This window comes from Budorcas taxicolor, chromosome 14 (assembly GCF_023091745.1).
Source record: "Budorcas taxicolor isolate Tak-1 chromosome 14, Takin1.1, whole genome shotgun sequence".
NCBI lineage: Eukaryota > Metazoa > Chordata > Mammalia > Artiodactyla > Bovidae > Budorcas > Budorcas taxicolor.
Genome location: NC_068923.1, coordinates 47,639,290 through 47,783,468, shown reverse-complemented (window position 1 = coordinate 47,783,468; position 144,179 = coordinate 47,639,290). Strand labels below are relative to the sequence as shown.

Here is a 144,179-nt window from a genome sequence, read left to right as displayed (position 1 = left end):
ACATCAATGCATCCTAAAACTAGTGGATGAAGGTGAGGTGAGAAAAAGGTGTTTATGTAGTTTCTTTTTTATTTAAATTTTATTGAAGTATATAGTTGATATATGATGCTGTGTTAGTTTCAGGTATACAGCAGAGTAAGGACTCGGTTATATACACATTTATATATTTTTCAGATTCTTCTCCTGGACAGGTTTTACAAAATATTGAGTATAGTTCCCTGTTCTATACAGTAGGTCCTGGTATTTATATAGTTTCAATTTCTACATAAAACACTTACTTAATTACAAAGACAAAAAACAACTTTATAGTGGAGACACTATGGCAATCAAGTAACAGCGTTTACACAACCAGCAAGGGGGCGAGTCAACATTGTGTGCCACCCAGTTGGAACGCAGTGATAAAACACATCATCACTTCTTTAATACTGTTGTCAAAAACTGCATAATCTGACCATGAGGAAACACTTGAAAAACTGAAATTGATCGGCAGTCTGCAAAGTGACTGATCTGTGACCTGAAAATAGTCAAGGATATGAAAAGCAAAGGCAGACTGAGGAACTGTTCGATACTGAAAGAATTTAAAGGTTTGTGACCACTGGTTGCAGGTGGTAATCCTGGATCCTTATGCTATAAAAGATATCAAAAGGATAATTGCTGAAACTTGAATGGGATCTCTAGGTGAACAGTATATAGGAGATTTTTGTGCTATTCTTGCAATTTTTATTTAACTTTGAAATTATTACCAACTAAATTGCTTCTTGTGTGTGCTCAGTCACTCAGTCCTGTCTGACTCTTTGTGACCCTATGGACTGTAGCCAGCCATGCTCCTCTGTTCATGAAATTTTCCAGTCAAGAATACTGGTGTGGGTTGCCATCTCTTTCTCCAGGGAATCTTCCTGACCCAGGGATAAAACCTGGGTCTCCTGTGTCTCCTGCATTGGCAGGTAGATTTTTTACCACTGCACAACCTGGGAAGCCCCCTTAAAAATCGCAACTAGATAGTGAAATAATGTTGAATATGTTATAGAGTAAAACCATATTGTGATTTTTATATTAACCAAGAAGTTCATGGAAATTTGATGAAGTGCTTCTTTATTAAGAAATGGTTAATAACCTATAATGGAAAAGAATCTGAATATATGTGTGTGTGTACATATATATATATATATATATATACATGTGTACAACTTAGTATTGGGGATGCTAGATGAGGCTGAATTGCTAGAAACCATATTATGATCACAAGAAGAAGTCTAAGGATGGAGTCAAGTCAAGAACGACAAAGTGGAGATATAGAAGAATCTCAGTGGCACCCCACTGCAGTACTCTTGCCTGGAAAATCCCATGGATGGAGGAGCCTGGTGGGCTGCTGACTATGGGGTTGCTGAGAGTCGGACACGACTGAGTGACTTCACTTTCACTTTCATGCATTGCAGAAAGAAATGGCAACCCACTCCAGTGTTCTTGCCTGGAGAATCCCAGGGACAGGGGAGCCTGGTGGGCTGCCATCTATGGGGTCGCACAGAGTCAGACATGACTGAAGCGACTTAGCAGCAGCAGCAGCAGCAGTAGATTGCTTGATCTCAGGATTTTCTATTATGCTGTTGTCATTGTTGTTCAGTCACTAAGTCATGTCCAACTCTGCAGCCTCATGGACTGTAGCCTGCCAGGCTCCTCTGTCCATGGGGTTCTCTAGACAAGAATACTGGAGTGGGTTGCCATTTCCTTCCCTAGGAAATCTTCCTAGATCAGGGATCAAATTCATGTCTTCTGCATTGGCAAGCAGATTTTTTACCACTGGGCCACCAGGGAAGCCCCATTTTCTATTATAGAAAATAACAATTATCCTTATTATTTAAATTAATTTGAGATGGGTTTTCTGTTGCAGCCAAAAACATCTTCATACATATATATCAAGGAAAAGGCTCAAGATCATAGAAAATTTCCTACAAAGAGAATAAATCTTAAGATACGCATGAAGATGAAGCATCAGCCACAGGCCTCAAATATCTTACAGAGTTTCCAGAGTTCAACCAGTTTCTGGAAGATTATAGTACCTACAGTACAGGGGGGCTTTTGTAAGCAATAGACTGTAGAGTTATTATAGAGTCAACCACTGATCCACAGATGAAAGGAGGGGCACAGAGAGAGTAAAACAATCAAATTCAAAATCACGGCCTTTTCTTGAGGAGAGAGCTCCACGTTTCTTATTTAAATAAAACAACCAACAACATGCTCTGCCTCAACTTTTGCTCATGTTGTTGTTGTTCAGTCATGTCTGACTCTTTGTGATCCCACAGACTGCAGCATGCCAGGCTTCCTTGTCCTTCACTATCTCCCAGAGTTTGCTCAAACTCACATCCATTGAATCAATGATGCCATCCAGCTATCTCATCCTCTGTTGCCCCCTTCTCCTCTCACCCTCAATCTTTCCCAGCATCAGAATCTTTTCCAGTGAACTGAATTAACAAGTTCAGTTGTTAATTCAAGACTTAGCATCTCAAGACATTGGATTGGCCAAGCGCAGGAGGTCATAGACTTAAGTACAGCAAATAGCCCCATCAAGGTGACTGTGGAGAGCTATCAACATAAGTTGCTTGTTAAAAACATCTGCTCCTAATACCAAAACTAGGGGCCATATTCAAAGCACTCACTATAGTAGCCACTCTTGACCTTTAGGATGATATACACAAAACTCTGAGTGGGAGAACTGTCAGGAGGAACGAAGAGATGAGATAATAGCTGAGAGATAATTTTAAATGGGTTCCTACCCAGTTAAAGTTATCAGGTTTCTCTGAAATGGCATGTGACTTCACTGGGGGTATCCAATGACTTAGGTACTTGCCATTTGTCTGGAAAGAGATTCCATGTAGGGGGATTGCCATCTGCTGGTGGCTCTCTTTTTAAGGGCTGAGACCCTTGAAATTTAGGGACTGTGCCTTACCGCAAACCACACACAATTATTCAGCAAGTGGTAGTTTCCTTTCCATGGAAAGATACTGTCTTCTCTGTTGATTAGATGGATATAAAATTTTCCTGAGGAAGGTGAGCAAGTTATCTCTGAAAACAAATAGAAGAGAAACAAAATAGATGACAAACACATTTCACTGGAATATCAGTTCTTGTCCAATGGGACACTAAAATCCTGCAGATAAAATAGTCTTCGTGATAAAGCAAGTACTAACAAAATTTCAGTAAAGGGACTGTAACTCCCATGCTTGGGAAAAAAGGACACAAATGTACTACGCTGGTTTATCTGAGCACATATTTAAAGACCAAGTCTTAAAGTCTCCCGAGAGTCCTAGTCTCTCAGGGAACATATTTCTAAGCAGTATGTAAAAAGAAATGAGAAAGAAGCTCTAGCTTTCAAGCACAAAGCTGTAAATTTAGCCTTCAAAACCAAGATTAAAATTCCCTTTTTTTGTGAAATTCTTTGGAAGCACACTTCTTTATATCCTAGGTACATTTATGCAAGCAAAATTCAGTCCTTTGGGACACAGAATATGGATTTTAGACCACGAAATTTCTCTATTTGCCCAGTATATCTTCAAGTCATTGAATTTAAGAAATATGAAATCAGGTCATATTATTTCACCCACATTTCATTCTTCAGAGCAACACTTCTCTTTGAGAATATCTCAGGATCTCTATATCAGGAAATAGCATCTCAGGATAGACAAGTTTGTGCTCTTTTCTTTAATGTAAAGTAACAGGAGGTGAAAAAAATTAAACGGTAAGTGGCCTTTAAAAGTGAGAAACTCCTGTTACATGCTACAACATGGATAAACCTTGAGAACGTTATACAACACAAATACTGTACGATTACAACAATTACTATATGATTCCACTTACATGAGGTTTCTGAAGTATAGTCAAATTCATAGAAAGGTGGTGGCCAGGAGCTTGGGGGCAGGGGAAATTAGAATTTAATGAGTAGTAGAGCTTCAGTTTTGTAGGATGAATAAGTTCTGAAGATCTGTTTCACAACAATGTGACTATGCTTAACACTACTGAACTGTACACTAAAAATAGTTTATCTGGTCAATTTTATATGTTTTATTTTATCACAATTAAAAAGGATAAACAAAAATATTAGAGGCTAAAAACATGATCTGCAAGCAAAGGTGAAAGGAATTGCTATCCCAGTATTTAGTCTAGTGACACAAGGTCACAGTCACATGGATCTGAAAATGTCTCATTAAGAGCAAACCCTTGACCTGCTTTCTCTACCTTTGGAGAGGGCATAAGGGAAGAGACAAACTGAAACCACACAGCAGCAGCAGCAGGACGCAGCAGAAAGAAAGGCCCAACCTAGAGTTATAAACTTCACTCTACTCCGAACTTTGTGACCAGGACAAATCAAGTATCAGAGAGAGAACACTCTATCTTTGAGGTCACATGGGCTTCAAGGAAAGATGGGACTGCTTTTGACTCCCAGTTTTGTTTTGGTTTTGTTCACTGAATGTATGAATTTGAGCCAATTACTTAATGTCCCTGAACCTGTGTTCTCATTTCTAATGTAGGGATAATTGTAACTGTTTGGCAGGTTGTCAGGAGACTGTGAAATCCACCAATGATGGGAACGCATTCAGCAGAATGACTGATACCAAGTATTCAGTAAGTGTTTGTAAAACTATTGGTACAAAAAAAAAGTTCATAGTAACTTTATTTGTAACGACTAAAAGCTGGGAAAAAATAAAGTATCCGTCAATAGGAGAATGGATTAAAAAAAACTGGTGGTGTAGTTATACAATGAAATACCAGTCAGAAATAAAAGGAACAAACTATTGATACAGGCAACAAGACTGATGAATTCAAAAATAGTATGTTAAGCCAAAGAAGCCAGTCACAAAAAGTGCATAGTGTAATTTTGTTTATATGAAGTTTATGACTGGAAAACTAATCTTTAAAAAAGAAACAGTGGTTACCTTGGTTACCTCCGGGTGGGAGACAAGGATTTTCTGGGATGTGACATGAGGGTCACTCTACCATCTAGAGTGATGATAATGCTCTATGTCTGAAAGGAGTTTATGTTACACAGGTGTATTCATTTGTCAAAATTCAGCAAATATTCTCTTAAGATTTCTGCATTTTTTGCAGATCAAAACTACAATGAGATATCACTTCACATCAGCCAGAATGGCTATCATCAAAAAATCTATAAACAATAAATGCTGGAAAGGGTATGCAGAGAAGGGAACCATCCCACACTGTGGGTGGGAATGTAAATTGGTATAGCCACTATGGAGAACAGTATGGAGGTTCCTTAAAAAACTAAAAATAGAGCTACCATATGATCCAGTATTTTCACTCCTAGGCATATAACCGGAGAATAACATGATCCAAAAGGATACATTCACCCCAGTGTTCATTGCAGCACTTTTTACAATAGACAAGACACGGAAGAAACCCAAGTGTTCATCGACAGAAGAAGATAAGGAAGATGTGGTGCATATATACGATGGAATATTACTCAGCCACTAAAAAGAATGAAATAATGCCTTTTGCAGCAACATGGATGGACCTAGAGAGTGTCATACTGCGTCAAGTAAGTCAGACAGAGAAGGAGAAATATTATGACATCCCTTACGTGTGGAATCTAAAAAGAAATTCTGCGAATGAACTTACAAAACAGAAACAGACTCACAGACTTCGAGAACGAATTTACGGTTCCCGTGGGAAGGTTGGGGAGACGGGATATCTAGGGAGTCTGGGATGAACATCAACACATTGCCATATTTAAAAGGGATAGCCACCAAGGATCTACTGTATAGCACATGGAATTTTGCTCAATGCTATGTGGCAGCCTGAATGAGCGTGGGGTTTGGGGGAGAATGGATACATGTATATGCATGGCTGAGTCCCTTCCCTGTTCACCTGAAGCTATCACAACATTGTTTGTTAATTGGCTCTAACCTAATACAAAATAGAAAGTTTTTTTAAAAAGATTTCTGCATGTTTTGGTGAAAATTTCACCTAAAAGAATGAAACAAATGTTGAACTCTACTTATAAATTATACATGCTGAGCAAACTGATGTCAACAATTTACTTTGAAATGCACCAGAAAATAAGAGAAATGGATAGATATGTTATACGACAATGGTAGCAAAATGTTAATGATAAAATCTGTCCGGTAGATAATACAGGTATTCACTGTAAAATTCTTTCTACTTTTCTCTGTATTTAAAATTATCTGTAATAAAATGTTTTCTTTAAATTAATAAATAGAATTACATAAACCAAAATATTAGAAGTGAAAAGAATCTTTGAGGGCAGCCATTTTAAAGTGACATCTAATGCAGGAATCTCAGTGACTTCCCAAAACATGTGGATTGTGTCAGCCTCCGTTTATATATGGATAATGGCTAAAAAATCACTATCCCCAAAGCAGCCTACTGCATCTTTGAATATGGCTGAAAGTAGTTTGTTAACTTACATTTAAACTATACTTAAGCAGTAAATGCAGAAGGGACAACATGATTTTGTATATGAAGTATAATCCAAGGAATTAGAAACCTGGGGTTTGGTGTGATATCGCTCCTTTTCCCAAACCCTTATCCCATTGGCTGACTACTTGTTTGGTCAACTTAATTAACCTACCTGGCCTACATTAATGAGTGGTCGTTTATTCATTCATTCATCAACACAAGATTTTTGAAAGTGAAAGTGACAGTCAGTCAGTCGTGTCTGACTTTTTGCGACCCCATGAACTGTAGCCTGCCAGGCTCCTCTGTCCATGGAATTCTCCAGGCAAGAATACTGGAGTGGGTAGCCATTCCCTTCTCCAGAGGATCTTCCCAAACCAGGGATCAACCAGGTCTCCTGCCTTCCAGGAAAATTCTTTACTGTCTGAGCCACCAGGGAATGATTATTGAGCCCATATTATATTTCTTAAAACCCTAATACCCAAATACCTAAAGGCAAAGGAGTGAACCAGGTGATCTGAGATTCCTGTTCACTCTAAGGCTTATGGTTCTGGGTGAAGAATTGATGAATAAGCCAACTGGTCTTTCCCACGTATCTAACTAGTTGAAATAGAAAACAGTCCATGTAATTCTCCAGGTCAGAACACTGGAGTGGGTAGCCATTCCTTTCTCCAGGGGATCTTCTCAACCCAGGGATCAAACCCAGATCTCCCACATTGCAGGCGGATTCTTTACCAGCTGAGCCACCAAAGAAGCCCAAAAAAGAAAACACTTTTTTCTTAATGGAAGTAGTTTTATCTTAATCACAAGTAATTGCATCATTTCTTTTACTTTTGAAAATAAAGATTAGATTATGCATTTAAATGTTCTTATATGAATATCATTTTTTATAATTTTCAAAGCTCTATCCCCTTTCCTGAGAAAGCATCTTCTGAGTTGCCCCTCCCAGCATGAAGCAAGCCTCTCCCTTATTAGACCATAGCTCCTCCTTGTGGTCGATAGATGTAAGAACCTTAAATTCAAACCACAGAAACAGGTAAAAAAGAAAAAAACAAAATGATGTGATCATATTAGGATTAGCTCTAAAATGAAAAACACCAGCATGACTTTCCTTGACTCTGTCTCCCTGGATTCTCACTCAAGCATCTGATCAACTAATCCAAGTCAAGGATCCTACTTGGGGAAGAATCCAGGATATTCAATCCCAGGATCCTACTTGGGGAAGAATCCAGGATATTCAATCCCAGGATCTTTCTTGAATCTGTGGTCGTTTAATTATTCAAGAAAGATCCTGGGATTGAATATCCTGATCTGGACTCTTCCCCAAGTAGGATCCTTGACTTGGATTAGTTGATCAGATGCTTGAGTGAGAATCCAGGGAGACAGAGTCAAGGAAAGTCATGCTGGTGTTTTTCATTTTAGAGCTAATCCTAATATGATCACATCATTTTGTTTGCTTCCCTGGTGGCTCAGACGGTAAAGCGTCTGCCTGCAGTGCAGGAGACCCGGGTTCGATCCCTGGGTCAGGAAGATCCACTGGAGAAGGAAATGGCAACCCACTCCAGTACTCTTGTCTGGAAAATTCCATGATCTGAGGAGCCTGGTAGGCTACAGTCCATGGGATCACAAAGAGTCGGACACGACTGAGCGACTTCAGTTTCAGTGGTCGTTTAAAGTAGCATGTTTTACCTTCTCCAATCGAGATCTAAACAATAAACTCACCAGTCTTGCTTTGATCTGTGGCAAGTGAAAACAACTGCATGGTTAATTGTAGATTCTGCTTCATTGTGTAACAGTTCCTATTCTACCCAACATAATTCTTATCAATAGCTTAAATGAATATATAGAAGGATTGCTTATCAAATGTGTGAATAGCATGAAGATGGAAAACAAGTTAAAATATGAGGTGATCCAACTACAATCCAAAAAAAAAATTAAGAAGCTGAATAATTATATGAAGCTAGATTTAACAAGATCAATTTTTAAGTGAAAAATCCACCTCAAAAACCTAAATGTGAAATAAATTGGGGCAAAATACAAGGCCTTACATTAAAATTTTTCAGAAATGAACTGAAACCAGACAGGAAAATCATAAATTAGTGATAGTACATGTGAAAATTAACAGTGTGAGTTGGTTATTGAAAAGCTAAGATGACTTTGAACTACATTAAAATAAATGGAACCAACTTAAATGTCCACCAGCAGAGAAAGGATAAATACTGGTATAGTTATGTCAATAGAATAACGTGTAGCAGTGAAGATGAACTAGAGTGTCATATATCAACCTAGTTGAATCTCACAAACATAACAGTAAGTTACAAAACAATATATACATATGGGGCTTCCTTGGTGGCTCAGTGGTAAAGAATCCACCTGCCAATGCAGGAGACACGGGTTGGATCCCTGATCTAGGAAGATCCCACATCATGGAACAGCTAAGCCCCTGTGCCAGAATTACTGAGCCTGTGCTCTAGAGTCGGGGAGCCGCCATTACTGAGCCCATGTGTGGCAGCTTACTGAAGCCCACGCACCTGGAGTTCCTGCTCTGCAACAAGAGAAGCTATGGCAATGTGAAGCCTGTGCACTGCACCTAGAGAGTAGCCCCTGCTCACCGCAATTAGAGAAAAACCCCACCCAGTAACAGCACAGCCAAAAATGAATAAATTAAGAAAATTAAAAAACATATATATGTGTATGAATATTTTAATAAAAGTTCAAAATTTTTAAATGAAAAATGATACTCTACATTGCTTAGAAATATGTGTTATTTTTTAAAAGAGAAATATGCAGTTACTTTGGGGAAGTAAGTGCATTTGGGGGAGCTATGCAGAGTGTTTCAACTGTCATTTGGTGATATGTCTTATCTTTAATCTAGTGGCACGTCTATGAATAGCCATTGAATTATTTTTTCAATTTTTTGCATGTCTGAAGTATTATGTGATTTTTCTCTTTTGTTTAAATTGCTTTGAGAAGCAGTGAAAAGATAAGGGGAAGAGGGGAAGATTGGCTTCCCATCATAGGACATAGGTTTCCCTGGTGGCTCAGATGGTAAAGAATCTGCCTGCAATGCAGGAGACCTGGGTTCAATTCCTGGGTCAAGATGATCCCATAGAGAAGGAACAGCTACCCACTCCAGTATTCTTGCCTGGAGAATTCCATGGACAGAGGAACCTGGTGGGCTGAGCAACTAACACTTTTACTTTCACTTTCATGGGACTTATGTTCTAGTGGAGGAGACAGGTAGTAAGCATATAAATAATTACAGAGCATGGTAAGTGCTATTAAGCATTTGTTCAGTATTTCTACAACTTACCAGTCCTGTGAACTTGAGCAAGTTATTAACCTCTCTAAATTTTTACAAAGCACAGATAAAAGTGTACCTTACTCACAAGGTTGTTTTGAGAACTAAATGAGGTAACTGTCGAGCACACAGGAAAACTAAGAGTTAGCTAGTACTATTAATAAGAATAATTCAGTGATTACACAGCATTCTAAGTTCAAATATACACACATATATATATACACACACTTTGTATTAAACATTCTGCTACGACTAAACTTTCTCAGCAGAATTCCTTTTTAATATCATCTCTTTAAGTAAATACTTTTCCCTTCAATCATCTTTCATCTGTGTTGTGGGAATTCAGCCCTTTTCATCTTTTTCTGCAAATCTTTTTTTCCACTCCAAGATCAATTTGTGGCTATTTTTGCCAAGTACTTTCTATTTCTCTTTCTTTTACTTTTCCTCCAAAAGTGGAAAAAAAAAAAAAAATCAATGTCTGGGTTCTCTGAATGCCCAGGCTCAGTTGTTTGTGGAAATTTGAAGACCAAGAGGGTTTGAGAACTATAGGTCGGTATGCCCTCATCTAGTCTGGAACAATAATGCAAATGTGATACTCTATAAGAATGAGCTCACAGAAGAGCGGAGCAATGCATTCATTTATAGAAAGGAAATTGCACTCAGGATACCTGCTTTCTAGATCAGTGAATAGATGGCTATCAAGCTAAAGTAAACCTCTTAAAAGTTAATTTTTATGTGTAAGTCAAGCTGTGCAGAATGACCCTGAGATGGAATTAGGTTTATGGGATGGGAACCAAGAAGTGCATTTACAGTTGCTCAGGCACATAAGAAAAAGCGCTTCTGGGATCATAACAGGTGAAAAGAATTTCAGTCATTCCTGCCAGGGAGGTGGCAGGATGCAGCAGGGAAATACCTGGGTTTAAAGTATGGATATTTACTAGGTGTGAGGCCTCAAGCAAGTCAGGTAATCTGTTTAAGTCTCTTTGCTACCAGTAAAATGGAAAGCCTAATAATATTAACCTTATATATTATTTTGAAAACTAAAGGAGATAATGATTATGTAAACCATCCTGAATCTGAAAGTTTATGAGAGCCAAACATAGGTTTTTTCGTTGGAAGGAAAAGGAAAGAAGTCTAATTTGGAAAAAAAAAAAAAAAAAAAATCAGCACTGATTGCTAAGGAGTAAAAATGCAACCTTACCGAAAGATGATTTAAGAAAAAAAAAGGGGGGGGTTTATAACATGGAGATGAGATTAATGAAACGAAGTATTTACCAATAGGAAATGATATCGTTTCTGCTAAAGGGAAATTTAAAAGAAATTAAAGAATACTTTAATGTAGAGGCTCACATATAAATATTAGCTCAACAAATGTCTCCTTTCCGCTTTTTTAGTGGGTATCTGAAACAGCAAGAATTTGGAATTTCAAAATCCAAAAAAGTTAGGTCCTTAAAAAGTTACTTGGTATATTACTCAAGTCCAAATTCTGCTGTTTATTAGGTGCATAACGTTAGAAAATCCAAGCCTTTCGGAGATTTGGAAATATAATAATATCCATCTTCTTCTGTAAAGATGTTTTGAGGAGTGAAATAAAATTATAGAATGCATGTTAGAAGTGTTCTGTAAACTATAATGTGCAATATCAGCAGACAATGTGTATCTAGTTGGTTTATATAAATATAAATTTATATTTAGTGGGAAACTTTCTCTATGATAATTGGTGATGTTTTAATTACAGTAAAAGTAAGTGACTTCTCAAGCTCACACAGATAAATAACTCCAAGTTCTTGAAACTGATGAGCAAATAATGCTCTGTACTACTCTAATCAGGACTTAGCCTGAACCAGCAGGTTTCATGAATCTTAAGAATGGGAGCTTTTCAGTGGAAGAAATTACAAGGGAAAATATCAACAGATTTCACTATATAAACAAAATTTCCATACATATGAAATATAAAACTAAAAGGAAGGAATCTTTACAACAAATGTGACAAAACCTAATATCCTTAAATAAAGGCCTCATAAAACTAGATGAGCAAAACGATAAGATTGCAAAGAAAAACAGGACAAGGACCTTTTACAAATAAACACATTTTAAGATTGATCTATTTAATCATCAAGAAAATTAAAATTAAAAGCATGATGTGGTAATCATGTTTGAGTATTACTCAGCAAAAATTCAAAATTGTAGTAATGGTATCTTGGTACAGGTGAAATAGAAACTTTCATAAGTCCTTTGGGAACATAAACTAGTAGAATCTTTTGAAAAAACAGTTTAATAATACATATCAAAAAGTTAAAAAAATATACTCAACTCCTTGGTCCAAAAAAGGACCCCACAAAAACGCATGGAAATTAAAGTATCCAATAAAGTATGCAAGATCAACAACAATAATAGCTGTAGCCAACATTTAATTAGTGCTCATTGTCTAAAGTGCCTTACTTGTATTTTCCTGTTTAATCTGTACAGAAGTCCTATTATTTTCTTTATCCCAAATAAAGACATGGAAGCAAAGAAAGATTAGGTAATTTACAAAAGGTCACACATCTGGTAAGTAGAAGAGCTAGGATTTAGTTCATGCTTGGAAAATAAATTCCACTCTTTTTATTTCAAAGATAAACCACTACACCAGAATTTGTGATAGTAAGTCCCAAAGAAATGTCATTTATACCATATATTGGTAAAAGCTATGGTGGTCTTCGATAGCAGAATTTATCCTTCTCATATAGAAACAGATTGAACTTTGTTGGCAATGAAAACAGTTTAATTCTTCTAAAAGGAGACAACTAAAAATTGTGGAGAAGCAACAAGTAGAGATGGAAAAATTTATGTATGTAAAGATCTTAGAATGGGAACTTGGTCTTTATTCTCAGGACTCTTTTCTCACCCAATGGATAACATCATTAGGGATAATGTAACCATGATGGTTGTTATAGACTCTATTCTTCTAACCACTATTCCCATTCCCCACAAGTCCTTCCTATGCATTAAATCAAATGATTAGGTGGTCAACTCAAAGCCCCTATCTAAACCTTGAAAGCTCTTGTTCCAATCTCCATATGGTATCCCCAGTGCTGTCCTCTTTCTCACATATACTAAAGCTACAGAAGGGAGACCAATCACGCGTTTGCATAAGGGATATATCAATTGCTGGTTTTACAGTTAAATCATGCATCTAAAATCCAAGTCTACTTGGAATTTACTTTTTTATTCATAAAAAACTTTCCATTAATCTCCATCTTCTTTGAAGATGGAAGACTTCACCACAAAACAAAACGTGTGCTGTGTGAAATCCTTAAAAATCATAGCAAACTTAGTCAATTCTTTCAAAACTTGAAACGCAACTTAAAAAAAAAAATTTGCCAAATGGCCAAGTTGAAACAAATCCTAACTTGTTTAGTCAATTGCTCCCACCTTACATATTATAAACTCTCTTATATGATACCCACCTTACATATTATAAACTCTCTTATATGATACCCACACTTGAATTTTATGACATTGTTATGAATAATAACAAAATTCTTGTGCAAAAGCCTTATAAAGTATAAAGTGATTTTCATTTATAAATAAGGTGTTCACTGGATTATAAAAAATATTAAAATGGGCTCCAGAATTTGACATTTTAATAAGTATGTACTGTGATAAAAATGAAAGGTTCAGTTTAAATTCTAGATTAACTCTGAATTAAGCAATTCAGAGTTAGAATTAAGTAAATTTTTATTTTACCTGCTTAAAACCTTGCCTCTCTTGGCATATTTTCATATGTATTAACAATTTGAAAATGAACTCCTTTTTTTCAACAAATACATTAATAAGGAGTGCTGACATTTCTCTGGACTTTGCTTAAACTGTCATAGATTTTTGGCATTTTGCAAAAGGTCTAATTACAGTGTATGTGGAGGCCAAGGAATGAACTTCTTGGCTTTAAAAGAAGTATCTTTGATTGCTAAAGTGACATATGAAAATACACTATAGCTTAATAGAAGGCCTGAGGAATATTTTCAAGATCTCACAATACAGCTAACAAATTAACTTTTCTAATTAAATGAGGTACCATATGTAAAATGCTTACACTCAGTAGTCTCTTAGATATTAAATCTCTTCTCTCTACATATGTCTGGAAAAAGTCAGGGTAGAAGTTAAAAAGAGCATTGGGTAATCTCAGATCTTAACTTCGGGTAACCACAGTCACATACAGATTTGACTGAGGTTTGTTTGTGTCATACTACATTTCTTTTCTGCTTATCAGTTTCTAAGAAGTCAATTTCACAACTATTCATGCAAATAAAACACAAGTCATACATATGCAAAAAACACAAGTCATACATATATGCACATATACATATATGGCGTATATGTATGTATAAATATAGTTTTTAATCATGGAATAAATATTCCATCAAAGAGACTTTAATGTTCCACAGAGGCAGATCTCAAATGACTTTTATGGTATCATGTTAAAAACCAGAACACAGTCCATTTTTACAGTAGATTTACTCAATCACAGTTACTAATTAAATTAGCACCGCTTTTATGTCCAACAAATTTTAAGAGTTGAGGCACTATTAGAGAAGCTACGTATTATGAGTCTGTGGCCCACATTGTGTTTTATTTGTTAACCTTTTTTAAAATGGTCTGAAAAAATATCTTCAAGGAATTATTTTTCTTCTTAAACTACACTTAGTATGTGTCTATATCACTACAAATTTATTCATTTTTAATGTTATAACATGAACATTTTTATTTTAAAAGAAGCTAATCCTTTACTTACAGCAACATATCAAATGGCTAAGTTCCATTTCTACTGACACATCATTTGAGACTAGAACAGCAATGTTACCTGAAGAGTTTATCAAATTAGCTGTAGCAGAAAAAGATCTACATATGAGCAATGGAAAGCCTACAAAATCAACCAGCCTGAACTATTATAATTCTTAAAATAAATAACATAAATCAATATAAAAGACTTAATACTGGTAGAAGAAGGAAAGTTTCCACGCCTCTAAATTTCTCATAATTTAAATATAAGAACCATTTAAGCCAGTTTGTCTGACTTAAATTAAGTTCTACTGCTGTCTTCTATCCAAAATAAGGCAAAATTTATGTTATCTAATATGTCATTGGATGAAGAATGCTCAACAATGAAAAAAATAGTAGAAAAATCAAAAGAAGTCAATGTTTAATTTTGCTGATGATAGATGACAGACTAAAAACCTTTTATAAAGCTTCTGATACTACACAAAACTAGTTAGTTCAAATTTTATCTCATGATTCCTATAGTCCAGACTCAGTTTTGACTCAAGACCCAGTCAAAACTTGGGAAATAGGAGTAAAATTTAACAACTGAGAATTTACTATACAAATATAGTCTTCCCTTAGAAAACAAAGACCCAAAATAAGTATGATAGAAATGTACTTTTATCAACATATATTTAGCTATTTTCAGGTCTAATTTTTCCTAAATTATTTATTCTACTATATGCCATAACTTAAAAATCAGTTACAAAATAAATCATATATATATATATACACACACACACGCATATGCAATAGAACAAACTGGACCTTTCTGAAGGAAGTATAATTCATTCTTAAATCTCTTTTAAAATTCCCTTTTAAAAATGGAATTCCATTTTCCAGCATGGTCATCGCAGGGGAGGAGGAAAGAGGAAAGAGGTGGATAGTTAACAGAGCATGTCCATAGATCCCACAAATGAATAATCAATTTTCAAAGGATCCTTAAGTTTCCAGGGGTCTAGTAGATTTTCCCCATGGCTTATCTATTAAAATTCTAGCGGACAGCAATGACATTCACAGACATGGCTGTGCAATTTGTTTAGAAGATACAAAAGTGACTGAATCTTGTACAAAAGAAGTTCTTTGGGGTGGTCCCATGAAAGAACTATAGAAATTTGGTATTTTCAGGAGCTGAAGACAGAACCAGTGAGTCAATCTTCAAGAGAAGCTCCTTTTTACTAGAACCTTAAGATAATTTTCCCAAAGTTATCTAACTTTTCAGGATTCTGTGACAGAATTATATGAGCTTAAAACATTCTATTTCAGGAAAACTTTGAGGGAAGACATAAAAGGAGGAAATAAATCTCCCTGCATTCAGAGAAGAATGCAAGCTAACAAATTTTCAAGATATCTGAGCAGGCTACTCAATGAGGTAAGGATAAGAAAATGGACCAAGTCCAGCTGAGAACTCCAGCAGGGGAAATGCCTGAGCATATGATCAGTAATGGATAAGGGCAAGGTGGGAGGGGAACAGGGGAAGAGCTATAGATTAACAATTTATCATTCACCAAATAACTCAAACAAAAGAAAGAGAACTTCTAGAAAAACTTCAAAGATCAGATCTCCATGTTTCAGAGAGCCCCACAAAGAATTCAGAGAACCATGATGAATGTGGAACTTGATTCAACTCAAAATTAAATCCTCTTGCCACTGAAGCCATGTATACTGAATATTTTAACCTTCTTATGAGGGTTGAGAAAGGACTGAAATCTTGCAGGACCTCAGTGACTATGATTAACATCTCTATTAATACTAGTTAGTACTTGTTGCTCTAATGAGTCCTTGTACCTGAGAATTACATCTCTCAAGAAGTGCTTCTTTCATTTAAATCAAGCCCACCAAAATCTAAAACCACACACCACAACTCAAGAAGACTACAAAATAGCTCTCTTCATGTAATCATAGATATTCACCAAACATATTTTTTTGCTCTTCCTAGTATTCTAAGGTGTAAATGCTTGCCCATGGCTCCTATATAGAATGAGAAAGAGTGAGAGAATGAAAATATATAACTTTATTTAGACTTGGTGCTCAGTTTCTTTTGGTCCTTGGTATGTAGTTGGCAAGAGGATATGATCATCTTAACAAATCTTCATAGTCCTTGTCTTGGTCTTTTACATAGGCCTGTTTTGAGGAGTTCTATCTGAACTCCTGAAGCAGTAAAAGGCATTGCTCAAGGTGGTTGTTATGGACTGAATTAATTCCTCCCCAAATTCATGTATTAAAGTATTCATCCCCAATACCTCAAACCTGTATTTGAAGATAGATTCTTTATAGAGGTAGTTAAGGTAAAATGAGATCATAGCAGTGGATTCTAATTCCAATATGACTGGTGTCCTATAAGAAGGAAAGATTAGGACACAGAAAATACCCATACACACCAGGAGAGGATCATATGAGGACACACCCAGAAGGCAGCCATCCGCAAGTCAAGGAGACAAGCTTCAGAAGAAACCAAATATGCTAACACTTGAATCATGGATTTCTAGCCTCTAGAGTTGTGAGAAAATAAATTTCTGTTGTTTAAACCACTCAGTTTGTGGTATTTTGTTATGGCAGCCCTAACAAAAGAACACAATGCTATCAAAAAACTTGAAAATAAGATTATTAAGCTAAGAAATAGAGAGCTAAGAACAGAGTTTTAGAACCTAACCGAAAAAAAAAAAAGAGAGAGAGAGAAAGAGAAGAGCAGACAAAGGCCTTAACTTCTCTAGATTCTAGACTGAAAATAATAATCTTGTGCTTATAGTTGTGCTAAAGATAACATATAAGTCTTGTCTATTTGCTGTCTGCCAGATACCATGCTATTAAAAGAGGCAATAATAAAGGATGAAGTTAACCAGGTATTCAGATATTCCTTCTCTAAAAGATATCATGGATGAAAATGGTCTATTTTTTCCTAAATGAAAATGATCTTTTGTATTTCCTTCGTCACTATCTCAGAGTCACAGTCATATAGCTCACCTTTCCCAGTGTTCTCTGTGGTATTATAGTTAGTCCAATCTACCTCTAAAAAATACTGTGCTCTAACTTTTTTCACTAGAAAAATTCTCAAAAGGCTACAAATTATTTTAATAATATGTCTTAGTAATTCACCATTCCACTGCAATAAATTCTTGCTACAGAAACTGAAATTCAAGTTCTTAGAGAATGGAGACCTTATTTCTACTTTAGGGAAAGTAGTAATGTTGCAGGAAGGGGCCCCCTTCCAGGGCCCAAAAGGGGGCTCTTGTCTAACACTCAGTAATGACTTGTGTGAAGAGACACATGTGCTGACAAAGCAAGAGACTTTACTGGGAAGGAGGGCCCAAACAGAGAGCAGGAAGGCAAGGGAACCAAGAAGCACTGCTCTGCCAAGTGGCTTGCAGTCTCTGGTTTTATGGTGATGGGATTAGTTTCTGGATTGTCTTTGGCCACTCAGTCTGACTCAGGGTCCTTCCAGGTGGCTTACACATTACTCAGCCAACATGGATGCCAGTGAGAAGGATTCTGGAAGGTTCTAGGACAGTGGCATCTTCTTTTGACCTTTTGTGAACTCTTCTGGTTGGTGGTGGCTTGTTAGTTCCGTGTTCCTTACCAGGACCCTGTGTGGTACAATAACTCATGCAAATGGTTACTATGGTGCCTGGCCAGGGTGGGTGGTTTCAGTCAGTGTGTTTCCCCTAACAGTGAGATGAGCAAAGTTTATCTTCAGCATCTCTAGTGCTCTTCCTTCAGCATCACCCCAACTCCTTTATATAAACCCCCATGTACTTGGTCAAGGACTCAACCTTTCTTCTCCATCCCCTACCACCACCCCATCCTCATCCAAAACTTCTCTCATGGGACAGACTCATAAACCTACCTCACTGAGATAGGCAAACATCATTAAATACTAAATAAAAATATCTTCACCCATGCACAAGAATCTTTTCCCAGCAACAATCTTTTCTTAAAAGAAATTCTAGTCTCCTGTATACATATACTTTTAGCAACCAATTTGAGTTCCTGAGTATTTAAATTGTAAGTCATTTTCTATTAAGTAGAAAAAGAAGGAACTAGTGATTGGGAATAGAAAAATAGACTGGTTGGCAGAGAAACTGTAGAACTTTTTGCATTGGGCCCTTCTTCAGGGATAAAGGAAGCTAAGGAAAAGTACCCTTCAGCTTTGGAATTGCACTCTCCTTTGGTAAGGAGGGCTTCCCTGGTGGCTCAGATGATAAAGAGTCTGCCTGTAATGTGGGAGATCTGGGTTCAATCCCTGGGTTGGGAAGATGTCCTGGAGAAGGAAATGGCAATCCACTCCAGTATTCTGGCCTGGAAAATCCCATGGATGGAGGATCCTGGCAGGCAGTCCATGGGGTGGCAAAGAGTCGGACATGACTGAGCGACTTCACTTGGTAAGGAAGGAGGGAAATACGCATAAGAGCTGGTGCTGTGTTTTCATGCAAACTGCAGTGACTAGAACCAAGGTATTGAATTTTCAATTTAATTCATAGTTTAGGAAATATCTATTTAGTTAGGCCAAATATGGAAAATAAAGGCTACCCAGAGCTTGATAAATGTCAGATCCCTAATTTTGCTGCATCTCTAAGACAACTATCTGGGAAACTGGAGTCAACAGCTCTGGATCATAAAGTCCAAAAGGATCCAGACAGAACATTAGACACAAAAAAAATAGACCCTTAGAATATATATTATCCCCATAAGGTAAATTGGACATTTTTTAATCTCTCCTTGAAACTAGCAGATAGAGATCCTGAAAATGCTCTAGCAGCAAGCAATGATTAATGGAAATTAATGGTAAGTATCCATTATTATTCATATCAAAGAGTTGAAATACTACTGACTGTTCTCCTTATTTCATCTCTTAAAAATTTCAAGCTTTCTAATTTAATTTATCTGGTAATATCTTATATTTTTAAAGGGTGAATTTTCCTACCAAAGAGTTTTTTTAGGAACTTGCCCTTCTCATTGGGTGTGTGTGCTGGGGCTGTGGGTAAGATGTCTGCTCTGTTTACATTTTAAGAATAGATAAAACCTTAAATCTGAGTGGGGTGGGGGTAGGGATGGAAGGAAAGAATTCATGTTTGCTACTAAAGCTAAACTTACTACTCAGAACCAACAACTAAGTACTGAAAGTGTTCATTTCACTGTCCTGGGCAGTTATTAAGTTAAAGTGATTATTCCTGCTGCCAGCATTTTAATCTATTCCTCATTTCTCCTCTTAGTATGAATTATTATATTATTTAACATACAAAATTACTTGTTACAAAAAATATACTCACTAGAGTATATTCCTAAGTTTTGAGGCAAATACAAATAGTGTAATAGTTTGGGGGAAGTTAGCAGATTCAAATATAAAGAAAAGAGTCTTTCATCTTCTGTTTGTATTACTCATGGTCACAAATATTCCTGTTCTTCCCAAACTATGTGAAAAAATTTTGACAAGACCTTCTAGGACAGTTAAGATAAAAGGACATTAAACTATTAAATTATTAAAACTGACCTGATGAAATGTATTGCTTTTAATCAAAATACTGTTTGGAAAAATAGTAAAAATGTTATGTAATACAATAAATTAAACTGAGTTTTAATCAGGTTGACATATGTTTTCCTTTATAATGAAGTAATGGATTAAGTCTATTAAATGAGTGCATTTATAATCCCCCTTCAATAAATATATACTAACAATATTCTCCCAAGTATATGCTTTCTATCAGAATTTATATTTCCTTAGGGGCCTTGGCAGAAGAGATATGACAAGGAGAAGGTTTTCATATGAACCAACTTTCCTTCCTTTGAAGGCTGGCAGGTCACCTGCAAGACTCTAGGGTTTCTTCTCCACTTTCCTCCAAATCTCATCATAGAGGCTGACACCTGTTCTGCCTGGACAAAAAAAAAGTATGGCCTTAGAGGAATGATTAACTAGTGGTTGGAGAAAGTCAACATTTTCTTTAAGGAAAGGAGAGAAAAAAGTCTTGGCAAGGACAATGGTACTTTACATTTGCAAAGAGCTTTACAGGATACAAAGTACCTTCACATCCATTATTTTGATTCTTAAAACAAGTCTGTGAGTTAGGTAGAGCAGCTGTTATTTCTATTTTACTTAAGGAAATTGAGGCTCAGAGATGTTAAGTTACTTTCCTAAAGTCCTCAAATTGTTAAGTGACAGAGTCATAATTTGAACCCTTCTTTGAATTCCAGGAACAACACTCTTTCCATCACCACTCAGAAAAGATTGAATATTAGAACACTAGTGAACAGCTTCTTGGAAATACTGTCCACTTTGTCAAAGAATGGCAATTCTTTTTTTTTTTTTTTTAATTTATTTTTTTTTTTAATTTTAAAATCTTTAATTCTTACATGTGTTCCCAAACATGATCCCCCCTCCCCCCTCCCTCCCCATAACATCTCTGTGGGTCATCCCCATGCACCAGCCCCAAGCATGCTGTATCCTGCATCAGACATAGACTAGCGATTCAATTCTTACATGATAGTATACATGATAGAATGAGAATGGCAATTCTTTATGTGTAAATAACATACTAAAGACTTCTAAGAGGTATAATTCTTTTTTTTAATTTTCCTAAGATACCCCTAAACATTTCCTTTCAAGGAAGCAACAGAGAAACAAAAGTGTTATCTCAACTTTTAATCTTGTTGTGGGAAACTCTTAGATGTCTACTGGAATCTTATCAATAAGTCAGACACGGGGTAGGGGAAGCTGAACGTGTAATAGTCAAATGAACCAGGAAATCTGTTTCCATGCGGTGCTGAACAAACAGCTCAAGGGGTGAGAGAACAGATCCAAGCTGCTGTTGATTGGACAGCCAGCTCTCTTTCTTCACAGCTTCCTGGTATATGTCTTTGCCTGTAAGCAGTGTTATGAAATAGTGTGATTTTAATCAGTTTTGACTGTACCTTGCTCTAAAGGTTTACTCAGTGCAGTCCTTAGAGGCACATTACCGTTCGGCCTCATTCCAGGGAAGAAGTCTGTTCTTCATCAGCTTCAGAAAGACAGGAGTGTTTTTGTCTCACCATTCCAGACCGAAAGAAGAACCTAAGACACAGATGGCCAGCCATGGCCTTGGCCTTGCCAAACTACAACCACACAGTCAATAGGCCAGTGTGTAGCCCAATTCTCTAGTAATGACTTAGCAGAGGTATGTCAAATGGCACAGTCTCTAAGACCACTCAACCCCCAGTTACATTTGCCTATAGCAATTTAATGCAAACAGAAGTCCCAGACAATCAGATGTATTCTGTATGACCCAGCACAAATGTTGTCTAATGCCTCCAATACATATGGCCATTTACCCCCCAGATTTCACAGATTTCTCCAGAATCTCTGAGAACCTTTAGGTAGATTCATTTTATCATTCATTTAATAAACAGTGCCAGATATTAGTTACATGGGGGGAAATAGTCATAGTTTAAATGTTGCTTTATCACAATAAATAAGTCATAATCTCCTCATTCATGAAGGTTATAGTCTAGGTAAGAGACAGTCAATAAACAGGTAATTTGTTAAATTAAAAGAATGTAATTATAATATAAGAAAGGTACTCCAAAAGAAAAATAAATAAATAAGGCACTGTAGTAGAAAGTAACAGTAGGTGGATGGGGAATGATTTTTAGGTTGACCAGGGAAGGACTTTCTGCAGACTTAAGCTGAAATAGAGATAATCACATAAAAATTACATTGAAAAGCATTCCAAGCAGATGCCCTGAGCAAAAGCGCTAAAGCATAAAAGAGAACAGCATCTAAAGACCTGAGAGGGGACCACAGAAGATAGCGTTTAATAAGCAAAAAGAATACTGAGATTAGAAAGGTAAGTATCATAAAACATGTAAGACCTCGTAATCCATGACAGTTTCGATTTTATTTATAAATAAAATGGGAAGCCAGTCAAGTATTTTAAGGGGCAAACATAAACCTATTTACAGTTTTAAAAGGCCGTTTGCCTTCCTCATTGTATGTGGAAATGAATTACAAGGAGATGAAACAAGAAGAAAAACACCAGTCTGATGCCATTATTGTAGTTTATGCAAGAAATGATGGTGCATGGGCTGAGATCATGGAAGCCAAGATGGAGAAACATAAACACATTCAAGATATACTTTGGAAATAAGACTTTGAGAGTCTTACTGATGGATTGAAGGAAGATGGTGAGGTTGAGGGGAAGGGACAAATCACCAAGGACTCCTGGGTTTCTGGCTTGAATGATGGTGCTATTTACTTAGGAGAAAACGAAGGAAGAACAGGTATCAGCCAGAATGGCAAGGTGGGGATGGGGATTAAAAATCCATTTGAGGCATATTAACTTTGAAATTCCTGTGAAAAATCCGAGAGGAAATACCAAACAGCCATATATATATATGTGTGTGTGTGTGTGTGTGTGTGTGTGTGTGTGTATGTATCTGAGAAGAGTCTACACTGAAGACGTAAACATGAAAATCACCAGCAGAGTATATAAAGGCATGTAAATAGATATGACCTAGGAAGAAAATATCCAGAGAAGAGAAGGGGACCTAAAACCAAGACCTGAGGAACCCCAACACTTAGAAGTCAATTAATACAAGAAAAGCTGTCAAGGGGTAGAGAGGACTGAAGGCCAAGTAGAGGTTAATTCATTTGATCAGTCTCAGGAACACCCTGTAATAGTGGATTTGTGCCTTATCAATATTATTCCCTCCTGTGTCTTTCAAGATTAGATTCAACTACATCTAAGATAACATTCCTTAAACAAAATTAAAATGTATTTCTCTCTCTTGTAAATGAAGTGCAGAAGTAGCAGTCCTGTAGCTGTTCTAGGGTTCCACAGTGTCACTCTGCCAACCTTAACACATTCCTTCGATTTTCAAGGTCACCTCATGATGCAAGATATCTGCTGGAACTCCAGTCATCACATGTATTTCAAGATATCAGTAAGAGAAAAGAAAGACACTAACAGCATAACTCCTCCCTTTTAATGACTCTTTTAGGTCCCACACAAGACTTCCACTTGTATTTATTTGGCTTAGAAGTTGGTCAACATGGCCACATCTAGCTTCAAGGTAACAATTTTTTTCAAGTTAAATACTTTTTATTTTGTTCTGTGTTCTACATCTGGGCAGAAATATGCTCAGTTAATAATGGCTCTCTATTACTGAGGAAGAAGAGAAGAAAATTGATAACAGGCTGGGCAACTAGTAGAGTCTGCTATAACCATCATCCTCAAACTCATAATCCTGAAACCATATTGAAACATACCTTCCCTATAACCTCCTTCAGAGGACCCCTCAAACTCTTGAAAGGCAGTGTGCACAGTGGTTTGGAATGTGACTCTGGAACAAAACTACATGGTTTCTACTGAAGTTTTTAAACTTAACATGTAACTTTGGGCAAGTGGATTAACATATATGTACTTTAGTTTCTTCTGAAAATAAGGACAACAATAATAGCTACCTTATAGGACTGAAATGAAAATTAAATAAATTAATACTTCTTAAGCATATTCTAATGAGTTAGAATGGTGCATTTTACAAAGCACTCAGTAAATATCAGTCATTATTATTCTCTTAAAAATTCTTCATATTTTCAAGACCAACTGGCTTCTAGAGTGGATATCTATCAACCCTCCACCTTTCTATCGTAAACCCCTCTCCACTACCCAAATATGTGCCCTGGGATTGGAATATACAGAAGAGATCCTTGCATAGAACCAGACTTGTTTCCATCCTTTGGGAGAAACCAAAGCCTCTGAATCTTGATATTAATACCTTGAACAAGATCTGTAGCATCCATGCCCCTCTTTCCTCACTTAGCCTCCCTCACAATCGTGATGGCCTGGTATAGACCTCACATCACCTTTTCAATTCCCTATCAAGAGTGCCCCAACAGACTCTGCTCCTATACTTTTCCTTCACCAAACATTTTTAAAGGAGTATCTATCTCACTTTCTCTGCTCAAATTGAAATAACTAACGCCTATTATTTGATTAATCAACGGATTTAGCTTTTACATTGGTATAATTTGCATGTTAGGTTCAATTACTATATAAAAACCTTTTTATATATTTTCATTTTTAGGTGAAATATTTTTATTGATTTTTTAATATTTCCAATTTATTTATTTTTATTTAAAATTTTTATTTTATATTGGAATATAGTTGATTAAATAACAATGTTGTGTTAGTTTCAGGTGTACAGCAAAGTGATTTGGTAATACATATGCAAGTATCTATTCTTTTTCAAATTCTTTTCCCATTTAAGGTAAAACTCTCATGTTTTAGAGAGAAAAGTATGTTTTGTAACTCCTTGGTCCTGTTTGTTATCCATGGAAAATGTATCTACCACCTGCCTTTACTATACCTTATATTTCTACATTACTTCCCAATTTTTATCTAAGAATAACAGCAATACTCCAGGTGTATGTTATGCCAGGTGTATGCTAAGACTTTACATTCACAATATTACTGAATTTATTTTAATGATCACCTTATTTTGCAGATTGTGGAAACTGAGGCATAAAAAGGCAATAAAACTTCCCTTTGGCCATATAATTAGTAAACCTATGGAGCTGAGAACCTCAGAAGACCAAAATTTATTTTCTTCGAAATGTTTAAACCTGAATAAAAAACATAATACAAAAAAAATATATAGTGTGATCCCACATATTTTAAGAAAGTAAACTCTATGATAATAATGCAGTTTGGATGTATATATACCAAAAGGTTAGTTGCAGTTATCTTGATGGATAGGACCATAAATGGTTTTCTTTTCCTTTTTGAGAATTATCTATATTTTTCATAAGAAGCAAGCATTAATTTTATAATTTAAAAAATGTTATTTTCTGTATTAATGTGGAAGTAGGAAAGCCCACTAGGACAACCGTGTTTGATTTTGAGTGTCTAAAACTACAGGCTAGAATAAAGGTTTTTAGCTGGGATATACCAAGGGGTATAAATGCTCACAAATTTCCATGTCCTCCCTCCCATCTTTTACACACACACGCACACACCTCTCTATAACTGTAGCTGTCCTAATGTGTTACATGTTATTGTGTATGAGGTTGAACACTTCGAAATTTCTGATATTCAAACATTTCTTACCTACAAAAATGACAACTTCATATGATCCAATACAACTGAAAGAGCAAGAATCTGTGCCCAGTGGGGACAGAGTTGAGCAAAAAAATTATTTAAAAAGTAATAGACATACTGTATTTAAAAGACATTTAAGGACTAATTTCTTCTGCATCAAGGCCAAAAGGATTCTATACTTGATACCTGTGTTTAATAGCATATATATTTAAGACTCACTTTGCCCCTGGGCAATAAAAACGAAGCCAAGGTATACTTTGCTTTTTCTTATACCAAATGTCTGAGAAGAAACTAGATACATCATTGGACAATGTATATAGCTTTCTAGATGTGATATGGTCATCTTAATATAATGTGTAGTAAACAGGATGTGAATTATGGAGAAAATGTTTTTTCTACTTGACTTATTGGAAGTTTGGGATTGACATATATACACTACTTTATATATAAAGTATATATAAAATAGCTAACTAATAAAGACCTACTGTATAGCATAGGAAACCCTACTTGTTATTCTGTAATGGCCTAGATGGGAAAAGAATCTTAAAAAGATTAGATATATGTATATGCATAACTGATTCTCTTTTCTGTACACATGAAACTAACACAACATTGTATATCAACTATACTCCAACAAAATTTTAAAGTAAAATAAAAAATAATAGTAATAAATATTGTAAAGCAGTTACCCTCCAATTTAAAATAAATAAATTTAAAAAATAGATAGCAATAACAACAAAATGCTACTATGGTTGCTACTACTAATAATAATAAATAGCAGATGTAACTAAGAGCATAAACATATATATGTTAATTCATTTAATCATCATACAATCTTATAAGTTAGTACTATTAATTATCCTTAGTTTCAGATGAGGAAACCAAGTCATGAAGAAATTAAGTAACTTGTCCATAGATATACGTCTAGAAAGGGACGAGCAGATATTTGAACCCAAAGGTCACAGTCTATTGTTATGTACAAGTGAAGCAAAAGTTGTTCAGTCCTGTCTGACTCTTTGAGACCCCATGGACTATAGAGTTCATGGAATTCTCCAGGCCAGAATACTGGAGTCAGTTGCCTTTCCCTTCTCCAGGGGATCTTCCCAAACCAGGGATCGAACCAGGGTCTCCTGCATTGCAGGCAGATTCTTTACCAACAGAGCTATGAGGGAAGCACTCATTAAAGTTATACAAAGTTATACACTCATTAAAGTTATAGAAAGTACTCATTAAAGTTAAGGATTTTTGTGTGCTTATTTTATTTTATTATTTATTTATTTGGCTGCGTTGGGTCCTAGTGGCCGCACACAAGATCCTTGCTGTGTTATGCTGGCACTTGGGCTCAGAAGTTGTGGTGCATGGAATTGGCTCCTCTACAGCATATGGGATCTTAGTTCCCCAACCAGGAATCAAACCTGTGCCCCTTGAAATGCAAGGCAGATTCTTAACCATTGGACCACCAGGGAAGTTCGTGTGTACTTATTTTTAAAATCAAAAAGAAATAGTCTAGCTCATATTTTTTGGCTAGCAATCTAGAGTTTCTCTTCTGTTATGTAACAGCTTAAAAGCCAGTCACAGGGGAAAAAAGCCATTCACAGTCACCATTTGCTCAAATAATACACATGAAAGTAGTTAAAAGCTCTTTACAAATGTAAACTATTATTATTATAAAACTGTTTATATTTACAAGCCTCAAAGGACTTTACTGCCACTTAGCCTCATTACCACCCTATGAATTCAAAGATTGTGCTGACCAGAAAACATTTTTGCAGTTATTGCCACTTGCTATATATCTTTCATTTTTACTTGCCCCTATACAAAAAGATGGAGAAGGAAATGGCAACCCATTCCAGTACTCTTGCCTGGAGATCCCATGAGCAAAGGAGCCTGGCAGGCTACAGACTGGTCGCAAAGAATCGGACATGACTGAAGCGACTTACTTAGCATACAATAAGAGGTAAAGTTATACAAAGTTATACACTCATTAAAGTTATAGAAAGTACTCATTAAAGTTAAGGATTTTTGTGTGCTTATTTTATTTTATTATTTATTTATTTGGCTGCGTTGGGTCCTAGTGGCCGCACACAAGATCCTTGCTGTGTTATGCTGGCTTTACCGCTGTGGCTCAGCGGTAAAGAATCCACCCACAATGCAGGAGAGGCAGAAGACGTGGGTTCAGTCCCTAGGTCTGTAAGATCCCCTCAAGGAGGGCATGGCAACTCACTCCAGTATTCTTGCCTGGAGAATCCCATGAACAGAAGAGCCTGGTGGGTTATAATCCTCAGGGTCACAAAGAATCGAACATGACAAGCAACTGAGCACACAAGCACACAAGAATACAATAAGTAAGTTTTAGGCATACTCATCCCTCAGTAAAAGTTTAAGTTAAATTATGTATATAAGAGTTCCTTATGAGAGCATTCAAAAGCTAATCTTTGCATAGTACTGTGCCAGAAAGTGTTCTAAGCAATATATATATATACTAATTCATATTAGTCCTATGAATAAGTACTATCACACCACGACTCCTCCATTTTATAAATGGTAAACTGAAGCAAAGTGGGGTCAATGAGTTCCCCAAGATCACATAGCTAATAAATAGTGAAACTAGAATGAAAAAGCAGGTAACCTGGCCTATAGGTCAGAGCTCATGTGCTCCCACTTATCACTTTAGTAGGTGTAGTTCTTAAATTCTAAGGCCCTGGAATTAGAAGCTATATGTTTCTGAGAGAATAAAGAATATCTAAATAAATAAAGAGATATGCCTTGTTCATAGGTCCAGAAGTCCAATTTTGTTAAGATGTCAATTCTTCTCAATTGACCTGTAAACTGAACACAATCCCAATCAAAATCTCAGCAAGACTTTCATGTAGAAATTGAAAAGCTAATTCTTAATTGTGTATAAAAATGTTAAAGATCTATAATATCCAAACAATTCTGAAAAAAGTGATAATAAAGTTGAAGAACCTATACTCCTTGATTTCAAGAATTAATATGAATTTATAGTAATCAGAACAGGTATGGTATTGGCATGGTAATACCAACAGGCATGGTGAAGACAAGACAGATTAATGGAAAAGAGTAAAAATCCAGAATTAAACCCACCTTTGTATAGACAACTGATTTTTGACAAACATTCAAAGGGAAAGTAGTGGAGAAAGGCAGCCTTTCCAACAAATTGTGATAAAATGATTGCATATTTATGTAGAAAAAAATGTATTTGGATCCATACTTTGCAGTGTTTACAATAACTAACTCAAAATAGATCATAGACCTAAATTTAAAACTTAAAACTATAAAATTTCTCAAGGAAACATAAGAGAAAATATCTGGATCTTGGATAAGACCAGAGATCAGAAAATTTTTCCTATACAGGGCCAGAGAGTAAATATTTTAAGCACTGGACAAAGAAGAAAAAATGAGGATATTCGAGAGGTATTTACATAACAAGAAAGAAAAAAAATTCCACAAGTTTAGTGGAACTAAATAACAAAGTGAAACTTATTTGTAATAAAGGCCCTCTACATTGATAAGAATATGAGCAAAGGAATTCTTTGAGGAGGGTAATATTTTACTTAGTTGGAGGTCAAAGTTAGTATTTCCTAACATCAAAATTGATTACAGTGTGACATCAGGGAAACTGGCAGAGTAAATACCTCCAAAAATTTGCTCCTCCATAAAAGCAGCAAAAAAAAAAGGTAAAAATTGTCAAAATAAACTTTTTCATAACTCTGGGAATTAATCAAAGGCTTGCAGCAATCCAGGAAACATTTAATCAAGAAAAACATCTAAATCTCAGTGAAAAATTAAGCTTTGTTTTAACTTGTACAAGTCCCATACCCAGAACTGCAGCAGTCTTGAAAAAATTCACAGCTCACATGCCCAATGAGAGCAGAACAGATTTCATTCCCAAAGAATTATTATTTGACCTGTCTGATAACTCTCCATTCAAAATGTTTGCATTTATATTTGACCCTTAAATATGTGTTTGAACTGTGCAGATCCACTTCTCAGTTCAGTTCAGTCGCTCAGTCGTGTCCGACTCTTTGCGACCCCATGAACTGCAGTACACCAGGCTTCCCTGTCCATCACCAACTCCCAGAGTTCACCCAAACCCATGTCCATTGAGTTGGTGATGCCATCCAACCATCTCATCCTCTGTCATCCCCTTCTCCTCCTGCCCTCATTCTTTCCCAGCATCAGGGTCTTTTCAAATGAGTCAGCTGTTCACATCAGGTGTCCGAAGGATTGGAGTTTCAGCTCCAACATCAGTCCTACCAATGAACACCCAGGACTGATCTCCCTTAAGATGGACTGGTTGGATCTCCTTGCAGTCCAGGAGACTCTCATGAGTCTTCTCCAACACCACAGTTCAAAAGCATCAATTCTTCGGCACTCAGCTTTCTTTATAGTCTGCCTCTCACATCCATACATGACCACTGGAAAAGCCATAGCCTTGACTAGATGGACCTTTGTTGACAAAGTAATGTCTCTGCTGTAAATATGTTAATACAAGACCTGAAAATGCCCTAACCTCTCACTTCTGACTAACCTTAAGGCTCTGTACAAGTAGAAAATGAAGTGTAAGATAGAGTGTAAATTTCTTGGCTGAGTATTGAAGGCATGCCTCAGAAAGCACCTATCAGTTCAGTTCAGTCGCTCAGTCATGTCCAACTCTTTGCAACCCCATGAATCGCAGCATGCCAGGCCTCCCTGTCCATCATCAACTCCCGGAGTTCATTCAAACTCATGTCCATTAAGTTGGTGATGCCATCCAACCATCTCATCCTCTGTCATCCCCTTCTCCTCCTGCCCTCAATCTTTCCCAGCATCAGGGTCTTTTCAAATGAGTCTACTCTGCATCAGATGGCCAAAGTATTGGAGTTTCAGCTTCAACATCAGTCTTTCCAATGAACTCTCAGGACTGATCTCCTTCAGGATGGACTTGTTGGATCTCCTTGCAGTCCAGGAGACTCTCATGAGTCTTCTCCAACACCTCAGTTCAAAAGCATTAATTCTTCGGTGCTCAGCTTTCTTCACAGTCCAACTCTCACATCCATACATGACTACTGGAAAAACCATAGCCTTGACTAGACAGACCTTCGTTGGCGAAGTAATGTCGCTGCTTTAAAAAGCACCTATAGTCTCTTGAAAAATACTGAGAGACTTAATGATTCCAGACATTTAAGGAATCTCTGTTAAATCATTACCTGACCACAAAGCTAACCAGTGGAAATTTTAGTGGGCACACACACAAAAAAAAGATACAAGCTTATCAAAATTAGTTCTCAGAAAAGCTGCTAAACAAAAAACTGCTTCAAGTGGCAGTTATATCAAATCCTGAAGATGGAGCAGAATCTAATTTTCAGAGTGCTACATTATATTATTTGAAATGTCCAGTTTTCAACAAGAAGTCACAAGACATGCAAATAACAAGAAAGAATTATACAAACTCAGGATTAAGTTGTCAATATACACTGTCCCTGAGGACGTTAGACACTGGACAAACTAAAGACTTAATCAGTTATGCTGAAAATGTTCAAGGAATAAGAAGATAATGCTTAAAGAAATATCATTATTAAAATGATGTTTTATTGAATAGAGGCTTATCAATTTAAAAAATCCAAATAATAAGAAGCAATCAAATAGAGATTCTAAAGTTGAAATGTAAAATTGGCTTTATGAAAGTTAAACAATATTGACAGGTGTTTATCAAAGGAAAAAAGAAGATTCAAATATTAAAACTATGAATGAAAGGGGAAATATTACTATTAACCATTCAAAACTATAAAGGATTATAAGGGAATACAATGAACAGTTGTAGGTCAATAAATTAGAAAAAGTGGAAGATTTTATTGAAAGACACAAATTACCAAAATTAATTTGAGAAAAAATTTGGGGGAGGGAGGTAGATTGCGAGACTGGGACTGAGGTATATACACTGCTATATATAAAATAGGTAAACAAGGACCTATACCACAGGGAACTATGTTCAATATCTTATAATTACCTGTAATGGAAAAGAATCTGAAAAAGAATAGATAGATATGTGTATGTATAACTGAACCACTTTATTGTGCACCTGAAACTAACACAACATTGTAAGTCAACTATACTTCAATTAAAAAAAAAAAGTAAACCTATTCATCTATAGTCAAATTGTTTTAGGTGAGGATGCAAGAACAGTCAACGAGGAAAACATAACTTTTTCAACAAATGGTGCTGAGACGGCTGCATATCCACATGCCGAAGAATGAATTCAGACCCATACCTTACACCATACACAAAAATTAGCTTAAAATTAATCAAAAATCTAAACATAAGAGCTGAAACTATAAAACTCTAACATAGGTGTAAGTCATCATGAGCTTGCATTAGGCATGTTTTTCTCATACATAACAACAAAAATAACAGTCAAAGAAAAAATTGTTACACTGACTCCATCAAAACATAAAACTTTTGTACATCAAAAGTGAAGATACAGTACACAGAATGGGAGAAAATATTGCAAATTATATATCTGATTAGGATCTAATATCCAGGTTGTACAAAGAACACTTATACCTCAACCCAATATAAAATGGGCAAAGGATTTCAATAGATATTTTCGCAAAGAAGATACACAAGTAGCCAACAAGCACTTGAAAAGATCATTAAGAATCACTGATCACTAGGGAAATGTAAATTAAAACCACCAGCTACCACACTCACTGGGATGACTTCAATTTTAAAAAAAAGTTGATGAGGATGTAGAGAAACTGAAGTCCTCATATTCTGTTAGTGGGATTGTAAAATGGCACAGCTACTACTGAATCAGTTTAACATTTCCTAAAAATGTTAGACATAGAATTATCATATGACCCAGTGATATGATCCTCTAGGGGTTCCAAAACAAATTAGTATAAACTGAATGACTTAAAATCATAGAAATTTATTCTTTCACAGATCCTAAAGTTAGAAATCCGAAATCAGGCTGTGATTTCAGACCATGCCCTCTCTAAAGATTCTAGGGAAGATTCCCCCTTGTTTCTTCTAGCTTTCAGTGGTTATCAGTATCTTTAGCATTATTGGGCTAAACACACTCCAGTTTGTGTTTCTGTCTTCCCTTTATGTATGTCTGTCTCTGTATGTCCTAATTCCCCTCTTCTTATTGTTGTTCAGTTGCTAAGTTGTGTCCAACTCTTTGCAACCCCATGGACTGCAGCACACCAGGTTTCCTTATCCTTCACCATCTCCCAGGGTTTGCTCAAACCCATGTCCATTGAATCAGTGATGCCGTCCAACCATCTCATCTTCTGTCAACCTCTTCTCCTCTTGCCCTCAATCTTTCCCAGCATCAGGGTCTTTTCCAATGAGTCAGCCCTTCGCATCAGGTGGCCAAAGGATTGGAGCTTCAGCTTCAGCATCAATCCTTCCAATGAATATCCAAGGTGATTTCCTTTAGGATTGAATGGTTTGATCTCCATTCTGTCCAAGGGACTCTCAAGAATCTTCTCCAGCACTACAATTCCGAAGTGTTGATTCTTTGGCACTCCTCTTATAAGGACATCCATCGTAGGATTACACTCCACCTTAACCCAACATCTTAATTTTATTACAGCTGCAAAAACCATATTTCCAGATAAGGTCATAGCAAAGACACCAAAGGTTAGAACCACAACATGGCCTTTGTGAGGAAGGATACAATTCAACCCATGACAATCAGCAATTCCACAACTAGGTATATACTCAAGATAATTGAAAATATGTGTTCAAACAAAATTTTGTACATGAATGCTCATAGGAGCATTATTCATAATAGCAAAAAGAATAGAAACTTTCAATCAATTTCTACCAATTATTCAAATTTGTGTCAGTTAGTAAGTGGATAAACAAATGTGGAGTATCCATATAAAGGAATTCACCATAAAAATGACAAGTACTGAAACTTGGTACAACTGGCTGAACCTTGAAAACATATGCTAAGGGAAAGAAGCCAGACAAATGGCCAGATAAACAATTTCATTTATATTAAATGTTCAGAATAAGCAAATCCATACGGAGAGGAAAGTAAATAGCAGTTAGAGGAAGGGGTAATTAGTAACTGCTAGTGGGTATGGTTAGATAACATCACCAACTCAATGGACATGCATCTGCACAAACTCTGGGAGACAGTAGAGGACAGAGGGGCCTGGTGTATGCCACAACCCATGGGGTCACAAAGAGTAGGACATGACTTAGCAACTGAACAAGAACAACAAAATGGGTATGGGCTTTTGGTGCTGATGTAAACTTTCTGAAACAGTAATTGTTCAACCTTGTCAAAATATTAAAAACTACTGAAGTATGCACTTTAACATGATGATTTTATGATATGTGAGTTCAATCTCAATATAAAAAAATTAATGTAAAAAAATAAATTGCAAAGGTACATATTTTAATGCTAATCTGTAATGAGATGTTATTATACAGTCTTCCCTGGTAGCTCAGTGGTAAAGAATCCACCTACAATGCAGGCAGCTCAAGAGAAAAGGGCTCCATCCCTGGGTTGGGAAGATCCCCTGGCACAAGAAATGGCAACACATTATAGTATTTCTGCCTGGAGAATTCCATGGACAGAGGAGCCTGGTGGGCTCCATAGGGTTGCAAAAAGTTGGACACGACTGAGCTACTGAGCACACACAATGAGATTTCACACATTTTTATATTTGAACATGTCTTTCACATAGATAGGTACTACCAGAAGTATTGGTATGGATTATAGCAATCCATAATCATATGATTTTAATTAAGAATATTCATCACTTGGAAGGCATTTACATAATTCTGCTAGATTCTTTTCTTCGTATTTTTCTTTCAGCATGTCATTACACTGCAGATTACTTCTAAGTGAAGGTTACTTGCACTAAGTTAAATGGATTATGAAATATGGAATTTCTCTTGCCTTTGCATTATAGTTTTAAAAATGCTTCTGGAAAAGATACCTACTACAAATCTGCATAGGAATGAAGGTCTCATTTCTTGTTTTAACACTGGACAGTATAGAAACTGTATAAAGAAGCCTGACATTACTTGAGATTCAAGAAACAAAAATCAAAATGACTTTGCCTCATTTATACTTTACTCATATATGCACTGTTTTCCTTGTAATTTTGGAGTAAGCACATTAACTTTTTGTTAAGCTACAGCAAAAGCTAATTTCCAAAGCCATTCAGTGTTAAATAGTAACAATTCAAAGAGGTTTTTTGCTTTCAGAAAAATTTCAGTCTTAGCCCTTAATTCAAGAAAATCACAATGGGACACTGCCATTGCTAAATCATTGAACTGCTGTGTGGAAGGGCAAGCTAGGATATTCTGCTTCTGTTTCTGATAAAAATTCACTGAATGCACAATTGAAGCCCATGAGAGTGCATGAAGTCTACTCTTAAAACTACTGTTTCAAAAACAAATAACAGATTCAAATATTAATATTTCCTGCAGAGAACCACTAAATAACCAAAGGTTTTAAACAAGTTTTATTTTCAAAAGTTATGTTCATTTGTTCAACCAAATCTTTCCTGCTTCATTCACATTTTTACCACTAACAGATGTAACACATTTTAGCAAATACCACCCTTCAGGTTGAACTAAATTAATGTTTTCATAACTTACTTGAAAATATTCTCACCTGTAGTAGTTCCATGATGACTTTTCATTGGGTTAATACTTTATCACTTTGTATTGATTCTGTGAATGCTGTGCTCAGTCGCTTCAGTCATGTCTGACTCTTTGAAACCCCTTGGACTGTAGCCTGCCAGGCTCCTCTGTCCACGGGATTTTTCAGGCAAGAACAGTAGAGTGGTTGCCATGCTCTCCCAGGGATCTTCCTGATCCAGAGATCGAACTTGCATTGCATCCCCTGCGTCTCCTGCATTGCAGGCAAATTTTTTTTACCACTGAGCCACCAAGGAAGCCCTGAATCTTTGAATAAACAGTAACAGTTAAGGAATATCAATAACATTTTTCAATTCATCAAGAGCCAAGGAAATGCACTTGAAATCATTTGCCTTCATTTTAAACTGACTACGATCTCCCTCCTAATGTCAACTCTTTGAAGAATCACTTTTGCCCAACAACTAATAATCGTAAATGTTTTCCCTCACCACATTTATTCTTCAGTTGCTGCAAACAAGATTTAATTAACTCACCATCAGAAATCCTTGCTTGGCTGACAAATGGACCACTTGAAAGCTTGTTTTGGTTGTATCTCACTTTTTATTTTTGGAAAAAAATTTTACCATAATGAGATATTTCATTGAAAATTTCTAATTTTTCCTGACTGTTCTGTCCTATGTATTGGGAATATCATGATGAACAGTCTGGTAATATCAATGTAAATATATTATATTCTTTCAGCACAGCTGTTGAGTCATTCCACAATAAATAAATACTTCACCACCTAATTTGTTTACAAATTATTAATTTAAATGGTTAAACTCTACTGTGCCTTAAAAGCATGATATTTAAAGTCTAGTTTTCTCTTCTTGATGTGACATGATGGGAATGCCCTGGTGATGAAAAAGTAAATATAATGCCATGGTACAGTGATATGTGATACACAAAATGCTGTCAACAGCATTACAACAGCATCACAGCAATTTATAGTGCACTGAGCAACAGTGGAAGATAATGGGATTATCACATATAGCTTCTGTTACAACTACCCCATTCTGTTATCATAGAGTCACAGATAATACATAAAGGAATAAATGTTCCAATGAAACTTTACTTTGGACACTGACATGTTAATTTCATATAATACTCATATATTGAGAAATAATACACTTTTGATTTGGAAATGGTTGATTTCCAACCATTTAAAAATGTTTAAGTATTTACCCACACAAATGAGTGAAAGACAGACTGCGGAAATCTGAATAAGGTTTGTGGATTGTGTCAATAACATGGATGTGATATTAAACTACACAGTTTTGCAAACTTCTACCACTGGGAGAAATTAGAGAACGTTTATATGGATGCCTCTTTATTGTTTGCTGTAATTTCACATGAACTTATAGTTATCTCAGCAAAAATTTCTGTTAAAAAATTCTTGACCACAGATCATGTAAAACAATCAGCAGCCCATATTTGCCCTATAGAAGACCTATAGTTTGCTGATCCCTGGATTAGGCTAAAATTTCTTAGATATGAAACAAAAAGTATGATCCATAAAAGAATAAATTGATTAACTGGACTTCAACAAAATTTAAAACTTCTACTCTTAAAAAAGGCACTGTTAAGAGAATAACAAAACAAGCCATTGACTGAGAAGAAACCTTTACAAAGTACATACCTGATAAGGGACTTATATTTAGAATACTGAAAGAACTCTCAAAATTCAGCACAAGTAGACAAAAGATTTGAACAGGCCCATCACCAAACAAGATATACAGATGACAAATAAGCATATCAAAAGATGCTTATCATTATGAATCATTAATAAAACACAAATTTAAATCACAATGAGAGATCACTGTACAACAATTAGAATGTCTAATATTAACAAAATGAACCTATCAAGTGTTGGCAAAGATATGAAACAACTGAAAATCTCATGCACTGCTGGTAGAAATATAAAATGATATAATCATTTTTGAAGATAGTTTGTCAGTTTCTTAAAATGTTAAATACATATAGCCAGCCATTTCACTTATTGGGATTTACTCAAGGGAAAGGAAATATATGTTTATACGAAGACTTGTACACAACTGTTCAAAACAACTTTATTTGAAAAGCCAAAAACTGAACACAAGTCAAATGTCCATCAATATAAAGTGTGGTATATCCATACAATAAAATGCTACTCAGCATTACAAATAATTAATGATGCCTGGATAAGTCTTTAAGGATTATGATGAATGAAAAAAAGACAGTCTTTTAAATATACTTGACTTACTACACTATTATTATCAGGTGTACGACATGGTGACTCAAAATGTTTCCAGATTACACACCATACAGTTGTTATACCATATTCCTTGTGCTGTATATTATATCCCAGCAACTTAGTTTATAACTGGTAGTTTGTACCTCTTAATCCCCTTCCATTTCCTTCTCCCCTCATACCTTCCTATGTGGTAACAACGAGTTCTTTCTTTATGAGTCCATTTCTGATTTGTTATATTTTTTCTTTTGTCTTTTAAATTCCACATGTAAGTGAAAACATACTTTGTCTTTCTCAATCTGACTTACTTCACTAAGCATAATACCCTCCATGTCCATAAATGTTGTCACAAATGGCTGAGATTTCATTTTTATATAATATTATATATTGTAATCTTCTATTATATATTATGTATTATGATATAATCTTTTAAGCAATATTTCATTGTATATGTGTGCCACATCCTATTTACCCACTCAGTTGTCAAAAAGCTCTTATATTGCTTCCATATTTTAGCTACTGTAAATAATGCTGGTGTGAACACTGCGGTACATATATCTTTTCAAACTAGTATCTTCATTTTCTTCAGATAATTACCCAGGGGTGGAATTGTTGTGTTGAATGGTAGTTCTATTTTTAAATTTTTTAGGAACCTCTATACTGTTTTCCATAGCGGCTTCAACTGTGAGGTAGCTCATTGTGGTTTTGAGTTGCATTTTCCTCATGATTAATAATGCTGAGTATCTTTACATGTGCCTACTGGTTATCTATATGTCTTCTTTGGGAAAATGCCTCTGCTGATTTTTTAATTGGGTTTTTTGGTTTTTGTTTGAGTTGTATGAGTTTTTCATATATTTTGGAATTAAATCCTTTTCCAGTCATATCATTTGCAAATAGTTTCTCCCATTCAGTAAATTCATTTTTCATTTTGTTGATAGTTTCCTTTACTGTGTAAAAGCTTTTTTAGTTTTGAGAAGGTTTTATTTGTTTGCTTGGGAGTATTATTGCTTTACAATGTTCTGTTGGCTTTTGCCATACATCAGTATTAATCAGCTATATGTATATACATAACCCCTCACTCTTGAGCCTCCCTCCCATCCACCCCCATCCCACCCCTTTAGGTCATCACAGAGCACTCAGCTGAGCTCCCTGTGTTATACAGCACCTTCCCACTTGCTATCTGCTTTATACATGATAGTGTATATATGTCAATGCTCTTCTATCAATTTATCCCATCCTCTCCTTCCCCATCCTATGTTCACATGTACAGTCTCTACATCTGCATCTGTATTCCTGCCCTTCAAATAGGTTCATCTGTATTATTTTTTTTAGATTCCATATATATGTTAATATATGGTTTTCTCTGACTTACTTCACTCTGTATGACAGACTCTAGGTCCATCCAGATCACTACAAATGACCAAATTTCATTCATTTTATGACTAATATCTCATCATATATATATACTACATTCTTTATTCATTCCTCTGTGGATGGACATTTAGATTGCGTCCATGTTCTGGCTATTGTGAATAGGTCCCATTGGCTTATTTTCACTTTTGTTCCCTTTGCCTGCGAATACAGATCCAAAACAAAAAAAAACCCTGCTTAGATTAATGTTAGAGTATACTGCCTATGTTTTCTTCTAGGACTTTTTTCTTTTTGAGATTCCCTTATTTTTTAAAATTTTATGTACAATTTTTAAAGATTACACTCTATTTACAGTTATGATAAAGTATTTGCTATATTCCCCATGTTGTACGATACATCCTTGTAGCCTATCTTACATGCAATAGTTTGTACTTCCCTCTCCCCAACCCCTATATTGCCTCTCGCCCTCCTTCCCACTAGCAACTACTAGTTTGTTTTCTACATCTGTGGCTCAAACTCTTCTGCAACTCTTCCATCAATGTCATGGTCTAGTGGGGGTGGAGGAAAGCAAAAGTTCTGTTCTGACTTAAACAGGCTAAAGAGACATAATAAGAAAATGTACTGCATAAGCCTTGATTGTACCCTGGATCAACTACATGACATTTTTTAAAAGAGATAGTAAAAATATCAATGATTGCCAAGAGTTCTAGGGGAAGGAAGAAAGGTTTGCTGTTTTGTGTTGTACAAGTTCTATGGGTTTTAACAAAGGCATGATGAAATGTACCCATTATTACAGTTTCATATATAATAGTTTTACTACTCTACAAATACCCTGCATCTCATCCCTCTCTTCCTTCAATGAAATATAAGCCAGTTTTTTCAGAAGTCTGACAAAACTGAAAAGAATCTCTGGTTTAAAAAAAAAAAGTTCAATTACTAATACTAGGATTGAAAGAAGGAAAATCACTAAGATCCTACAGATACTTAAAAGAAGATGCTATTGTAAAACAATTTTTGCAAAATAGTTTTGATAAGGCAGATACTTAAAAGAAAATACTTAGTGTAAAACAATTTTTGCAAAATATTTTTGATTAGATGAAATAGACAAACTCCTTAAAGATACAAATTACCAAAGCTGATTTTAGAAAAAACAGAACATCTGAATACCCCTCCTATCAATTAGAGAAAATAAATCAGAATAAACTCTTCTCATAAATAAAACTCCAGGCCCAGATAGCTTCACTGGTGAATTATTTCAAATACTCAAGAAAGGAATACTATTAGTTCTGTAGATAGAATTCTTAGAAAATAAAGGAGGAGGGACCTCGCCTCTATTTTATGAGACAAGCTGATTTTTATGAGACAAGTCTTTCCCCAGTAACAATAAAAGGTAAAGACATGGCAAGAAATTTTAAGACTAATATGCCTCATGTATATAGAAGAAAAAAATCTTAATAAAATATAAGCAAATTAAATCCAGCAATACATAAAAGTGTTATACATTATGACCAAATAGGGTTTTCCTGAGAACACAAGATTGATAAAATAAATCAATTGATTCATTTAATTGATAAATAAAATAAATTGAAAATAAATCAGTGTAATTCATCATATTAGAAGAATGAAGGAGAAAAGACATCTGAGCATCTCAAAATCAATGCATAAAAAATACTCAAGAAACTTTAATACCTATCTTAACTTTTAAATCTCAGAAAACTGGGGCTGGAAAACTTCCTCAATTTGATACTAAAGATTTATAGCTACTAAAAAACCCACAACTAACATCATGCTTAATAGTGAAGACAATATTTTCCCCTCAAAGATCAGAAATAAGGCATATATCTGCTCTGACTTCTGTTCAACACTGTTGAGGTCCTACTAGTGAAATAATGAAAGAAAATAAATAAAAGGCATACTATTTGAAAAGAAGAGGTAAACTATCTTACCATGAAAAAGAAATTATTATATACATAGAAGACACCAATACATATCAAAAAGGTACTAAAATTTAATAAGTGAATTGAGAAAGCTTACAGGGTGCAAGGCCAATATATACCAATCTGTTGTATTTATGCATCTTAGCATGAAATTAAAAGATGAAATTTAAAGAATAATTCCATTTTCATTATCATGAAAAATAAAATACTTAGGGATAAATTTAATAGGATACACACACTGAAAATTATAAAATATTGTTGAGGAAAATTTAAAGACCTATACAGATAAGGAAATACTGAAAAACTCAACTGAATTAAGAAGTAAATCTCGTCATCCTAAATTGGCCCAAAGATTCAAAGCAATCCTAAACATGGGAGAGAACTTTGGAAGAGAATGGATACATGTATACGTGTGGCTGAGTCCCTTCACTGTTCACCTGAAACGATCACAACGTTGATAACTGACCACACCCCAATGCAAAATAAAAAGTTAGGAAAAAAAAAACAAGCAAGCCTAATCAAAACTCTATCCTTTCTTTGTAAAGGCTGACAAGTTAATTACAATATTTATTATGGAGCTGTAATGGACATGGGTTTGGATAGACTCTGGCAGTTGGTGGTGCACAGGGAGGCCTGGCGTGCTGCAGTTCATAGGGTAGCAAAGAGTCAGACATAACTGAGCGACTGAACTGAGCTGAACTGACCTGAAAGGACTTAAAACAGTGGAAACAATACTGAAATAGACCAAAGTTACAGGACTTAACACTACCTATTTCAAACTTACAGATACAGTAATCAAAACACTATTTGCTGGCCTATGGATAGACATATACAGCAATGGACCAAGAGAGACAGCCCAGTAATAGTTTAGAATAGACAGATGAATAGATAGTCAATTTATTATTTACAAAGGTGCTATGATAACTATATGGGGAAAGGACAGTCTTTTCAACAAATTGTTCTGGAACAACTGGAAATCCATCTGGAAAGAAAGAAAATGCAATCCTTACCTCATACCGCAGACCAAAATAATCCAAAATGGCTCACAAACCTAAATGCAAATTACAGATCTCCTAGAAGAAAACATAGGAGAAATCTTTGAGACTTTGGGGTAGGCAAATACTGATTTGCTTTGGCTTCGCTGGTAGCTCAGATGGTAAAGAATCTGCCTGCAATGCAGGAGACCTGGGTTTAATCCCTGGGTTGGGAAGATCCTAGAGAAGGGAGTGGCAACCCACTCCTGTTTTCTTGCCTGGAGAATTCCATGGACATAGGAGCCTGGCGGGCTACAGTCCATGGGATGGCAAAGAGTGGAACATGACTGAGTGACTAACACTTTCACTGTGGTCAATAAAATGTGTATGGCTATGAAGTGAAAGCTTTAAGAGCCAGGACATGGTATAACATATTCCCTTTTCCAAGTAATCATGAAAGCATCTGTCCAGACAGAAGCTCTGTCAAAGATTCTGCCCATTATCTGTGGACACGTAGTGTGAGAGTTAAATTTTTGAATTGTTAAGTCCTAAAATTTGGGCATTCTTTGTTACTGAAGCATATTCTAGCCTGATAAGTGATAAATGGATTGGTTATTCAATCCAAATGCTATTCTTCTCAGAAATGTAAGGATTTGTTGACAATTTTAATATAAAAAGCTGGTATATCATCATAAAGAAGAGATGTGCTATTGAAAATGACATGTGTCCAACCTCTGAGTAATGCAAAGAAAAATTGAAAAGTATGATTAAAGAGTGCCCAAAGAATGGTGTGGAGTCATTTCTACTGAACCACTGCTCTAAATCTTAAATCTCCATATTTTTATTCTACATAAAGGTGACCCCCATACTAACAGCCATATTCTGCCTTCTTACTAAATGTAACAAAAATTATAAAGAAATGAAGAGTTAGCTGCAACCAACTGGCTTAAGAACTAATTAAGTGGCTTGACTTTATGGTGGCCTTTAAGTCCAAATATTACAATGACACACTCATTTTTGTCCATTCATTTTCTTTGTAAGTAGCAAATAAATCATTGTTTTTGATGCAGAACACTTCCCCTGTTTAGCTGACAAATAGAAGCTAGAAATGGTATGCCAACATTTCACCATGAAGCTATCCATCTCCTTCCCAGAGTCTGATCCACACACATTCCAAAAGATTAACACACAAAATTTAATCTAAGTGTTTCTTCCCTTTCCCAAAATGCACACATTGAGGCTGCTTTACAACAACCGGATCATCCAGTTTTGCATGTGGAGCTTGTTAAGTGCTGAGCCAGGAGAAAAGTCAGCCTGATGGAAAGAAGAAAAAAACCTGTGTTGCTCTATGACCATGGCCAGTAGATTGCATTCAGTTAACTTCTTTCAGGCATAATCCATCATTGACAGAGCCAATTTGTTAATGTACATTCTCTGGCTAAATTAGGCCACAGACCTGCTGCCTAGCATACCATTATATCCATAGACATGCCAAATAGTAATCCTTTTTCAGTTGGGCAACCCAAACTAAAAATCCCTCAAAGACATTTATGAACTGCTTACCTTATTGATCAGACCTGTTTATAACCACTGAAAGAACATTTCTGAGCACTCAGTAATCATAATATTGGGGCTTTTTACAAAGTAACAAGATTTCTGTTATAGCACAATGACAATGTAATAGGTTTATCACAAAACTGTGTTTCTCTTACATGCACAAATAACTTTTTTTATATAAAACAATAACAATTCTCAAAACACGTATTCATTTGGAACCAACAAAGCTTAATTCTTGCCATTAAAATTCTTCAAACTTTCAAGACCAAAGTATTCTCCTTACTTCATACCTGGCTATAAATGGTAAAAACTGAAACATTTTCACGTCCTAAAAGGCAAAGACTTGCAAGCCATAAATTAAAAATCAAAGGGCTGATTTTTGCTGTTCATCTCACAAGGTTTTTTAATTTTATTTTTTAACATTTGTATAAATATTTTTTTAAGTTGCCATGGTATTTCAGTATGATATCAGGAGACATCACAATCAAGAGTACTTGTAGTATATCAAATGAAACCTTGTGTGTTTTCACACTCCTATCGGTTCATAAAAGTTAGAATTCCTAGCTTGTTGGCTTGTGAAAGCTGTGATAATGAAGGCCTTTCATGATGTTATAAACTAGATTAGATTGCTAAGAAATCTGTTTTTCACCAGAAGCCTTGACTAGTATTAAATTGGGCCATTCAAATTCAATTCATTTTAATACAAGTTAAAACTCAACTTATTAGGTCCCCACCCCCCCACCCCCCCACCCCCCCACCCCCCCACCCCCCCCACCCCCCCACCCCCCCCCACCCCCCGGCATGGACTGTTGTCCCAAGCATATAACCCTAAAAAGAGATATATAATTGCCTTTTTGTTCTTGTTTTGTTCTCGTTCACAAGTCTTTTGTTCAGAGATCAGCAAAGATCCAGACAGACAGCATATAAGTGTTAATATTTACAATGTTCCAATTATCTATCACTTTAGAGCCTGGGATTAACAAAGTGAATAAGACACAGTCTTACTCTCAAATTGCTTATAGTCTGGTAGAGAAAGCAAACAGTAATGATGTAAAAAAAGACATTCTCATGGTATTACAGCATTAGATTGCCATGTATAATTTTGGTGCTTGGCTGGACCATCTTAAATAAAGTCTAATTATAAATGTTCAACATTTCACAAGGCAGGTGAAAATTTTTATTTTGTATATTTTACTTTGTTTATCTAAAACCTATGTATTTTCTTGGCTTTTTTAAATAAATCAACTTTATTTTTAATAAATTATCTTGCAAAAATCTGCCAATATTCAAAATTCTTTTTCTGCTAGGTCTTGAAAGATTCATGCTAGAGCAGGATTGAGCCATTTGCTTTATCCAAATGCTAGGAAACAGGGTTTGACAAGTGGGAATGGATGATCTGAAGGTCGACATTTTAGGTACTACCAACCTACATATCAGTCAACCCAGGCCACACTTTCTTTGCAGCTAGTCTAACCCTATCTTTACTTATAGGCTAATGTCACATACAAGACAGATGAACTAAAACAGCTGCTTGATCCATAGACAGCATACGTAACATTTTTTGAAGTATATTACCAGGCTTTCCTCTTTTGCATACTATTTAGATATCATAAAGTATCCATCTTCCTTGGGAAGTGGGGTAAAGAGGATAGGATTGCTGCAGCATCAATATAAACAGAAATAAAAGTAGATAATCACTAGAGCCACCAAATAGAGTTTTCAAGTCAACAAGGTTAGGAAATAGTCTTCAAAGTCAGGCTTTGTGTGAGAGAAAAAAGATTTTTAAGATTCCTTTATGGGTGAAGAGGCAGATCTGGCTGACTTGATCAGAGATTTTCACAGAAGAAAAGTACAGATTAGACAATGAGAAGTGTGAAAACCTATTTCTTCCTTTGCAAGTGGCTTTTGGGAAGAGGGAGGAAGACAGAAGAGAAGGGAAGCAGCAAAAGAAAAGTATTTCCTACCCACACTTTCCAGGCTGAAGTGGGGGGATGCAGGGTGGACTATTAGGTAAGATAAAAGGAACATTGAAGGCAAAGGGGCTCTTTACCCCTTGGGTCTCAGGAACAAAACTATGCAAGGCAACACTATGCTAATACAGAGTAAAGAAGTAATACATCCCCAACAGAGTAAAGAAGGCAGAAAAAGATAGTCAGAAAGAGGCCTAATTAAAAAAAAAAAAAAAAAGATGCCTAATTATCATTCCTAATCTCTCATCTGGTGGAGTAACCCAAAGGTTTCTGCAGGTTCCTTAGGCAAAAAGTTAACAGGATAGCAGTCATGGTGGGGCCTTCCATGCTGAGGAACCTAGAGACCCACAGAAGAGGATAAGGACATAGTCAGTGTTCTCGGCAGCTCATGGCAAAGACTTGAGACCCATGCAGCATCAGTGGAAGGTGAAGTAAAACCATGCCAGATGGGATGAACCACCAGGTCCTGACCAAGCTGAGTCTAAACTTACAGCAAGAGTTGTATCCATTGCAGACTTCAGAAGCAAATGCCAATATATTACCCAGAATTGGTGTCCACTAAATCCAGCTCATCAATTATCAGTCAGTGTATGTTCAAGATCAATACAAGACCAGGTGTAAGTTCCCTTCCCCGATATACTCGAAGACGAGTTTAAGGTGAAGCACCACTGCTATTTGCATTTGTGCTTCAAACAAGAGTCAGAGACAGCTCACTGGACTTTTATCTACTACAAGATGGCAGGAGAAAAGAATTTCTTTTTTTCTTCAATAAGTTCTAGATCTGCTTTTTAATCTGAGATTTCCATGTAGGCTAAAAAGTTCAAATACCTGTAAATTGAATACATGCACTGTTGATGAAAATTAGTTATTATAAACAGAAGGAAAACAGAAGGAAAACAGTACCAGGACTTCCCAAGGGCCAGAGCAGTCAGCCATGAACTCTCAAATTCTATTTCAGGTGAAGCCTACAAGGGTGATTCTGACCTCAAGTCCAAACCTCTAGAAATGCTAAAAAGGAGCAGAGCACAAACTGAGAGGATACCCATAGGTTCCTAAAGAACTTCAGCTGGATGATCCCTGCTCTATCCTGCAAAGGCCCAGAAGTTCCCATGACCAGCTATAAGTGAGCGAGACCACTGCCTCAGAACACTTTTCAAAATTAATCACCATGTTCCACCCCAATATGCATTAAGCTTTCCCCCAAATTATAGGCAGAGTATATACCAAAGGGAATCCTTTAGTTTACCTTATGTCTAATACTTTTCACTCACTAATCTCTTTCTCACAAACCCCAGGCTGAGGTTCCTTCATGTAAATCCCTTTTCACCTTCTCGAATCACAAAATAATTCAGGATCAACCTTTCTTTACCAAAACTCTATCACATTTGGTTCAAAATTTCAATAGTGCCTCTATATTTTCTTAAAAAAAAAAAAAAAGAGCATGAAAACTTATTTCTGCTTCAAAACTCAAATAAATAAAGTTCATCAAATTTCACAGCAGACTTGAGACTATTGCTAGTGACTGAATTTTTTTTTAATATTTGGGGACTGTAAGAATCCCTTCAGATCAGGGACCTTATCTTATTTATCTTTGTGATCTCAGTGGCTAGAACTCTACTTGGAACACCATCATGCGTGTGTGCATGCTAAGTCACTTCAGTAGTGTCCAACTCTGTGTGACCCCATGGACTGTAGCCTGCCAGGCTCCTCTGTTCAGGGGATTCTCCAGGAAAGAATCCTAGAGTGGGTTGCCATTGCCTTCTCCAGGAAATCTTGCCAACCCAGGGATTGAACACATGTATCTTCCATCTAACTCGTATTGGCAGGTGGGTTCTTTACCACTGGCACCTCCTGGGAAGCCCCTCCATCAGTGTTGTTTGTTTAAATACTTATTAATGTGAACAGCTGACTTAACCTGTTTATACACTAATGTTTTCAAATAATATCATGACTGAAGATGACTCTAATATTTATCAAAAGGAATGACACTATTAATAAATTTTTTAAAGGGGAGAGTTAGGTTCCTCAAAACGTTAAATAGAATTATCATGATTCAGCAATTCCACTCTAAAAAAAACTGAAAATAGTGACTCAAATAGATAAATGTACATGAATGCTCACAGTAGCATAAGTCCCAATAGTCAAAAAGTGGAAACAATTCAAGTGTCCACTGACAGATGAATGGATAAACAAAATATGGTGTATACATATGATGGGATATTATTCAGCCATAAAAAAGGAATAAAATTCTGATATATGCTACAATATGATAGGTGAACCTTGAAAATGTTACAAGTGAAATAAGCTAGACACAAGAGTAAAAACATATGGTTCAACCATATGAGGTACCTAGACTAGTCAAATTCATAAACAAAATAGAATAAATATTATTAGGGCTGGCTGGTGGGGAGAAAGGAATGAAGAGTTATTGTTTAATGGGTAGAGTTTCTGTTTGAGATAATGAGAATGCTCTGGAAATACTGATTATGATTGTACAACATCATAAAGTATTTAATGTCACTAAATTGTATATTCGAAATGGTTAAAATGGTAAATTTTATGTTGTGTATATTATGCCACAATAAAAAAGATAGTGACTATTAAATATTAAAACAATGCTTCATAAGGTAACCTGTAATAACATACTCTATAAAGTAAAGGATACAAGACATATATGCCGTGTAAATTACATATCTTACTTATTGACATGAAACTCCAATGGAAACAAAGACTAATCTGTTAAAGAGTAAACAAGTAAAATTTAAAACAAAGGTCATTGATCTTTATCAGAAACCTTAGCAATTGACAAACTAATATGAGGGCAATGTATGTTTTGTTCTTACTTAGAAGTAAATTGAGTAAGAATGGATAAAAATATGTTGTTGTAACAGAATTTGAGATAGCTATAAAATGATGCTAAAGATTCATAATTGAATAAATCTTAAGTCACTAGATTCATTTTGTAACAAGTACCTTGACAAGTAAACATTGAAGTATATTTTATTTGAACTTAAAAATATGAGGGAATGTGGTGAAAACCAGCAAGTTAGAATACTAAGTCCTCTAAAGAGTTAAAATAAGCTGTAGTCTCTGAGCAGTCACTCTCCAGAACTGTGTCTTCATAAATTTGATTCATTTATAGAGTGTTTTTGATGATAGGCAATTCTTTGTTGAAAGTTAAGTGCTCTTTTATATGAATAAATAAAGAAGGCTTTGGTTTGAACTAATACATTATTTTGACAAATGTTTATTGGAAACCCAATTATGGGTTCATAAATCAGGGTTCTTTGTGGTCCATCAGGTGAGCTCACCAATGCCACCAGATGTCACAGTGCATACAAATAGGGTATTTAAAACAACTCCTTGGAATGCTGTCTCTCCCTGACACAATGACAAAAGGAAAAATAGAGCCTATTACCTTTAACTTAACAAAAATGCTTTTGCAAGATGTCATGATCATACCTTCAAGGAAAAAATAGCATTTGTTTTCTATTTACTGTTGGATTAAAATGATAAGGTCAAGAATGATGTATGGACTATCAGATAGATGATTTTCAAACACTCCTCATGATAAAAAGGGGAAAAAACTCATCTGCATACATCCCATGACCAAACTATGTCCTTAGAAGAGTGACTCCTTTTTCTTTTTTTCCTTCTCTTCCTTGCCCTTTACTCCCTTTTTTAAATAGCTGTTATTATATTTCCTGAAAAAAAATGAATCCTATTAACGAATGCTTAGTGTACCTAGACCACAGCACATTCAGCTGTATATTTCATGAACCTAAGGTGGATGAAAAATGCCATGAAAAAAGTTTATCTTTTTCATTACCAAAAAGAAAACAGTTGACAAGACAATTATGGCAGAACAACAAACCCATTTTAGCCGAAAACTGGAAAGACTTTTAACTCTAAAGACTTTTGGAAGTCCTTGTATAGCCCAAATGTACTAATCACGGAAAGGGAGGGGATGAAGTATTTAATTAAAGCAGGCGTTTGCATATTATAGCTAAGAGTGGGAAATTTTCTTGACGTTTGATTTTCTAATCCCAGTGAAAGATGCAGAAAAATATGATCTCAGTGATTTTCATAAATCTAAGAATTCCATCTCTTATCAATATTGCCAAATTTGTTGAAACTATTTCTTTTAACTTTCCTTGTTATATAAGTCCATAGCTGACAGTTTTGCTTTCTGTGTAGGCAAAGTATCTTTTCCTTTGTAGAGAGAATGATAACATATGATTTAAGATATTTGAGTATATACTGTGATAGAAATACTATGTTTTCCTATATGGTACAGTTAAAAGGGGGCTTCTGCCCTTTTTGTTTACACATCACTATCCAGCAGTAGAAACTCAGGGATCCTGCGTATCACAGACTGCTGGACAGACCTCTGCATAATCCATCACTAACAATCACGGGTAACACAGGCCAGCACATCAGGGGTTTGCCTCTCCACCAACCAGGCAGCTCCACGTGAAGTGCCAATAGGGTAAGGTCACACATGCAGTGTTCTGCTGTTACTCTTGAACTGCACTGCCCATGCCTGCTAGCTTGGCTATTGCTCATAATATAAACAAATGGGTGAGTGACAGCTTAAAATGCTAACTGATGAGTTACCCTAATCTTAAATCCAAGAAATTTTGTCAGTAAGACTAATTTAACAGGACACTGTCTAAATACAGCTGCTATTTGTGAATGTCCTGAGTATTCATTGGAAGGACTGATGCTGAAGATGAAGCGCCAATACTTTGGCCACATAATGCAAAGAACTGACTCATTAAAAAAGACCCTGATGCTGGGAAAGATTGAAGGCAGGAGGCGAAGGAGACGACAGAGGATGAGATGGTTCATTGGCATCACCGACTCGATGAACATGAGTTCGAGCAAGCTCTGGGAGTTGGTGGTGGACAGGGAATCCTGGCATGCTGCAGGGGTCAAAAAGAATCAGAAACAACTGAGCAATTGACCTGATTTATGAAAGACAAAAACATGTTACCACTGTATCACGGAGTTCAGTTCAGTTCAGTTGCTCAGTCATGCCCAGCTCTCTACGACCCCATGAACTGCAGCATGCCAGGCCTTCCTGTCCACCACCAACTCCCAGGGTCCACCCAAACCCATGTCCATTGAGTCGGTGATGCCATCCAACCATCTCATCCTCTGTCGTCCCCTTCTCCTCCTGCCCTCAATCTTTCCCAGCATCAGGGTCTCTTCAAATGAGTCAGCACGTCACATCAGGTGGCCAAAGTATTGGAGTTTCAGCTTCAACATCAGTCTTTCCAATGAACACCCAGGACTGATCTCCTTTAGGATGGACTGGATGAATCTCCTTGCAGTCCAAGGGACTCTCAAGAGTCTTCTCCAACATCACAGTTCAAAAGCATCAATTCTTCTGCGCTCAGCTTTCTTTATAGTCCAACTCTCACATCCATACATGACCACTGGAAAAACCATAGCCTTGACTAGACGGACCTTTGTTAGCAAAGTAATGTCTCTGCTTTTGAATATGGTATCTAGGTTGGTCATAACTTTCCTTCAAAGGAGTAAGTGTCTGTTAATTTCATGGCTGCAATCGCCATTTGCAGTGATTTTGGAGCCCAGAAAAATAAGGTCTGACACTGTTTCCACTGTTTCCCCATCTATTTCCCATGAAGTGATGGGACCAGATGCCATGATCTTAGTTTTCTGAATGTTGAGCTTCAAGCCAACTTTTTCACTCTCCTCTTTCACTTTCATCAAGAGGCTTTTGAGTTCTTCTTCACTTTCTGCCATAAGGGTGGTGTTATCTGCATATCTGAGGTTATTGATATTTCTCCTGGCAATCTTGATTCTAGCTTGTCCTTCCTCCAGCCCAGCATTTCTCATGATGTGCTCTGCATATAAGTTAAACAAACAGGGTGACAATATACAGCCTTGACGTACTCATTTTCCTATTTGGAACCAGTCTGTTGTTCCATGTACAGTTCTAACTGTTACTTCCTGACCTGCATACAGATTTCTGTATCACAGAAAAGTGTTTAGAAAGATAGAAAGAACTGAACTGGGAGCTGGGTCTCCTAGAGCATCCTGGATTCAAATTATCTGAGCAACTCCATTCAAAGAAGAGTTATGTTTACATGGGTGCCTGAAGGGCCTTGAATTCTTACAATGAATCAAGAGATTTTTCTTATTGGCTTGAGTTGTATGAATCTTCTTAATGTTAGGTTAGTGGACAGTTGTCAAGAACAACACACTGCTGTGGATAGTGACATGTCAGCAAGAAGAGCTCCTCTGAATCACTCTCTAGTGAAACTGAGAATTATTAAAAAGTAAGCAAGTAAAACTTCTGGAAATGATAGTAAGTGTAAACAATAAATGGAGAAACATCTCTTCCAAAAACACCTAAGAAAGTTTCTGTAAGAAAGGTGAGAGTCTGTGTTATCTGAATCAAGACCACTCTCCCTACTCCACACCCAGCTCAATGAGACAGACACTCACTCAAGGGCTCCTGCAGCCAGGAATACAGGCTCCCTCTTAGGGACTTCTTCCTGAGACTTAGCAAGACTTCAATGTTTCCCATCTTGTACCAGCTGTCTCAGGCAAGTGCAGTCAAGAGGTGGGGGCTCCCTACTTTCACCCAAATCCTACTTGTGGAACTGAAGCTTCTATAATGGAGGTATCACACAGAGAGAAGCTTGCCACTGTCCCCACCCACAGCTCCAGAGTCCTGGGTCAGAGATTTTACCTGAGGGAAGAAGCAGTCATAAAACAAGTAGCTCCCGATCTCTTCCCACAGAAACTTACTTCATTTGCAACACAACTTGGAGAAATTTAACCTAAGAGCACTCTCAAGAACAGTGGAGAATGTAGCGAAAGGCAACTGGGAGGAGATTTGTGTGTGTGATGAAGAAAAAAGCCTAGACTGTAGGCTGGCTAATTTAACTTGTGGGAGACAACTGGGGACTAAGACATCTAGGGGGAGTCTTCCTGAGGTCAGAACAAATATCAAACACTGATTTCAGAAACTATTCTGTCCAAAAAGCCATAATTTGACTGGATTCATTTGTAGAGGAATTTATGCCACAGGGCATTTTTTTTCTTTTTAATAGAGCAACCACCCAACACTTACAGAGTTTTAACAGCTGAGTGTGGTCAGGGCCAGAGTGGAAAAAATTCTGCGAGTGCTGCTGTCACCCCAACGTGACTGGGAAAACCTAAATTTGTTCCTAGAAGCATCAGAGACTTAATACTGTGGGTAGAGGGTAACAGAGGATAAACTTAACTAAAATAACCCAACCAATCACTAAACAAATAAACAAGCAAACAGCAATAACAAGCCCCAGAATGAGGGCACCAATGCCCGGAGTTGCTACAATATATTACCTAAAATGTCTACTTACCAAAAAAATTTATGAGGCATGCAAAGAAACGAAATTATGACTAACACTCCAAAAAAGATTAAAGTAGGCAACAGAAACTTCCTATGAGAGCAACCAGATGCCTGATTCAACATAAAAATTTTCAAAATAACCATTATAAATATGTTCACAAAACTAAAGAAAATCATATTTAAAGAAGAAAAGAATACCAACAATATTGCAGTAAATAGAGAATATCAGTAGAAAGAATCAAATGTAATTCTGGAAATAAAAGTACAATAACAAATTAAAAAATTGCTAGAAGGGATCAATAATAGATTGGAACTGGTAGAAGAAAGAACTAGTAAACTTGAAGACAGATTGATGGAGATTATGTAAGCCAAAGTACAGAGCAGAGAAATAAAGAAAAATAAACAGAGCCTCAGAGAAATGTGAGAAATCCTTAAGCACACCAACATACAGATAAAGGCAATACCAGAAGGAAAAGAAACAGAAGATCCATGATCCATGGCTGAAAATCCAAGCAGGATTTATTTCAAAGATTCAAGATTGGTTTATCATCTGAAACCAATTAATATAATAGGTCATATCAATAGATCAAAAAACAAAAATCACATAACCATCTCAACCACATAATCTTCTCAAAAAAATTTGACAAAAATTATGTCACCCTCCCCTTATGATAAAAGTATTAAACAAATCAGGCATAGAAGGGAACTCCTTCAATCTGATAAAGAGCATCTATGAAAAACCCACAGCTAACATCATAATTAACAGTGAAAGACTGAACTCTTAACCCCTAAAATGAGGAGCAAGACAAGGATGTCTGCTCTCACTACTTCTATTCAACATTGTACTGGAAGTTCTAGCCAAGGGGACTAAGCACAGAAAAAGAAAAGGCACCCAAATTTGAAGGAGTAAAACTATCTCTGTTTGTAGATGGGCATGTTCTTGTATATAGAAAGTCCTAAGCTACCTCTAAAAAGGTATTAGAACTAATAAATGAATTTAACAAAGATGCAGGATTTCAGATCAATACACAAAAATCAGTTGTGCTTCCATACACTGGCAATGAACAATCTAAAATGAAGTCAAGTAAACAATTCCACACCAATGGCATCATAAAGAAATATCTAGGATTAAATTACAAAAGAAATATAAAATTCATACTCTGAAAACTATAAAACATTATTGGAAGAAATTAAATATCTAAATAAATGGAAAACATCCCACATTTAAGGACAGGGAGACACTGTTTAGATGGTAATACTAACCAAACTAAACTACAGATCCAAAACAACCCCTATCAGAATCTCAACTGAGTTCTTTGTAGAAATTGACAAGCCAATTCTAAAATTCAGATGGAATTGCAAAGGATTTAGAACAGCCAAAACAACCCTGGAAAAGAAGAAATAACTAGAAAGAGTCACACTTCCTGATTTTAAAATTTACCAACAGCAACAAAGCAACAGTAAGGCTATCGTTTTTCCAGTAGTCATGTATGGATGTGAGAGTTGAACTGTGAAGAAGGCTGAACGCCGAAGAATTGATGATTTTGAACTGTGGTGTTGGAGAAGACTCTTGAGAGTCCCTTGGACTGCAAGGAGATCCAACCAGTCCATTCTGAAGGAGATCAACCCTGGGATTTCTTTGAAAGGAATGATACTAAAGCTGAAACTCCAGTACTTTGGCCACCTCATGCGAAGAGTTGACTCATTGGAAAAGACTGATGCTGGGAGGGATTGGGGGCAGGCGAAGAAGGGGACGACCAAGGATGAGATGGCTAGATGGCATCACTGACTCGATGGACGCGAGTCTGAGTGAACTCCGGGAGTTGGTGATGGACAGGGAGGCCTGGCGTGCTGCGATTCAAGGGGTTGCAAAGAGTCAGATACGACTGAGCGACTGAACTGAACTGAATCACAATAGTGTGGTGCAAGGACAGACATACAGACCAACAGAATAGAATTTAGACTCCAGAAATAATTCAGTAGCTCTTTGGCCAAAAAATTTTCAACAAGGGTGCAAAGACCAGTCAATGGGGAAAGATGAGTTCTTAATAAATGGTGCTGGGACAAATGGATAGCCACATACAAAAGAATAACACTGGATTCTTATGTCACACCATGTACAAAAAATAACTCAGATGGATTAAAGACATAAAGGTAAGAACAAAAACTATAAAATTCTTAAGAGAAAACATAAGGGCAAATATTCATGACCTTGGATTTGGCAAAGGATTCTTAGGTATGACAACAAAAATATGAGTAACAAAAGGAAAAATTGATAAATTACATGTTATTAAGTTCAAAACTTTCGTGCTTCAAAAGACATCATCAAAGAATGAGAGTAAATATTTTCAAATCAACTATTTGATTAAGAGACTTGAATCTACAGTATATGAAGAACACTCACAAGTCAATAATAAGAGGACAAATGACCCAATCTTAAAAATCAGCAAAGATATAAATAGATATTTCCCCAAGATGTTGTTGTTGCTGTTGCTATATTGCTGTTGTGTCTGACTTTTTTGTGACCCCCATGTTTTAAAATTGACTGTGGTAATGGTTGAACATGTCTGTAAATATAGTAAAAAACACTGAATTGTACACTTTTAGTAGGTGAATTGTATGTGACTTATATATCTCAATAAAGCTGTTTAAAAAAAAACAGACTAAAACAGTAATATTCACACAAATTTTTTAAAAACTGCTTTTCATCCATAAGTAGTAAGTGAAGTCACTCAGTCGTGTCTGACTCTTTGTGACCCCATGGACTGTAGCCCATCAGGCTCCTTCATCCATGGGATTCTCCAGGCAAGAGTACTAGAGTGGGTTGCCATTTCCTTCTCCAGGGGATCTTCCTGACCCAGGGATCGAACCCGCATTGCAGGCAGACGCTTTAACCTTTGAGCCACCAGGGAAGCCCATAGACCACCAAAAAACACAAATCACTCTTTGGAGTGGTGATTAATCAGTTAAGAAATAAGTATTTACTAAGCCTTATCCTACCACTGAATTGAACACACAACCCTCAAACTGATGGACTGATTCATGCTCCAAACAGGAATCAGATGACTTTCCTAGTAGTGTATGGAATGAGATATGTTCACTTTTCCAGAGGTTCACAAAAAGTAACAGTACTCTGTTGCCATTGGAAACTCCCAAAAGTGCTATACAAAGACCTCTGAGGGGCACAGAAATACAATCACAAGTTTATAGTCTAGTTAGCGTGCATACTGCTAGACACAAACACAAAAGGTAAAACTTGTGTTTAATCTTAAAGCAATCATAGCGAAGGTGTTCTGTTGTCCAGAAGGACAGTAAGACTACAGCCTGCCAGGCTCCTCTGTCCATGGGATTTCCAAGGAAAGAATACTAGCATGAGACTGTATTTAGCTGCACTGGGCAGCACACAGCAGCATCAGCTACATACAACAAATTCTGATACATTCTCTTTCATTTTTATTCTGTTACAAATATTTTCTAATTTTCCTTATGACTTTTTAGATATACTCATATTTTAAAATGAACATTTAATTTCCAAATATATGGGATTTTCTAAGTATCCTTGATTTTAATTTCTCATTTTGATACTAATTTCTCATTTAAATGCTTCCTTCTCTGCAATCACCCTCTGTGTTTTTTTAGTCAACTTTATTGAGGCTTTCAATGGCTAAATCAAAGATCTCTCTTGGTAAATGTCACAAATGTAGGTTACTTTCAAATATCTTTTGATACTGATCTAACATAATTCCACAGTGATGAGAGAACAGATTGTGATTTCAATACCTTTGCTAACTGCTGCTAAGTCACTTCAGTCATGTCCGACTCTGTGCGACCCCATAGATGGCAGCCCACCAGGCTCCCCCATCCCTGGGATTCTCCAGGCAAAAACGCTGGAGTGGGTTGCCGTTTCCTTCTCCAATGCATGAAAGTGAAAAGTGAAAGTGAAGTCGCTCAGTCATGTCCGACCCTCAGCGACCCCCATGGACTGCAGCCTTCCAGGCTCCTCCATCCATGGGATTTTCCAGGCAAGAGTACTGGAGTGGGGTGCCATTGCCTTCTCCGTCGATACCTTTAGACCATGAAATTTTTGCACCTTGTTTTACGTCTCTGGATATGTTCCAGTGTCTTCTGGCTTATAGTCTATGGGAACTTGAATAGAATTTGTATCCTGCTGTTCTGTGAAAATTGTTATCTATATTAATCCCATTGAATTGGTTTACAGTGCTTTTCAGGTCTACTATATCCTTCTACTTTTCTGTCTATTCACTCTATTGATTTTTGAGAGTTTGATATAAAACTCCAACTAAAAATCTTATCTACTTAAGAAAATCATTGTAATATATAGTAGAACCATATGTAACTTTGTTTTGTATTTTCCAAGTTTCCTGTAAATGTGTTATCACACTTTCATAATTTAAAAAATAATACTAGAGTGTGTTACCATTTCCTTCTCCAGAGGATCTTCGCCACCCAGAAATCGAAACCACATCTCCTGCATTGGCAGGCAGATTCTTTACCACTGAGCCACCAGGGGAGCCCAGGAGAACTTTTACAATGGTATAATAATGACATCAACTGCTGCTGCTGCTAAGTCACTTCCGTCGTGTTCGACTCTGTGCGACCCCATAGACAGCAGCCCACCAGGCTCCTCTGCCCCTGGGATTCTCCAGGGAAGAGTACTGGAGTGGGTTGCCATTTCCTTCTCCGATGCATGAAAGTGAAAAGTGAAGTGATGTCCAACACTGCACGACCCCACGGACTGCAGCCTACCAGGCTCTTCTGTCTGTGGGATTTTCCAGGCAAGAGTACTGGAGTGGGTTGCCATGTCCTTCTCCAATGACATAGAAACTAAGTTCAAAATATACTGCTGGTGGAAGTATGTCAAAAATAGAAACTTCCAAAGATAACTGCAATATATAAAACACTATCACAAATCCCTTGCTGATTTTTCTCAACAACCCAGAGAGATAGCTGTATTATGTAATTCTCTCTACATATATAGAAATTGAGACTTAGATTAAATCATGAAGGTCATCCAGGTAATAATGACCAGGCAAGAAATCAAATTCAGGCCTTTGGGCTTCCAAAGCAAAAGACAATATAGCAAGAACCCTGCAAACTGTATCTTTTGATTTTTCTCTAGTCCTTTTGTACTATCAAAAAATACATCTGAGAGAAAAGAATTACAAATTCCTGATAGTCTGTGAATCTTTATGTTTTTTGAGTTTTAGTGTATACTAGGTTTAATACTTTTAAAAGTACTTAGGTCTCACTTTCACAAAATAAAAAGTGCATGTATCAAAACAATAAATACTATTTAAGTGTAGAATTATCTTCGTAACTAAACCTATTATCAAAATGCCACCTCTTTGGGAACCACAGATTGTTCATGTTAACTCCCAATACTACTAGATATATATGCAAATGCCCACTTAGAAAAGTCCAGTTTTTATTGTGATTACAATACAAGCATCAGCCAGAGTTAGAACTGCACTGTATCTCTATGACCCTCACAACCGCAAAGACAAGATTTTACTTACATTACAGTTGAGAATGAGCCTCATGATATTGCACAGAAAATTAATGTTTGGCTTTCGTTTTCTTACAGCCTATGGCAAAACTGTAGCTGATAGCATAAACCAGGGACTCCTGCACATCTAATTTTTCTATGGTTCCACTGCCCTCTAGTGGCTATGTTTAATTATTAACAGTGATATTAGCCTTCAGAAGTCAGCAACAGTTCTCAAAGTTGACTGTGCAGACCAGCAGCATTAGCCACACTCGGGAACTTCCTAGACATACAGAGTTCAAAACCCACCTAAGATCTTCTAAAAAGAAACTCTGTGGATGGTGCCCATTTCGTATGTTTTAATGGCCCCTCCAGGTGATTCTGATGCACACTAAAGTTTGAGAACCACTAGGTAGTCTAAAGGAGAAGGCAACGGCAACCGACTCCAGTACTCTTGCCTGGAAAATCCCATGGACGGAGGAGCCTGGTGGGCTGCCGTCTACAGGGTCGCACAGAGTCGGACACAACTAAAGTGACTTAGCAACAGCAAGCAGCAGCAGGCAGTCTAATTGGAGAAGGAAATGGCAACCCACTCCAGTGTTCTTGCCTGGGAAATCCCATGGACGGCAGAGCCTGGTGGGCTGCTGTCTATGGGGTCGCACAGAGTTGGACACAACTGAAGCGACTTAGCAGCAGCAGCAGGCAATCTAAGGGAAGCATTCTATTTGTAGTTGCAGTAAATGTGAAAGTATAGAGGTATGTGTTAGGGTTAACTTTATGGTTTAACTGGGCTAAGTGTGCCAGCTGGCTAGTAAGACATCCTGGGAGTCTGTGAGGGTGTTTCTTGAAGAGATTAGCATTTGATGAACTGAGTAAAGCAAATGGCTCCCCCAGCATGGGTGGGTATCATCCAGTTAGTTGAGGGCCTAAAAAGAACAAAAGTCAGAAGAATGACAAATTCACTCTCTCTGGTCCAGCTATAACATCCATCACCACTTGTCTTCAATCATTAGGACTCCTGTTTCTCAAGCTTTTGGACCCAGATCAGCACTTAAATCATTAGCCTCATGATTCTTAGGCCTTCAGATTTGGACGGAATTACACCACAGGCTTGTTCTCCAGCTTGTATATGGCTGATGGTGGGGCTTTTTGGCCTCTACAACCATGTGAGCCAATTCTTACAAGAAATCCCCTCTTAGATGTTTCCATATATATCCTACTGGTTCTGTTTCTCTGGAAAACTCTGACTAGGACAGTGCATGAGTGCTCTTTTATAAGTATTGCTCATAATTATTACTATGCTTTTTCTAAATTTTCAAAAGCTCTTCATATGTGCAGAATAATCTAGAAAAAGCTTACACTAAATTGAGGAGGGATTTAAAAGTGCTATAAACCTATGGCTGAATGATACAGAAAATAAGATAAAATGAATAAAGGTAAAATAATTAGATATTAAAAGTTCATTTTAAGAGCTTGCTAACTAGCCAAAACATCTGACCAGGATCCAGGATCGGCCCATTTATTTCATTGCTATAAAATCAATCATATATGACCCAGCAATCCCACTGCTGGGCATACACACCGAGGAAACCAGAATTGAAAGAGACACATGTACCCCAATGTTCATCGCAGCACTGTTTATAATAGCCAGGACATGGAAACAACCTAGATGTCCATCAGCAGATGAATGGATAAGAAAGCTGTGGTAAATATACACAATGGAGTATTACTCAGCCGTTAAAAAGAACACATTTGAATCAGTTCTGATGAGATGGATGAAACTGGAGCCGATTATACAGAGTGAAGTAAGCCAGAAAGAAAAACACCAATACAGTATACTAACACATATATATGGAATTTAGAAAGATGGCCATGACGATCCTGTATGCAAGACAGCAAAAAAGACACAGATGTGTACAACGGACTTTTGGACTCAGAGGGAGAGGGAGAGGGTGGGATGATTTGGGAGAATGGCATTGTAACATGTATACTATCATGTAAGAATCGAATCGCCAGTCTATGTCTGACGCAGGATACAGCATGCTTGGGGCTGGTGCACGGTGATGACCCAGGGAGACGTTATGGGGAGGGAGGTGGGTGGGGGGGTTCATGTTTGGGAACGCATGTACACCCGTGGTGGATTCATGTCAATGTATGGCAAAACCATTACAGTATTGTAAATTAAAATAAAGGAAAAAAAAAGAAAAGAAACTCTATCACTGTTAAAAAAAAATAAAAATAAAATAAAATAAAATCAATCATAAAATATTTGTTGAATGCAATGAATATTCAATCCAGGTTGGTGTGGGGATTGCAATATTCAGTAGATGTACTTTATTTTCTACCCATTTTTTTCCATTACATAAATTGCCACTTTTCATTACATGTATTGTTAGTCAAATTATTCAATCAGTGGCACAACCTTAGCCCCATCCTGAAATAGAGCCAAAAAATATTGGGACCAAACTTTTAAAAAATTGTTTTGTTGGCAAATAAATAATTTAATAATAGTTTTTACAAATTATGTGTAATTTACTATAGCTCTAGGCTGTTGATGGGTCAGTTCATCTATTTATCAGATAAAGAATAGAATGAAAGCAAACTAGATGAGGTCAAAAGTATGAGATTAGATCTGTGTGAAATTTGGCAAGTTACCTAAATTCTATGAGGCTTGCTTTCTCCAGCTAAAGGGTAAGGGAAGTGAAGTCGCTCAGTTGTGTCCGACTCTTTGAGACCCCATGGACTGTAGCCTACCAGGCTCCTCTGTCTATGAGATTTTCCAGGCAATAGTATTGGAGTGGATTGCCATTTCCTTCTCCAGGGAATCTTCCCAACCCAGGGATCTAAGCCGGGTCTCCCGCATTGTAGACAGACACTTTACTGTCTGAGCCACCAGGGAAGTCAGCTAAAGGGTAGTGATAACAATAACTATATTGCCCAGTGTTTTGTGAGCATCAAATAAATAAGGATAGTGAGTGAGTGAGTGAAGTCGCTCAGTCGTGTCCGACTCTTTGCGACCCCATGGACTGTAGTCTATCAGGCTCCTCCGTCCACGGGATTTTCCAGGCAAGAGTACTGGAGTGGGTTGCCATTTCCTTCTCCAGGGAATCTTCCTCACCCAGGGATCGAACCCAGATCTCCCTCACTGTAGACAGACGCTTTACCATCTGAGCCACCAGAGAAGTCCTTATATAAGGATAAGACAGACTTAAATATAGTGGGGTTGTTTTTTTTTTTAGAAAGGGTTTAAGCAGTAAGAGTTATACCCATCTTTTTGTTAATCATACCATGTTAAACAAAAGGAACTTACACATTATGTTTGAGCAAATCTCAGAAAAAAATGCAAACGTTACAGAAAGACTTAACAATGGTACTGATTAATAAAAAGATGGGTATAACTCTTACTGCTTAAACCCTTTTCCAAAAAAAAAAAAAAACCCCACTATATACTCTGGATAAAACATGAAAAAAAAAAACCTATCTGGAAAAAATGCAGGCAGACACTGGAAGGCAGTCAACATTCTGAAGAAGGAATGGCACTGAGTAAAGATAGACCCCCGTCAGCACACTGTGTATACAAACCGAGATAGAAAAGCTGCAGTCTTAATGGTTTAACGTCCCGGAGCACAGAGTATGGAGTGACCACAGAAACTGAAGAGTGACAGTGAAAATCATAAAAAGGAGACAGCCAACATAAGCCTCATTTCATGTATTAACTCTTCCCAAATCTCTGACTGACTGAACTATATATATATATGAGGGGCAGACTCCCAAGTAGTACATTAAAGGGTAACGAAATAAAGATTCTTTAGAGTTGAGAGTTCAAGTTTCTAAAAGAAAATATATATATATATTCCTCTAAGAAACAATCAAGAGGATCTAAAGATACTCATAGTATCCAAGAAACAATTCAAAATTAGCCAAGAGGTAGAAGGAACCCAATGAAGTATAAATAAAGAAAATGTGGCAAATATGTATATTCAGTTCAGTTCAGTCGCTCAGTCGCTCCCTGTCTATCACCAACGCCCGGAGTTCACTCAAACTCACGTCCATCAAGTCAGTGATGCCATCTAGCCATCTCATCCTCAGTCATCCCCTTCTCCTACTGCCCCCAATCCTTCCCAGCATCAGAGTCTTTTCCAATAAGTCAACTTTTTGCATGAGGTGGCCAAAGTACTGGAGTTTCAGCTTTAGCATCATTCCTTCCAAAGAAGTCCCAGGGCTGATCTCCTTCAAAATAGACTGGTTGGATCTCCTTGCAGTCCAAGGGACTCTCAAGAGTCTTTTCCAACACCACAGTTCAAAAGCATCAATTCTTTGGCACTCAGCTTTCTTCACAGTCCAACTCTCACATCCATACATGACCACAGCAAAAACCATAGCCTTGACTAGACAGACCTTTGTTGGCAAAGTAATATCTCTGCTTTTCAATATGCTATCTAGGTTGGTCATAACTTCTCTTCCAAGGAGTGTCTTTTAATTTCATGGCTGCAATCACCATCTGCAGTGATTTTGGAGCCTCCAAAAATAAAGTCTGACACTGTTTCCACTGTTTCCCCATCTATTTCCCATGAAGTGATGGGACCAGATGCCATGATCTTCGTTTTCTGAATGTTGAGCTTTAAGCCAACATTTTCACTCTCCTCTTTCACTTTCATCAACAGGCTTTTTAGTTCTTCACTTTCTGCCATAAGGGTGGTGTCATCTGCACATCTGAGGTTATTGATATTTCTCCTGGCAATCTTGATTCCAGCTTGTGCTTCTTCCAGCCCAGCATTTCTCATGATGTACTCTGCATAGAAGTTAAATAAGCAGGGTGACAATATACACCTTGCCATACTCCTTTTCCTATTTGGAACCAGTCTGTTGTTCCGTGTCCAGTTCTAAATGTTGCTTCCTGGCCTGCATACAGGTTTCTCAAGAGGCAAGTCAGGTGCTCTGGTGTTTCCATCTCTTTCAGAATTGTCCACAGTTCATTGTGATCCACACAGTCAAAGGCTTTGGCATAGTCAATAAAGCAGAAATAGATGTTTTTCTGGAACTCTCTTGCTTTTTCCATGATCCAGGGGATGTTAGCAATTTGATCTCTGGTTCCTCTGCTTTCTCTAAATCCAGCTTTCACAGCATCATCTTTCAGGATTTGAAATAGCTCAACTAGAATTCCATCACCTCCACTAATGTAGGGAACAAGGTATAAAGAAGGTTGAGAAGTGCTTGCAAACGAGACTCTCAACCAGGGCTGAACATTCTTGCAAACGAGATGTTCAGCTAAGAATCCTGTTTGTTCCCGTGGGAAAAGAACATTTCTTGCACACAAGGATGTTTCTCTGATTCCTCAAAAGGAACAGACCCTGGGACAAAACGGATTCTAAGTTGATAAGGAAGTTCCCCAAAACACAGTCTTAGCTGCAGTAAATAAGTCAAGGTAAAGGTTATCTCGCCCTGCGCCTGCGCACTGTATAGTCTCTGAATCATAGTGCTTGGCAGCTTGCCCTGTAGCTTGTTGTGCAAGGGATATAAAATAAAGTAGCTGTAAGAAGCAAGTGTTAAAATATAAAGATTTAAACCACTCTGCAGTGTTGGTGTTTCATTCCGTCGCCAGCACACTAACTTTGTTCATAGTGATGCTTTCTAAGACCCACTTGACTTCACATTCCAGGATGTCTTGCTCTAGGTGAGTGATCACACCATTGTGATTATCTTGTTCATGAAGATCTTTTTTGTACAGTTCCTCTGTGTATTCTTGCCACCTCTTAATATCTTCTGCTTATATCAGGTCCATGCCATTTCTGTCCTTTATCAAGCCCATCTTTGCATGAAATGTTCCCTTGGTATCTCTAATTTTCTTGAAGAGATCTCTAGTCTTTCCCATTCTGTTTTTTTCCTCTATTTCTTTGCACTGATTGCTGAAAAAGGCTTTCTTATCTCTTCTTGCTATTCTTTGGAACTCTGCATTCAGATGCTTATATCTTTTCTTTTCTCCTTTGCTTTTCATTTCTCTTCTTTTCACAGCTATTTGTAAGGCCTTCTCAGACAGCCATTTTGCTTTTTTGCATTTCTTTTCCATGGGGATGGTCTTGATCCCTGTCTCCTGTACAATGTCATGAACTTCCATCCATAGTTCATCAGGCACTCTATCTATCAGATCTAGTCCCTTAAATCTATTTCTCACTTTCACTGTATAATCATAAGGGATTTGATTTAGGTCATACCTGAATGGTCTAGTGGTTTTCCCTACTTTCTTCAATTTAAGTCTGAATTTGGCAATAAGGAGTTCATGATCTGAGCCACAGTCAGCTCCTGGTCTTGTTTTTGTTGACTGTATAGAGCTTCTCCATCTTTGGCTGCAAAGAATATAATCAATGTGATTTTGGTGTTGACCATCTGGTGATGTCCATGTGTAGAGTCTTCTCTTGTGCTGTTGGAAGAGGGTGTTTGCTATGTCCAGTGCATTTTCTTGGCAAAACTCTATTAGTCTTTGCCCTGCTTCATTCCATATTCCAAGGCCAGATCTGGCTGTTACTTCAGGTGTTTCATGACTTCCTACTTTTGGATTCCAGTCCCCTATAATGAAAAAGACATCTTTTTTGGGTGTTAGTTCTAAAAGGTCTTGTAGGTCTTCATAGAACCATTCAACTTCAGCTTCTTCAGCGTTACTGGTTGGGGCATAGACTTGGATTACTGTGACTGAACTATATTCTTAAAAATGGTTAAGATGGGTTAAATGATTAATTTTCTGTTTTGTTTTCTTCCTCTTCCCTCCTTTTCCTTTTCCTCTACTCAATCTGTCTCCAACTCACTGAAAAAAAAAAGATAGATAGATAGATAACTGGATGAAGAAAATAGAGGAAAGAAGACAAACACCAGTTTTAGCTCAGAAACAATGAGGGAAAAGTTGGAGGCAATTCAATTCTACCTTCTACCTTCTAATTATGAGAATTAGACCCTTTCTTTCAGTTCAGGCTCAAGATGGCAACTTTACAAGTCAATAGAGAAATTAAATAATAGAAACATTATTATACTCTCTAACAGTCATAATTAATGTACTAGAACCGGTCTCAAATTAAGAAAGGCAAAAATAAGAAGCAACACACACATACACAAACTTTTTCTTTACTAACCAATGAAATAAAAAATAAGCAAACATATCTCTTAAGTGAATAGCTTATTCCATGAGGAAATACTTCATTCTACAATCTCTTTGAACTGGTTTTCCATCAACTTCATCCAGTTTTGTCTCTTCACTTCTGTTTGGGTGAAAAGTCCCATAATAAACAAGAAGAAAAATAATTCCAAGGAGAAGAGAAAGAACTATAGTAATGCTGACAGGTATAAAATAGTCTGCATTAAAAATAGAGAGTGGGTAAAACCAGAACACAATCAATATCCCCAATGTGACCAATACCCTTACAATATAATAACAAGACATTGGGCATTTGGTATTCTGTCCCTTAATATTAAAAAATGTAAAGATAAGAATGAATCCGACAACAATCCTGTATAGGATTTCCATACTTGTCGAAACACAAAAATCAGTTTGTTCTTTAAATGCCCAAAATATACCTAAAAGCCAAAGAAATAACAATAGAAGGAAAGCAATCTTAACATTTAAGAATAAAAGAAGCACAACACTCAACATCCAAGATAATAATGTAAACAACTTGTAAAAGAGATATACAAGCTTGGGACAGGGTCCATTAAAGAGGTTTTTATCAGGTAAGGATTTTCTTAAAGCTACTTGATAATCAACAGTCGACCAAGAAACAGCACAGCAAGAGACCACGATGGCTGCATCTACAAAACAAAAAAAATTTTTAAGATGTAGTTATAGGAAGAATAATAGCAATATTATTTATTATACACCATACATGTTTTATCTGTATATACACAGCCACAAACACAAGTCAGGTACTTCGTATATTCATCTCATTTAATCATTTGAAATATATATTAATATTTCTGTACTACATATGAGGGAATTGAGGCTTAGAGAATAAGCCTCAATACATATATTACTTGACCCAAATCACACAGCCAGCAAGTTGTAGAGAGGTGAAATTTGAATTGAAATCTGCCCGATTCCAAAGTTGGTGTACTTAACCACCATACCAGACTGTGAATAAATTCACTGGACAAATCTTCTTGAGCACCTGGTACAATGCAAACTGCATACTACGGAACTTTTCTAAGAGACTAGTTATAGTCCTAGCTTTTCCAGTCTTTTTGACTTTGGCCTTGGACATAAACCCAATTTACTGAGAAATGGCATTCAAGAAAGAAAACAGCAGGAAGACAGGGAAGGAGGTTAAAGAGAAATTTTAACATAAGTAGGAGGTATTAACAGCTCAGTTTCCCATGTCTTTAAGATGATAGATCAAATGAACAAATATGATCTAAAACTTATAAATTTCTATAGGCTTTACGTCTTTAGCCCATTTTTTTATCCCATCAAATAACAGAAAAGCAAGCTAATTACTACTTTGGAAAGACATGTCATTATCCCACCGTCAAAGCTGGGGACCTAAAACTGAAAGCAAAGATAGTAGGGAATTAGAAGGAAGTAATTTAGAGTAGAATACAGAATGCTCATCATTCCCATTTAAACTCATTGGAGGTCAATATATTAGAAAAGAAAGGCAGATTTAAGATAAACCTATCTATTGAAGAGGATTGTAAATGACTTTGTCCACTCTTCTGGTTTTAGCATATAGCATTCTGGACTGCCCTAATTAGTTGGACTTTTGCTTCTTCTTTAATTCAAAAATATGAATTAAAACATCATTTCCCCTAAACTGCCCTTCAGTTCAGTTCAGTCACTCAGTCGTGTCCGACTCTCTGCGACCCCATGAATCGCAGCACGCCAGGCCTTCCTGTCCGTCACCAACTCCCGGAGTTCACTCAAACTGCCCTTCCGTGGTGTCTTTTTTATAACTGGTTTTAATTTCTACCAAATCTAGTACATATACTTCATTTTTAAACATCAATAAATGCCATAGAACTTCTAAGAAAAAAGCAGTAGGTTGCTCTGCCCCTTCTCACTTCTGAGTAGGGACCCTCAGAAAAAAACCACTATCAACTCTTAGCATTTCTTCTGACATTATTGCCCTATTTCTAAATAAAACACATACTATGCTGTTTTTTAAATTCATCTACTTTAGACACTGCTTATTGATTTAAAAGCTGCTCAGCCAAGTTACTACATTCTACTTATATTTCTTTCCCTTTAAAAATTTTTTTTGTTGAAGTATTTTATTAATTTTAAGAAATTCCTCAACTTTACTGAAATATTATTGATATATATGCAAGTTTACAATGTGATGATTTGATATACATATATACACAAAATGATGACCACAACGAGGTTAGTTAATACCTCATCCCCCCATGACATTTTTGGTGGGTCAACATTACAACTTTCAAGTATACAATGCAATATTTTTAAAACATTTCATTGTTCCTTACTTTGCTTATTATTTCATGACTCATAAATATTTTTTTAGCAAACTCTTCAAATTAATTAAACTCCCCAGATACATCTATTAGCTTTTTTAAAATAATAATATGATCTTTATGGTCAAAGGTAGCTGTTGTCAAGGTTTGCTTTCCTGTCTTCCCAGAACTTGCCTTTACCTTTCTTCACTGTTGATTTTGTTTCCCATTATTTCTTTCTTGCTTCATTCTCATGGTTGAATCAAACATTCTCCAGACATTTCTGAGAAAAACTGCACCTAAGCTGAACTTTTAAGCATGAATTTCTCTAAATGTCTTTATTCTACCTTCCATGTTTGATATACAGTTTCAACAGAAATAGAATTCAAAGTTTAAAAATATTTTCCAATGAAACCTTGAAGTCATTTATCTTTTAAATTCTAATCTGAAGTATTACAGTTAAGAATTTCAAAGCTATTCACTTTCTTTATATTTAAACAATCTTTACTTTCTTTCAAATCTTCTAAAATCTTTAAGTCTCTGAAATGTTGTAATGATGGGCTTGGTGTGGACCATTTTATCAACTTTCCAATCAATCTAGTAACACATGTCCTTCAGAGATACGCTGCTTTTATTCTTTGAAGGCTTCCCTAGAAGTCACAACATGTATACTAAACATATTAAAGGTTAAAATTAATCAAAATTTCTACCTCACAGGAAGATTTATCATGAAGGTAGTGAAGCTTAAATTTCAGGGACCCATGCTTGCCCAGACTCCTTCCAATCCTGACAAAGCCCTGGCAATGTGTTCACTTTGTCATATACTTTTATGAAATTTGGAAAATAAGATGTTTTAATTGTAATTGCTTAAATTCCCTGTTTCTACTTCTATTTTCCCTCTTACACATTTTTCCCTAAGTGTACTGAACCAACTGTCATCATTTGGGGGCTCTAGCTAAAGGGAAATTGAGTTGAGAAGAGTTTAGGTTTAGGAGGATTTGTTTATAAGATTTGCTTGGAAAATTATGATGAGTAAGTAACAGATCTAGGATTTTCAAGGAGTTTGCTTTAACTCTTCACTATCCTGCCATCAACAGGTCTTTGATTCCTTAACATTAAGGCATGATCTCTCCTTGTCCACCTGACGCTATTTATTTGACATTATTTTCCATTTCCTGCTTACCTACCTGTTTCCAATATACTTTTTCTGCCCATTTTGCTAATCTAATCTGTACATTACAGTTTATCCAAACTGAATTTCCTTGTCTTTGCCAAACCATGCCTTTGTTTATGCATTTCTCTCAGTATGGAATGACTTTGCCCAATTACATCTAAACAGATTCTTTTTAACTTCTTCTGATTCGACATTATTGACACCAGTAGAAAAAAACAAGACTCCCACTATTTACTAAATTAGACATCAACAATAAATTAGTGTTGTCAATTCAAACAGTATTTAAAATCAGTTACTTCATCAAAAAAAATCTTGATATACCCTGATCTTAAAACCACATTACTGAATAAATTGGTATAGTTTGTTTCAAATGTGACAATAATCCAAAAATATACATATAACATTATCAATAATTTGTGAAGTTGAAAGAAACTTTTCTAAATAAAAAAATAAAAATTCTGTTAACTGTACTACAAAAAAGATTGAATTTTCCTTTTCTACAGAAATTATAAAATCATTATCAAATCAAAAGCCAATCAGATACTAAAAATTTGTATTAAAGAGCATTAAAATAAGAAAAAGATATTACTTTTATTTCTCTTGTGAAATTTGTGGTATTGGTCAGATTTCTTATCCCTATAATTTGCTATTACTTATTTTTTATATTTTAAAAAATGCTTATTTTCATACCTTTTATGGCCTGAATTATATTCTTCCAAAATTCATATGTTAAAGCCCTAACCCCCAATGTGACTACACTTTGAGATAGGCCCTTTAGGGAGATAAGTAAGGTTTGGCAAGGTCATAAAGGTGGAGCCTGAATCTAACAGGACTGGTATCCTTGTAAGAAGACAAAGAGATACCAGAGATCTCACTTTTTCTCCATACACAGAGGAAAGACATGTGAGGACACAGCAAAAAAGTGGCCATCTGCAACCCAAAGAGTCCTCACCAGAAATCAACCCGACTGGGCCCCTTGATCTCATATTTCTAGTATCCAGAACTATGAGAAAATATAGTTCTGTTGGTTAAGCTGCCCAGTCTGTGGTATTGTTATGGCAGCCCAAGCAGATAAAATAATATCTAATTTTGTCTTCCTAATAATATATTCTTTTTAAAAAAATAGGTTCTAATTGTTTAATTTTACACCTTAAAAAGCCCAGATTCATTTCTGCTTTACCTTTCTCCTGAACTGTATAAGGCATTTAAGACAGTTTAACTCCATTCATCTTCTACCTGTCTTGTATTTATTTCTGTCTTGTATTTTCATTCTTTTCCTTAGCCACATAGTATTATTTTTGTTTATGCAGTCAATTTTCATTTAGAAGTGGGTAGCTTCACTTTTACCCTGAGGCGAGGAAGGGTGCCTTCTGGCATGTCAGCTTTACAAGTAGGATTTTCTACTAAATATCCCTCCCTCGTGAGAACCCTGAGTTTTGTCTCCAGTCCTCCGGACTCTGGGAAGCCATCAAAACTGAATCTGCTGTGTATAAGTTTCTGTAAAACTCCTCAGGGTGTAAATACCTTCACAGTCCTCCTCAACCCTGCTGCACCCCCACTTTCATGCATATTTTGGCCTGTTGTATTAGATTATTTTAAGCTTTTACGAAGAATTTTGAAACTATATACCCAATTGTTTCAGATAATTTCAGGAGGAGAACTGATTCAAATAATCTAGCCTTTTGGTGGTGGTGGAACTGATTTGAATAACCCAAGTTTTCCATCTGCTTTCCATCTTCTAAATATTTACTGATATTTCTAGTCTGCTATTCTACTCTACATTCTCTTCATCCTTATGAGTTTTATTGTTTTCACTCATTTACTTTCCTCTTTAGCATGTTTTCAGGAAGGAACAAAGATAAAAGAACACGTTCAGTTTTCTGAAGTCATTTTATACACAAATTGATTTTTTTTACATTTTGAATTTTTCTTCCTGATTATCAAAACATGGTTACTATAAAAATTTTGAAATTTAGAAAAATAAAAAGAAGATGAAATAAGTAAAATCATTCATAATCCCACCACACAGAAGCAGCCACAGTTAACATCAGCAGATCTACCAAAGCACAGCTTGTAAGCTCTAAATGTTAATCTTTAGCTTCAGGGACTATATAATATACAACTATTCTGGGCATCACAAGGAAAAAGAGATCTCATACGCTGTAGGCTCATTTCAATGTTACACTAAGAGATATGAAAATATTAGAATAGAGGGAAACTGGGAACAGGAAGACTGTTTAGGGGAATGAACTCATCTCACAAGAAAATCTAGCATAGAAAGAACTCCAAGGGAGAGGAAAATCTGCTACTACTCTGAGGTGAATCCAAGACCATATGGAACCCTCATCATTAATGAAAAGTGCAACTATTTTTAGTAAATAATTAGTTTTTTAACATCTCAAAATAAACACCTATTAAAATATTTTTTAATAGAAATATCAAACTGTCCTTTTAAAATGTACATTTAACCATGAGAAAATCTGCTATAAAAGAGCAACATATTGACCAATTTGCAAAACCAACATTTGTTTTGTAGCAGGTGCACTTGTACATAATGATTCTAATTCTAGGAATTTATCCTATGGATAAACTTCACACATGCAAAAGGATGCATGCATAAGATTATTCACTGCAGAATGTTTTTCCAACAGTAAAATATTAGAAACAACCTAAATTAACATAAAGAAGCTTGTTAGATAATTCAGGATACATCTATAATTTGTAAAACTATGCAGATAATAAAAATAAAATGTCAGCACTCTTTCTGTACCAATATGTTTAGATCTCCAAGACATACGTTAAGTAAAAAAAAAAAAAAAAAAAAAAAAGACAGTTTTCATGTTACCATTCTATGAAAGAAAAAAAGAGAATAAAGATAGGTTCTGAAAAAAAATTTTCTGAAAGAATCATTAAAAAGCTGACAGTAGTTTCATTTTAGGCAAGGAGAAGGAATAGGAAGAAAGGGAGGGAGACACTACACCTTTAAACATTTTTGATATTTGAACTATGTACTTCTTTTCAAAAATAACAAATAACTCTTTAAAAAATGATAAAAATAAATATAAAACCTGCCAAAGAGTTACACAGTTGACATAAGATATCAGTGGCATCCATCTAACACAAAGAATTAAGAAAGACCTACACTGAGTGAAATTTGCTTGACCATGTTCCAGAAAGATGTAGAGCTGAAGAGCAAGTTGTGGGCAACCTTCCAGGTAGGTCTCAAACAGCCTTAGCATGCTCAAATCTGTCACCCTATCATTAATCTCTTTTTCCACGAAGTTTTCAGTTTTGCTGCTATACTTGAAAGCCACTTGATAACCTTGTTTCAAGGCAAACCAATACCTGTAAAGTAAACATGAACATTTATCTTCAGTAACAGATTCTTCATGTATGTTCATATACATAATAATTTTGAAAAAAAAATGTGTTTAAGTATAGAATTTTCCCACAAACTTTATCTGCTACAATTTTGTAAACATTTCACAGTAGTTGTTTTGAGATTCAAGACTCCACAATTTTTATTGGATGTTTGATGTGTCAGTGCGTGCTAGCACTGTTAAGCATACATGATCTTATTTCATCTTCAAAATAATTATGAGACATGAGTATTATTCCCAATTAACAGTTGGGAAAAGTAAGACTGAGAACTAGAATGATATGCTGAAAGATACACAGAGTGTCAGGAGCAGGCCTAGAGTCCAAACCTTTATGACTCCTAGTCCTAACCACTACTTTCTGAAAGACAAACTGCAATGTCCACTTCATGCATTTATCTTAATTATAAGACAGATATTAATACATGCCCTTACGAATATGTCAAGGTTGAAGATAAGACTGAATCTTCTTTCAATTTAATCTAGCAAATAATTACTTGACCCTTGAACAACATGGGGGTTAGGGACACCAAGCCTGTGTGCAGTTGAAAATTTCATGCATAATCGATAGTTGGTAGTTGGCCCTCTATGTCCTCAGTTCCACATCCATGGACTGGGTAGTACTGTAATATTTATTACTGAAAAGATCTGCATATAAGTGAACCCACACAGTTCAAACCCATGTTATTCAAGGGTCATCTGTACTCCATAATCTACAAAGTATTAGTCTCTGTGACCATCAGCATCCTGAAAAATATATAAAACTCCAAAGACTCCTAAAACATCCTTGCTCAGGCTCTTCTTTACAAGGAATTTTTTAAATTAACATGAGTTATCATCATTCAAGTAAAATTAATGACAAAAATAACTGAAACAATTATTTTTAAAAGAGCCGAGGCTAGAAATAAGACAATCAGGATTCTAGCCCAAAGCTTATCAAAATTCTTTATTTATACCTCAGTTTCCTCATATATAAAGTTACAACAGTGATATATATCCTGCTTCAACCTGCTCTTTCTGTCAATGTTTCCCATTTCAGTAAATGGCACTAATATTCATCATGTTGCTCAGAAGAAAATGTGGGAATAATTTCCAATTTCTTTCTAACACCCTATAAAAATTCCCCCAGCAGGTTCTCTTGGTTCTTAGCTCAAACTCCAAATATATCCAAATCTAAACACATCTTATCACTTCCACTGCCTCCATCCTAGTTTAAGCAGCCAATATCTCTGGCCTGGATTACTTCAATAGCCTCATAATTGGTCTCTCTGATTCTACTCTTGTTCCCTATACAGCATCTAGGTTAACCTGTTAGCCATATTTCAGATGCTATCCCTTCAGTCAAAATGTTCTAATGCTTTCCATAATATTTAGAATAAAACACAAAGTCTTTACCCCATCTTACAAGGGCCCCTGTAATCTGACTCCCACACACACTATAACACTGCCTTTCCCTTTGAAGTCTCCCACACTTCCAGGGTACTATTCGTGCTGTTTTTTCCAACTTAAAGGCCTTGGTCTTTGCTACTCCCTCTTCCTGGAACTCTTCTAAACCCCAGAGATTTTACAGGCTTACTCCTTAACTTCATTCAGGCCTCTATTCAAATGCCATGTCCTTACTGATATGTTTCCAGATCACACCATCCATCATGTTCTCTTTATCCTATTATTTTTCTTTATTACCACTTGACGCATTATATATTTTTATTTGTACCTTCTCACAAGAATGAGATCTACATGAAAGCAGGGACTTTGTTTTGTTCATTGGTATATCCTAAGCAACTAGAACAGTCCTGGGACATAGCAGGCTCTCAGAAAATATTTACTGAAGGAATGAACAAATGAAAAACTCATGACAATTTTTCCATAAAGAGACAGTAGATATGAAAAGGCTTTGAAAAGTTGAAAGATATAAGATATTCTGATTGTAAACATGATATATACATATATGAATATGCAAAGATTCTTTACCTAGCAAATAAAAGTATATTTTTATCATAAGAGTTTTAGAATAACATAGTCCATTATATTCCATGTGGACTAGATGCCAGGGTAGAGGGTCTACAAAAATGATGAAGACATGACCTCCACCTTCAATGACCTTACAGCCTAGTAGGAAGATCAAGCCTATAAACTGCTAGCTGCAATAAGAGTCAGAAGAAATAACAACTCAACAGAAATATAAATACTATTGATACATTATAAAAGCACAGGAAAAAATGATTAATACTGTCCAGGATTTACAGGCCAGATTCATAAGATAATTTGTGTTTGAGTTTTTTCTGGGTATCTGGCACAATAAGGAGTTCCCGTATGTATATTATGTAAGACTAATAAGCAATACAGTAGGTGGTTCCTATTCTTAAAGGTATCGATCCTTTCAAAGCAAGAGGATAAATACCACTTACTGAAAAACTTGAAAAACACACAAAAATTATAGGTACATGCTCAGAGCAAATTAATATAGGCAGCAGAGTGGGAGAGCTAGCAGAGTACAGTGTTTAACAGTAATGACTCCAAAAAACTCAGGATACTTAGATTCAAATCCTTGCTCCAATACTTCCTAGTGATGTTTTAGTTTCCTCCTCTGAAAAAGGGAGTAATCATCATACCTACCTCATTGGGTTGATATGAGGATTAAAGGAACTAACACACGTAAAACGCTTAGACCAGTAACTGGTACATGTCAAGTGCTATGTCAATGCCTGTTAAAATAAACAACAACAAAAAAAAACAGATGAGGCTGTTCACAGATGTGCACATTAATATTTCCAGGGACTTTAGGGAAGTCCAAATCTGTAGCACTTAGTGGCAAATGTATACAAAGTTCTGCTTATCTAAGGATAATTTCATGCAAAGGGGAGTATGAATATAATTTTTTAATCAACAGGATATTGTTTCAGTTTTATGGGATAAATGATGAAGAGGCTAAAGAAAAATAAACAGAAGGAGCTTTCTTGGCATATTTTATCACAATGTATTATTTTATTTGAGATAAAGAGGCAATAGCTTCTAGTAATGATAGATTCCTTTGCATCAAGCTCACCCTCCTACTGATGACAATGATAAATTATAGACAAAATATTAAAGATAACAAGGCACTAAAGAGCAACCAAAAGCAGGAAGAAGCATGAGGTCACTTAACCCTTGAGAAAAGGGAACCATACTACATGAGAAGCACATGTGGCTTTTCCTCTAACAGCATCGCACAGTGCAAATGGCACAAAGCAGACACAGTTCAAGCAGAAAGTCAAATTATTATTGGCTCAAAGAGTCAGAGGACTGAGGCTGAATCTGCCAGAGTGGTTAGAAATTAATAGGGACCCCAGAAAAGAGGGAGCCACAGAGTAAAAGAAACCCCAAATCTCTATATACTCTTCTTAAATCCCCAGTCAAACCCTTACTATGTATATGTAGGGTGAGACTCCAAGGAACTGAGGAACAATGTCTAAATAGGACCTGGGCAGAGATTTCAGCAGCTACCATAAGGAAGTCTGGAGTCTGCAATCTATCAAATTCAAGGAGCTTGGTAAATACTTCAGGCATCCTATTGAAACCCCAAAAGGGCCATGTTTTAGAAGTAAAGACCATATTTCAGGTCTGTGAGACTCTCCTTAGGACTAAGGACAAAAGCAAAACAGACATTCCCTAATAAAGCTTAAACCAAGCCTCTGTAATACATCAAGGTAATTTACCAATAATTTAGCTATTTGCTTTCTCTTCAATGGAAGATAACAGAAATTACAGTCACTACAAGGTATCAATCAAAATGCCCATTACACAATTAAAAAATTACTTGAGTAAATTTACTTAATGCAAATTAAGAGTAAATATAACTTATGCTAAAGGAGAAAACCAGGTAATAGAAACATATCAATTAATAGAAACATACCCACAGATGACCCAGATACTGCAATTAGCAAACAAAACACAGAGAGAAAAAATTAGGAAAAAAACTAACAGAACCTCATAACAAAGGTGTAATTGAAGTCACAAAAGAAACAGAGAAAATGGGACAGGAAAAAAATGAAACTTGACAACACACTGGCCAAAAATATTTTCCAAAGTTGATTAAAAACAACATAAAGCTCAATAAACACAAACAGAAAACATAAAAAGAAAACAATATGTAGGCCCAGAAAACAGCTATATCAATAATTGCAATAATATATGAAATGGAAATAGATTAAATACTTCAATTAATAAAAGACTGTCAAGCTGGATAAAAAAATTAAGATTCAACTCTATGTGATTTGGAAGAGACTCTCTTTATACATCTTGAGCTTCCCTGGTGGCTCAGAGGGTAAAAAAGTGTCTGCCTGCAATGCGAGAGAGCCGGGTTGGATCCCTTGGTTGGGAAGATCCCCTGGAGAAGGAAATGGCAACCCATTCCAGTATTATTGCCTGGAAAACTCCATGGACTGAGGAGCCTGGTAGGCTATACTCCAGGGAGCAGCAAAGAGTCAGACATGACTTCACTTTCACTTTCACTCTTTATAAAGATACACACAGCTTGAAGGGCAATCACAAAAAATAGTACAATGGCACCCCACTCCAGTACTTTTGCCTGGAAAATCCCATGGATGGAGGAGCCTGGTAGGCTGCAGTCCATGGGGTCGCTAAGAGTCAGACATGACTTGACTTCACTTTCACTTTTCACTTTCATGCATTGGAGAAGGAAATGGCAACCCACTCCAGCGTTCTTGCCTGGAGAATCCCAGGGACGGGGGAGCCTGGCGGGCTGCCATCTATGGAGGTCGCACAGAGTTGGACACAACTGAAGCGACTTAGCAGTAGCATGGCTATATCAGTACACCAGACAAAACAGATTTCAAATCAAAGAGCATTTACAGAGATAAAGAGGATCATGTCATAATGATATAAGAATCAATTTTTCCAAACACATCTGAATGTACCTAATAATAGAGTTTTAAGACACATGAAGCAAAAACTGTCAAAAGTACAAGAAGAAAAAGATAAATCCACTATCTTAGAGCATTTTAACACTCATCTCTCAGTAAATGAAAGAAAAGATAGGCCAAAAGAAAAAAATCAGTGAGAATATAGACGACTTTAATGACATTATCAACATACTGCCCTAATTTACATTTATAGACCACTATACTCAATGAGGGGCTTCCCAGGTGGCTCACAGTGGTAAAGAATCCACACGCAGTGAAGAAGTGTTCAATGTCTTGGTCAGGAAGATCCTCTGGAGAAGGAAATGGCAACCTGCTCCAGTATTCTTGCCTGGGAAATCCCACTGACAGAGGAGCCTGGTGGGCTACAGCCCATGGGATCTCAAAAAGTTGGACACTCAACAAAGGCAAGTTACAAATTATTTTCAAATGCCCATGGAATATTCACCAAGTTAGACTCTGTGCTGGGAAATGAAATAAGTCAGTTAATTAAAGAAGACTGTAATCACACAAATTATGTTTTCTGATCAAAATAAAATTGAGTGAGAAATCAACAACAATAACATATCTAGGAAAATCCACACATATTTAGGGATTGAAGGGCCCAGACTCTCAAGTTTCATATATATTGCAACCTAGGAAATTTGAACAGTACCAGATGTCCTCTCTCTAAAGAGCTTTAAATAGAAGAATAGGTAAGGAAAAACTGTTCAACTATTTAATGCCCATTTAGGAAACTTCAGGCTTTCCTGATAGCTCAGCTAGTAAAGAACCCACCTGCAATGCAGGAGACCCTGGTTCAATTCCTGGGACAGGAAGATCCGCTAGCGAAGGGATAGGCTACCCACTCCAGCATTCTCAGGCTTCCCTTGTGGCTCAGCTGGTAAAGAATCTGCCTTCAATGTGGGAGACCTGGGTTCAATTCCTGGGTTGGGAAGATCCCCTGGAGAAGGGAAAGGCTACCCACTGCAGTATTCTGGCCTGGAGAATTCCATGGTCTCTATAGTCTATGGGGTCACAAAGAGTCTGACACGACTGAAGGACTTTCACTTTCACACTTTAAGAAACCCCTTAAAAAAGGGCCTAGGGACCTGTGGAGGAATTGAAACTCTTCTCCCATTGTACTCTCTTTCACACAATTTGAACTTTTCTACCAGCTATTTTAAAACAGCAATAATAACTTCCATATTGTAAATAAAGCAAATTCCTTTCATATATCCATCAAAGGAAAAAGTCTCCTTTGGCAAAGACAAAGGTATTATCACAAGTCATACATAAAATAGAAATACAAAAGTGTCATATAATTTATATTCTGAAAAATGAATTGTTCTACTCCACAGACCACCTAGCAGTAAGAACACACTTAATAGCAAAACACTTATACAGAATAAATAATTTATGTTGACATCCTTGTCTTTCATCTACCAACACAAACTCAATTTATCTATTTTGTAGGGAAATGAATCTGTAGTTTAGTATATCTCATGTTTTTGCATACTTAGTTTAAACAAGTCCTTGGATAATTTGGCCACTTTTAAGAACTGCTTTAATTTTTGCTTATTCCTCACTATTCATGTCTGTTTTGGGCCACTTCCTGCACCAAGAAAACAAAGAAAAAGAGACAAAAAGAGGAAAATGTTTATTTATCAAGTATCTGTTTAACAGTAATAGCAAACCTACTTCAGTTTTTCCTTTTCTTCTTTTTTAATTATTTTAATAGGTAAAATATTCACATAAATCAAAAATCAAAAGAAGTTACTAACTTTTTGAAAATACTGACAGGAAGGCCTGGCATGCTGCAATTCACGGGGTCACAAAGAATCGGGCACGACTGAGCAACTGAACTGAACTGATCCCACTCCTATGACCTAACTACCCAGTCTTCACCCTCCCTCATGACCATAACAATTCATGGTTACTAGTTTCATGTATACCCTTTCCAGAGTTTCTTTCGGTTCAGTTAAGTTCAGTGGCTCAGTCGAGTCTGACTCTTTGCGACCCCATGAATCACAGCACGCCAGGCCTCCCTGTCCATAACCAACTCCCAGAGTTCACGCAAACACAGCCATCGAGTTGATGATGCCATCCAGCCATCTTACCCTCTGTCATCCCCTTCTCCTCCTGCCCCCAATCCCTCCCAGCATCAGTGTCTTTTCCAATGAGTCAACTCTTCGCATGAGGTGGCCAAAGTATTGGAGTTTCAGCTTTAGCATCAGTCCTTCCAAAGAACATCCAGGACTGATCTCCTTTAGAATGGACTGGTTGGATCTCCTTGCAGTCCAAGGGACTTTCAAGAGTCTTCTCCAACACCACAGTTCAAAAGCATCAGTTCTTCGGTGCTCAGCTTTCTTCACAGTCCAACTCTCATGTCCATACATGACTACTGGAAAAACCATAGCCTTGACTAGATGGACCTCTGTTCGCAAAGTAATGTCTCTGCTTTTGAATATGCTGTCTAGGTTGGTCAAGGAGTAAGCGTCTTGGAAACTTTGCTTCCAAGGAGTAAGCGTCTTTTAATTTCATGGCTGCAATCACCATCTGCAGTGATTTTGGAGCCTCCAAAAATAAAGTCTGACACTGTTTCCACTGTTTCCCCATCTATTTCCCATGAAGTGATGGGACCAGATGCCATGATCTTCGTTTTCTGAATGTTGAGCTTTAAGCCAATTTTTTCACTCTCCTCTTTCACTTTCATCAAGGGGCTTTTTAGTTCCTCTTCACTTTCTGCCATAAGGGTGGTGTCATCTGCACATCTGAGGTTATTGATATTTCTTCTGGCAATCTTGATTCCAGCTTGTGCTTCTTCCAGCCCAGCTTCTTCTCATAATGTACTCTGCATAGAAGTTAAATAAGCAGGGTGACAATATACAGCCTTGCCATACTCCTTTTCCTATTTGGAACCAGTCTGTTGTTCCATGTCCAGTTCTAACTGGTGCTTCCTGACCTGCATATAGGTTTCTCAAGAGGCAGGTCAGGTGCTCTGGTATTTCCATGTCTTGAAGAATTGTCCACAGTTTATTGTGATCCACACAGTCAAAGGCTTTGGCATAGTCAATAAAGCAGAAATAGATGTTTTTCTGGAACTCTCTTGCTTTTTCCATGATCCAGCAGATGTTGGCAATTTGATCTCTGGTTCCTCTGCCTTTTCTAAAACCAGCTTGAACATCTGGAAGTTCACGGTTCACGGACTGCTGAAGGCTGGCTTGGAGAATTTTGAGCATTACTTTACTAGCATGTGAGATAAGTGCAATTGTGTGGTAGTTTGAGCATTCTTTGGCATTGCCTTTCTTTGGGATTGGAATGAAAACTGACCTTTTCCAGTCCTGTGGCCACTGCTGAGTTTCCAAATTTGCTAGTATATTGAGTGCAGCACTTTCACAGCATCATCTTTCAGGATTCGAAATAGCTCAACTGGAATTCCATCACCTCCACTAGCTTTGTTCATAGTGATGCTTTCTAAGGCCCATTTGACTTCACATTCCAGGATGTCTGGCTCTAGGTGAATGATCACACCTTAGTGATTATCTTGGTCATGAAGATCTTTTTTTCATTGTGAAGAGTTTCTTTATGCATATTCAAGCACATGTAAATATGCCTTTTTACCACCTTTTAAAAATAGACTGTATTATATCATACCTGTTGTCTGCACCCTGTCTTTTCACTTAAAAGTACATCCTGGAGATCTTGCCATTCCAGTATATGAAGTATTTTATCATTCTTTGTAATAATTATTGTAGTATGACATTGCATAGATATATAAATTCTACCAACAGACCTTCAATTGTTTCCAGTTTGTTGCTGTCATAAACAATACTACAACTGAAAAGCTATGCATATGTCATTTTATATGTATGCAGGCATGATAGATTCCCAGAAGAGGAACCTCTGGCCTAAAGATAGGTGCACCTGAAATATGCTCAAACTGTTTATGAACTGGTATGGATTGTATCAATCCATACTCCCATCAACAAAGTAGGAGAATACCTATTTTCCCATACTTTACCACGACAGTGTGTTATCACTTGGATTTTCACCAATCTGGTAGGTAAAGTATCTCAGTGAAGTTTTAATTGGCAGTTTTTAAATTATGAATGAGGTATAGTATCCTTCAGACAACTTAAGAGCCATTTGCATTTCCTCTTCTCTAAAATATCCTCATTCTTTTCCCCATTTTTCAACCGGGAGGATGACCTTTTTCTCTTTGACTTCAGAAGCTCATTAAATATGAAAAGATTAGGTCTTTTTCTATTAAAAATTATAAATATTTTCCCCTATGAAAACTGTTTTCCTTTTTGCTTTGCTTTTGTTCATTGGGATATTTTTGTTTTTATTTATTATATGCAATTTTTATTGTCAAATCTATAATTTTTATAGGTTGGGGATTTTGAGTTATGGTTAGAAAGCCTCTCCATTTCAAGGCTGAAAGGAATTTTCCTATGTTTTCTAATAGTACATTTCTTGCATTAAATATTTGAGTCATTTGAAATTTATCCTGATGTCTGGTATTTTACCTAGCTATATAGTCTATAATATGCAACCTTAAATTATCCCAACTCTAAAGTGAATCAAAACTTTTACTGTTCTTATGTTGCATATACTGGTTATTACTTCCTCTTATTTCCATTCTAGTCAATTTCTACAACCTGTGGTCTATTCATTTAAATGGCAAATGGAAAAAAAATCTGTTTTCTTGTCCTTGTGGTTTGGGTTTGGTGTTGCGGGTTGCAGGTGGGTGGTGCTTAGTGTCTCTCTGGAAACAAAACTCTTCCAGTTTATGCTTTCAGATTTTCTTCTGATTAGGAGTTAGCGCCCATGTCCTGTCATATCAAAGACTGAGAAACTGAAGACATAAACTGCAACATTTTAAAACTCTCCCAATACTGTACCCATCTCTATGTTTCTACCAATATATTTCTAAAGATTTCACCTTCATTACAGAACAGGCTAAACTCTTTTCAAGATCACATACCATGCTAGAGCATAAGCTAAGTATGACCTTTGTGTGAAGGTCCACTTATAATTTACTTATTTTTCCAAATGACTATCTACTTATTCCAACATCTCTAATTACTAAGCATAAAAATCAGTAAGAATGTAGAATCTCTTATTCCAACATCTCTAATTACTAAGCATAAAAATCAGTAAAAATGTAGAATCTCTGTTACATGTACAAGGGAATTCCCATAAAACTATCAACTGCCTTTTTCATAGAAATTCTACAGACCAGAAGGCAGTGGCACCATGTAGTCAAAGCGATGAAAGGAAAAAAACCTATAAGCAAGAATACTCTACTCGGCAAGGATATCATTCAGATTTGAAGGAGAGATATAAAATTTTACAGACAAGCAAAAGCTAAAAGAGTTTAGAACCAGTAGGCCAGCTTTATAAAAAATGTTAAGGAAGCTTCTCTAAGCAGAAAAGAGACCACCACTAGAAATACGAAAATTATAAAAGGAAGAATCTCACTGGTAAAGGCAAATATACAGTAGGGGTAGTAAATCAACCACTCATAAAGCTAACAGGAAGGTTAAAAGACAAAAGGAGTAAAATCATCTATATCCATAATAAGTATCTAAGGAACACAAAAAAACAAAAAGATATAAAGTAAGTGAAGTTGCTCAGTCGTGTCCAACTCTTTGCAACCCCGTGGACTGTAGCCTACCAGGCTCCTCTGTCCCTGGGATTCTCCAGGCAAGAATACTGGAGTGGGTTGCCATTTCCTTCTCCAGGGGGTCTTCCCGACCCAGGGATCGAACCCAGGTCTCCCACATTGGAGGCAGACGCTTTAACCTCTGAGCCACCAGGGAAGCCTTAAAAGATATAAAATATGAAATCAAAAACAGTAAACATGAGTGGTGGGAAGCAAAAGTGCATGGTTGTTACAAACTGTTAGAACTTAAAACATCAACTTAAAATAATCACATATCAGTATGATAAACAGATTGTTGACTTCCCTGGTGGCTCAGGCGGTAAAAGCGTCTGCCTGCAATGCAGGAGACCAGGGTTCGATCCCTGGGTCAGGAAGATCCCCTGGAGAAGGAAATGGCAACCCACTCTAGTACTTTTGCCTGGAAAATCCCATGGACAGAGGAGCCTGGTGGGCTACAGTCCATGGGGTCACAAAGAGTTGGACTGTACTGAGCAACTTCACTTTCACATGGTAATAACAAAACAAATATTTATAATAGATACACAAAAGAAGGGAAAGAAACCAAATCATAACACTAAAGACAGTCATCAAATCACAAAGGAAGAGAGCAAAAGAAGAAAAAAACGAAAAAGAACTGCAACAGTTAACAAAATGGCAATAAGACATATCTAACAATAATTACTTTCAATGTAAATTGACTGAATGCTCCAGTCAAAAGACACAGAGTAGCTGAATGGACACGAAAACAAGACCTGTATATGCTACCTACCTTCAGAGCTAAAGACATATAGACTGAAAGAGAAAGTATAGGAAAAAGTATTACATGCAAATGGAAATCACAAGAAAGCTGAGGTAGTAATACTTATATCAGGCAAGACAGACTTTAAAACAAAGACTGTATGTAACAGGAGACAAAAAAAGACTTACATAATGATAAGGGGATCAGTCAAAGAAGAAGATATAACAATTGTAAATATATAAATACACAACATAGGAGCATCTAAATGCATAAAGCAAATATTAACAGACATAAAGAGAGAAACTGGCATAGTGGACCTTGACACCCCATTTACATCAGGGGAGAGATGTAAGATCCAGATAGAAAACCAGTAAGAAAACACTGATCTTAAGTAACATTAAACCAGATGGACTTAAGAGATTATATATTGACCATTCCATCCAAAAGCGGCAAGATACACACTCTTTTCAAGTGCACATCGAACAGTCTCCAGGATAGATCACATGACAAGCCACAAAAACAAGTTTCAATGAATTTAAGAGTATTGAAATTATATCAAGCATCTTTTCTGACCACAATGGCATAAAACTAGAAATCAACTACAAGAACGCATAAAAAACAAAAATAACATGCTACTAGACAATCAATGGGTCACCGACAAAATCAATGAGGAAATCAAAAAATACCTGGAGACAAGTGAATATGAAAACACAATGATACTAAGTATATGGGACACAGCAAAAGCTGTTTTATGAGAGAAGTTTATAACAATACAGACTTACATTAGGAAACAAAAAAGATCTCAGATAACCAATCTAACAGTAACAATCATGTTGGATATAGCAAGAAAATCTATCTTAAATTTTTTTGGAGTCCAGAAGGAAAAGAGACAGAAATATAGTAAAGAAAATGTTAGAAAAGATAATGGCTGAGAATTGTGCAGAACTCATGGAAGCTAATAATTCACAGCATCAAGACAGCACGCAAATCCCAAGTGAAAGAAATAAAAATAAATTTTTCACATGGATATATCATAAACTGGAGAAAACCAAATATAAGGAGAAAAATCATAAGTGCAACCAGAGGGGAAAGAAAACAAAACCCTTTTAAAGAACAACAGCAAGACTGATCTAACTACTCAATAATGACAATGGAAACAAAAAGACGACAGAACATAACATACAGAGAGAAAATAACTATTTACCTAGAATTCTACTACCACTAACATCTTTCTCAGGAAAGATAACTATTAAAATAGCTCAAATTCAAAACCTAACTGTAACAAAATAGTACATTATCCTTTTAATATTTGTCTTTAATTCTTCTCCTTACCTTTAATATATATATTGCTTTGAACAGAATTAAATCTCTTAAGATAATGAAAGAAAAGGTCATGTGAAATTAGATATATGGATAATCAGAATTCTCCAGGCTCATTTAGATCCTACTTTCTTTAACCATAAAATAGGTTTTAAACAACTCTATTTTTAAGTTTGTTTTTAGTTCTGAGTGATTCTGTACCCTAGCTAACCACATGGCCACGCAGTAAAAATTTCATCTCATTAAATCAATAATACAAGTTACTTAAAAAAGTAAGTTCTTTCCATCAGAGTTGCAAGTGATAGGCTGTATTTACATAATCAGTTTTAAAATATAAAATAGAGGAGAAAAGATTCACAAGACATAGAAATGAGTCTTTTTCTTTCTCATAAAAACGTGATAATATATTAGAAAAAGCAACTTAATTAGGTAAATTAAAACATTCTATTAATGAACCTGGAAATTCTGACAGTACAATGACTCATGCAAGCATTGCTAGTGAGAAGCAAGTAACCTTTGTCCTACATGCAAATAGAGAAACTTTGTACATTTCACTAACCAGATACAGAAAGTAGTTTCTGTCTGAATCAGAGAATAACAGTAGTAAAGATCAAAAGTATATGCTCACCTTGTAAAAACTCCACCTTGCAAGCAATGAAGTAGAAGAAAACAATGATGACTTTCTTGGCCTGCTTCTTTTAAATCAGCCTTGAACCAAGAATAACTAAAACACTGGACCACAAGTGTTCCAAAGAGCATAAAGCTTACTGTTAAAACACCAAAAACATACTGTCTTTCATGAAAAAATCTGACAGACACCCAGATGTCCACAATTAAATCAGTAACATAGATCATAATGCCAAGGACTGACGACATAAAATTCAACTTAGTATATTTCATTGTGAATCACTGTATCTCTTGGTTATTTACCTCCTCCTCTCATACATAAAGAAAAAAACACATATTAGTGCATTCTTTGGTGTAGCACTGAATTTTAATTTTCACTCCCTAAATATTTTAAAGAATAAACATTATGAAATTGGAACACTAAAACCAAAGTGACTAATTTTAGCTTTCTATTCTAAACCTCTAGTCCAGTTGTTACTAGGCTTTATTCAATCTTGTTTCACAGTGATCTTCATTACAGATGACAACACCTAAAATAAAACATAAAAATTTCAAAAAATCTTGATTCTAACATTAAAAATCCTAGGCCATGACTTTATCAAAGCTCTACTTTTTCTAAAAATAATATATTACCACTAAATACATTTCTTACAATATATAGCTTTGGGAAAGTAAAGTGTTAGAAATATACTTAATAGTTGACAACTTCCTCTCAGACTATTTGCTTTTTAAAAAACATAACGTACTCACAAATATATTTACTAAAGGACTATATATAGTGGCAAAAAATTGGAAATAATCTAAATGTATCAACAAGAAGAATTAAATAATGATAGATTCATAAAGTGAAATATCACAAAGCTACTAAAAATATATTTAACAAAGGTCCAGCAGTTGTGAAAATTCTTAATGTGCTTTGATATAGCAATTCCATCTAAGAATCAAGCCTAGGGAAATATTTACAAACATGCACAAAGGTATATGCTCTTTGCAGAACCTTTTTTAAAACAGCAAAAATTGAAAACAACCCAAATGACAATTGAGAAATCTAATTCAATAAATTATGGTACATTCACACTAAAGAATATACTATACAGCCTTTAAAAATAGTGAAGTAGCTTCGTATAAACTGATTTCACAAGGTCTCCAAGACATATTAAATGAAAGAAGCAAGTACCAGAAGGATAAATATAGCATGTTGCAGTATATGCTTTTTTAATATACATGGAGAGGGGAAAGGAGTTGAGTGGGAAGCAAGTGCAATTTCAATCTTTTAAATATTCTTTCATATTGTTTGAGTTTTTTACAACAGATATGCACTAATGTGTTTTATAATTTCTTAAAACAAAACAGTAGTAAATGATACTTATAAAGAATTTTGATGACTGGAGAAAATATTAATAACAGTTACTACATGCCAGGAATTGACCTATATGTTGCAAATAAAATGTCTTCATATAATTCTTACACCAAACTTAGAAGGTAGATATTACTATTATGAAGCCTATTTTATAAACATGAATGCAATCTGCAGATGACATCTGTTCAACTCAACAGGGATTTCTTTAATTGTACTAATGAATTGCCAAGATTTCATATAAAAATCCAGAGTTTTCACTGCTATCAAAGAACTCAAAGATCTGCTACAGTAGACTATCATTTCTTCATGAGCAGTGGGTACCCATCCTAGATGGCAAAGGCTCTCTTAAGTTCACCACAGTAGCCAGTAACCCCACTTCAGTCATTTCAACAGTGAGGTCTCAGTGCCCATGCAGCTATCTAATAGCTGTATTTCCTTAAATATGTTCTTTTTACCTCCCTATCCCTTATCTTCATTTGAAATATGGAGATAATAATGGTATATATCTCAGAGGGTTGTTGTTAAGGTTAAGAAAGGTAATATATATATATAATTCATACAAGCCTCTAGAAAAGTACTTGATACAATTAGAGCTTAGTAACTGTTAGTTACCATTATTACTTTGCCTGTCTGCCTGATACCTGTAAGCATCTGAGTTTGCAGTCTTTGACTTCACTTTAAAGAATGTTAAGTGGAAAAAATACTGTTATAATCTCAAAGCTTTGAAAATGTAAAGGAAATAGGACTAGAGAAGTAGGAAAAACGTTAACAGTAGTTTTATCTGGGGAATTAATGGTATTATAGATGATTTGTTCTTCATTCTTTTCTATATTTATGAGCTGAACAGTTTCCCCTCAAAATTCATATGCTGACGCACTAACCTTCAAAGTGACTGTTCCTAGAGACAGGCCTTTATAGAGGTAATAAGGTTAAAAGAAGTCACAAGGATGGGTCCCTAACCCAATAGGAGTGGTGTCCTTATAAGAAACGACACAGCAAGAAAAGAGCCATCTGCAAGCCAAAGAAAGAGGCCTCAACGGAAACCAACCCTCCTGGCACCTCAGTGTTGGACTTCCAGTCTCCAGACTATGGGAAAAATTAATTTATATTATTTAATCCACCTATCTGTTGGATTCTGTTAAGGCAGCCTGAGTAGACTAACACCCTATGTATTCTATAAAGAATATTTATTACTTTAAAAATTAGGAGGGGAAGATGTTATTTAAAAAAACACAATCTAATACTTAGCAGTGTTCCTGTCATTTTAGCACTTGTATGTAATTTCTTTTAAAAGTTTTCAGAATAATATTAAAAGATAGTTCACTGTTCTTACAGTAAAAGAAAACACTCATTATTGCTACTTTTCCTACCAAGAATGTTGTGGCCAACAGGATGGAAAAAAATTTTTTTAAGTCTGAGTATTTCTAATCTAATAGGGCATGAATTTCCCTGCAGCCAGTTTCTTATCTTAAATGAAAGATGTCATGTCACTTTAAGCATGGAGTTTAGCAGGATAAGACTTCATCAAAAAGTTCTGTTTAATTAAATATTTATACCTATGATGTGCTATTTTAAGCTCTTGAGATGTATCATGTGTAAAAGAAACAAGAATCCCTGCCATTGTGGAACTTACATCCTAGCACAGAAAGATAATCAAATAATAAAAATAAGTAAAATTAGACATCATATTAGAAGGTGATAAGTGCTACAGAAAGAACAGAGCATTTTAAGGGAAATCAGGAGTTGGAGTAGAGGCAGGTGCATCACAGGTTGTAATTTTAATTAGAATGGTCAGAGCAGGCCTCACTAAGATGGCATCTGAGTAAAGAAATTAGCCATATTGCTATCATATGAGAAAGCTTGCCAGGTGGAAGGAACAGTGAGTTCAGAAGTCTGATGTACTAGATTTTGAGTATGTGGAACAAAATTCCCCAAAATGTTGACGAATTTCTTAACATGATTATATTGGATGTGTTTAATATGTATCCAAGTCCTGTTTAACATCATCTAAAAGAACTGCAATTTCCTAAGCTTCCTATCGAGGAAAAAAAATATTTCCATTGTAGAAGAAAACAAAGAGTAAAAGTGAAGTCACTCAGTCGTGTCCAACTCTTTGCAACCCCACGGACGGTAGCCTACCAGGCTCCAGGTCCACGGGATTTTCCAGGCAAGAATACTGAAGTGGGCTGCCATTTCCTTCTCCAAGGGATCTTCCCAACCCAGGTGTCAAACCCGGGTCTCCTGCATTGCAGACAGACGCTTTACCATCTGAACCACTAGGGAAGCCCATAGTAGAAGAATAGATAGTATTCTGATAGACGCTGAGTATTTACTATGTGTGAAATGTTTTACAAACTTTATTTAATTCTCACAAATTTCTGTAAGATTATCATTGGCCCCATTTTACAGATCATAAACTGAGGCTTAGAGATGTTGGTATTTGTGTGAGTTATCTCTAATGAGTAAACTAATTTTAATGTACAGGCATGACTTGGAGACACTATGAGTTCAGTTCCAGACTGCCACAATAAAGCAAATATCACAATGAAGTGAGTCACACAAAGTTTTTGGTTTCCCTGTGCATACAAAAATTATGTTTAAGCTGTAACTGTAGGCTATTAAGTGTGCTGCTGCTGCTGCTGCTGCTAAGTCGCTTCAGTCGTGTCCAGCTCTGTGCGACCCCATAGACAGCAGCCTACCAGGCTCTGCCGTCCCTGGGATTCTCCAGGCAAGAACACATTAATTATGTTTAAAAACTGTGTATACTTAAATTTTAAAATTCTTCATTGCTAAAAAAACTCCTAACCATGATCTCAGCCTTCAGCGAGACAAAATCCTTTTGCAGTTGTAAAAGATAACTGATCACCGTGACAAACATAACAATAATAAAAAAAATTTTGAAGCACTGTGAGAATTACCAAAATTGAACACAGTAACACAAAGAGATCAAATGCTGTTGGGAAAATGGCACTGGCAGACTGGCTCCATGCAGGTTGCCAAAACGTTCAATTTATAAAAACCACAATATCTGAGAAGTGCAATAAAGTGAAGTGCAATAAAACGAGGTAGACCTCCTTGTACACAATTCTTAAACACTCTCCCCACAAATATAGCTTACTTCACCTGGCATGGAAAAGGAAAACTCTAGCCATTTGAATGAAGATTTACAAGATGGGAAAAAATAATTTCTAAGAAACTTAGAAATTGCATTATTGGCAGAATATCAGACTCCATAAACTAATCTGATCTGGCAGCTTTTAAATTCCCAATTTAGTGAAGCAGAACATAATGCCAACTGGAAAGAAAACTACACAACAAAGTACTTAATAAATATAGCAGCTCTCATAAAAAAGGGCCTGCACTTCCTCAATAACCACATAGTCGGATAACTTGTATGAAGGATGTTCATCTTTATCCCTACAACTGATCACTTTCCAATACCACCTTATGAGAAATAATGCCAATCTACAAAATTTCACTTCACTTAGAGAATTTGGAACACTGACTTAATAGGCGTTTCAATCCAGTTTCTCATTCAGAGGTCAACCCACCTGTGTGACTATCTGGCTGCCAGCCAAAATATATAAACTTTGCCCACTGTACAGCTCTCTTCCTCTCTTTGCAATAAAGCAGATACCTGAAGAAGTACAAACCAGCAAATGTTTATTTGTCAATCAAATTTAATACACATAATATACAGACTTACTTGCCATATATAAAAAGACTTCTTTAATTCAAAGTTCCTTCTGGAAAATCTTCATCCTGGGAATTTTTTTTTTCTTCCTCACGGAAAATAAGCATTATTAAGAAGTGTGTAAACCTTTAAGATCCAAACCAAAATGAAACTGAAATCACCTGTTAGTCACATGTGCGATATTCTAATCCAGTGATAAGAGTCTATATCATTGTGACCATAGTACATCCTTTTTTTTTTAACTATCACCTTGGGAGAAGGAATTACATGGCTCTTTTTAAGGCTGATGAGTTTACAAGTTTTTACTATATAATCAATTAATTTTTTAAAAAAATACAATTTGCCTCACAGCATATCTAAATGGACAATTCATGTTTGAAAGGGAGAGATTCCTGAATTTGAAATACTCTAATAAAGAATTAACAATGTATTATTAATAGAGCCCTACCTACCTAATTTTTCAAATTTTATACCTTCTCAAACCCTATGCCCCAAGAACATATGATCATTGGTTTCTATTACCAAAATAAACATTACAATTCTTATTTCCAAGCCTTTGCTTGGTTATTTACTGTCCAGAAAACCCTTCTTCCTCCAGCTACCTGATAAAAGTTATATCAATCCTTTAAGAATCAGCTAACATCAACTACTGTTAAGCTTTCCCAGATCATCCTAATTTCTCTCCTTCCTTCTAGCAATCTCATCACTTTCACTATACTTATATAGGATTCACCTGAATATGCTTTAAAATATTATCATGTACATCTCCTTTTTAGTTATAAGCCTCTATAAAGCTATCCTATTCATTTTTACACACATTCCCGCACATCAATGACAATACATGTTAGAGGTAGCTGATCAATTATTGTAACTGTAACTGAACAGAATGTAAAAATCATTGGTCTTCTTTCGTGGGAACTTAAAACTTCAAGTTACATTGATATTCACAAAGACTCAGTTTTGAATCTGCAGCCTCTATCTTTCTTCCTAGCTCAAGCCATACATCTAACTATTTGTGGATTTCTTTATAGGGATATCCCACAAGGAACTCAACTTAAACTCCTCTAAACCAAGTTCATCACCTACACTCTGTTCTGCTCTTCTGCTAGTGTCCAACTTCTCCTTCTACGACTCAAGTCACTTTTAAATTATTTGTTGGGCCCATTTCTTCATCTACCAAATGAAGACCCTGGCAAGGAACTAAATGGGATTGAGATGGAAGGCACAAGGGAAATTCTAATTCACGAGAAAAAACAAAAAAGTTAAGGAATAAGAAAGTTGAGCTGCCCACAAAAATAGTTCCACTCTCTTCTCAAAGGTTTGCTGACTTTCCAGGAGAGAGGTTTTAAAATGGGAAGCCAGCTTCTTGTTGAAAGAGCTACTGATAACAGACAAATAAATATTGTTGAGTTGAAAATACTTGATATAGGGAATTTTGATGATTATTCCAAGAAGTCTTTAAAGGACTTGTTGCTTGCCTTCCCATTGCAAAGGAGATAATTCACATGATTGTTTCAATGAAGGTTTTTGAAACATTTTGCTATTAAAAGTACATCTTAAAGACACAGGGAAAGAAATTTGCCACACATAACCAGGTGTGTTTTCAAGAAATCTGGAATATTAAACTTTCGATTTGTAATATAAATACTGCACACAGAGCAGCAATCCTTTCTCCAGAAACACCTGCCAAAAAGGATGTTAAAAATGCATGCCCTACAACCTAGAGGGGTGGGATGCGGTAGGAGGGGGATTCAAGAGGGAGGGGGTGTGTATGTACCTATGGGGCATTCATGTTAATGTATGGCAGAAACCAACATAATATTGTAAAGCAATTATCCTCCAATTAGAAATAAATAATTATCTTTAAAAAGGCCTAAATTTTAGAACCACTAGCATCAAATGTATCAATTTATCATTTCTTTTGAAAAAGGCATGGGCTAGGATATCACACGTGTTCCACATCTTTTACATACATACAATTGCCCATAAGGGAATGAAACTGATTATGAGATCTGTGCATTCCCTTTTAGATAAACAGTAACTGGTTTTGTTTTGTTTTTTTAATATGGGGAAGGTTAGTTAACACTGGGGTAGTTAACTGCTCAGCAGATTAGAAAAGGACTCCTTACAAAGAAACAGAAGTCCTTTATGTCTTGGACACAACCTCCCACCAAGACCACACACCCAACACACACGCTCGCGTCTCCCCTAGTCTTGGGGTTGGTGGGGGTACTGCAAGTGGCACAAAAGGGAGCTGAGCTCCTTGAACCCACTGCAGGTGAGGCGTGGGATGTCGGTACAAGGTTGGGGCATGTCTGCAAACCTCCGTTTTGCGCCTGTAAAATGGACATAAAAATATTGCCTTCTTCACATTGTGAAGATTAAAGGAGATAGTAGTCAAGGCTATGGTTTTTCCAGTGGTCATGTATGGATGTGAGAGTTGGACTGTGAAAAAAGCTGAGTGCCAAAGAATTGATGCTTTTGAACTGTGGTGTTGGAGAAGACTCTTGCGAGTCCCTTGCACAGCAAGGAGATGCAACCAGTCCATTCTAAAAGAGATCAGTCCTGGGTGTTCACTGGAAGGACTGATGCTAAAGCTGAAACTCCAATACTTTGGCCACCTCATGCGAAGAGTTGACTCATTGGAAAAGACCATGATGCTGGGAGGGATTGGGGGCAAGAGAAGAAGGGGACAGCAGAGGAAAAGATGGCTAGATGGCATCACCGACACAATGGACATCAGTTTGGGTGAACTCTGGGAGTTGGTGATGGACAGGGAGGCCTGGCCTGCTGCGATTCATGGGGTCGCAAAGAGTCAGACACGACTGAGAGACTGAACTGAACGTTTGTAAAATGCACTCGGCACAGCTGCTGCTGCAAAGTCGCTTCAGTCGTGTCCGACTCTGTGCGACCCCATAGACAGCAGCCCACCAGTCTCCCCATCCCTGGGATTCTCCAGGCAAGAACACTGGAGTGGGTTGCCATTTCCTTCTCTCATGAAGGAAACTGAAAAGTGAAAGTGAAGTCGGTCAGTCGTGCCCGACTCTTCGCAACCCCATGGACTGCAGCCCACCAGGCTCCTCCATCCACGGGATTTTCCAGGCAAGAGTACTGGAGTGGGTTGTCATTGCCTTCTCCACAGCAGTAAGTGCTAAATAAACCACCTACTCCAGTACTCTTGCCTGGAAAATGCCATGGACGGAGGAGCCTGATAGACTACAGTCCATGGGGTCGCGAAGACTCGGACACGACTGAGCGACTTCACTTTCACTGCTATTTATTATAAAAGATAAACCAGTTCCTCCTCACACACCCACCCTCACCTGAAAACCCGACTAGCTACCCTTCCCGGGATTCCGTGCTCTGTAACTAACCCGAAACCTGCCTACCCCTTGCTCCATTCCAAGACTTCCCGGGTTAAAATGTGTCTTTCGCAGTCGAACAAACTAGCCCGCCTGAAAACAAACTCCTGCAAAAGCACCAGGCTCTGTGACAGGCGGCAGCACGCAAGGGCCGGAGTCTAGTCTCGCCTCAGGCCGCCGCGCGCCTGGTGCCAGCGAACAACCTCGCGCTGCCGCCCACGAAACTCGGCTAGAGTCACGTGCCACTGGCCCGCCTCACCGCAAGTCCACGACTCCCCCACCTGCTGGGCTCGCGCGTCAACACGTGATCTCCGGCCCCGCCCACGGCCCCAGGGCTGATTTCCCCGGCCCGCCCACTTCGCTCATGCTACACCACGTGATCTATGTCCCCGCCCCCCGCACAGCTACGGGTCCACGCCCCATTCCACTCGCGCGGCGTCAGGTGACCGCCGGCCCCGCCCCCGGCCTTGTTGCTGGTTCCGCGCCTGGGAGGTCTTGCCTGCTCCGCGGCGGCGAGCGGCAGGGGAGGAGATGGCTGCCACTTTGCAGCGCATAGAACGGCTGTCCAGTCGGGTGATTCGCGTCCTAGGCTGTAACCCGGGTCCCATGACCCTGCAGGGCACCAACACCTACCTGGTGGGGACCGGCCCCAGGTAAACGTTTCTCCACCCTCGCCATCATACCTACCGCCCCTCGGGACGCACGGAGCTGGGCCTGCGGGGACTGCTCGCGGCGGGTGGAGAGGCTGTGCGCCCGCAGCCTGCACCGTGGGGTCCTGCCTCAGCCCACCCCGATTCGGACACCCCTTCCCCTAAATCACTTCCACCCGGGGTAGTCGACTGTCTTAACTTACAAATGGCTAAGGAAAAACGGACATGTTTCCTGTTTCCGAGACCCAATTTACTTTGTTTGATTTTGAAAGCCGGAGTGAGGTTAAGTTGTTGAGACACTAGGATCGCTTGGAATTAAGAATCCGAGAATGCCTTTACTTTCCTCACCTGATTTTCACTGGTGTTTGGCCCTGAGTTTGACTTCCGTTCGCAAAAGCGAGAGGTTGTATTGAGGCCTTTTTCTTAACTCTAGCGGAGAGCAGGGTTTCCTTGCTTCAAATTGCTCGAGTCAGGGAAAAAGCTAGCCAGCTTGGTGAAAGAAGAGCTAACTTTGTTTCTTGTTACTGTTGTGTGACTTTATTTTAAATATTTTTAACTATTTTAAATTATTCTGCGAATGGAATAACCTGTCTGTATTTCCAAGATTTTTGTCTGTTCAGACGCATTCTGTTTTAGTGGTATGATGGAGGAACGGTAACATGTCAGTTACTGCACAGCAAGTGCATTGAGCAATCTTTGTGTAGTCCTTACTCTAGATAATAAAAATTGAAAATAAGATATAGTTTACCTTGAGCCCAGAATTTAATTATTCAGTCTGGACGTGTTCGTCAGTTAAATTTAATCACTCAGTCGTGGCCGACTGTTTGTGACCCCGTGGACTGCAGCACGCCAGGTTTCCCGGTCAATCACTAACTCTGGAAGCGTGCTCAAACTCATGTCCATCGGTCAGTGATACCATCCAATCATCTCATCCTCTGTCGTCCCCTTCTTCTCCCGCCTTCAATCTTTCCCAGCGTCAGGGTCTTTTCCAGTGAGTCGGTTCTTCGCATCAGGTAGCCAAAGTATTGGAGCTTCAGCATCACTCCTTCCAATGAGTATTCAGGATCGATTTCCTTTAGGATTGACTGGTTTAATCGCCTTGCTGTCTAAGAGACTCTCAAGAGTCTTCTCCAACACCACAGTTCAAAAGCATCAATTCTTTGGTGCTCAGCTTTCTTTATGGTCCAACTCTCACATCCTTACATAACTACTGGAAAAACCATAGTTTTGACTAGACGGACCTTGTTGGTAAAGTAATGTTTCTGCTTTTAAATGTGCTGTCTAGGTTGGTCATAGCTTTTCTTCCAAGGAGCAAGTGTCTTTTAATTTCATGGCTGCAGTCACTATCTGCAGTGATTTTGGAGCCCCCCAAAATAAAATCTCTCACTGTTTCCATTGGTTCCCCATCTATTTGCCATGAACTAGACGTGTTACGGAGAAGGCAGTGGCACCCTACTCCAGTACTCTTGCCTGGAAAATCCCATGGATGGAGGAGCCTGGTGGGCTGCAGTCCATGGGGTCGCTAGGAGTCGGGCATAACTGAGAGACTTCACTTTCACTTTTCTGCATAAGAGAAGGAAATGGCAACCCACTCCAGTGTTCTTGCCTGGAGAATCCCAGGGATGGTGGAGCCTGGTGGGCTGCTTTCTGTGGGGTCTCACAGAGTTGGACACAACTGAAGCGACTTAGCAGCAGCAGCAGACATGTTACAATTAGTAAAATTAGTTGATTAATACACAGTTTAATAAGTATAGTTTATTGGGTTTTCATTTGAAGTATCCACTGTATTTGCCTTTTTCTGGTAAATCAGTTTTAGAAGCAGCAGCTTGGAGAATCTGGAAGTACTGACCATCTTGCAGAAAGCAAAAAGTTGAGTCAGGATAAACAACGCAGAGTCAGAGCTTTAAGCTGCCTCCGGGGTCTAGGCGAACAGAAAATTAGGCAGAAAAAAATACTTGATATCTAGCATAGAGTCGGGGTTGGCTTAGACCCACTCATCCCAGGAAATCCATAGGTGTGCTCTTCACTTTTCAGTGTGTCATCTTAAATGAGTTCTAAAGTCAGTACCTAAGATGAAAATTGCATATAGTCAAAATTATCCTGGGAAGTCTCTCAGGAAAACACAACATAGGAGATCAGTGTACTGTGTCTCAATAAGTTCAACACAGCCTGTTTTTCCTCCAGCGATGAAACAGATGGCTGGTTCTGTTTGAAAACCAGATGAAGAAATTGGCGGGGGTTGGGGACAATGTTGTATGAAAAATCCATACTGTATCTTTTAACACTAGAATCACACTCAGCGTGGCAAAGTGCTGGTGCTAAAAGACATGAAGAACCTGAAGCTGATTGAGAGAAGAACAGATTCACCGTCTTTGATGTTGCACTACTTAGACTACTATGAATGGCCAGTGGAATCACTCACAGATGAGAGCGAGAGAGATGATGTTGAGCCCAAAACTGAGCTGTGATAAGTTAATGTGCCGGTGCTGCTGCTCTGCTGTATAAAGTAGATGTTCAGTTCAGTTCAGTCGCTCAGTTGTGTCCGACTCTTTGCAACCCCAAGAATCGCAGCACGCCAGGCCTCCCTGTCCATCACCAACTCCCGGAGTTCACTCAAACACATCCATCGAGTTGGTGATGCCATCCAGCTATCTCATCCTCTGTCGTCCCCTTCTCCTCCTGCCCAATCCCTCCCAGCATCAGTGTCTTTTCCAATGAGTCAACTCTTCGCATGAGGTGGCCAAAGTACTGGAGTTTCAGCTTTAGCATCAGTCCTTCCAAAGAACACCCAGGACTGATTTCCTTTAGAATGGACTGGTTGGATCTCCTTGCTGTCCAGGGGACTCTCAAGAGTCTTCTCCAACACCACAGTTCAAAAGCATCAATTCTTCAGTGCTCAGCCTTCTTCACAGTCCAACTCTCACATCCATACCTGACCACTGGAAAAACCATATCCTTGACTAGATGGACCTTTGTTCGCAAAGTAATGTCTCTGCTTTTGAATATGCTATCTAGGTTGGTCATAACTTTCCTTCCAAGGAGTAAGCATCTTTTCATTTCATGGCTGCAGTCACCATCTGCAGTGATTTTGGAGCCCCCCAAAATAAAGTCAGCCACTGTTTCCACTGTTTCCCCATCTATTTCCCATGAAGTGATGGGACCAGATGCCGTGATCTTCGTTTTCTGAATGTTGAGCTTCAAGCCAACTTTTTCACTCTCCTCTTTCACGTCCATCAAGAGCCTTTTTAGTTCCTCTTCACTTTCTGCCATAAGGGTGATGTCATCTGCATATCTGAGTTTATTGATATTTCTTCTGGCAATTTTGATTCCAGCTTGTGCTTCTTCCAGCCCAGCATTTCTCATGATGTACTCTGCATAGAAGTTAAATAAGTAGGATGACAATATACAGCCTTGATGTACTCCTTTTTGTTTTTGGAACCAGTCTGTTGTTCATGTCCAGTTCTAACTGTTGCTTCCTGACCTGCATATAGGTTTCTCAAAAGGCAAGTCTAGTAGATGTTAGGTGGCTAGAAATGAATAGTAATTGGGTCCAGGTGATTCTGATAAGTGAGATCCATCTATTCCACTAAGATCACTGGTGGCTCCTGTATCACTAAACCCAGTGGCATTTTACCATTCCATCTTATTTGAACTTCAGTATCTTTTGATGCTGTGGACCACTCCCTGATTTATTGACACGGCCTTCTCCTGGTTTGTTCTCACCTTTCTAGCTATTCTACTCTCTAGCAATCTCCTTTATAGAATCATCCTCTTTACCAGATATTTTAAGCTATTGAGTTCCTCAGGAGACAGTCTTACTCTTTCTTCTGTTCTCATTGTTGTATTCTCTACCCAGAGGATTTTGACTACTTCCTGGGCTTCACCTGTTGTATTCATTAATAACTCCCGAACTTATAGCTCCATTGTAGACAAGTCCAGGTTCATCTTCAGACAAGGGTAGCCAACTGCTTTTTTATATCTCTGATTGGATACTCGAAACTACCTGTCTTCTTCCAGTTGTCTGAATCTTGGTAAACAGAACCATCCTCATATATAATCAAGGTAAGTACTTAAGTACCCTCCTTGTCCACTTTTCTTTACTTCCTGCACACACATATCCAAGCCATTATAAAGATCTCAACATTTCCACTGCTGTTAACCTGTCCAAACCAGTACAACTCTAGCTTAGGCTTTTAAAATAGTTTCTCACTGGCCTGTCTGCATTTACTTTTGTCCCTGTTCAATCCATTCTTCCCCACGTAGTCAAAGTAGCAGTGTATGGTTTTTATTTTTGTGTTTTGGTCACTTATCCTGCAGCAGGCTAGCCTAACGTATTCACTGGCTGATTGCAGGGTTCCAGTGGAATGAGAGGAAGTATGTAAAGACCTAGAGGCAAAGGCTTACAGTCACTTTCATGTCAGTCCATTGGCCATAGGAAAACCCAGTGTACATCCATACTCAAAGGATGAGGAAACAGGCCCTAGTCCTTGGTGGCAGGAACTTCAAAGTGACATTTCAAGAGACACTGTTAAATGTAGATGAAAAGTGAAACTTCATTTTTTCCTTGCAGGATGCTTAATAAAATGAGGTCCTGTTTGTAAAGTATTAATACTACTTAGTGTTGATTAAGTTGCGCTTTAATAAAACACTTCTGGTATTTTTTTTAATTTCTGGAGACATAGTATTTCTTACTGTTTTAAATGGGATTTAATTAAAAGAGAAAAAAGAAAGCTTTCATTCATTCATAGTAGAAGAGTGCCTAAGTGCCTACAGTGTTTCAGGTAGTGTATTAAGGGTGTCCTATGAACTTGGCAGAAAAAATACACCTTTAACAAAAGCTTTGTTTTCTCTTGGCTTAGAGACTTGTAGATACCATAAATCATCAGATAGCCCCCAAAATGAATATATAATTTAATATTTGATGCTACCAGTGAAGAGTAAGTCTGCTGCTGCTGCCAAGTCGCTTCAGTCGTGTCTGACTCTGTGCGACCCTAGAGACGGCAGCCCACCAGGCTCACCCGTCCCTGGGATTCTCAAGGCAAGAACACTGGAGTGGGTTGCCATTTCCTTCAGTGCATGAAAGTGAAAAGTGAAAGTGAAGTTGTTCAGTTGTGTCCGACTCCTAGTGACCCCATGGACTGCAGCCTACCAGGCTCTTCCATCCATGGGATTTGCCAGGCAAGAGTACTGGAGTGGGTTGCCACTGCCTTCTCAGAAGAGTAAGTCTAGGATAGTATAATTAAAGGTTTTAATCCAGTTATCACTGTCAGAAGTTTCCAGTGTGGCAATTCAGTCAACATCAGAAATCACAGAAGAGATATCATTAACATTTAAACTCAGGTTTTTCCAGGGCAAGATGGGTTTTTGCCTTGTGAGACAAGCATAACACATTTTTGATGTTAAAAATGTAAAAAGCAACAAAAAAGAAAAGCATAGCACATAGTAGATCATTCATAAACAGCTATTGAGGAATGAATGCACAAATGAATTACTGAGACTTTTTATCAAGATGAATCCTGTCTCCCCCAGCCTCAACTTGAGAGGGATTCTTGTGAAACAGCATGAATTTAAGAAGTTGGTGAATTGGTTCTTGAGGAAAATGTCCCCATTATTTCTTCACTTCAGAGAGAAAGACTGTTACCCCCATAAAACAGTACTGTTCCATCACTCAGTCGTGTCTGACTGTTTGTAACCCTGTGGACTACAACATGCCAGGCTTCCCTCTCCTTCACCGTCTTCCCCGAGTTTGCTCTAACTCATGTCTGTTGAGTTGATGATGCCATCCAACCATCTCATCATCTGTTGCCTCCTTCTCCTGCCCTCAGTCTTTCCCAGCATCAGGGTCTTTTCCATTGAGTCTGCTCTTTTCATCAGGTGCCAAAGTATTGGAGCTTCAGCGTCAGTACTTCCAGTGAATATTCAGGTTGATAAAACAGGGAGGAAGGGCAAACAAAGCAGAAGGAGGGTGCAGAACCACAAAGCAGAAAAAGTAAGTTGTCTAAGTAAAGGAAGGAAACAGCTCAAACATTCCCCCACCCCCACCCCTTGCTCCCCTGCTGCCCTCACTTTCCCATACGGAAACCCTAGTACTTCATTGTGTATATAGTGCAGAAGACTACATTTCCTTAGGGAAACCACTGAATCAGCTTCTTTCCTATTGCTCAGACATTTGAGGATGCTGTAAAAAATCTCGAGAGCAGAGTGAATAAACATGCATATTCTGGTATCAGAATACCTGGGCTTGAATGTTGGTTCTGCCATTTCTTTGCAAAGTAACCTTGGGCCAGTTACTTAATTTCTGGATATAATAATGAAAAGCCTACCTTCAGAGTTTGTTACAAGGAATACAGTTGTAAAAACATGTAAGATCCTTGGAACTGTGCCTTCTTTCTTGTTTTTTTCTTTTAAATGCTATGTAAGTGTTCAGTGTCATTGCTGTTATTCCTCATTGAGACTCGCATTTAGCTTTTAAGTTTTTTCAAAGAATCTTCTTAAGGTGAGATGATTATAGTTAAGCTTATATGCATCTGGTTTTCAAGCACTTTAGAAGCAAGGCAATTTATGCAGTTTCTTACACGTACTGTAAATTATCTGTGTGAGAAATATATTGATACTATGTGTTCTGATTGTGTGATTATCTTCCATTTAATTTTCAGGAGGATCCTCATCGACACTGGAGAACCATCAATCCCAGAATATATCAGCTGTTTAAAGCAGGCTCTGACGGAATTTAACACAGCCATCCAGGAAATCATAGTGACCCACTGGCACCGTGATCATACTGGAGGCATAGCAGATATTTGTAAAAGCATCAATAATGGTAAACAGAAAATATTCATTAAGCTGATTGAAGAAAACTGTGTTTTCAGGATCATTTAATTCAGTTAACAGAGCTAAGTAAGCTAGTAAACCATTTACTGAATACCCCATAATTACATGGTACTTTCAGAAACTACTGTAACTTGAAAACTAGCCCCAATTTTAACAAAGAAGGAAAGAAAAGTACTATTTTCTACCTCTGATCTCTTTTACGTGGTATTTTTCCCCGATGCCCATAACAAAGGTCAGTTTTAATTTAGTTTGTGTGACACAACTATTTCAGATTAAATAGTGAGCAGCTACTGTTGAATGTTTACTGTGTGCCCTGCACTGTGCTGGTCACGTGGCCTGAGTACTGTGAGGTGGGTGTGTTCTTATCCATATGTCTTCTAGAGCATAAGGCAACCGCCGTGATAAACTGAACTACTGGGGAAGGGGTGCCATATTGGTAATTCTCTGTCCTTGAAACCTCTTAAGTACTGACACTTCACCATTTTTCTCATTCCCTCATCCCATCACACACATAGTTTCATCCACCCATCCATTCCTTTACCAAACACTGGAGTGACTGCTATATGCAGGTACTATTCTTGACACAAGGAACCTAGCAGTGAACAAAACATGGAGCTTTATTCTCACAGGGAAGGTAAATGGTAAATGGATCATAGATCAGATGGTGACAGGTACTACAAAGAAAAGTAAAGCGACAACGTGAAAGCAAGGGGAGAACGGGTAAAGCAGAGGAGGGCAGTGGCAGAGAGATCCAGGGTGGAGGGAGAGGCGGTAAGCCGTACAGTGTCTGAGAACGGGGCTTACGTGGCTGAGGGCATTGCAGGGCCAGAGATACTGGAACAGGACTGTGCTTGGCCTGTCCAAGGCACTGGAAAGACAAGGAAGTTGAGAAAGTTCATTCACACAAGGGATGCACGTAGCATTCAACTAGTATTATCTGTATTACTGTCTTTTTAGGCCTCGAGACTAATTGGGACACCAAGATGTTCTCAGGCCCAGCACCAATATCACCATGATGCCGATTGTGAAAACCTGTCTAACCTGTCTTACCTTCTCACTTCCTTTCTTCCAATCCAAGGGGACTATCCACTGCCGGAAATTATTCTTTCTTAGTCTGACCTGTCCTTGCCTTTCTTTTTCTTGTCCATCATTAAATTTTGCAAAGTAAAAAACTATACTGAGGACCCTTAATTACCTCTGGTCAGTTCTTTTAACGTGAGGGTCAGGGTGATGAATTAAAATACTTATGGCCCCCTTTTTCTCCTTCATGAATCAGCTTTATTGAGCTTGAATTCACATACGTAAAATGTACCCATGTGTAGTGTATAGTTTGGCAAACATTGATGTGACCACTCCAATCAAGATAATTCTCCCAACACCCCAAAAAGATCTGCCAGTGGCCCTTTGCAGTGACTCCCCTTCTACCCTCAACAGCCACACATCTGCTTTGTTTTGCCATAGGTTTTGTGTGTGTTTTGAAGTTTCCTATAATGGAAGAATACAGAACCACTCTTTGCCTGGCTTCTCTCACACCACATCTTGTCTCTGAGATTCACCTGTATTTCATGCGTCAGTAGTTTGTCCCTTTCTTATTGCCAAATAGTAACTCATGGTAGGAATATACCACCATCGGTGTGTATCCATTCACCTATTAATGGCCATCTGACCCACTTCCTTCAAATTAAACATGAAAATAGGTTTGAGTTCCCTACACAATAATATTTATTTAATAAATTAACTATTATATTGATTTAAAAGGAGAAATTTGACACAGCTTTATAGCCACAAAAACTTGAGTGCTTATTTGAGATGTGGCTAGTGTTTCATTCTGAACTCTGTGGAAACTAGACCAGCTACATGCAGACCTTGAGGTGCTCAGCACTAAAATTGTTCAGAGGTAACTTTCAGGGTCTCCTCCCCAAAGTTCCATATATTTCTGTATTCTTTCAATTGTTAATCACTATCATTTTTGTTCCATTTCACTTTTTTTGTTCCATATTTTAATTATTAAATTTTTTTATAATTTTGTTTAGCTGTTAGCATGGCAGAAAATTTCAACTACTTTACAGTGCTAGCCACCTATGTTTCTTAACAGGACACACCAAAATTATGAATGCCATTTATAAGATTTTTGTGGGAAGATAAGTTAATTGCTCAGTCATGTCCTACTCTTTATGACCCCATGGACTGCAGCCCACCAGGCTTCTCTGTCCATGGGGATTCTGCAGGCAAGAATATTGGAGTGGGTTGCCACGCCCTATCCCAGGAGATCTTCCCAACCCAGGGATCAAACCTGAGTCTCTTGCATTCTTGGCAGGTTCTTTACCATCTGAGCCACCAAGGAAGACTGCCTCTTAAGCAAACTGCTTACAAAATGTAAAACACAATCAGTATGTGATTTGGGAACTCCTATGGCACCCCACTCCAGTACTCTTGCCTGTAAAATCCCGTGGACACAGGAGCCTGGTGGGCTACAGTCCATGGGGTCGTGAAGAGTCGGACACGACTGAGCGACTTCACTTTCACTCTTCACTTTCATGCATTGGAGAAGGAAATGGCAACCCACTCCAGTATTCTTGCCTGGAGAATCCCAGGGACGGGGGAGCCTGGTGGGCTGCCATCTATGGGGTCGCACAGAGTCGGACATGACTAAAGTGACTTAGCAGCAGCAGCAGCAGGAGCAGTGGCTTACAGGGAACCAGAATTTTACCAGATATGAGAACTAGATGGCCTCTGGCTGTCTGAGTGTTTTGGTTTGGTTTGGGGTAAATCTTATAAAGTATATTTTGTTATCTGATAATTATTATTTTGCAGCTGAAGTTGGGCCTTTGCCATGTGTTTAACATCCAAGCCTTAGTAGTCAAACAGTTGCTTCCTGCTTTTCAATTAGAATGTGTTTTTATTAGAAAGTATTATACATGAGCAATATCACATGTTTGTATCAGCTTAAATAATTAGCATCAACAATGTTGTTATAATCCATAAACCTTAACAAATGACTGAGGGTTTCCTCCTGTTTAAATAATTATATGATGGAGACAGAAATTAGAGAAGTTGTTGCCAAGAGCAGGGAGAAGGAAAGAATAAGTAGTGAATGCCATTGAGTAGGAGGATTTGAAAACATTCTAAAATTTTATAGTGCTCATGGTGTATAGTTCTTTGAATATACTTTAAAAAAAAAACAAACCTAACAATAGTGAGTTGCACATTTCAAAAGGGTCAAGTTTATAGTATGTGAATTCGATCTCAGTAATAATATGATTGCTTTCAGCATGCCTGTCTTCATCTTGCCTGTATAGATTGCTATTGTGAATAGCATATGTGTTTTCAAATTTGCACATTATGATACAGACTTATTTTATCATATGACATTTGTTTTGTAATTTTGAGATAGTTGTGAGTTTTTTGGAAGGGTCTTCTGCCAAAGATCTCATAACTAGAGATAAAATATCTCCACTGCTTCACTGAAAGGCAAAATTGTGTAGGTTACAAAATAAAAACAAAAAAGCCTCACTGTCTCACTCTAGAATGAAGACAGCCTTATTGTGTAATGTCAGTTCCCAGCATGACATACTATTTTTTGCCTCTGCCTCTTAAGATGCAAAGTAATGGGGTTTAGAGCTGAGAAGAGGGAAGGTCTAGTTGCTGTTGTTTTATTTTATTTGTGGTATTTCTGTCTCCTCCCTACCAGCCAGATTTCTATCCTTTGTCAGTTTTCCTCGGAATGTTTTCTTCTCCTGTATTTCCACTGATGCCACCCTAGCCCTGATGCTCACTATCTTTCAGCGGATTTATTGCAGTCACCTCACCCCACCCCTGTCTTTCTGATCTCTCCCCCTGCAGTCTCCCCACCTTCAGCCATCATACTCATCTACCTGTTAACACTATTTCATTTTCTTACTGAAGAGTGTATAGTAGCCACATACAGTGAAGTTTAAATCCTTCTGTTCTGTTCAGGGCACTTTAAGGCCCTCCATGATCTGAGCTCATCTTACTTACCCCACTTTCCCTCCACATTTCCAGCCAGTGTTTTGCTTTCGCAAATTTGGCCTTGGAATGCGGAATGAAGCAGGGCAAAGACTAATAGAGTTTTGCCAAGAAAATGCACTGGTCATAGCAAACACCCTCTTCCAACAACACAAGAGAAGACTCTACACAGGGACATCACCAGATGGTCAACACCAAAATCACATTGATTATATTCTTTGCAGCCAAAGATGGAGAAGATCTATACAGTCAGCAAAAACAAGACCAGGAGCTGACTGTGGCTCAGATCATGAACTCCTTATTGCCAAATTCAGACTTAAATTGAAGAAAGTAGGGAAAACCACTAGACCATTTAGGTATGACCTAAATCAAATCCCTTATGATTATACAGTGAAAGTGAGAAATAGATTTAAGGGACTAGATCTGATAGATAGAGTGCCTGATGAACTATGGACTGAGGTTCGTGACATTGTACAGGAGACAGGGATCAAGACCATCCCTATGGAAAAGAAATGCAAAAAAGCAAAATGGCTGTCTGGGGAGGCCTTACAAATAGCTGTGAAAAGCAAAGGAGAAAAGGAAAGATATAAGCATCTGAATGCAGAGTTCCAAAGAATAGCAAGAAGAGATAAGAAAGGCTTCTTCAGTGATCAGTGCAAAGAAATAGAGGAAAACAACAGAATGGGAAAGACTAGAGATCTCTTCAAAAAAATTAGAGATACCAAGGGAACATTTTATGCAAAGATGGGCTCGATAAAGGACAGAAATGGTATGGACCTAACAGAAGCAGAAGATATTAAGAAGAGGTGGCAAGAATACACAGAAGAACTGTACAAAAAAGATCTTCATGACCTGGATAATGACGATGGTGTGATCACTCACCTAGAGCCAGACATCCTGGAATGTGAAGTCAAATGGGCCTTAGAAAGCATCACTATGAACAAAGCTAGTGGAGGTGATGGAATTCCAGTTGAGCTATTTCAAATCCTGAAAGATGATGCTATTAAAGTGCTGCACTGAATATGCCAGCAAATCTGGAAAACTCAGCAGTGGCCGCAGGACTGGAAAAGGTCAATTTTCATTCCAATCCCAAACAAAGGCAATGCCAAAGAATGCTCAAACTACCACACAATTGCACTCATCTCACAGGCTAGTAAAGTAATGCTCAAAATTCTCCAAGCCAGGCTTCAGCAATACGTGAACTGTGAACTTCCAGATGTTCAAGCTGGTTTTGGAAAAGGCAGAGGAACCAGAGATCAAATTGCCAACATCTGCTCGATCATCGAGAAAGCTAGAGAGTTCCAGAAAAACATCTATTTCTGCTTTATTGACTATGCCAAAGCCTTTGATTGTGTGGATCACAATAAACTGTGGAAAATTCTGAAAGAGATGGAAATACCAGAGCACCTGACCTGCCTTTTGAGAAATCTGTATGTAGGTCAGGAAGCACCAGTTAGAACTGGACATGGAACAACAGACTGGTTCCAAAAAGGAAAAGGAGTGCGTCAAGGCTGTATATTGTCACCCTGCTTATTTAACTTATATGCAGAGTACATCATGAGAAACGCTACTGGAAGAAACACAAGCTAGAATCAAGATTGCCAGGAGAAATATCAATAACCTCAGATATGCAGATGACACCACCCTTATGGCAGAAAGTGAAGAGGAACTAAAAAGCCCCTTGATGAAAGTGAAAGAGGAGAGTGAAAAAGTTGGCTTAAAGCTCAACATTCAGAAAACGAAGATCATGGCATCTGGTCCCATCACTTCATGGGAAATGGATGGGGAAACAGTGGAAACAGTGTCAGACTTTATTTTGGGGGGCTCCAAAAGCACTGCAGATGGTGACTGCAGCCATGAAATTAAAAGACGCTTACTCCTTGGAAGAAAAGTTATGACCAACCTAGATAGCATATTCAAAAGCAGAGACATTACTTTGCCAACTAAGGTCCGTCTAGTCAAGGCTATGGTTTTTCCAGTAGTCATGTATGGATGTGAGAGTTGGACTGTGAAGAAAGCTGAGTGCCAAAGAATTGATGCTTTTGAACTGTGGTGTCGGAGAAGATTCTTGAGAGTCCCTTGGACTGCAAGGAGACCCAACCAGTCCATTCTGAAGGAGATCAACCCTGGGATTTCTTTGGAAGGAATGATGCTGAAGCTGAAACTCCAGTACTTTGGCCACCTCATGTGAAGGGTTGACTTATTGGAAAAGACTCTGATGCTGGGAGGGATTGAGGGCAGGAGGAGAAGGGGACGACAGAGGATGAGATGGCTGGATGGCATCACTGACTCGATGGACATGAGTCTGAGTGAACTCCGGGAGTTGGTGATGGACAGGGAGGCCTGGCGTGCTGCAATTCATGGGGTCGCAAAGGGTCGGACACAACTGAACGACTGAACTGAACTGAACTGATCTGTTTTGCTTTGGACGAGTAGGCAGCATCACATTTGGCACATGTGCAGAGCTCTTCCTTGTTTCTATGCCTTTACTAGCACGACTCCCCACAAGTCTTTCTCTGAACCTTTTCCTATCCTACTCATTCTGTAAGTCACACCTCAAGTTCTATTTTGTCTATGAACCCCTTCCTAACTGTTGCTCCTTTCTCTAAACACTTGTTGCTTTTATTAGCTGCATTGTCCATTTAGTATATCCATGAAATAGGTCTGAGTGTAGTCCTCTAATTATTGCCTGTTTGTGTTTTATTTCCCCAACTATGAGAGTTTTTAAGCACTTTGGGATCATGGTGCTTGTATTCACTATACGTGATATACTGGTTATATGATTGCCCACTCAGGTATTGATTGGTTAAGTAATTGATTGTCTTTGTGTCAGGGAGGGCATATGGTTTACAGTGATTTTAATGTTTTCATATCTCAGCCCTGGGTTTGGGGCTTCCTTTCAGCATTCATAGAAGGAACCTTATGCTCTCATCCTTTTATTATTAAGTTCTGCCATGATGCCATATCTCTTTTATTTTGTTAGATACTTAAATTAGAGAAGGAAACAGCAACCCACTCTAGTATTCTTGCCTAGAGAATCCTGTGGACAGAGAAGCCTGGTGGGCTGCCATCTATGGGGTCGCACAGAGTCGGACACGACTGAAGTGACTTAGCAGCAGCAGCAGGCACTTAGATAGAAAAAAGTTTCTGGGTTCTGTACTGCTGCTCGTTGAACACCCATTTTCTTTTAAGTTTTTATTTTATATCAGAGTATAGTTGATTTACAATGTTGTGTTAGTCTCAGGTGTACAGCAGAGTAATTCACTTATGCATGCATTCGTGTCCCACTCTTTGTAACCTAATGGACTGTAGCCCCCCCACCCCCCCATCTCCCCAGGCTCCACTGTCCATGGGATTCTTCAGGCAAGAATACTGGAGTGGGTTGCCATTCCTTCTCCAGAGGATCTTATAGATACATAGACAGACATAAATATATATATATACACACACACACACACATATATCTGTTCTTCTTCAGATTCTTTTCCCATATAGATTATTACAGAGCTTTGAGTAGAGTTCCTGGTGCTATACAGTATTCAGTTCCCATCTTGATCTCAAAGCTAGCTGAGACTGTGAAGTGCTATTTCCAAATTTTGTATAAAAATAAGAGGGACTAGAAAAACACAAAGGCTTTTATATAGATCTGAAAGGGTATGATAGAATAAAAATCTCTTTGTTAAGGTGGGAAAAAATAGTTACCATCTCAGAGGTATGCTTCATCCCAATTTCTGTTGCCTCTTACTGTTAATTTACTCAAGTGTTTGTGGCTTTATGGAAGTTGATCTTGTAAAAGGCTGAATTATCATTTAAAATGTGACTTTCATATATTTTACATGTTTTGTGACTAGATACTACCTATTGCGTTAAAAAACTCCCACGGAATCCTGAGAGAAAAGAAATTATAGGCAATGGAGAGCAACAGTATGTTTATGTGAAAGATGGAGATATAATTAAGACTGAAGGTGCCACACTAAGGTAAGTCAATGTCCTTGAGCTGGGGAAGGCAGGATGGGGGTCTACGTCTATGTGTTACAAAAGCGGGAGAAGGGAGATTTCATCACATTTGCTTGTCTGAGTGAAGATATCTCAGGAAGGATACAGAAGATGTGCTGACATTGATTTCTCTGGGCGGAGACAACAGGTTGCTTGATAAGCAGAGGAAAAGACTTTTCACTCAATCTGCCTTTCTAAAATTGTTTATTTGAATTAATTGAGGACCTTTGTTAATAAATCAAATTTAAATGTTAAAAAATGGAGTAGCTTCCTGCTAGGGTGATTTAGGGACCTTCCCATTAGGTAAATTCAGGGCTCTCTCATGCTCTCATTTCCAAAGGCTGCCCCGTCCCTAAAGTAAACACATTTCAGGCCAAACTCATCTCTCCTGAGACCTGTCTGAGGGATTTGAAAGGGTATTTCAGATTCAACTTCAAGGCTGAACTAATTCTGGTTTTCTCTCCCCCACAAACTGTACTTGCTTTCCGACTTCAGAATAGTTACTTTTCTTAGTACTTTATAGAAATTTTTTTTCTGCTAAGATAGAAGCTGACTCCTCTTCACTCTTTTTTGTTCCTCCTCCTCCCCTCCCCACCCTCACCTGCTACATTTAATTGGGTCGGTTTTTAACCTCAGAAATATTTGGCAGTGCAGCCTCTTTTTCACCACGTGTACAACCACTACCTCTTACTCAGCCTTCCTGGCTTCCTAATCTAACCCTTTGTACCTCGTGTCACCTGGAACGTAGAATAGCACTCCCTGCACACAAGATGATGTTTGCTCCCCTGATGTGTGACAGTCTGGCCCCACAGGTTCCTGGTCTTCGCTCTCATCACTGCCCTCGTAGGCACAGTTACAAGGACATTGTGTGCATCCAGGCCTTGGCTCGTACCATCCCCCGTACCAGGCATTGCCCCTTCCCTTCAACTTGTCTCCCTGACAGATTCTTATCTGTTCATTCTCCAAACCTAATCCACCCATTACTTAGTTGCAGAACCCTTTCTGGGCAAAATTCATTGCTCCTTCCCCTAATTTTCCTATAACCTTTATTGTTTTGTCATAGCACATATTAAATTTTAAGGTTTTTTGTACGTAAGTACCTCAGATAATCAACTCCTTAGCTTCACTAATTAATATTAGTTAATTCTAGTTGCTGTGGTCAACCAACCCAGAAATGGGTAATGGCTAAAACATGAAAGAAGTTTAGTTCTCAGTCACAGAAAGTCCAAAAGTGGGTAGTGATTAGTGAGGGACTCTCCTGCAAGTGAGGTTTCAAGCTCCTTCCGTTTTGTAATTCCATTACCCTCAGTCCTTGCTTTCAAAGTCGCCATGCTCACCTCCCTCAACCCAGCAGGTGGAGAAAGAGGCATTGCAAGCACTTTGACAGAAAAGGCCATATGCAGACTCTTAAAAGAATGGTTTTCCAAATGAGTCTTTCTCAATTAAAAGAAAAAAAACCACTGGGTCTGTTCATAAATGCATTTTATTGTGATTGTTCATAGGATTGTCTGTAAGATATGATACACACTGACACTATTTTTTCCATGGTGGTTTGATTTACATGTATTATGGTTCAGCTAACATCCATCAACTCATATAGATAAAAAGAAATGAAAGAAGAATAAAAAGAAAAAAAGAGCAATTTTCTCCTTGTGATGACAACTCAGGATTTATTCTCCTAACAGCTTTTTTATAGATCATACAGCAGTGTTTAATCACCTTGTTGTACATTGTATGCCTTGTACCAACCTTATAATTGGAAATTTGTACCTTTAACTACCTTTCCTCCATTTCTCCCTCCCCTCACCCTCCACCTCTGGTAACTATGCCTGATCTCTTTTTCTGTGAGTTTGATGGGGTTTTTTTTTTTTTAAGATTCCACATATAAGTGAGATCATGTTGTATTTGTCTTTCTCTGTCTGACTCATTTTACTTAGCATAATACCTTCAAGGTCCGTCTACATTGTCCCAAATGGTAGGATTTCCTCATTTGTTATGACTGAGTAATCCTGCATTGTGTGTATATGTGTGTGTATATCACAACTTTTTTATCCATTTATCCATCAGTGGCCACTTAGGTTGCTTCCATGTTTTGGCTGTTGTAAATAACACTGCTGTGAACACTGGGCTACAGATATTTTTTGAAGTTAGTGTTTTCATTTCCTGAGCATCTATTCCTGAGAGTAGAATTGCTGGTGATGTGTAGTTCTATTTTTAATTTTTTGAGAGTTCTTCATCTTGTTTTCTGTAGTGGCTGTATCAATTTACAGTCCTGCCAGTAATGCACAAGCGTTTCCTTTTCTCCACACTCATAGCAGCACTTAGTATCTCTTGTGTTGTTGATGATGGCCATTCTGACAGGAATCAGGTGGCATCTTATTTTGGTTTTAATCTGGATTTCCCCAATGACCAGTGAACAATTTTCATGTTCCTGTTGGTCTTTCATCTGTCTTCTTTGGAAAAATGTCTATTCAAGTTTTTGGTCATTTTTTTAATTGGATTTTTTGCTGTTGAGTTGTTTGAGTTCCTTATTTATTTTGGATGTTAACTCCTTATCAGATATATGGTTTGCAACTGTTTTCCCATTCTGTAGACTGTCTTCATATTTTTATATTTGCTAGAAATATACCTACTGGAACCATTTTCATATAACATGAATACTTTCATTAACAGGTTGCAGCAGGTTTAATCAGACCAGAGATGATTTCTAATATCTCTTTAATAACTTGACATTGGTGCAACTATAAAATTGTAATTGTTTGCAATATATAAAGCACATACTTAGAAACTATAAAAGCATAAAATTCTTAATGTCAGTTCTTAATGCCTCTCAAAAGTAATTGCTCCCCTTACACTAGTAGCTTATGTTCTTGTACCTTATATCTATTACATTTTTAGCAGAATTTTTTATAAGGACTTGATTTTTTTTGTTGTTTTTTTGGTAAGGGAGAAATCATTCTAAGATACACTCATTTCTGTTTTCTTCTTGTTCAGTGGCTAAGTCATGTCTGACTCTGTGCAACCCATGGACTGTAGCACGCCAGGCTTCCTTGTCTTTCACTATCTCCCACAGTTTGCTCAACTCATGTGCCTTGAGTCAGTGATGCCACCCAACCATCTCACCCTCTGTTGCCCCTTTCTCCTTCTACCTTCAATCTTTCTCAGCCTCAAGGTCTTGTCCAGTGAGTTGACTCTTCAGGTCAAGTCACGAAAATATTGGAGCTTTCAGCTTCAGCATCAGTCCTTCTAATGAATATTCAGAATTGATTTCCTTTAAGATTGACTGATTTGATCTCCTTACTGTCTAAGGGACTCTCAAGAGTCTTCCCCAGCACCACAGTTCAAAAGTATCAATTCTTCACAGCACTCAGCCTTCTGTATGGTCCAACTCTCACATCCATACAGGACTACTGGAAAAACTATAGCTTTGACTGTACGGACCTTTGTTGGCAAAGTGATGTCTTTCTTTTTAGTACACTGTCTGGATTTGTCATAGCTTTTCTTCAAGGGAGCAAGTGTCTTTCAATTTCAGGGCTGTGGTCACCATCCACAGTGATTTTGGAACCCAAGGAAATAAAATCTGCCAGTGTTTCCACTTTTCCCCATCATTAGCCGTGAAGTGATAGGACTGGATGCCGTGATCTTAGTTCTTTGAATGTTGAGTTTTAAGCCAGCTTTTTCACTCTCCTTTCAAACTCTCATCAGGAGACTCTTTGTTCCTCCTCATTTTCAGCCATTAGAATGGTATCATCTCAGTCAGTCAGTTCAGTTGGTCAGCTGTATCTGACTCTTTGCAACCCCATGGACTACAAAACCTCAGACTTCTCTGTCCATCACTAATTCCTGGAGCTTACTCAAATTCATGTCCATCAAGTCAGTGATGCCATCCAGTCATCTCATCCTCTGTCCTCCCCTTCTCCTCCTGCCTTCAATCTTTCCCAGCATCAGGGCCTTTTCCAGTGAGTTGGTTCTTCACATCAGGTGACCAAAGTATTGGAGTTTCAGCATCAGCCCTTCCAATGAATATTCAAGACTGATTTCCTTTAGGATTGACTGGTTGGATCTCCTTGCAGTCCAAGGGACTCTTAAGAGTCTTCTCCAACACCACAGTTCAAAAGCATCAATCCTTCAGCACTCAGCTTTCTTTAAAGTCCAACTCTCACATGCATACATGACTACTGGAAAAACAATGGCTTTGACTAAATGGACCTTTTTGGTAAAATAATGTTTCTGCTTTTTAATATGCTGTCTAGGTTGGTCATAGCTTTTCTTCCAAGGAGCAAGTGTCTTTTAATTTCATGGCTGCAGTCACCATATGCAGTGATTCTGGAGCCCAAAACATAAAGTCTCTCACTGTTCCCATTGTTACCCATCTATTACCATGAAGGGATGGGACCAGATGCCATGATCTTCGTTTTCTGAATGTTGAGTTTTAAGCCAACTTTTTCACTCTCCTCTTTCACTTTCATCAAGAGGCTCTTTAGTTCTTCTTCACGTTCTGCCATAAGGGTGGTGTCATCTGCATATCTGAGGTTATTGATATTTCTCCCAGGAGTCTTGATTCCAGCTTGTGCTTCCTCCAGCCCAGCATTTTGCATGATGTACTCTGCATGTAAGTTAAATAAGCCGGGTGACAATATACAGCCTTGACGTACTCGTTTCCCGATTTGAAACCAGTCTGTTGTTTCATGTCCAGTTCTAACTGTTGCTTCTTGATCCACATACAAATTTCTCGGGAGGCAGGTAAAGTGATCTCTTTAAGAATTGTCCACAGTTTGTTGTAATCCACACAGTTAAAGGCTTTGATGTAGTCAATAAAGCAGAAATAAATGTTTTTCTGAAACTGTTGCTTTTTCAGTGATCCAGCAGATGTTGGCAATTTAATCTCTGGTTCCTCTGCCTTTTCTAAAACCAGCTTGAACATCTGGAAGTTCACGGTTCACGTACTGTTGAAGTCTGGCTTGGAGAATTTTGAGCATTACTTTGCTAGCGTGTGAGATGAGTACAATTGTGCAATAGTTTGAACATTCTTTGGTATGGCCTTTCTTTGGGTTTGGAATGAAAACTGACCTTTTCCAGTCTTGTGGCCACTGCTGAGTTTTCTAGATTTGCTGCCATATTGAGTGCAGCACTTTAACAGCATCATCTTTTAGGATTTGAAATAAATAGCTCAACTGGAATTCCATCACCTCCACTAGCTTTGTTCATAGTGATGCTTCCTAAGGCCCATTTGACTTCACATTCCAGGATGTCTGGCTCTAGGTGAATGATCACACCATCGTCATTATCTGGGTCATGACAATTTTTTTATCTAGTTCTTCTGTGTATTCTTGCCACCTCTTCTTAATATCTTCTGCTTCTGTTAGGTCCGTACCATTTCTGTTCTTTATTGTGCCCATCTTTGCATGAAATATTCCCTTGATAGCTCTCATTTTCTTGAAGAGATCTCTAGTCTTTCCCACTCTGTTGTTTTCCTCTATTTCTTTGCATTGATCACTGAGGAAGGCTTTCTTATCTCTCCTTGCTATTCTTTGAAACACTGCATTTAAATGGGTATATGGCTCCTTTTCTCCTTTGCCTTTAGCTTCTCTTCTCTTCTCAGATATTTGTAAGACCTCCTCAGACAACCATTTTTCCTTTTTGCATTTCTTTTCCTTGGGCATGGTCTTGACCACTGCCTCCTATACAATGTCAGGAACCTCCTCCCATAGTTCTTCAGGCACTGTCTATCAGATCTAATCCCTTGAATCTACTTGTCACTTCCACTGTATAATCGTAAGGGATTTGATTTAGGTCATACCTGAATGGTCTAGTGGTTTTCCCTACTTTCTTCAATTTAAGTCTGAATTTGGCAATAAGGAGTTCATGATCTGAGCCACGGTCAGCTCCCGGTCTTGTTTTTGCTGACTATATAGAGCTTCTCCATCTTTGGCTGCAAAGAATATAATCAGTCTGATTTTGGTGTTGACATTCCGGTGATATCCATGTGTAGAGTCTTCATACACATATTGGAAGAGGGTGTTTGCTATGATCAGTTCATTCTCTTGGCAGAACTCTGTTTGCCTTTGACCTGCTTCGTTTTGTACTCTAAGGCCAAACTTGCCTGTTATACAGGTATCTCTTGACTTCCTACTTTTGCATTCCAGTCTCCTTTAATTAAGAGGATGTCTTTTTTGGGTTTTAGTCTTAGAAGGTCTTGTAGGTCTTCATTGAACCATTCAGCTTCAGCTTCTTCAGCATTACTGGTCGGAGTATAGACTTGGATTACTGTGATTTTGAATGGTTTGCCTTGGAAACGAACAGAGATCCTTCTGTCATTTTTGAGATTCCACCCAAGTACTGCATTTTGGGCTCCTCTTTTGAAATCCAATTATTATTAATTTATCATTAATGCCATTAGAGTGGTGTCAGTTTTCTTAAATACTGTTACGATTTGAATTTTGTCATCTTTGCAATGTCTAGGGCAGTGGTCTTATTAGTTTTCTCCATAGCTTTATTATTATTATCAGGGATCTTATTGAAACACCCTTGCATTTTTTATAAACTTTATTTGATCACTATGTTATTTTTAAATTTGCTTTTGCATTCTATTTGTTAATATTGAGTTGACCAAAGAGGTCATTCAAGTTTTTCCATGCCAGCTTATGGGAAAAACCCAAACAAACTTTTTAGCTAACCTAATATTTTGGTTAAGATTTTTATAATATTCATTAATGAGACTGGGTAGTTAATTTTCTTTTTGTGCAGCCTTATCAGGTTTGGCAGTCATAAGTTTTCTTTCTTTACCTAAGTTCTGGTGTGGATTCTAGTGAAACTATCTGACTTTTAAGTGTTTGTTAGAGGTAGTCCATAAAAATACTGAGCCTTTAGTTGCTAATAGTTACACATCTTGTTAGTGAAGCTTCATTGTTGCTTACTAGTAATATGGTCCTGTGAGTTAAGCTTAAATAAGACATATAATTTAAACTTATTTGTCTATTTTTTATAGATTCTCTTTTAAATTCTAGATTAGCCTGGAAAATCCCATGGATAGAGGATCCTGGTAGGCTACAGTCCATGGAATTGCAAAGAGTCGGACATGACTAAACGACTTCACTTCACTTCAGACTTTAAAAAGTCGTAATCTAACTTACTTTATTAAAAAAAGGTTTACCTGCATGTGCACGCTCAGTTGTTTCGGTCACGTCCAACTCTTTGCAAACCTATGGAGTATAGCCTGCCAGATTCCTCTGTCCATGGGATTCTCCAGGCAAGAATACTGGAGTGGGTTGCCATACCCTCCTTGAGGGGATCTTCCTGACTCAGGGATCGAACCCAAGTCTCATGTCTCCTGCCTTAGCAGGCAGATTCTTTACCACTAGCGCCACATAGGAAGCCCAGAAGAAGGTTTACTCATCAAAACTTGCTAGAATCTAAAACCAAACTTGAAAATATGTTTATTAGACCATTAGGTAGGCTTTCCAAGGTCTTAAAGCAGAGAGGAATGCAGAATTACCTTCGGTAGGTAGCTTTTTTAGGCCAGACACACACACTCAAAAAAAAATTCAGGCACACGACATACATAATTAGCAAAAGTGGACACCTCTAGGGAGAAAAAATGAAAGAGGGTGGAGCAGTGACAGTAACAAATCTTGAAGGACTGTTTGATCCGTTGCTGCATCTTGACTTTCCCATTTAGTTTTTTTTTCTTTTCACTTTTCTTAGTCACTTTTATTTTATTTTTTTTTTATTTTTACTTTATTTTACTTTACAATACTGTATTGGTTTTACCATACATTGACATGAATCCGCCACGGGTGTACATGAGTTCCCAATCCTGAACCCCCCTCCCACCTCCCACCCCATATCATCTCTCTGGATCATCCCGGTGCAACAGCCCCAAGCATCCTGTATCCTGTATCAAACATAGACTGGCAATTCATTTCTTACATGATAGTATACATGTTTCAATGCCATTCTCCCAAATCATCCCACCCTCTCCCTCTCCCTCTCCCTCAGAGTCCAAAAGTCTGTTCTATACTAGTTTTTTTTAATTAATTTCCCACTCTGAAAAAAAATCAGAGTTGGTTTTCCCCCATTCTCCCAAATCACCCCACCCTCTCCCTCTCCCTCAGAGTCCAAAAGTCCGTTCTATACTAGTTTTGTTTTTTTTTTTTTTGATTAATTTCCCACTCTGAAAAAAATCAGAGTTGGTTATCACACTTCTCTTACTTACAGGCTCCATTCCTGTCTCCCCGTCTTCTGGGGTCAGAATTTTGGTTAGCTCAGTATTCAATGTTAACCTTACTAGGACTATAGATACTATTTACAGCTGAACCATGTAGTAAACTGTGCTTAATTTTCCTTTCGTGCTTTCCTGCAGTTAATAATTGTTTTGTTATTTGAATAATTTTCTGTATACTTATCATTAATTCAACTCCAGTCACAGAAATGTTCTCTCAGAGTGTTTAAATGTATCTGGGATTCTCGCGCTTCCGTGTTCTGGATGAACCTCCCTCAGAGCCTCTTAACTTGCTGTCCTGGATGGGTCTCTTCCAGGCTGACTGTATGATCCTTCCAGAATTCCCTTCATGCTCACCTGGGGCTTCCCCTTGCCTCCCTCCAGTCTTGGATTACCTGTCCCCTGTACCCCATAATTTTCTTTCTTGATACTCCTATTTTGGTGGAGCCCACCGCCAATAGCTTTCTGAGAAAGTGCATTTTTAAGACCTTTCATCTCTAAAAATGTCTCTGTTTAATCCAACTTGACTTAAAATGCACTGTTTGTAAATTCCAGGTTGAAAATCTTTTTTCCTTCTTGGTTTCATATGCAAGATTTCATTGCCTTCTAGTTAATACAGTATCAAGACTGAGAAATCTGAAACTTTTCAGATTGCTGAACTTTTTTGACCACCTGTTTGTTTCTTTTCTTTCTTTTTTCTTTCTTCTTCACTATGTTCTGGAAATTCCCAGTGGTATACCTTGGAGGAAGTTTATAATGGTGGATCCTTGAAAGGCCTTTTCAGTCTGGAAACATGTGTCCTTCAGGTCTCACAATTTTCCTGAAGTTGTTCACTGATGTTTTCTCTAATCTGTTTTGTCCTGTTTCATTTATTAAACCCCTCCTGTTTTGTTAGAACGCGTAGATGCATCCCCTAACTTTATTTTTTTTCTCCTGTTTTCTGTCTTTTTTGCCTTTTTGCTGTACTTTCTGGGTGGTTTTTAATCTCCTAATCCAATTTTTCCCTTTCTCTTCTCACAGTTTTAGCTTTCAGGAGATCTTTTTGCCCCATAAATGCTCTGTTCGTAGTATTCTTTCTTGTTTCATCATTGCAACTTCTCATCTCTCCTAGGACATTAGTGGGGCTGTTTCTCTTTGTGGCTGTGGAGGGGAGGTTTGTGTGTGTTTTTGTTTTTGTTGGAAATTTTCTTCCTTATAATTTGTAGCCTCTAAATTGGTTTGCTTGTTTTTATTTGCTCTCCTCAGTTTGAAAGGCTCTCTTCAGATGCCTGGTGATCTGGTGTTTACCAGTGTCTTCTAAGGGTGAATGTGTGCACAGTTGCTTCAGTCATGTCAGACTCTTTGTGACCCCGTGGAGTGTAGCCCGCCAGGCTCCTCTGTCTGGGATTCTCCCAGCAAGAACACTGGAGTGGGCTGCCATGCCCTCCCCCAGGATGTCTTCTAAGGGAGATGACAGCTCTTTGGGAGCTCTGAAAACGTAAGAGGGCTCCTGTAGGTTGTGCGCCACCCTGTGGCGTCATCTAGATGAATTGTTTACTTGGGGAACTTCCAACATAGGAATCAGAGTCTTTCTTCCTGAGCTGGGAATGTTTCCCAGCAAAGACTCTTCTCATCTTCATGAGGAGTAAAGGCCTGGCTGCCAGCATTATAGGAGCTGAGTTTGGAAAGAAGGCTTGCGGATCCATGTGTATTCACGTGGTCTTCCTGTTTTTAGAAGAGTGTCACTACCTCTGTCAGTGTCTATGTTTCACCCTCATTGAAGTTTCCTTCGTTGAAGATTAACTCTCCAGTCTTTTCCTTCAGTGGGGTTGGGGTGCTTGTCAGGCTGCTCCAAATGAGAGGGGAATCTAAAGACCTGAATGTTTGTTAAATACACTCTCAGCCAATCTTTCTTCCTTTAATCTCCACTCCCCCGTCTACTTCTAGATTCCTGGTGCCCCACGTCCAGAGACTGGAGACTTCTGCAGTGTGAATCTGGTTGGGTCTCAGCTTTCATGTCTGCCAGCTTAGATGTCAGTTTTTCTCTCATCTAATAAGTCATTTCTCACTCATATGTCTTCTTTTAGCTTCTAGAATTCTAATGATATGGTCCATTCTCCTCACTCCTATGGGTTTATGCCATTTTTCACATATCCCTTTATGGTAATTTATTGATGTTTTAGGAGGAAAAGAAGAGATGCAGGTGTTCAATCCAGTCTTAACCAGAAACACATGCTCAATTCCTATGCAATAAATGCAAATATGGAATTATATCGGCCCTATCTTCCCCCCAAAAAAGTCCATTATTGAGAAAAATTATCTAAAGTATTCCAGGCAAATAAAATCCAATACTGTTTAGAATAGGCAAAGAGAAGGACTTCCTTGGCGGTCCAGTAGTTAAGACTCCATGCTTCCACTGCAGAGGGCATGGGTTTGATCCCTGGTCAGGGAATTAAGATCCCTCATGCTGAATTGATCAGCTGAAAAAATAAAATAATTAATTAAAAAAATCAAAACAGAGCTCTGTTTTTGCAGCCAAAAAATAAAGTTTTATTTTAAAAAAGAGGTAAGGATAATTAACCTCTCAAGCTAAATAAAACATAATTTAAATCTTATTCCATCAGACATTTTTTGCTATCTCCTGTGATTTCATTATCTAAAATAGAAAATGAAGAGGTTAATAGTACCCACCCCATTACTAGTAGGAAGGATTAAGTGTATAATGCTTGTAAATTCCTGAAGTCAGTGCTTGGCACATGGAAAGCAATATATTGATATTAGCTACTACTGAGTGCTAAGCATTGGGAATATAAAGATGAGAATTAGACAGGAGTCCTGCCTTTCAGAGATCATAGCCTTGTGAGGCAGAATGGTAAACAAGAAAACATGTGAAATCTGCAGTAATTCAAAGTATGCAACTCAAAGTACAGGAGTAACAACAGAAAAAAATGACTACTAGAGAGGGTTGCCTGTATGTGGCTGAGCAATCAAGTACTCTGCAGAACAAATTATTTAGACTTAGTTTTTTAACTGGTTGATTAATTGTAAGGTCATAAACCTTCATGTAGGGGATTTCCTGGCAGTCCAGTGGTTAAGACTCCACTCTTTTCAGAAAATGTGTTGACATCATTTATTTGTGTCTTTTCCATAAAGAAGGAGAGAATAATTCATGACTCAAAATTTCTTCCAAGCCTACGAGTTCCAACTGTTGCTATTTCTTCTTTGAACTAGAGTTATATACACACCTGGCCACACTGATGATCATATGGCTCTAGTCTTAGAAGAAGAAAATGCTCTGTTTTCTGGAGATTGCATCCTAGGGGAAGGAACAACTGTATTTGAAGACCTCTATGATTATATGAACTCCCTGAAAGAGTTATTAAAAATCAAAGCTAAAGTTATATATCCAGGTGGGTCATTCTTTTAACCTAGCAAACCATTTGTTTCAAATGATGAGAAAGATTTCCTTTTGGTTTGTGTGTGTCTTCAGCCTTGAAGAGATATGTATAAACTGCTTATTTCTAAATTAACCCCTAAGTCTTGTCTAGCAATGCAATTAAAAAGAAGACTGAGAGTTGTATTAATAACTTTTTTAAAGATAGGGTTATTTTTTAACATCTACCCAGCTGTTAATAGAACTCTTAAACAAAGGAAATAAACTTATTGGGACCAGAAAATGTTTTCATTTCATGAGCTATCTTTAGTTTTGTTAACTTGATTTCTGCTGTGGACTGAATTTTAGCCATGTGACCAAGTAACATTTGACCTCTGAGCTTTAGTTTTTTAACTCACACTGTGGAAATCAGTGGGGCTTCCCAGATGGCACTAGCGGTAAAGAACCTGCCTACCAATACAGGAGACTAAGAGACGTGGGTTTGGTCCCTGGGTCAGGAAGGTCCCCTGGAAAAGGAAATGGCAACCCTCTCCAGTGTTCTTGTCTGGAAAATCCCACGGACAGGGGACCCTGGCAGGCTATGGCTCATAGGGTTGCAAAGAGAAGGGCACGACTGAAGTAACAAGCATGCATGCATGGAAATCAATATTTTCCATATTAACTGTGAGACTGCACATTTATTTCAGTTCCTCAGGAAAAAAAAAAATACCTATTATTAGTATATCAGCTATCACTGCCCTGCTCTACAGTATGAATCTCCCTTCCCTCTTAAAACCTAAGATACAGGACCCAACAGAAGGCCCCAGGAGGGAAAAGAGACTCAATTACTGACTCTTTTAAGTCCTTCTAACTTGTTCCTAGCCAGAGAGCCATGAAAAGATCTATAAATACAATGTCTTCAATACCTTCATATTCTTTCATGAGTTCCCACTGCTGAGGGGTGGGAAACATACAGTTGGTGGGACTAGGCATTTGGATTAATGTATGACATCAAAGAAGCAGAGGCTGACAACTGTTTTGAAAAAGAAGAGAGTAGACGTTTGATGCACTCACATTGGAGCAAAGCTAATGAGAGGGTGCCTGGTACAGGTTCTTGGGGTGTTGGCTTTAGTGAATCCAGTGAACTGGCTTATTGGTACAGCAGGAGCCCATTTGTCAAAGGTATTCCATAGCCATAGCTACCACATATTAAAGCCTACTACCCTACCTGCAGGTACAGTGTCAGGATCTTCACAAAGCTGTCTTCACAGAAACTAAGTGAAGCAGATAGCTGAAGAAATAAGCTCCAAGATTCAGAGACTTTCACAGCCATACAGCTAGTAAATGGTAGTCCGTATCATAAAGCCTGAGCTCTTTATAAAACAGGTCAGTCTACTTTTGGTTTCTTGATGTTACTCTTTAGTTGCTAAGTCATGGACCCCATGGACTGTAACCCGCCAGTCTCCCCTGTCTGTGCGCTTTCCTAGGCAAGAATACTACAGTGAGTTGCCATTTTCTTCTCCAGAGGATCTTCTTGACCCAGGTATCGAACCCACATCCCCTACATTGGCAGGTAGATTCATTACCACTGAGCCACCAAGGAAGCCCCTACCCCTGGTGATTGTTCTCAAATATCTTAAAAAAAAAACCTCTCTTGCAGATTGGTGTAATACATTCATTTTCACTGTTTTAAGAGAAGGTAAATTTCATTATGACTTTATCTGGGTTATCAATGTTTCTGAACTGCTAGCCTGTACATAAAACTCAAAGTTCTCCTGTGGTCCTTGTGAATTTTTAATAGCTCTTCATCACTTCCATGAAGTTACTTTATATATTCCACTTTTCAATCTTTGATAAGCATAGTGGTTAAGAACACAGAGCAGTTAAAAGCATCTGAGTCAGAATCCCAGCTCCACTTAGCTATGTAACTGCAGGCAGATTAATTACCCTTCCTATGCCTCAGTTTCTGCTGTTCAAAGGAGAAAATAAACATACATACTTCATGGGATTCTTGTAAGGATAAAGTGTATCAAGCATTTAGAGCAGTATCTGGCAAATAAACTCAACATTTTAAAAAAGACTAAGATCACGGTATCCAGTCCCATCACTTCATGGCAAATATTGGGGAAACAATGGAAGCAGCAACAGACTTTTTATTTTCCTGGGCTCCAAAATCACTGTGGACAGTGACTGCAGCCATGAAATTAAAAGACACTTGCTCCTTGAAAGGAAAGCTATGACAAATCTAGACAGTGTATTAAAAAGCAGAGACATCATTTTGCCAACAAAGGTCCATATAGTTAAAGCTATGGTTTTTCCAGTAGTCATGTAAAGATGTGAGAGTTGGACCATAAAGAAGGCTGAGTGCCATGAAGAATTGATGCTCTTGAATTGTGGTGCTGGAAAAGACTCTTAAGAGCCCTTGGACAGCAAGGAAATCAAACCAGTCAATCCTAAAGGAAATCAACCCCAAATATTCATTGAAGGACTGTTGCTTAAGCTGAAGTTCCAACACTGTGGCCACCTGTTGGAAAGAGCTGACTCATTAGCTGATGCTGGGAAAGATTGAAGGTAAAAGTAGAAGGGAACAGCAGAGGATGAGATGGTTGAGTGGCATCACTGATTCAAGTACATGAATTTGAGCAAACTCTGGGAGACAGTGGAGGACAGAGGAGCCTGACATGCTACAGTCCACGGGATCGCAAAGAGTCGGACACAGCAACTGAACAACTGGCAAATAATGAACACTGTTAATACTACCTGTTGTTACTGTTGTGGTTACTATTTTTATTGTTAATTTTATTGTTATCTTTTAATTGTTATTTTTTCTAATGAACACTGTAATATTTTATATAGATTTTGACATAATTCTCTAAAAGTTTTTATCTTGGTATGTAATTTTTAAATCTCTTATTACCTGTATAGTTTTCCAAATAATTCTCACTTGTATATTTAGTATGCCTTTTCCAGGACACTATGAAATATTTTTTGAGTAGAGTGAATTAATTTGAGTTGTACTTAAAATTTTTTATTTGGTTGAAATAATTTTTATAATTATTCTGATTCAGGACATGGCCCAGTTATCCATAATGCCGAAGCTAAAATTCTGCAATACATTTCTCACAGAAACATCCGAGAACAGCAGATTCTTACAGTATTTCATGAGAACTTTGAAAAGTCATTCACAGCAATGGAACTTGTAAAAAGTATTTACAAGGTAAATTTTGTTTATCTTATTTGTACATGCCACAATTTTAATAGAAGAATCTATTCACTAGACTATTAATGTGGTAAACTCATCACATCATGGAGCAGAATGAGTCTGCTAATCTTTTAAGTAATATTAGTCACTTGTATAGATTTGAGATCATCAAATCTCAAGTTTCTAGAATGCAGAAGTTGATAAACACTGGCCCAGAGAATAACCCTTCTGAGCCTTTATTAAGCCTTTTATACTTCATTCTGTAGGAGATCATTGCCAACAGCCTGGTGATGAGCCTTTGTTATGATTTATGTTTTACATGGAGAAGGAAATGACAACCAACTTTGGTATTCTTTCCTGGAAAATTCCATGATGAGGCTACAGAGGATCCTGGTGGGCTACAGTCCATGGAATAGCAGGGAGCTGGACACTACTGAGCAGCTAACAACAATAATACATTACTCTGACCATCTTGATTATCTAGTGTCCTACTCAGCAGCAAATGAGAAGGGGTGATCTGCTGGAGACAGATCCTGGCTAATAGCAGTGAGAATTAGTAGCAGTGCCTGTGGAGGTGAAAGTCGCTCAGTCATATCCGACTCTTCGTGACCCCATGGACTGTACAGTCCATGGAATTCTCCAGGCCAGAATAGTGGAGTGAGTAGCCTTTCCCTTTTTCAGAGGATCTTCCTACCCAGGGATTGAACCCAGGTCTCCCCCATTGCAGGCAGATTCTTTACCAGCTGAGCCACAAGGAAAGCCCAAAGGATTGAAAGGAGAAAGGCCTCAAAGAAGAGCATAAGGAGAGTCATTTAGTAGAGAAAGAGCCCCTCACACAGTGGCCTCTGAGCACATTCTTGTTTAACAGCAGCATGTGGCAATCCATCTGTAGGATTCAGTTTCTGAGCAAATGTGTATTAGATAACTGATGTAGGCAGTATAGCTTAGGGGTTAAGAATGTAATAAGATTATCTGGGTTTTAAGACTCCATGGCCATAACCTATACAGCCATAAGATACCTGAGAGTGTAACTAAAGATGAACTTGAAAAGGAACCTGAGTAAGTTTCATTTAGTAAAGGTCTTTAACGTCCCATCAAACCAGTCAATCCCTGAATGTTCATTGGAAGGACTGATGGTGAGGCTGAAGCTCCAGTACTTCAGCCACCTGATGCAAAGAGCTGACTCATTGGAAAAAACCCTGATGCTGGGAAGGATTGAGGGCAGAAGGAGAAGGTGGCGGCCGAGGATGAGATGTGTCATCACTGAGTTTGACATGAGTTTGAGCAAGCTCCAGGAGATAGTGAAGGACAAAAGCCTGGTGTGCTTCTGATTTCAGGTAACATGAGGACTTAAAAGAATTCTTTGAATTTTCATTAAAATGTAATTTGATGACCTTAACAAAACATTTTCAGGGAGCTGAGAAATGGAGATAGTCAATTTAGTTAAGAAGCTTGACTTTGAAAAATTCTTAAAGAATAAAAAAGACAAATAGTGTATGTGACAAATAAGTGTATGTTACCTCTTATAATGTGGAATCTAAACAATACAACAAGCTAGTGAATTATACAATACCCTTGCCTGGAAAATCCTATGGACAGAGGAGCCTGGTAAGCTGCAGTCCATGGGGTCGCTAAGAGTCAGACATGACTGAGCAACTTCACTTTCACTTTTCACTTTCATGCACTGGAGAAGGAAATGGCAGCCCACTCCAGTGTTCTTGCCTGGAGAATCCCAGGGATGGGGGAGCCTAGTGGGCTGCCGTCTATGGGGTCACACAGAGTCGGACACGACTGAAGCAACTTAATAGCACCAGCAGCAGCAGCAGTGACCCAAAGTGAGACATATATAGGATGAAATAGTTTTGGTTATTACTATATAAAAACCTAGAGTTAAAGCTGTCTTCTTGACGGTATGGAGACTCCTTAAAAAGCTAGGAATAAAACCACCGTGAAAGTGAAGTCGCTCAGTCATGTCTGACTCTTTGCGACCCCATGGACTGTAGCCCACCAGCCGCCTCTGTCCATGGGATTCTCCAGACAAGAATACTAGAGTGGGTTGCCATTTCCTTCTCCAGGGGATCTTACCAACCCAGGGATCGAACCCAGGTCTCCTACATTGCAGGTAGCCACTTTATCCTCTGAGCCACCAGGGAAGCCCCCATATGACCACCAGAGGAAAACCAGGAAAACCACCATATGACCCAGCAATCCCACTCCTAGGCATATACCCTGAGGAAATCAAAACTGAAAAAGACACATGTACCCCAGTGTTCACTGCAGCACTATTTACAGTAGCTAGAACATGGAAGCAACCTAGATGTCCATTGACAGATGAAAGGATAAAGAAGCTGTGGTATGCATATACAGTGGAATACTACTCAGCCATAAAAAGGGATGCATTTGAATCTGTTCTAATGAAGTGGACAAAACTAGAGCCCATTGTACAGAGTGAAGGAAGTCAGAAAGAGAAATATAAATATCATATATTGACACATATATATGGAATCTGAAGCAACAGCACTGATGAATTTATTTTCAGGGTAGCAGTAGAGAAACAGACATAGAGAACAGACCTATGGACAAGGTGGGAGCAGAGGAGGGAGAAAGGGAGATGTATGGAGAGAGTAATACAGAAATTTACAATACCCTGTGTGAAACAGATGGCCAATGGGAATTTACTGTCTCATTCAGAGAACTCAAACGGGCTCTGTGACAGGCTGAAGGGTGGGGTGGAAAGGGAGATGGGAGTGTGGTCTGGGAGGGAGGGGACATGGACCTACCTATGGCTGATTCTTGATGTATGACAGAGAAACCACAACGTTTTGTAAAGCAGTTATCCTTCAGTTAAAATATTTTTTTTTAAGTACTTCTCAACAACAAAAAAGACTGTCATCTTTTGTCTTTTTTCTTTAAAAGTTTGAAAAAGATTAACCATGTTATTTTTTTGAAAAAGAAATATTGTAGGGACTTCCCTGGTGGTCCAGTGGTAAGGACTCTGTGCTTCTACTGCAGAGGGTGAGAGTTCGGAACTAAGATCCTGCACACTGTGTAGTACGGCCAGAAATAATTAATTAAAATTAAAAATTAAAATATACTCTCATCTTTCCTTTAGGATACTCCCGAGCATTTACATAAAATGGCCCAACATAATGTCTTGCTACATTTGAAAAAATTAGAAAAAGAAGGAAAAATATGTAAGTATTCTTCCAAATTTTTTTTATTTTGGGTGCTGAACATATTTGTTAACAAATGAACTAGTTTTCCTGTGAGGAAAAACACCACCTACCAGAGTTCTCCCTTGAATGTCACTGTGAGTGGGAGAGACAGTCATTAGGAAGGGTCAGTAGCAAAAGGCCAGGGAACGACACATTAGAACAAAAGCTCCCACAGGAGTGAGAGCCCTGCGTGGGGGCTCCAGTCCTCACCCACCCGAATGTAGCGGGAAGAAAACTTCGCCTTTGCCAGAGTGACCACAAAGAATTTTACATGTAGATTTGGGAACAGCCAAAGGTTTTGCAGTAGTAAAGGTAGTAAACTCAAAGATACTAAAGCAGTAATTCTGCAATTGTTCACTAGTGTTGACTTGTCAACTTAATAATCTTAGAAGTGTGCTGCTTAAAAAGCAAGAGGTGCAAAGTTGGATCCTGTGTAGAAGTTTTAGCAACGTTATTTGTACCCCCCTACCCCCACCGCAAGAGAAACCCCAACTTTATATTGAGCAACAAAATTTTTTAAGAATTAATGCTCTTTCTAGTTACAAGATAACTTAAAATCCAGTGATTTTACTTGTCTGTTGTTAAATGTTTACTCTGTAATTTTCTTTCCACAGTTAGCAACACAGATCCTGAGAAGAAATGGAAAGCTCATCTTTAGTTTCAGCTTAATGAAAGATTATGTTGTTTTGATTTTGGAGAATGAGATGTTCTGTTAACTATGAATTATTTACAGAGAATATAGCCTGTGGAACACTGAAAATAACCCTAGATATACTTTTAAATAACATTATATCTATTCTAAAATGTGTAAATCACATTTTGTACCTACAATATTAGCTATTTATCTAACCAAGCTCTTATAACATTTTACCAAAAATGCAGAAATCCAATTGTTTATGCATTTTCAATAAACAAAGTAACGGTTTCTTTTAAAATAATAAGTTTTATGTCATTTAAACTGGATATTATTTTTAGAGATCATTTATCTATGACCAGTGGTCAGTAATACTTTTTTTTTTCCCAGCTGCTTCAGTTAACAGCACAGATGTCAATGTCATCCTTCCTTTTCTACAACCTTTGTCTATATCAGTAGATTAGAGGCTTGTTTTCATGTTTCTCTCAATCATATCATGATTAAATATCAACTCTGTTCCTCTGTATCATATGTATTTTCTTATAATGGCATCCTACAAGTGATTCATGTAAATCAACATTTGGTAATAGAAAAGCATTAAATTCCCAATTAAAGTCATTGTGTATAAATAATTATTTCTGTAATCCATTAGTACAACCAATATGTTTTATTAATTTAGGTTTTAGTATATACTGGCTCAGTTGGTAAAGAATCCACCTGCAATGCAGGAGACCCAGGTTCAATCCCTGGGTTGGGAAGATCCTCTGAAGAAGGAAATGGCAATTTACTCAGGTATTCTTGCCTGGGAAACCCCATGGACAGAGGAGCCTAGATGGCTACAGTCCATGGGACTGCAAGATACAACTTAGTGACTAAACCACCACCATCATCAAAATATATATGAATTACATACCAGAGATTTTTAAGATTAGAATATTATAAGAGCATTTTTTATATAAATAGTGTTTTTAAATAGTGGTTAGGTTCTAAGGTCAACCACCAGTGCTTATTTAACCCATAAGGTTGCTAAATAACAGTACAAAAATGAGCTCAGAATCCTGAAACTACTTCCTATTCTCTTTTCTAAGACTTTTAGAAAATTCTTTTAAAACTTTTTTTTTTGACAACCTCATCTCTCCCTGCCCCTTTTCCCAAAGTGAAAGTGAAAGTCGCTCAGTTGTGTCCACACATGGGATTCTCCAGGCCAGAATGCTGGAGTGGGTAGTCGTTCCCTTCTCCAGGCGGTCTTCCCAACCCAGGTGTCAAACCCAGGTCTCCCGCATTGCCAGCAGATTCTTTAGCAGCTGAGCCACCAGGGAAGCACATTTTTCCCAAGGCCTCTAGCATTTTCATATCATCCTAAACTCTGGAGATCTGGTGTGTTCATGAAACCATTCCATATTACAAAGTAACTGGGAGTTCAACAACAAACTAACAACCCAAAATGAGCAAAGGACTTGATGAGACATTTTTCCCGAGAAGATATACAAATGACCAATAAGCACATGAAAAGATATTCAACATCACTAATCATGAGGAAGATGCAAATTAAAACCACGGTGAGTTAGAGGACAGGGATGAGAAGGGCTTTCCAAATTGAGGGGATCACATACACAAAGCCATGGAGCCATTGTCTTTCTCTAAGGTACCAGAGCACATTTCAGACTGCAAGTGGATCTAGTGAAAGAGGACTGATAATGGAAGGTTATTAAACTTGGTTACTGAACCAGCCTATAAACAAGTGGTTTGGTTTTTTTTTCTTTCTTTCTTTTTATCCCCTTGGAATTATTTTGTTTAATTGGAGTATAATTGCTTTACAATAGTGTGTTAGTTTCTGCTGTACAAGTGGATCAGCTATAACTATACATATATTCCCTCCCCCTTGAGCCTCCCACCCCACCCCTCTAGGTCAACACAGAGCTGAGCTTCCTTTATCAGGTAGATTCCCTATCTCTTCCTCTTTTGTTTGGTTTGATGGGCATTTATCCTGTTCCTTTACCTGCTGGGTATTTCTCTGCCTTTTCATCTTATTTATAGTCCTGTATTTGGGGTGGCCTTTCTGTATTCTGGCAGTTTGTGGAGTTCTCTTTATTGTAGAGTTTCCTTGCTGTGCGTGGGGTTGGACGGATGGCTTGTCAAGGTTTCCTGGTTAGAGAAGCTTGTGTTGGTGTTCTGGTGGGTGGAGCTGGCTTTCTTCTCTCTGGAGTTCAATGAAGTGTCCAGTAATGAGTTATGAGATGTCAGTGGGTTTGGTGTGACTTTGGGCAGCCTGTATATTGAAGCTCAGCGCTGTGTTCCTGTGTTGCTGGAGAATTTGCATGGTAAGTCTTGCTCTGGAACTTGTTGGCCCTTGGGTGGTGCTTGGTTTCAGTGCAGGTATGGAGGTGTTTGATGAGCTCCTATCGATTAATGTTCCCTGGAGTCAGGAGTTCTCTGGTGTTCTTGGGATTTGTATTTTAAGCTTCGCCTCTGGTTTTCAGTCTTATTCTTACAGTAGCCTCAAGACTTCTCTATCTATACAGCACCGATAATAAAACATCTAGGTTAAAGATGAAAAGTTTCTCCACAGTGAGGGACACCCAGAGAGGTTCACAGAGTTACATGGAGAAGAGAAGGGGGAGGAGGGAGATAGAGGTGACTAGGAGGAGAAGAGGGGGAATCAAACGGGGAGAGAGCAAGCTAGGCAGTAATCACTTCCCTAGGTGCGTGCTCTCCACAGTCTACAGAGAAGAGAGAAGGAGGAAGGAGACAGAGGTGGCCAGGAGGATAAAGAGGGGAATCAAAAGGAGAGAGACAGATCCAGCCAGTAATCAGTTCCCTAAGTGTTCTCCACTGTCTGGAACACACAAAGAGATTCACAGAGTTGGGTAGAGAAGAGAAGGGGGAGGGAGGAGATAGAGGCGACCTGGTGGATAAAAAGGAGAGTCCAAAGGGGGAGAGAGCAATCAAGCCAGTAATCTCTCTCCCAAGTAAAAATGGGTACTGAAGATTGGGTTCTTATAGGTACAAAATTGATAACAAATACCAAAAAGCAAAGATTAAAAATCTAGAGTAGAGGTTGGATTCTCAAGTATACAATATTAAAGAAAAAAAGTCACAAAAAGTATAAAATATATATGAAGTTTGCTTTAAAAAATAGGGTCCTTTTTTGCAAAGTAATAGGTTATAAAAATGAAAAAGGAGTAATAGAGGACTTCAAAATTTTTTTTTAATTTTTTAATTTAAAAAATGATAATAGTAAAAATATATCTAGGACTTTGTCTGGTGGTGTTGTGGACAGTGGGGTCAGTTCATTTTCAAATAGTTCCTTGATCTGGCTTATACTTCTCAAGGTCTATAGGCCCCTTCCTATGTAGTCGGTGCTAACGACAGGGTTTTATCTATTACACCTGTCACTTCCAAGGCAGTTCCCTGTGTTTGTTTTAGCTTCTTCTGTTTGCTGGTCTCTTCAGTGTCTTAATTTCTGCCCTGACACAAGTGGGTGGTGGTGGTCACTTTTCTAGGCTCACTTGTTCAGTCATGCTGTGCAGAGGGAGGGACGCTGCAAACAACACTGGCGTGTGCTCGCAGCATCTCAGCCACACTGGGTTTGCCCCCACTCCCTGTCCACTGCTCAGGCTCTAGGTTGCTCTGCCGGGAACTGTCTCAGGCCGGCCCTGGGTTGTATGCACTTCCCAGGTCTCAGCCGCTCAGGTTCAGGTACTCGGGTACTCTACAACGGCGCCGACTCGGTTGGGCCTGCGTTTTGTGCCCTTCCCAGGTCCGAGCAGCTCAGGTGACCAGGTGCTTGGTTAGCGTGGTCACCCCCAATTGAAGGCTGTGACTCATTGCCTCCCCTGTCCCTGCCACTCGGTTTTCTGGGTGTACAACTGGCGCACCTTCTGAGGTGTGCCGTGTGTCTCCTCTGGGGAGCCGATCTCTGGCTGCAGTCCTCCTGGCGGATGTTGACCATCCAGAATCCCAACAAGTCTTAGCAACAAAGCCTCCTTGCAGTTTGGCATCATCTGATGCCTCTCTGGAGCCGCAATTGTCCCCTTCCGGCTCTGGCTGCCCTCGGCTGCCTGTCTCCGGCGGGGGACGGGCCGGTCCACAGCTGACAAGCTCTGCTCAGTCCTTTGTTCTGTGAGTGGGCCTGGCATTTAGGGCTTTTCGCAGGATAGCTATCCCACAGTCTGGTTTGCTATCTCAAGTTAGTTCCCTCAGATTGCCTTTGGGGCATTCAGGCCCGGTCCTTATCCTAACCAAGGCAGCCCACGCCTCCCTGCCTAGCCCCAACTTGCTAGTGGCAGATGTGGGCATCTGTGCTGCTTCTGCACTGGGAGTTACCACTGGGCACATAATCTGTGGGTTTTAATTATTTATTTATTTTTCCTCCCGGTTATGTTGCCCTCTGAGGTTCCAAGGCTCGCCAGTGAGAGTGTTTCCCCGTGTTTGTAAACTTCTCTCTTTTTTAAGACTCCCTTCCCGGGATGGATCTCTATCCCTACCTCTTTTGTCTCTCTTTTTATCTTTTATATTTTTTTCTACAGAGCTGAGCTCCCTGTGCTCTATAGCAGTTTCCCAGTAGCTGTTTTGCACATGGTTGTGTATATATGTCAGTGCCACCCTCCCAATTTACCCCACCCTCTCCTTACACCCCTGTGTCTACTCATCTGTTATATCTGCATCTCTGTTCCTGTCCTGCAGATAGGTTCATCTGTACCATTTTTCTAGATTCCACATATATGCATTAATATACATCATTTGTTTTTCTCTCTCTGACCTAATTCACTCTGTGACAGCCTCTAGGTCCATTCACATCTTTACAAATGGCCCAATTTTGTTCCTTTTTAAGGTCAAGTAATATTCCATTGTATGTATGTACCTCTAACAAAAACAACACCATCCACTAAGTATCTGCTTTGTGTGGATCCTGGGCCAGCACTAGGGATACAAAGAGAAATAGAACAGCATCCCGCTCTCATCAGAAGCTCATCTGCTTGCGGAGACACACGGTTACAATATAGCAGTAGCAGTAAGTCTGGAGTAAAGGAAGAGTGTGTAACCTGGATGGGATATGGAAAACTGCTTAGAGGAGCCTAAGCCCAGTCTTGAAAAGTAAGCAGCAGTGCAGCCAGGTGACGAATTTAGGGGTGTTTTGTACATGAGAGGGCTTCCCTGGTGGCTCAGATGGTAGAGTCTGCCTGCAATGCAGGAGGCCTGGATTCAATCCCTGGGTCAGGAAGATCCCATGGAGAAGGAAATGGCAACCCACTCCAGTATTCTTGCCTGGAGAATCCCATGGACAGAGGAGCCTGGTGAGCTACATCCAGTCCACGGGTTTCCATAGAGTCAGACACAACTGAGCAACTAACACTTTGGGACATGAGAAGATTGTTCTAATTGGAGGAAATAATGTAGGCACGTTAACAGCAAAACATCAAGTGGTTGGGGAATTAACTTATTTATAAGACTGCACTACACTGTATAGTGTTTGTGGGTTGAGGTCATAAGGATAAAAAGCATCTCATGGGAACACAGAAACTCATAGGAACCAGTGTGCTGTCCTCCAGCCACACAGACTGGAGTATACACAGCTTAGCAATTGAAAAGCAGGTGGTGGAATATGACTAGTATTATTTTGTTGCTTCCTCACCAGAGAGTTTGCTCCCAACCATGATGGTAATTTCGCTCTTCTTGTTTCTATCACTCCAGTCAATTACTTTACCCTCTATTCAGTACACCCATAGGTTGTGGATTACTCACAGCTTCTGCTTACCCATTTCCTAATTTCTCAAGATTCTCTACATTCTTCTCATCACCTCTGTCATTTCTCTGTAAATGTTCAGCTTTTGTTTGAAACCACTGAGTAATCCTCTAGGTGTCTCAGATTCAGATCACCTCATAGAAGAGGACATGACTGGTGTAATCTTCCATATCTCTTCTTGAACGCTCTCCTGCCATCCTTATATGTTATCGACCAGACCTTAGGGTAAAATTCTCTAGACCAATCATCTGGGACTAGAAAGGTCCCAGGAAGTTTTATTAGAAGCATACCCCATTCGTCAGAGACAATACACAGAGTAAGCATTCTGAGATGGCCTTTTCAGCACCACAGGGAAAGGAGAAAATAGGCCAAAGGAGTCTCAGATGTAGTAGGAAACAGAGGAACAGATAGGAGAAATATTTGTGAATAGGAAAAGAACTTAGAGACCCGTTAGGCCCTGAGGGATGGGGACTAGGTGGAAAGGAAGAAACCCAGTGGGGCTGCAGGTTTCTGGCCTGGGCAGCTGGCCAGTGGCTGAGTTGATAACCAGGAAGGTAGAATACAGGAAATGGAGTAGGTAGAGGGAGGATGGGCAGAACGATGCGTTGTACTGTAGGTGTGAGTCTGAAGTACCAAGGGACATCCAGAGGGAGATTCCTGGTAAGCACTTAGGTATATAGAGCTGGGGCTAAATAGATTAGAGATATTCTATTGCAGGTGACGAAACTAGTGTGAGCAAAAAAGGAAGTTTGTTGGCAAGTGTAACCAACCTGAGATGGATGAAGGTGAAGTCAGGCTTGTGAACAGGAGTGAAGAACTGGATCCTATCATCTCAACCCCCGACACCTCTCTGGTCTTTCCTTGTTTTGAGTCCAAGCCTCCACGACAGACTGGCTTCTTCACATGATGCAGGACATGATTATGGGCAGCTGTGAGCTCTTCACCAGCCGGGAAAGCTGGTTCTTCCAGCTTCAGTTTGGAAACTCCTAGGGGAAGGACTCAGCAACTTACACTGGCTCATTACCCATTTGTTAGGCCAGTCCCCATGGTCAAGGAAGCATGAAGTTCTGTATTTGGCCCGGCTCTGGTCACATGCCACCCCTCTGGCCAGAGAGGACGAGGGCTGTCCTCAGATGGAGAAAAGGGTCAGAGAAGGATTCTTGACCAGTATCAATTCCTTCCTGAATAGCATTTCCTTCTGTCCAGTGTGTATAAAAGATCAATAGATAATGAATAAATTATAGCTCTGCAGTAGCTGATGGAATGACTGGGCCAATTCTCTGAAACCCGAATCTTTCCTGACTGCTTCTGGGGGATCTTTTGAGTATTTGTAAGTTATTTGTGATTATTTTCATACATCCAGGTTGTCACTTCAAGAAGAAGTAAACTTAATAACCTATATGAGAAACTCATTTGAAAAAGGGTATATATATGACTGAATCACGTTGCTGTACATTGGAAACTAACACAACATTGAACTATACCCCAATATAAAAATTAAAAAGTAAAACTGACTAGTAGCAGAGAGGCTAGAATCCTGGAGAAAATGAGAAAAGATTTAAGTGCAGGTTTCTCTTAACTCTACCAGTGCTGGACTTCTGCACCCGCTTCCTTGCCAGTCTTTCTCACTCACCAGCACAGTGCATCCCCCTACATCTCGCTACCAGTTTCCACGGTTATTGGTACAGGAAAATTCATCTGTCTGTCCCATTTTGCAGGAAGCTTAAAATGCTTGGGTTTGTTAGGAGGAAAAAAGTTCAATATTTGAAATATTGATTGTGAAAGTCTTGGTTCTAGCCACACTGATGCTGGGCCTTTTGAAACATCTGGAAATTAAAGCAGAGAATGCAATGCCAGTAACATACTCATGGATAAACCTAAAGATTGTCACAGAGTGAAGTAAGTCAGAGAAACAAATATTGTATTTGTTCACTGTATTGCATGTATGTGGAGTCTAGGAAAATAGTATACTTGATCTTATTTGCAAACAGAAGTAAAGACACAGTTGTAGAGAACAAAGGTATGGCTACCAAGGGGGAAAGGAGTGGAGGAAGGGATTGGGAAATTGGGATTGACATATATATACTATTGATACTGTGTTTAAAATAGATAACTAATGAGAAGCTACTCAGTAGCATAGGCAACTCGGCTCAATGCTCTGTGGTAACCTAAATGAGAAGGATATTCAAAAAAGAGGGGATATATGTATACCTGTGGTGATGCACTTTGCTGTACGGCAGAAACTAACACAACGTGGTAAAGCAACTATACTCCAAAAAAATTTAAAAATAAAATTGAAGTGGAGAGTGAAGGAGGGGCCTATATAAGTGCATTTGCTTGTGTACGCAGACAGTGTCTCTTGGAAAAGACCCCCAAATTTTAAAAAACAGTAACAGTGGTACCTTCCGAGAGAACGTATGGGTAGTTGAGGGTCTGGGTATAGGAATGAAAACAAGGAGAAGCCCTTCAAATCTTCAGGCTGTGGGTGTGTCGGTAGGATTAGGGGGTTAGACTCACTTAGAAGGGAGTATGAATCTAAATGGCACAGGCTTCTTCAGCGTAACAATGGGTTTTAGGACGTGATGCCTTCAAATACCTGAGGGAGAAATTTTTTGTCCTAGAAGTTTTTAACCAACCATCAACTGTGTGCACAGGTAAGGACTCAAGAAGAATGTCTGCCACACACCTCTCTTTGGGGAATTGCTGGATAATGCACTTCAGAAAAACAAGGGAAAGGAAAGCCCACGGTTGAAATAGCAAATCCCACACAGAAAAATGTCAAAAGTGAGTTCTAAAGGAATTCCCTGGAGATCCAGCGGTGAGGACTCTATGCTCTCACTGCCGAGAGCTCTGGGTTCAATCCCTGGTCTAGGAACTAAGATCCCACAAGCAGTGCTGTGGCCCCACACACCAAAAAAGTGAGTTCTAAGACAGAAGTGTCCCCAAAGCCTGTAGATTGGAGCAAGAGGAGATGAAGGCTTCAGAGAGAGAGGGTGGTGGGGGGCGGGTGGTATGGGGAATGAAATGTTACCTGGGATGGCGGGGGCTTTGGGGGAGAAAGAACTGCTGGGCATCAGATAACAGGTCTAGCTGAGCAACTGAAGCGACAATCAGTTATTAGGAAACTATACTGGGGGTGGGGGTGAGGTGGAAATGAGACAGTTATTGATTCCAGAAAACAAAAGTGATGCTAGGAAGGAAATAAGCACGAAACACTATCTGACTCTTCAGTTTTACGTAGGCAATAATGTAAACACTGATTAAAATTGCCTTATAGGATAATGGAAGGGAGGAAATGGGAGGTCGAGACTGCTAAATCATCACCTGTGATAATAGAATATCAATCCTATTATCCATTTCTTCCTTTCAGTGAGACTGACATCTATTCTAATGGCATATGATGCAGCCCATGCTTTTACAATTTTCCCAAGGGTTGAAGAAAATTTTTCACTGAAAGAAGCTCTCTGGTTTTATACCACAGAATTATTCCCAGCCCACTTTGTGGAAGTAGATTAATCCTGCTGCTTTCTCCTGCTTCAGTTTTCAAAAATGGTGAATGTGTCAATCACAAATGGCATATGTAAACCCAAAACTTTAAGGAATATTTTTAACCATCCATTCTCTTAGTGCAAAAATATGGTTTTGAACCACTTTCATCACTATCAACTGGAGTACTACAGGAGGAGAAAGGGGCAACAGAGGGTGAGCTGGTTGGATGGCATCATCGACTCGACTCCAGGAGATAGTGAAGCACAGGAAAGCCTGGTGTGCTGCAGTCCATGGGGTCGCAAAGAGTTAGACACAACTTAGGGACTGAACAACAACAACTTTTTACAAATAAGCAAATTTCTGGTCCCTAACCGGAATTCCTGAAAAGGACCAAGGAATATAATTTTTCCCATTGACCCATATGGTTCTTTACTCACATGAACAGAATTTAGTTTTATGTCTTAGGGTTTTATTTCTCAAAGTCAGTGTAAGATCCACACATATAAAATCTCTGCCTGTTTTTTTTTTTTTTTATGCTATTGAGGACATTGTGTATTTTATTATTCGGTGTTCTTCAGTGTTCACAGAATGAAATCTCTTTCAGATTTTAGAGCTAGAGAAAAGGTTTTTCTCATATGAACTGGTCTGTTTCCTTTATTAGTCTGTGTATGTGTGCTTAGTCGCTCAGTTGTGTCCAGCTTTTTGGGACCCATGGACCATAGCCCGCCAGGCTCCTCTGTCCATGGAATTCTCCAGGCAAGAATACTGGAGTGGGTAGCCATTCCCTTTTCTGGGGGATCTTCCTGACCCAGGGACAGAACCCAGGTCTCCTGCATAGCTGGCGGATTCTTTACCATCTGAGCCACCAGGGAAGCCCTTTATTAGTCTAAGACTTGTCAAATTTGACTGATTATTAGAATCACCTAGGGAACTTTGGGCTTCCCTGGTAGCTCAGACAGTAAAGCATCTGCCTGCAATGCGGGAGACCTGGGTTCAATCCCTGGATCGGGAAGATCCCCTGGAGAAGGAAACGGAAATCCACTCCAGTACTCTTGCCTGGAAAATTCCATGGATGGAGGAGACTGGTAGGCTCCATGGGATCGCAGAGTCGGACACGACTAAGCAAATTCACTGGTTGCAAGAAAGTGAGACTAAATGAGAGGGAACTTTGAAAATATATATAGCTTCCCAGACCCACCAGAGTCTCCAGATTTGGGAGGATCCATAGGATATTAATAATTAACCATGCTTCATACACTCTGCATGGGACAAATATCTTACTTAATTCACCACGTTCACACTTTGCATTCTTAGACGCTAGTTTTAAAGCAGTTTTTCTTGGAATTCAGTTTTTTAATATAATCATTGTCCTTTTCTCCCCCTGTTTTATTAATTGTCTCATTTAGTATTTTTTAATGAATTTCAACTTCAGAGGAAATATTTTATAATAATTCTATTCTTTGGACTAGCACATTCCCTGCAATGCCATTTAAGCCTAAAATAAATCACTTGTTAGGATTAAAGACTAAGAGAATGTTGTGAGTTCTTAAAAGTTTCATCATCCAGAGTGTATGGAGACTTCAGGGAAATTACTGTTAGTAAAGTACTCTGAAAACCATTGTTATTAAATGCTGATATATAATTAAGATCCTGATTGCCCTGCTTCAGCCTCTTCACTACAGGCACTCCCAAGACTCAATTTGTTGTTCTTCTTTCTTTTCTTCACCACTTCAAAGAGCTAATCCATTTAGTTGTGTTAACCATCACCACCAAATATATGCTAGAGCTTGAATCTTTTGCTATCGGCAGGAACTGTTCGTGCGGCTGTCTGACCAAGTCCAGACTTCAGAGTGAAGAAATTCCATCTGCCTAAAACTGACCTCTTCTGCTTACTCCACAATATCATATTCCTGATTACCTCCCCTTCCCAAATCACCATTTGGGTTAAATAGCATCACCGCTCTCTCATGTCCTCAGCCGAATTTGTCCCTGGTTGCTCATATTTCTTTTAATCCCCTGGAGAAGGAAATGGCAACCCACTCCAGTATTCTTGCCTGGAGAATCCTATGGACTGAGGAGCCTGGTGGGCTATATTCCACAGGGTCGCAAAGAGTCGGACACGACTGAGCGACTTCACTCACTCACTACACCACTGAGCAAGGGAATATTTACATTATCGTTTGAGGATGTAGCTACCATCTGAAGACCAAATAAAATGGTGGTGGCTGTGAGAGATGCCCCAGAGTGATAAACCACTTAGGAAATGAAAGGGGCTTGCTTCACAGGTATGAATACAGGCTGTCATTTCTCTTACACGGTCCCAGGGATGTATCCCTCTCTTTACTTCCCTGGCCTAGTGCTCATTTCCTAACTTAAAATAAACTGCTGCTGATTGATTTCCCTGAACGTGGCCTATTCCTGTTTCCATTCATCGTGGTAGCAGTGGTGGTTGTAGTGGTTTAGGAATATCATTTGTCCAATCAGTTCCTTATCTATAAAGATTGACAGTGGTACCTAACAACGCAACAAGGAGTTGTGAGTATTAAATATTCATTGTGTTTAGCACAGTGCTTGGCACTGTTAGTTGCTATTTATTTTGTTAACAGAACACACTCATATATTCCCTAATGATTTCACTTGGACTCATACCAATTAAGCTCCACAAAGCACCATATTTACTCTTTAGTAAAATCTTACCATAACTTTACAAGATAAAATGCACATTCTTCATCTTGGGAATTAAAATGTAGTAGTTGTGAAGCCTTATGTTATTTTACTGAGCAGAAGCTTCCTTATTTGAAATAGGGAAAACATTATGTTCCTGGTTGATATGAAGATTAAAATTAATACTGTGTATCAGCAGTGCTTGGGGGACTGCAAAGAATTATGCACATGTTAATTGTTTTCACTTGTGCTGGAAGCTTTGCCTTTGAGCACAAGGGCTGATGCAAACAGGGAAATGGCTCCAAAGCATCTTTGGCCACCACCCCAAGACCTTGGCTCTACTGGGCACCGAGCCATACACCATTTTTCTGATGGCTACAAGACATCATGTCAGCTCCACCAGTCATGAATTCCCTGAAGCATAAGACCTTCTAATTTTAGAAACAGTTGAGCAAAGGTTTTGGCACAGAACAATGCACTCATTATTTTGCGCTCCTCAGGTGAACATGAATGACTGAGTGGCCTTCCTGTCAGAGGAGTTACCTGGCAAGTAAGTCTCCAGTTACTTCATGAAACATCCCCCCAGTATTCTGCGGTGACCTCATGTACCAATCTTCCAGGAACCACTTACCAACCACTATTTTCCTGTCTGTTCACGAGAACTAAAACCCTCTTGCATAGTACAGGAGTATGTCTGCATGCTTAGTCCAGTCTGACTCTTTCCAGCCCCATGGACTGTATTGTAGCCTGCCAGGTTCCTCTGTCCATGCAATTCTTCAAGCAAGAATATGGAGTGGGTTGCCATTTCCTTCCTCCAGGGGATCTTCCCGACACAGGGATTGAACCCATGTCTCTCAGGCCTCATGGGATTCTTCTATCAAGTGAAAAGCCCCTGAGACCCTCTTGCTGGTGAAACAAATTCAAAGACCCCTCCTCTATCTCTGTCTGCTGAGTTTATTTCAGAAATCCACCCTGTGCCCATCTCCAGAATCCTTGGCTATTGCCTCAAACACAAGTCATTTATTCTATTCCATCCATCTATTATTCTCATTCACTCATGTTCATATGCTGTTGGATTTTTCTCCCTTGATCCAACACCTGCTGCTGTTCCTCTACCTTTAGAACATTGTTCTCTGGATCAACTATGTTGGTTCATGTTCTTATTTGCCCAACACCCTTCCTCTACACCTTCTAATAATAGACACAAACAGTGGAAACAGTGTCAGACTTTATTTTGGGGGTGCCAAAATCACTGCAGATGGTGATTGCAGCCATGAAATTAAAAGACACTTACTCCTTGGAAGGAAAGTTATGACCAACCTAGATAGCATATTCAAAAGCAGAGACATTACTTTGCCAACAAAGGTCCGTCTAGTCAAGGCTATGGTTTTGCCAGTGATCATGTATGGATGTGAAAGTTGGACTGTGAAGAAAGCTGAGCACAGAAGAATTGTTGCTTTTGAACTGTGGTGTTGGAGAAGACTCTTCAGAGTCCCTTGGACTGCAAGGAGATCCAACCAGTCCATTCTGAAGGAGATCAGCCCAAGGATTTCTTTGGAAGGACTGATGCTGAAGCTGAAACTCCAGTACTTTGGCCACCTCATGTGAAGAGTTGACTCATTGAAAAAGACTCTGATGCTGGGAGGGATTGGGGGCAGGAGGAAAAGGGGATGACAGAGGATGAGATGGTTGGATGGCATCACCAACTCAATGGACATGGGTTTGGGTGGACTCCAGGAGTTGGTGATGGACAGGGAGGCCTGGTGTGCTGTGGTTCATGGGGTCGCAAAGAGTCGGACACGACTGAGCTACTGAAATGAACTGAACTGAACTGAACCCGTGGGAAAAGCACATGTCCTAGAAATGACCATACAACCAAGCCACCCTAGTCTAGATCTTTTCTTGGGATTGTTCTGATAAAACTTGTAAGGAACCATGTTCTCTGACATGTAAATAAAGTCCATTGACAATAGGGAAAAACAAAGCCAACCTGAAACAAAAGACAGAAAAAAGATTATGGAGAGAGGGTCTTGATAAGGTCAAGTGTCTGGTTCTAGGTGTCTGGTTCTAGTTCCTAAAATCCACAACATGTCCCAGTTCCCGAAACTTCTTTTGAATCTGTTGAATCTTTTGACTCTTTCTTTTCAGTCCCTTGCAACTAGGAGAGTTATAATAAGATAATCTACTTAATTATAAAGAAAACCTCCTACATCCTCCACCACTGCACCAAACATTCCTTTGATGGGTTGCTAAAACTGTGTCCTAACCCTCCCCTCAAATCACCAAGCCCTGTTAGTGGGGCTGACAGTCTCCCGTCCCAACCCCTCCAGGGCCACCCTGCTCCTACCGCCATCTTTACTTCCACACTATGGCTGTTATTCCCTACTCATTCCTTCAAAATAGGACTGTGGCTTACAGTCTTCCTGGCACTGCCCGCCCTGATCTCAGCACCGTGAGGAGAACCTCCACTCAGCTCCATGACTGCCTTGTGTCTACTGACCTCTCCTTCTCCCTCCATTTCAGTGTGAAAAGAGATGTCCCCTCCTATAGAAAGTTAACCCTCTACCTATGTTCTGGAGGACCCAGACCTTCAAGACCTCAGCCTATCAATCTTCCCACCTCTCCCCACGTCCCCAGTGTCTTCAGCCTCTTCCTCTTTTCCCTTCTCTAATTATCTAAACATGCTCAACTGTCACATCCTTCACAAGCAAACACAAAACCTACCTTAACCCCCTCTTTAGTGACCTACCCTGCTCTCTCCTCCTCTTCAAAGCTAAACTTCTTGAAACCATTTGTGCTTCCTGTTTCTACTTCTACACTCTATGTTCACCACTTTATGAAACTGATCTCTAGTCTATCAGAGAAGCATTAACTTGGGCCCTTGGTGTGCTAAATTAAGTGAAACAATGTGAAGTAAGTTATAGTTTAAGGGATAGATGCTCCATCTAGGGTTCCTTAAGCTTCTAGATGTCAGAAGGTCACAGTCCTGCCCTTAGCAGGACCCAAGAGGGGTATGAGTGGGTCAAAGTCTTTTCATTACCAGTCAGCTCTCCCTGCCAATCTTTTCTAAGAGTAACAACACCATATTATAAATTTGATCTATAGTTTTAATAGCAGTAACATTTATACTCAAGAAAATTATATCATTTCCAACTATTAAAGCAGTGATTTTGCTTCCTCATAAAAATACAATTTCTTCCTCACAGTATGAGTGCAATTTTATATTCTTAAAACTTACTGTAAATGATTTGACAATAGCATGTAAACAGATAAATGATATGACCTGCTTTTTTTTGTTTTTTTTTGAGCTCTGTGTTTCCATCAGAGCCAGTTTCTTCAGTGGAGTAGGTTAAGAATCATCACTTTCTGAAAGTTCAAGGTCATCTTGGTAAGTAAAACTCCTGGAGGACGGTTTATATTGAAGTAAGACTGGATCTGTCAGACAAACAGGTTGCCAGCACTGGGACTTTGGGCAAATTACTTAACCTCTCTGAGCCTCAGTTTCCCCATTTAAAAATTTTAACAACTATTTCACAGGGTTTCTATGAAAACTAAATGATGTAACCTGGAGCATAGTCATCATGCAACAAATATTAGTTTCTCATTTTTCCATCCTTCTGTCCTCTAGGAGATAGTAAAACCCAACAGTTACATTTTAGTTCTTCCTTTTATTAGATACGCTTGTTGTACTTACTTTCACATCATCTCAGAACTGTTTTTCCCCTTTTTAATATATGCCTTGTACAACCAACTAGAAATAACTCTTTGGAGGGCAAAGATCGTCTTTCCTTTTCTTCTCTATTTCTCATAATTACAGCACCCCCATGCCACAGTTTTTCCTCGACACACTCAGTTTCAAACAATTTTCTCTTTGTTCTTTTTAAAATTATTAAAAATATCCTGGGGTCCAGGTGACACTTGCCAAAACATCACTTACCCAGAACATAACGCCTGTACATCACTTACCGGAACATAACGCCTGTGCACACAGGAGCCAGCACCATGCTGGAACCATGATGGCTGCCAGAGGTGGACACGCCTGAGCAATCAGTCTGCTTAAGAGAGGTCTCTGGAGCCCTAAGGGCCTCTTAAGACCACTTTTCCCACCACCATGACCCACCTTCAGAGGATTTCTTGGCAGTCCCCCTTCCCCCCAGTAAGCTTCTGAAGCAGCCCACCCTAAAAAGGAAGCTAAAATTAGAACTGATTCCCCATTCTCCCCTACATGGCCACCTGGGTAATCACTCATGCAGCAGGATGCTCTCCACCTGAGTCCCCTTGGAGGCAAGTCTCCAGCATCAACCACCACCAGCACATCCTCCCCCACCACCAGCTTTTCCTCCCCTTATCTGACTTACGCTG

At 38.2% G+C, this 144,179-nt stretch overlaps 2 protein-coding genes across 2 annotated transcripts; one reads left to right on the top strand and one right to left on the bottom strand.

Annotated features, from left to right (window-relative positions):
* Window positions 1-65,344: 65,344 nt before the first annotated feature.
* XKR9 (XK related 9) lies at window positions 65,345-85,687 on the bottom strand. The gene is made up of 3 exons (XM_052652000.1): window positions 85,416-85,687; window positions 71,925-72,127; window positions 65,345-65,973 (listed from the first exon to the last, which is right to left on the bottom strand). Exons 1-3 carry the CDS (start codon window positions 85,685-85,687, stop codon window positions 65,345-65,347), a joined length of 1,104 nt encoding a protein of 367 aa, XP_052507960.1.
* Window positions 85,688-94,327: 8,640 nt separating this feature from the next.
* On the top strand, window positions 94,328-128,536 carry LACTB2 (lactamase beta 2). The gene is made up of 7 exons (XM_052651894.1): window positions 94,328-94,483; window positions 101,137-101,300; window positions 109,150-109,276; window positions 120,726-120,904; window positions 123,936-124,084; window positions 127,182-127,263; window positions 127,899-128,536. Exons 1-7 carry the CDS (start codon window positions 94,362-94,364, stop codon window positions 127,940-127,942), a joined length of 867 nt encoding a protein of 288 aa, XP_052507854.1. The 5' UTR covers window positions 94,328-94,361; the 3' UTR covers window positions 127,943-128,536.
* Window positions 128,537-144,179: the final 15,643 nt, after the last annotated feature.

What these genes read in the sequence shown, in the direction of transcription:
- XKR9 (XM_052652000.1), bottom strand. Translation starts at nt 85,687, where the DNA reads ATGAAATATACTAAGTTGAATTTTATGTCGTCAGTCCTTGGCATTATG. An exon ending in CAAGGTGGAGTTTTTACAAG is followed by an intron (nt 72,128 to 85,415) that starts GTGAGCATATAC and finishes TTTACTTTACAG; the next exon opens with GTATTGGTTTGCCTTGAAAC. An exon ending in TCAAGCAAATTTCACTCAGT is followed by an intron (nt 65,974 to 71,924) that starts GTAGGTCTTTCT and finishes TTTGTTTTGTAG; the next exon opens with ATGCAGCCATCGTGGTCTCT.
- LACTB2 (XM_052651894.1), top strand. Translation starts at nt 94,362, where the DNA reads ATGGCTGCCACTTTGCAGCGCATAGAACGGCTGTCCAGTCGGGTGATT. An exon ending in CTGGTGGGGACCGGCCCCAG is followed by an intron (nt 94,484 to 101,136) that starts GTAAACGTTTCT and finishes TTTAATTTTCAG; the next exon opens with GAGGATCCTCATCGACACTG. An exon ending in TTGTAAAAGCATCAATAATG is followed by an intron (nt 101,301 to 109,149) that starts GTAAACAGAAAA and finishes TTTTGTGACTAG; the next exon opens with ATACTACCTATTGCGTTAAA.